The 144,179-nt window shown below is 41.2% G+C and overlaps 3 protein-coding genes across 4 annotated transcripts in view; 1 reads left to right on the top strand and 2 right to left on the bottom strand.

Annotated features, from left to right (window-relative positions):
• gclc (glutamate-cysteine ligase, catalytic subunit) overlaps positions 1-49,606 on the bottom strand; it is a 74,935-nt gene extending 25,329 nt beyond the window's left edge. Inside the window, exons 1-12 of one of the 2 annotated variants that reach the window (XM_080192025.1) lie at positions 49,459-49,606; positions 45,657-45,763; positions 44,694-44,852; positions 28,604-28,716; positions 27,785-27,967; positions 18,593-18,706; positions 16,347-16,405; positions 12,664-12,800; positions 12,510-12,584; positions 9,870-9,986; positions 9,641-9,779; positions 2,605-2,717 (exon numbers count right to left, since the gene is read on the bottom strand). In XM_080192025.1, the coding sequence (XP_080048151.1) occupies positions 2,605-2,717; positions 9,641-9,779; positions 9,870-9,986; positions 12,510-12,584; positions 12,664-12,800; positions 16,347-16,405; positions 18,593-18,706; positions 27,785-27,967; positions 28,604-28,716; positions 44,694-44,843 (1,200 nt within the window). In that variant the 5' untranslated portion in view covers positions 44,844-44,852; positions 45,657-45,763; positions 49,459-49,606. Of the gene's footprint in view, positions 1-2,604; positions 2,718-9,640; positions 9,780-9,869; positions 9,987-12,509; positions 12,585-12,663; positions 12,801-16,346; positions 16,406-18,592; positions 18,707-27,784; positions 27,968-28,603; positions 28,717-44,693; positions 44,853-45,100; positions 45,308-45,656; positions 45,764-49,458 lie in introns of those variants that run through there. The other variant, XM_080192024.1, reaches the window with a different exon arrangement.
• An 11,207-nt stretch (positions 49,607-60,813) lies between these two features.
• On the bottom strand, positions 60,814-76,651 carry klhl31 (kelch-like family member 31). The gene is made up of 3 exons (XM_080192023.1): positions 76,534-76,651; positions 71,888-73,087; positions 60,814-65,677 (listed from the first exon to the last, which is right to left on the bottom strand). The coding sequence occupies exons 2-3, from the start codon at positions 73,057-73,059 to the stop codon at positions 64,945-64,947; spliced, it is 1,905 nt and encodes a 634-aa protein (XP_080048149.1). The 5' UTR covers positions 73,060-73,087; positions 76,534-76,651; the 3' UTR covers positions 60,814-64,944.
• Positions 76,652-76,741: 90 nt separating this feature from the next.
• Positions 76,742-143,268, top strand: eloal (elongin A, like). Its single transcript, XM_080193241.1, has 12 exons — positions 76,742-76,846; positions 88,248-88,304; positions 93,592-93,704; positions 96,520-97,447; positions 103,080-103,185; positions 117,408-117,566; positions 118,299-118,396; positions 130,002-130,182; positions 132,049-132,166; positions 132,371-132,372; positions 141,225-141,335; positions 143,014-143,268. The coding sequence occupies exons 1-12, from the start codon at positions 76,775-76,777 to the stop codon at positions 143,073-143,075; spliced, it is 2,007 nt and encodes a 668-aa protein (XP_080049367.1). The 5' UTR covers positions 76,742-76,774; the 3' UTR covers positions 143,076-143,268.
• The last annotated feature ends 911 nt before the right edge of the window (positions 143,269-144,179 follow it).

Raw genomic sequence — 144,179 nt, 5'->3', positions numbered from 1 at the left:
AGAGAAAGGAGGTCTAGCACTATTTATTACAGATAACAGTGGCAGTAGAAAAAAGAATGCAGCTATTAGCAAGACAACTGTATGCAGTTCTGGTCGCCATTTTGTGAAAAGGACAGAGGCAATGGAGAGTAGAGAAGATTTACAAGGATGATACCAGAAATGTATAAGTATACACATCGGAAAAGGATCAATGGGCTCAGTCTCTTTTCCCTGGAAAAAAATTTTTGAGGGGTGACCTAATAATGGTCTTTAAAATTAAGGAAAGATTTGATAGAGCGAAGAAAGAACATTTGCTCTTGTGGCAATGAGCATAATTAGAGGTCACCAATATAGGATAGTCACCAAGAAATCCATTCAGAAAGAACTTTATTCAAAGAGTTGGGGGAATATGGAACTCACTACTACAGAAAGAGGTTGAAATGAATACTAAAGATACAGTTAAAAACCTGACAAACATAAGGGAAAGGTGATAGATTTAGATCTATTTAAATCTATATAGCAGTTAATGTGGGTAAAGCAGTTGATGTGGTGTATGTGGATTTTAGAAAAGCATTTGATAAGGTTCCCCACGGTAGGCTATTGCAGAAAATACAGAGGCATGGGATCAAGGGTGATTTAGCGGTTTGGATCAGAAATTTGCTAGCTGCATGAAGACAGAGGGTGGTGGTTGATGGGAAATGTTCATCCTGGAGTTCAGATACTAGTGGCGTACTGCAAGGACCTGTTTTGGGGCCACTGCTGTTTGTCATTTTTACAATGAGGGTGTAGAAGGATGGGTTAGTAAATTTGCAGATGACACTAAAGTCGGTGGAGTTGTGGACAGTGCAGAAGGATGTTGCAAGTTACAGAGGGACATAGGTAAGCTGCAGAGCTGGGCTGAGGGGTGGCAATGGAGTTTAATGTGGAAAAGTGAGGTGATTCACTTTGGAAGGAACAACAGGAATACAGAGTACTGGGCTAATGGTAAGATATTTGGTAGTGTGGATGAGCAGAGAGATCTGTGTCCACGTGCATAGGTCCCTGAAAGTTAGCACCCAGGTTGATAGGGTTATTAAGGCAGCATATGGTGTGTTAGCTTTTACTGGGCGGGGGATTGAGTTTCAAAGTCATGAGGTCATGTTGCATCTGTATACCTCTGGTGCGGCTGCACTTGGAGTATTGCGTACAGTTCTGGTCACCACATTATAGGGAGGATATAACATAGATGTGGAAGCATTGGAAAGGGTGCAAAGGAGATTTACAGGATGTTGCCTGGTGTGGTGGGAAAGTCTTCTGAGGAAAGGCTGAGGGACTTGAGACTGTTTTCGTTTGCAAGAAGGTGGTTAAGAGGTGACTTTATAGGCATATAAGATGACGATCAGAGGATTAGATAGGATAGACAGTGAGAGCCTTTTTCCTGGGATGGTGATGGCTAGCACAAGGAGACATAGCATTAAATTGAGGAATGATAGATATAGGACAGGTATCAGAGGTAGGTTCTTTAGTCAGTAGTAAAGGGTGTGGAATGCCCTGCCTACAACAATAGTGGACTTGCCAACATTAAGGGCATTTAAAAGGGTCACTGGATAAACATATGGATGATATTGGAATAGTGTGGTTAGAAGGGCTTTAAATTGGTTTCACAGGTCAGCACAGAGAGTCAAAGGGCCTGTACTGCACTGTAATGTTCAATGTTCTAGATGAGGAAAGATGGAAGGAAGCTCAAGTTGGGTAGAAACACTCGAGTATACAAATTGGGCTGAATGGCCAGTGTGTGTCATTGATCTGATGTCATCCACCAGATCTAAACATAATCAGGCAGTTTTACAGCAAAAAGGTTTTTATTTCCACTCAAAATGGACTCATTGCTGTTCCCTTCACATTCTATTATCAGGCAGGTTTCTCCAACCTACCTTAATATGAATAACTTCCAGAAAATAATTGAACAAGACTAGTCCGCTACCACAAATATAAATGCATTTGAAACATTCTGTAGTACAGCTGTAATTCAATGTTAGGAAGAACAAAGCTACGGTGTTTAATACCCACTACAAACCCTGTTCCCTTCCTTGGCACTAGAGTGGATCAGACTATTTGCATTCCATCTGCTGCAGAAACCCACATTTATATTTTTGTTACTTACAGACAATAATTTAAAGCAATCTAGGCCAGTTTCCAATCTTCCATTTTCCAAAACTTAAGCTCATCCAAACTCTCCTCGCTGTATCCCCCACTTGCACTAATTTCTGCTGAACTGGACTAACAATGCCTCAAGTTCACAATTCTTAAAATCATTTTCAAAGCCCTCCAGGGCCTCACCTCCCTTCTATTGCAGAAATATCCAAGAGCTCATGTTCCTCCAATTCTGGTCTCTTCTACCTTCACAACATTACTGGTGGCTGTGCCTTCAGCCATCTAGGACACAAGCTCTGTACATTTCCCTCCTCTAAGATTCTCCTTGAAACCTATCTCTGACTCAGCTTTTGGTTGTCTGCCCTAATAGCTCCTTCAGCTAAGTACCATTTTTGTCTGATTGCATTCCTGTGAAGCACATCAAGATATTTTATTATTTCAAAAAATGTGTTATTAGGAGAATGTATTGCTGTTGTTGATACTGCAGATTACCTCAAAGTGGTCAGATTCATTTGCATCATCCAAGTGTATCCTTTCTGCATACAGCGTCAAGGGATCCCGAATAAAAAGGTGAGCTATATGCTGTGCCAGGAGATGATCAATACCTGAAAAACATATTTCCAGCCTTAGGAAAAAAAACACTTCCTAAAATCAAAGGAAATTGCAAAAAAATTACTAGACAACATAATATGGTATTTTTGGTAATCTACCAAAATCTCCATAACCTGAATAGATTTAATCTCAACTTCCAAAATCAAGTTCAATCTTGAGGTAAAGCACGGCTAATTGAGCAAGAGTATCAAAAAGTTATTTCAGAAGTTTTACGTTCTGTTCTTTCATTTAAGTCTTCATATTATTTACATAAAGTAAAAGTTCAGATAATTTTGAAAGTAGAAAAGCAAAGTTGACTAGTGTATTTGAGTTACTCTGCAATGGAGGTCGAGTAGTTAGGAGATAGAAAATGAAGATGCTGCATTGCAAATATTGTTGTGTGTGTAATCACACCTTACATTTTTGTAGTACCTTTAATGTAGTAAAGCATTCCAGGTACTTCACAGGGGGATAAGAATGCAAAAATTGACATGGAGTAAGGCAGTCAAGACTTCAGGACAGGTGACTGAAAGCTTGGTCAAAAAGGGAGATGTTGAGTATCTTTTAAAAAGGCAAAAGGTTTAGATAGATTTGCAGAGCTTAGGATCTAGATAGCCAAGGACGCATAAGAGGTTGTAAGTGAAGCAATTAGGATAAGCTTTAGAACCTGCATAGAGTGGACATGGAGAGGATTTTCCACTAGTAGGAAAGACTAGAACCGGAGGGCACAACTTCAGGCCAAAGGGACGACCCTTTAAAACAGAGGAAGAATTTCTTCAGCCAATGGTGAATCTGTGGAACTCCGCCGCAGCAGACTGAGGAGGCCAGGTCATTGAGCGTCTTTAAGACAGAGGTAGATAAATTCTTGATTAATAAGGGGATCCAGGGGTTAGGGCAAAAGGCAGGTGAGTGGGGATGACAGAAACATCAGCCATGATTGAATGGTGAAGCAGACTTGATGTGCCCAGTGGCCTAATCCTGCTTTTAATGTCTTATGGTCTTAACCCAAGGGATAGAGAAAGAACAGTACAGCACAGGAACAGGCTCTTCAAGCCTGTGCCGATCATGAAGCCTGCCTAAACTAAAACCGTATGTACCAAGTCTATATCCTTCCATTCCCATCCTATTCATGTATTGTCTAATTGCCCCTTAAATGACACTATCATACTTGCTCCCACCACCCTCCCAAGCAGAGCGTTTCAGATATTCACCACCCTCTGTAAAATCTTGTCTCGCATATCTCCTTTAAACTTTTCCTCATGCACTGCAAACCTATGATCCCTAGTACTTGACATTCTGTCCATGCCACCTCAATCCTGTGGACCTTTATCAGGTCACCATTCAATCTCTGTCATTTCAGTGAAAACAAACAAAGTTTATCCAATCTCTCCTCATAGCTAATACCCTCCAGACCCCAGGCAACATCCTGGTAAACCTCTTCTGTATCTTTTAAAATCATCCACATCCTTCCGGTAGTGTGGTTACCAGAATGGTACGCAACATTCTAAAGGAGGCCCAAGATTCTGTACAGCCGCAGCATGACCTGCCAATTTTTATACTCAATGCCCTGACCAATGAAGGCAAGCATACTGCTTGCTTTCTTGACTACCTTATCTACCTGCATTGCCATTTTGTAAATCGGTGGACATGTAAACCCAGGTCTCTCTGCCTATCAAAGCTCCTAAGGATTCCACTATAATTCCTACATGCATTGGACTTTCTAAATATATTAAATTCCATCTGCCATTTCTCTGCCTAAGTTTCAACTGGTCTATATCTTGCTGTATGCTCTGACAATCTGCTTCACTATCCACAACTCCACCAATTTGTCTGCAAACTTGCTAATCAGACCAGCTACGTTTTTCTTCAAATCATTTATATATACACTACGAACAAAGGTCCTAGATCTCTGTGGAACACTACTAGTCACAGCCTTCCATTCAGGAGAACACCCCTCTACTGCTACCCTCTTTTCTATAGTGGAGCCAGTTCTGTATCCATCTTGCCAGCTCTCCTCTGATGTCATGTGACTTCACCTTTTATACCAGTCTACCAAGTACCTTGTCAAAGGCTTTACTGAAGTCCATGTATACATCATCCACTGCCTCTCCTTCATCTATCTTCACCACTTCCTCAAAAAACTCAATCAAGTTTGAGGCATGACCCCCCCCCCTTCATAAAACCATACTGCCGATCACTAATAAGAAGGGCAAGGTCATGGAATGAATAACAAAAAAACGTTAACAGAAATAAGATTATGTAGATGGGAATAGCACACAGGACAAGATTAAAAAAACATTAGTCAAATTCCTATTGCGTTGTACATGGCAAGTCCAGGCCAAAAGGCAATCTTTAGGTGATGTGGAATTAGAAGCTTAGGAAAAATGTAACTACAGTACACAAAAGCAATTTAGATCTCATTCTTTTTTGTATTTGCAGTATAAAGTCCATTGTTCTCATCCATAATAGAAACTTGTGCTATAACAATATCCTTCCCTGTTGATAACGCTGCAGCCATTACGACATTGGTCAATCAAATGACAACAAGAGGCTGTGCGCTTCAAAATCTAACTTCTCTAGAGAAACTCACTACAATGTGGGAAATTGCACTTTGAAACAGACAGAAAACAAAATTACAAGTATATAATCAGCAGCCTGCCTTATCATTCACTTCACTGATTTTACCCCTCAAGCCCGGTCACTTTTTAAAAAAAACTATTTTAAATCGAATAAATATTTTGAAATGTATCTACTGCAATCATTTTTTAAAAGCTTTCAAGCAGAAACTGATAGAAATCAAGTGTTCAATCCTAATTTGCATTTGGAATATTGCATGTCGTTCTGGTCACCACACTACCAGAAGAATGTGGAAGCTATGGAAAGAGTTCAAATAAGGTTCACCAGGATGTTACCTGGTCTCAAGTGTGTTGACTATGGAGGAGAGGTTGAATAAAGTAGGATTGCTCTCACTGGAAAGATGGAAGCTGAGGGGAGACTTGATAGAGGTCTATAAAATTGAGAGGCATAGTCAGGGTGGATAGTCAGAGGCTTTTTCCCCAGGGTGGAAGTGTCAGTTATAAGGGGTCACAGGTTCAAGGCAAGAGGGGGGAAGTTTAAGGGAGATGTGCAGAGGAAGTTTTTCATGCAGAATGGTGGATGCCTGCAACGCACTGCCAGAGGTGGTGGTAGAAGCAGGCATATTAGCAACATTTGAGGCATGTGGATGAGTACATGAATAGGGAGGGAATAAAGGAATATTGACTGAGTAAGGGCAGAAGGTTTTTTAAGTTAGGGTGTCTTGATTGGCACATGCTTGGCATGTGCCAAGGAGAATGGGCGTGTTCTTGTGCCATTCGTTTCTGTTCTTTGTAAAACTAGCTCAACAGTTTTGAGGTAATCTCAATAATTAGATGAGCATACTGTCCAAGTAAAACTTAACATAAGAAATAGGAGCAGGAGTAGGCCATCTAGCCCTTCGAGCCTGCCCCACCATTCAATAAGATCATGGCTGATCTGAAGTAGCTCAGTTCCACTTTCCTGCTTTCTCCCCATAACCCTTAATTCCCTTGTCTATCAGAAACCTATCTACCCGTGACTTAAATATATTCACGAGGTAGCCTCCACCACTTCAATGGGCAGAGAATTCCAGAGATTCACCACCCTTTGAGTGAAGAAGTTCCTCCTCAACTCCAATCTAAACTTGCCTCACCACCCCTATCATCTTGAGGCTGTACCCTCTAGTCCTGCTATCCTTTCTAAGCAGGAAGAATCTCTCTACCTCTACCCTATCTATCCCCTTCATTATCTTATACTTCTCTATAAGATTCACCCCTCAGCCTTCTAAACTCTGAGTTTAGAAAGACCCAGCCTATTCAGTCTCTCCTCATAGGCTAACCCCCTCATCTCCGGTATCAGCCTAGTGAACCTTCTCTGCACTCCCTCCAAGGCCAATATATCCTTCTGCAAGTGCGGCGACCAAAACTGCACACAGTACTCCAGCTGCAGTCTTACCAGTACTCTGTACAGTTGCAGCAAGACCTCCCTGCTTTTATATTCTATCCCCTTTGCTATAAAGGCCAACATTCCATTCGCCTTCTAGATCACCTGCTGCACCCGCAGACTGGGTTTTTGCAATTCATGCACAAGGGCCCCCAGGTCCCTCTGCACTGTAGCACGCTGCAGTTTTTCGCCTTTTAAATAATAATCCCTCCTACTATTATTTCTACCAAAGTGGATAACCTCACACTTGCCAACATTATACTCCATCTGCCAGGTCCTCACCCATTTGCTCAGCTTATCCAGATCACTCTACAGACTTTCCACACCCTCCATGCAATTTGCTTTTCCACTCATCTTCATGTCATCAGCGAACTTCGTCACTCGACACTCAGCCCCCTCCTCCAGATCATCTATGTAAATGGTAAACAGTTGAGGCCTCAGCACCAATCCCTGCGGCACGCCACTAGTCACTATCTGCCAACCAGAATAACACCCATTGATTCCAACACTCTGCTTCCTATTAGACAACCAATCCTCTAGCCACGCTAACACCTTACCCCCAACTCCGTGCACCCTAACCTTTTGCAGTAACCTTTTGTGAGGCACCTTATCAAACGCCTTTTGGAAATAGAACATCGAACATAGAACACTACAGCACAAACAGGCCCTTCGGCCCACGAGTTGCACCGATCACATCAACACCTACCAATCTATAAACCTATCTATAACCCCCAATCCCATTAAACCCCATGTACTCATCCAGAAGTCTTTTAAAAGACCCCAGCGAGTTCGCCTCCATCATCACTGACGGCAGCCGATTCCATTCACTCACCACCCTCTGAGTGAAAAACTTACCCCTAACATCACTTCTGTACTTTCCTCCCCGCACCTTAAATCTGTGTCCTCTCGTAGCGACCATTTCAACCCAGGGAAATAGCCTCTGAGAATGCACTCTATCTATTCCTCTCAACATTTTATAAACTTCTATCAGGTCGCCTCTCAACCTTCGTCTCTCCAGGGAAAAGAGTCCCAGCTCCCTCAACCTAACTTCATTAGGCATGCCTCCCAGTCCAGGCAACATCCTTGTAAATCTCCTCTGTACCCTTTCAATAGCTTCTATGTCTTTCCTATAGTGAGGCGACCAGAACTGCGCACAGTACTCCAAATGAGGCCTGACAAGGGTCTTATAAAGTTGCAGCATTACCTCTCGATTAATGAAGGCCAGTACACCACACGCCTTCTTGACCACATCCTCCACCTGCGAGGCCGATTTAAGAGTCCTGTGGACCCGGACCCCAAGATCCTTCTGCTCTTCAACACTACTAACACTCCTGCCTTTGATAGTGCACTCGTTCATCCCGTTGGTTCTGCCAAAATGGACGACTACACATTTATCTGCGTTGAAGTCCATCTGCCACTTCTACGCCCAGTCCTGCATCCTATTTATGTCCTGCTGCAACTTTTGACATCCTTCCAGACCATCCACAACACCACCGACCTTCGTGTCATCAGCGAACTTACTTACCCATCCCTCCACTTCCTCATCCGGTCATTTATGAAAATGACAAACAGCAAGGGTCCTAGAACAGATCCCTGGGGCACTCCACTGGTGACTGACCTCCATGCCGAAAAAGACCCATCCACAACCACACTCTGCCTTCTGCAGGCAAGCCAGTTCTGGATCCACAAGGCCAAAGGCCCTTGGATCCCATGCCCTCTCACCTTCTCAAGAAGGTCTTGCATGGGGGACCTTATCAAACGCCTTGCTGAAATCTAAAAACATCACATCCACCGGTTCCCCTCTGTCGACCGCACTAGCTACATCCTCATAGAAATCCAATAAATTTGTTAAACGTGACTTCCCCTTAACAAATCCTTGCTGTGTCTGCTCGATCAAACTGTTCTTTTCTAGGTGCCTCGCTATTTCTTCTTTGATGACAGATTCTAGCATTTTTCCAACTACAGACGTTAAACTAACCAGCCTATAATTCCCTGCCTTTTGTCTGCTGCCTTTAAACAGCGGCATAACATTAACCATTTTCCAATCTTCCGGCACTTCCCTGGAGTCCAGCGAATTTTGCTAAATAATTACTAAGGCATCCGTTATCACCTCTGCCACTTCTTTCAGAACCCTGGGATACATTCCATCCGGTCCTGGGGACTTGTCTACCTTCAGTCCCGTTAGTCTATCAAGCACTACCTCTCTAGTGACAGTAATGACATTAAGGCCCTCATCTCCCACCATCCTTCTATCTTTAATACCCAAACTACTTGTGTCCTCCTCCAAATTTTTCAAAATTTGTGGGAACCTCTGCATTAAGTGAAGAGGTTACAGATAAAACCCTCAAAGTGGCTTCAAAGTCAACAGAGTGGCTGTCAATATTTGGAAATAGGATGTGCGTGAAGATGAAAAGGGCTTATTTAACAATACAAATAGAAATATACATGTGCTTTCTGAGAACAAGTCTACAAATAGAAATGTGTTAAACAGCTCTTTGCTTTACCTCAAGTCACTTGCATTAACTTTAGGCCTGATGCTGGTTTTTCAGGCTGGGTATTACCACACTTGACGTTATTGATCAAGACCTGTTCGTAAAGTTAACTTCAACCAAATTGAAATTGCTTGTCTGTGAACCAGGAATATTTGTCAAATTCTGACAAGGGACTTCATCATATCGGGATACTACTACATTATTTTTATTCTAACATTGAGAAAATTAATAAATTTCATGCCTATACATTTAAAACAGGAAGGCTTGTGCTAGAATTGTTGTTTGGGCTAAGAACACATTGCAGTCAAGCTGAGGTAAATTGTTACCAGTACTTTCCAAACAAGATTTTAACTGCCATCAAGAACAGCATCATGTCAATACAAGCAAACTTGTAATTCAGAAATTTGATAAATCATGTAATGCCAAATTTTATTTCAACGCATTACCTCCTTCTCGGAGTTGCTTGTAGATTTCGTCATCAACTGTCAACGTGAGGTCATTATATTTTTCACCACATTTCGAGAGGTAACTATCAATGGAGTCGTACCTGGATTTACTGATCCTGTACTTGCAATGCTTTCGAGGCTGCAAAAGCAACAAACCAAGCATAAGGTTCATACAGTGCATGTTAAACTGACAGGCAACACATTAAATTTGAATTTTCATGTCAGTTACCTCCAAACCTCTTTCTTCCCTGGTTCGGTCATCTACAGAGGCTGAAATTACACCCCAGCGACAATCAATATCTGACACATAACCTCTATAAAATGGTGAAGCAGCACTCAAAGCCATCTGGAAGGGAAATTGCACTTAAATGCACCAGGGAAAAAGAAAGTACAGTATTTGCAATTCACTTCAGCTGAATATTCCATAAATATTGCAATTTTATGCAAATCAGAGCATTTTATTCAGCAGAAAATATTTCAAAGTAAGTTTTTCTTTAAACAGTTAAATATTGCAATCAAATGTTACAATTCAGTTAAATATCACAAGCAAATTAATCTGCAGTGCTCAATCTGCATTGCTCAGTAATGATCAACATGTGTTAGATGATTTAGTGCTTTTATATGGCCTCAACTTTGCGAATACCTTTCTGTCCCCTTTTCAGGTAAGAAACTTCCAGCTTTACAGTCACACAAGTTTAATTTCTAGGGGCTAAGATTTCATACACTTAGATAAGTATCAACATTATCAACCTAAAACGTTATACGCACCAATTGCACCAGCTTCTACATACTAGTAGTAAGAAACATATTAATTTCTTTTAATTTGCTTTAAAACTCACTTATGGCAGTTGCATTTCTCTATTTGACATCTACCAGCAACGCACAGTAGCATCAGTACCATCAACAAGGTGCATTGCAACAACCCCATGATTCCCTCAAGAGCACCTACCAAACCAGTGACCTCTGCCACCTAGAAGCATAGGGCAGTAGATGCAGGGAACACCATCATCCGCAGGTTCTCCTTCAAGCCACACACTATCTTGACTTATAACTACAACGCCCTCCTTGCACAATCTCGGGATCAAAATCCTGGAACTCCATCCCTCGTAGTACTGTGGATGTATTTATACCACATGGACGGCAGCAGTTCAAGGCTGCATGAAAAATGCCCCTTTGCATCAAGAAGTGTAGGTTAGGGGGAAATCAACAAATTATATAAACAAACTATTTTGGGAATAGGGCTTGGGCAAGATGCTAGGTTGGTCAGTCAGTGCATATTTGATGGGTCAAACGGCCTCCTTCTGCACTTCAGAATCATAGAATCCCATAGAATCATAAAATGGCTTACCACCACCTTCTTAAAGGAAATTAGGGATGGGCAATGAAAAAAAAAAGGCGGCCCAGCCAGCATTGTCCATGTCCTTTTAAAGAACACCAAAAACAAAATATCAGATTGACTTCTAGACCCCAAAAGGCTTATTAATTGTCTGATACTACCAAAAGAGTCATGCAGCATGGAGCCAAAGGAAACAAAATAATAGGGTTTCAAATTCTATAAAACAAATAATGTTATAAATACAAAAACGTTAATTTTAAGTGGGTAAGAAGGAAATTTATTTTTGAATGGCTTTATCAGCCTGATGAGCAAAATTCAGCAGCAGCAGCAATTTAATGTTATCACGACTAATTTGCATTACAACACTGACTTCTTGCCAGCACTTCCTTATTTTGAAGTACTATGGGATATTGAGGATGCGGTATTATGCTACCACTTAGTGGTGAGAATTAGTTATTGCAATAACAAAATGTTTTGCATTGTCACCCAGTTGTAAGACTACAATAAATTAAAAAATGTTATGTTCCAAAAATGGCACAGTTGTTAGACTGCTGCCTCACAGCACCAGGAACCCACTTTCAATTCCAGCCTTGGGTGACATTGTGTGGAGTTTGTACATCATCTGTGGATTTTCTCTGGGAGCTCCAGTTTCCTCCCACAGTGCCAGGTTAGGTGAATTGGCCATGCTAAGTAGCCCCTTAATATCCAAATATGTTTGCTGCGTTAGCCATGGTAAATGTGCTGGAGAATCAGTGCTGAAAGGTATGTGCTGAACCATAATGACTGGATAAGGGGGAAATCAAACCTTCAAAAGCATTTTTGGCTCAAAAGTTTGTCACATCACTAAGAAAGGTTAAATGTCTGTTCTGCAAAATTAGGTTCCAACTTGAACAGTTGTGCAGTATCCACATTCTTCTTAAAGAAAGAATTCAAAAAGTCGCAGTTAGAGCTCATTACTCTACAATACCCTTGCTGTAAAATGCACACGGGTCAGGCTTCATCGTGACATGCCCAAGGTCAAGCACACTGCCACTCACTGTTGAGGCTCACAAATGTAGAGAGCATTCAATTAGGTGCTGTATGATTGTTGCTACCTAAAAAAACGCCAGTACCATGCCAACTTCAGGTCAGGCAATGGGGACAAAATAAACTGGAAAGACTTAAAAAAAGACATTCTACCAACAACAAGTTAAGAAAAAAACTGAAGTTATGAACTCAAATAATTTTTAGGAAAACAAAATATTTAAAGAAAAATTTGTTTGATTCTAAAAGGAAAAGTTATGTTCCAACTATTGCCAAATACACAGCCCAAAGATGAATGGAGACTACTGATTGCAAGGGTGTTAAATTACAACATTTGAATTATTTTAAGTAATGTTCTCTGGGTTAGCTCATGGCTACTACTTCTTGTAGCATATGGTGTCACTTTAGGACATTCCCACTGGTGATATTAAATAGCCAACTCTCAATATACAAATGATAGCATCAGGAGAATGAAAATTCACTAAACACAGAACTGTCCTTTACACTTACCACAATAGGGCAAATTGTGGCGAGCTGGTCATAGAGATACCTGGCTTCCGAGATGCTACATGCTTGGAATGTCACCTATCACAAAAGTAGTACGTAAGAAAGAGAAGACGAGGAATTAAATGAACACTTTGAAATTTTACAATTGGATACTCACCTGAAGACAGCAATTGCCCATACCAAATCCCATAGCATCCATATAGATGTGATCAGGCTTTGTTGCTCTTGCTGCTTCGCCATCATCATTAACAAATTTTTCAGTAAATGGAGAGGGAACAGCTTTGTCTTTATAAACTGCAAGGGAGAAAAGTTAAAAAGTCTGACAGCAGTTTGTAGAACTAGAGACTTGAAAAGGAGAGTCCTAAGTAGTTTAAAAACATTATTGAGATATTTACAACTATTTTCATTAGTTTACAGTATCTTTGCACTTCCTCAGCAATCAATTTTTCAGTCAACCGTTAACAAGGTTAAATATCTGTGCACCCAGTATGCTAACATTTCACTGTAGCAAGCAGACAAGATCAGCTGACCACAGTGCACCAAGTGATCGCTTAACAGACTGATCAAAAATAATTAAAGTTTCATTGTTAGTAGAGAATGCATCAAAATTCACTTACATCTCTAAACAGACTAACTAAAACATCAAATGGTAACATGCAGATTGGGACTCTTAAAGATCTGTTGCTACGAAGTTTGCCTCTAAAGGGCAAAAATGCTTTTTAACTGCTTTCCACCAGCTCCTTGTGGTTGGACATGGCAGCTGGGTGATAAGTTCTGCACCACAGTTTTCACCCTACAAGTTGCCTCTCTTTCATCTGAAAGCAAGCAAAACATGTTCTGGGTTGCTTGCAAATAATTATTTCTTGGAATACAAAGAACAGTACAGAACAGGAAGAGGCCCTATGGCCCACCAAGCCTGCGCCAAACACATTCTCCTATCTAGGCCAACCGCCTGTATCTTTCTATGCCCCATTTGTTTATGTGCCTATCCTAGTAAGTCTTAAATGCTGCTAATGTATTTGCCTCAACCACCTCACTTGGCAGTGCATTCAAGGTCCCCACTACCTTCTGTGCAAAAAAATCCCCTGCACTTCTCTACCAAACCACCCCCCCCTTACCTTGAACTTATACCCCCTTGTAATTGCAATTTCTGCCCTGGGAAAAAGCTTTCAACTGTTCACCTTATCTATACCCCCTCAATTTTATAAACTTCTATCAGGTCGCCCCTCTGCCTCCATCTTTCCAGGGAGAACAATCCCAGTTTATTCAATCTTTCCTCATAGCTAACGCTCCAGATGACATTCTGGTAAACCTTTTCTATGCTCTCTCCAAACCATCACGTCCTTCTGGTAGTGTGGCGACCAGAATTGGACACAATATTCCAAACGTGGTCTAACCAATGTTTGATACAACTATAAAATAATTTGCCAATTTTTATACTCAATGCCCCGGCCAATGAAGGCAAGCGTGACATACATTTTCTTCAAATTTTCCTCTGTGCTGCCACTTTTAAGGATCTGTAGACCGTACTCTCAGATTTCTGGCTATGCTCCTGATGGTTCTTGCTCCCATCCGAAATGGATCTATCAGATGCACCACCTCACATTTGTCTGGATTAAATTCCACTTGCCATTTCTCCATCCAATTTTCCAGCCCATCTATATCCTACTACATTCTGACAATCTTCTTCACTATCTGCAATGTCAGCTGCAACCCTTAGGATCATCCGCAAACTTGCTAATTAGACCAGTTACATTTTCTTCCAAGTCATTTATTTACATTACAAACAAGAGGTCCTAGCACTGATCCCTGCGGATTGCCAATAGTTACAGACCTCCATTCAGAAATGAATATACACGTATTTCAAGGTGTGAGAAGTGCCAATTGGCATCATTGCCGCCTCATTACACATGGTACACTAAAGAGTTCCTTTCCTGGGGCTCTTAATATTCTTCACTGTGTTCACTTAAGTGTTGAACGTTCAGCCTTTTGGGCTCTTTTCAGCCTCTTTGGATGCCTCTGCCTGCTCCTTCAATAGTATTCATGCATTGTGGTTCCTCCAACTCAACTCAAATGGGTCATTTACTTAAGCCCCCAAATAGTCAACTACACCTTATAGAAAGTTACTACTTATGTGTACTAACTTGCTGTTGAAATCTGCAGCCCATTCTGGACTAAAATGTTTTACAAACGGCTACATAGAATGTTTGGTTCAGTTTACCATGAAATTAAACAAAGCAAACACCCAAACGGTACAACCCAATCAATGTACTTTTCCACACTTAACTACTGGAGTTTCTAGCACAGTAAAGATATTAGCATTTCATGGCAATATTTTGGTGAGTAATATAGGAACAGTACTTTCACCCCATCTCCTCTAACCCCACACAAGTGCAAGACTACTCTGAGGAACCTTTGGTGCCAAAAATAAATTATAGCACTGCTATTGTAAACTACTGTTCCACCTCTCTTCTCTCCCCAAAGTCTTCAATGTGTTTTCACCCTCTGAATCCATGGCCATTCTTTCTGGAACTCCATGTCTAAAACCCTCCAGATTTCCACACCTGCACAGTACCAAAACAGCTCAAAGTCACATACAATATCCTGTGACTAATATTAATGATCCCCGATGTCTTCTCAACACAATTTGACACATTGGCCATACGATCATCCTGCATCGTCTCTCCACTTTCATGAGCTGAATGGTTCTGCTCACACCCGATTCCATTTTCATCTAATCACAGACAAAGAATGACACGCAATGGTTTCTCTTCCCACTCTTGCACAGTTAACTTAGTGTCTCAAGGATCTAGTTGATGTTTTATCCTATATTTACACGGAACTGGCTGGTTGACATCCACTTATTTATGTCTTTGCCACGAGACCTGACTATTCTAATGCACCTCTGGCTGGTCTCCCACTTTAATGCATGTTTCGAACAAAGAGGATAAAGTCCTATCCATCCATCATCCCTGTGCTTACTGACCTAAATCAGCAATCAAGAAATGTCTCCACATTTTCATACCATTCCACGCTTCACCTTTTCCCAATTCAAATCTTCTTCAGCCCCCCCAGCTCTCCTAGATAACTGCAATCCTCTCATTTGAGCCTCAGGCTCAAATCCCAGATTTTAATTGCTGCACCAGTGGTCGGTATGCCTTCAGTTGACTTATCGCAAGATTTGGAACTTGCCCCCACATATATCCGCCTCTCTTGCTTCCTTACCTCCTTTGAAGCACTCCTTAAAATCTACATCTGACCATGATTTTATTCATCTGATTTAAAATCTTGTGATATGACTCAGCACCATATTTTGTTTTTATTACTCGTGAAATGCCTTGGGATTTTCTATGATATTGGCATTACTTAAATACAAGTTGCTGCTGTAATACTGAACAAGCTTTTAAATTTTTGAAATATGTATCTCATCTATAAACAAGATTATCAAACCTACATCCACCACTGCTTTTGGCAGAATGTCCCCAGTTCTAACAATCCTACGAATGGAAAATCTTTTCCAAACCACAATGACAAAGGAAGAGTTTGCGAATGCTATAGGGTAGCTAACCCATTAGCACAAATCATAGTACCTTACATTGCACCTGTGGAGTTCATTTAGCATTAAATGTTAAGTTTTTAACTACTGACTCACTATTCAAAGATTTTCTTTGTAACAAATGCTTTAATTCTCAAAACCTCTTAGTTCTCCTCTTGGAAGCTAGACACCCATGGAACCGGTAGTATACATAGCGTACGTATGCCCATTAGAAGAGGCATGGAGAAAGTCAGGAAGGGAAAATGGAGTTGTGAAGAAAAAGACACATTAGGCTGTTTACTTACTTGGTACGTTAATGACTATTTTTTCTCCCCGTCTGTGGCGAATATTTCTTGTCAAAGTGCTGAAGAAAGAAATCCAAAAGAACAACTTAAGTGAATCTAAAAATTATTGAAGTCCCTTAACTATAATTTTTCTATGCAATGGTAATTAGTGTAAGAATTGGCCAATTTCAGTACTGTTCAAGTAAAAGTAAACAGAGCAAAGAGATTCAACTTAGTTTGAAACAGTGTAAAATGGAGGCATGCCAAAGAGATATTCCAATTATATTTAATTTGTTTATGAATCTAAAATTTACATAAAGGCTAGTGAGACCCAGAGAAGAAAGCTTGATGTAAAAAGGAGAATCAGAGGACTTTGGGTTTGTACTTGATGGAATATAGAAGGAATAAGAGGGAATATAGAAAGAAGAAGAGGAAATCTCATTAAAACTTACAGAATACTGAAAAGCCTGGATACAGTATTTGGAAAGATATTTCCATTAGTAGGAGAGACTAGAACCCGAGGGCACAGTCTCGGAGTAAAAGGGAAGACCCTTTAGAACTGAGATGAGGAGGAATTTCTTCAGCCAGAGGCTGATGAATCTATGGAAGTCATTGCCACAGAAGATAATTGAGTGCATTTAAAACAGGGGTAGATAGGTTCTTGATTGGTAGAGGGATCAAGGGTTATGGAAAAAAAGCAGGAAAATGGGTTTGAGAAACTTATCACCAATGATTGAATGGTAGAGCATGGGCCAAAAGGCCTAATTCTGCTCCTATATCTTTTGAGATGCATTGCTAGAATGGAAACAGATTCAAAAGCGTGTTTCCATGGTGAAATGGATAAATACTAAAAAAAAAAAATCAAACTTCTGGAAATTTATGGAGACAGGGGAGCGAGACTACTTCAAAAGCTTAGAGTCAACATAGGTGCAGATTGAATGGCCTTCTGTCCTGTAAGCTTTTATGATTTGTGCTAATGGATTAGCTATCTTATAGCATTCATTTTTTTCTATGTTATAGTCTATCCTTCAATTAAAGACAAGCAGTCATCAAAATTTTGAGAACCCAAGGTATTTTCACTTGAAGGGAGCAACAAGCTACATTCTTCCTGGATGCGCATAAAACATAGCAATCAAAATTCCTCCCATGACAGCAGAATAGCTCATAATAGCTACACCGCAAAAAAACCTACTGATATTAAGTAGCAGCAAGTGAATCCCTTATTGGAAAGGGAAGGTTTCCCCAAATGTATATTTAGTATTAATTTGTGCATCCTCCACATATAAGGTTGATTACATTTTTAAAAGCATTGCCCAAGAGTTTTTGTGTAACAGAATGCAACCTCAAATTTAAAAAGCAGCCACAAGATGACGGCAAAAGTGATCAGAAAGCTGGGAGTAATAAGTGTGAATACTGGGGTAAAGTTTAGAATATGAACTGTTATTAAAATAGAAAGGCAGTAGATAGAAATGCAAAATAGACATGAAGGATCCATTAAGAATGCAGAAGACTAAAAAGCCACAGGGACAGAACATGTCTTGGCTTCACTGAGCGATCTCAATATATGACATTAGCTGTTAACTAGTTCTATTAGAATCATAGAAACCCTGCAGGGCAGAAAGAGGCCATTTGGCCCATCAAGTCTACACTGACCATAACCCCACCCAGGCCCCAATCCCATGTCTCTACATATTTACCTGCTAATCCCTCTAACCTATACATCTCAGGACTACAGGGGAAATTTTTAGCATGGTCAGTCAACCTAACCTGCACATCTTTGGACAGTAGGAGGAAACTAGAGCACCTGGAGGAAACCCACGCAGACATCAGGAGAATATGCAAACTCCACACAGACAGTGGTCCAAGCCAGGAATTGAGCCCAGGTCCTTGGAGCTGTGAAGCAGCAGTGCTAACCACTGTGCTATTGTGCTGCCCAAGCAAGCTTAGCTTGCCTGCTATAAGTAGGTAAGCTTATGTAACAACAAATCTTTGCAATAACAGAAACTGGACTGGAACAAAATTTATGAATGTATTTTTGGTACAGGTGCCGAAGTCTGCTCTAGGCAATTTACTCCAAACATTATATTGGGTGTTGCACAAGTAGTTGAAAATATGAAGCAGGTTGTCGAACCAAAATTATACAAAAAGATCCATGAAGATATACTAGCAAGAATTTATTCTGCTAAAATATATGCAATTCTATTTACAGGACTAACCAGGACATTATTTACAAACACAAGTTATTTACAAAATTAATATGAACGCACCCAAATCTTGGATGTTTGTTGATTGCTTCATCAGGAAAGAACAGCGACTTAGAGGCTCCACTTTCAACTGGTTTAGGTTCATATACAGGTTCTGTGAATTGATGACATCCCAACCTGGAAAATAATTTCTCCCAAATGAATTTAGAAACACTCAAATGCATAAATAAGATCATTCATTTAGTTTCTCTTCTCTAGCTCTCCCACTCACCCAATTCACAAAGGATGTGATTGTATTACTTTCATCATGACCACTTAACACTGGAGGTTGAGGCAGGGTTCACTTGGATGAAAGGGGCTGCATTATGAGGAAAGATTGAGTAGGTTGGACCTAGTAGGAGGATGATCTTAAGATCAAGGGGTTTGATAACATCAAATGCTGAAAGGATGTTCCCCCTCATGGGGAATCTAGAGCTTGGAGTCACAGTTTCAAAATAAAGGCTCTCCAGTTTAAGACCAAGATAAGGATATTTTTGTTCCTCCCAGAGGACGGTTAGTCTTTGGATCTGGGTCAATGAATATATTCATGGTTGAATTAGATTTTTGATTGACAAGGCAGCCAAGGGTGATGGGGACAACCAGGCAAGTGAAATTAAGCGGCCACAATCAGATCAGCCATGATCTTACTGGATGGTTTGGCAAGCTTGGTAGGCTGAATAGTCCTACTGACTACTGCCCCTTCTTACAACTTTATGATCACTGGGAGCTAAATGTTTCATGCAACTGAATGGTCTCCCAGCAATATGCTTCTTTCAGAAAGAATATTGCAAATATTTGTTGATATTCCAATAATTTTCTTGTGGCATTGCCCACCATCTGAGTACATAAAGTTAACACTGGGAATAAGATTTGAAAACCATGCACCATTGCACCACCCAGTGGCCGAGGCCCACAAATGTATTATAAATGGGCAACTGCTTATCTACAGGAAGTGAACTCTAAATATTTAGATAAGCATAATGCAGCCAAAGATCTAATCAAAAATTAGAATCAAAAATTGTGATAACAGGAAGTTGGACCAAAACAGTGCACTTCAATTAAAATTTAAAGGCATTTACCTAATGTGTATGACTGGTGCATTCTCAGAATCAAAATAATGTTAATACTAGTTTTCCTAAATGTGCTTGAACTTCAAAATAACAGCTCCTAAATTCCACATCAATTAAAAATCAAGATCTTGGGTCCAACAGCATTTTTCTGCTGTGGGTTGTGTACATAGAATATGAAGTGAAAATGGCCAATTGCTCATCCAAAATTATGTACATTAACAGAAGCATCAACAAGACCATTTCATCTCACTCGCTAGGATGGATTTAGAAGATTGATAGGTTAGCTTAGCAGAGGGGTCAGGATAAATGGGCCCTTCTCTGGCTGGCAAAATGTAATTAGTGGGATGCTGCAATGATCAGTCTGAGGGACTATGTACTCTGCTTCACAGACACAAGGCTCACTCCTGCTTCACCAGACTGTGCCCTACAACCAGAGGGCATCTCAATCCACTAAATGGACAACAGAGGCCTCAGGCAAGATTGGGGAGGTGAGGTCTGCCTTCTAATCAACACCTCTTTGTGCCTAGACATAGCTACACCAGCGAGTTTCTGCTCCCTGGACCTAGAATCCCTGACACAAGTGCTGTCCCTACTAGCTACCGTGGGAGATCATCCTGACAGCAGTTTACATCCCACTCCACGTGGACATGAAGACCACGCTGGAGGAAACACACACCACTATAAACAGCCTTGAGACAAAACATCCTGAGGCCGGGAACTTCAATCAGGCCAAGCTCGAGGGTTTTACCATGATACCACCAACACATCTCCTGTGTACCACCCGAGGCCCAACCATCCTAGAACATTACTGCACAAATATCAAAAATGCCCACTGCTCTATCACCCACCCATACAAATTAGACCACAAGGCTGTGCTCCTGCTCCCAGCTTGCAAGCAAAAACTGAAATGGAAGAATCTGTCAAAGAAGCAATGTTGGTCTGAGAAATTGGATGACCTCCGAAAGGACTGCTTACAGTCAGTAGCCAGTCAGTATTTAAAAACTATGAGCAGCCATTACAGTAACTGATTCCACTAGTGAGTGTGTGTAGAAGACTGTGTGGCAAAGAAGCAAATCCATATGTTTCCCCACTGGAAACCATGCATGAACAGGGATATCCATTGACCATCGAAGTCCTGATTGGAAGACATTCAAGTCAGCCAACTCTGAACTGTATAAGAAAGTCAGATATGATCTACCGATATCCAAAGATGCCAAAAGACAGTATCAAGCTAGAATCCCAAGCTAGCCACATGGACTCCCAACTATGGCAATCTGCAAGATGCAACAGGCTACAAGGTGAAGGCAAGTAGAATGGCCAGCTCCAATGCATTCCTCCCTGATACATTTCTCCGTCCATTTTAAGCAGGAGGTCAGCGAGAGCATGCCTTCCATCCTGGAAACCTCAGACAAACCTGTATCCAGTGTCAGAGCAGCCTTCTCAAAAGTCAACCCATGGATGGGTTGGCCCAGATGAGGCACTCAAGTTCTGCAGGGATTAACAGGCAGAGGTACTGGGAGATATCTTCAACCTCTACACCAATGTGAAGTCCTTACCTGCTTACCCTATCTTGGTAATCAAGAAGATTACCATGATCTCAGTCCCAAAGAAAAGCCAGGCAACATGACTATCATCCAGTGGCTCTGACATCCATTATTAAGTGTTTCGACAGGTTAGCATGGCACAAGTCAATTCCTGCCTCTCAGACTGCCTGGATCCACTACAATTCACCTATTGCTGCAACAGGTCCACACCATTTCCGTGGCCCTACATTCAACCCCGGAACACTAGAAAACAGACACCAATGTCAGACTCCTAGTCATAGACTACAACTCAGCCTTTAACACCATTACTCATTTAGAGTATTGTGCGCAGTTCTGGTCACCTCACTATAGGAAAGATGTAGAAGCTATTGAAAGGGTACAGAGGAGATTTACAAGGATGTTGCCTGGACTGGGAGGCATGCCTTATGAAGTTAGGTTGAGGGAGCTGGGACTCTTTTCCCTGGAGAGACGAAGGTTGAGAGGCGACCTGATAGAAGTTTACAAAATGTTGAGAGGAATAGATAGGGTGGACTCTCAGAGGCTATTTCCCCGGGTTGAAATGGTCGCTACGAGAGGACACAGATTTAAGGTGCGGGGAGGGAGGTTCAGAAGTGATGTTAGGGGTAAGTTTTTCACTCAGAGGGTGGTGAGTGAATGGAATCGGCTGCCGTCAGTGGTGGTGGAGGCGAACTCGCTGGGGTCTTTTAAAAGACTCCTGGATGAGTATATGGGGTTTAATGAGATTGAGGGTTATAGATAGGTCTGTAGGTTGGTAGGTGATGATGTGATCGGCGCAACTTGTGGGCCGAAGGGCCTGTTTGTGCTGTAGTGTTCTGTGTTCTATGTACTCCTACGGAGGCTCATCTCTAATCTTCGTGGTCTGAGGCTCGCTTCTCCCTCCAACTGGATCCTAGGCTTCTTAACCTACAGACCACAGTCGGTAAGGATAGGCAACACCACCTCCTCCATGGTCATTCTCATCAGCGGTGCTCTGCAAAGCTGTGTCCTCAGTCCTTTACTATACGCCTTATATACCTCTGACTTTTACGGCTAAATCCAACTCGATGTTCAAGTTTGCTGTTGACATCACCATTGTGGGTTGGATCTCAAACAATGACAAGACACAACACAGGAAAGAGAGAGAATCTGGTGAACTGTTGCAACGACAATAATCTCTCCCTCAATGTCAACAAAAAGGAGATAGTCAATTTCAGGAAGCGTAGTGGAGGGTACGCTACTGTCTACATCAATGGGGAAGCAGCAGAAATAGTCGAGAGCTTCAAGTTTTTACATGTCCAGATCACTAAGCACCTGTCCTGGTTCCCCCATGCTGACATTATAGTTAAGAAAGCCCACTGACACCTCCACTTTCTCAGAAGATTAAGGAAATTTGGCATGTCAGCTACAACTCTGACCAATTTCTACAGAATTCTTTCTGGCTGCATCACAGCTTGGTTTGGCTCCTGCTCTATCCAAGACTGCATAACAATAAAGAATCACGAACAAAGCTCACTTCATTACTCAAAGTAGCCTCCCACCCATTGACATTACCTTCATGTCCCACTGCCTCAGAAAAACAGCCTGCATAATTAAGGACCTCAGGCACCCTAGATATACTCTACCTTCTTCTGACAGAAAAAAAAAATCAATCTGAGGACATCTACCAACTGACTCAAAAACAGCTTCTTCCTTGCTGCCATCAGAATGGATCTACCTCACGATCTTTCTCTATACCCAAGCTATGACTGTAACACTTCATTCAGCACTCTCTCTTTCCTTTCCCTATGCATGATCTGCTTTGTCTATGTATAGTGTGCAAGAATACTTTTCACTTTATACTAATACATGCAACAACGATAAATCAAATCAGTCCTTGGACCTCAACTGTTTACAATCTAAAGAAATGATCTGCAATCAGGAACAGAGTGTAACATTGCAAAATTTGTCAATGATACTAAAGCGTGGGAAAGCAAGCAGTGAAGAGGATATAAAGATTCTTACAGACAGTTATAGATAAACTAGGAGAATGGCCAGAATTTGGCAGATAAAGTTTAATGTGCATAAGTGTGAGGCTGTCCATTTTGGCAGAAAAATGGCAGATTACTTAAATGGAAAGCAGATTCAAAATGCGTTCAGACAGGGGATCTGAGCATCCATGTTCATTAATCACAAAGTCATTATGCAGATGCAGCATGTAATAAAAAGGCAAATGGGATGTTGGCATTTATTGCAAAGGGACTGGAATATAAAAAGTAGAGAAGTGTTATTGCTATTATATAGGGTGTTGGTGAGACCACATTTGTAGTAGTGTTCAGTTTTGGTCTCCTCATTTGAGGAAGGATGTAGTGACACTGGAGGCAGTTCAGCGGAGGTTCACCATACTGATTCCGAAGATGAAAGGGTTGACATGAGGAAAGATTAACAACTTGGCTTACACTTGGAGTTGAGAAGGATGAGAGGGGATCTGATTGAGGAAACTGATAAAATAAATTTAATCCAAATGTTGCCTCTTGCGGGAAATTTCAAACAACAGGTCACAAATAGATTGAGTGGCAGTAAATTTAAAACTGAGGTGAGGAGGAACTACTTCTCAGAGGGTGGCGAATTTGTGAAACTTGCTGCCCCATATCGCAGTGGAGTCTGAATCGTTGAATGGTTTCAAATTAGAAATGTATCTATCCCCTATTTAACAAAAGGCATAAGGGGATATGGGGAACAGGTGGGGAGGTGGATTTGAGATCAGCCATGATCTGAATAGCGAAACAGGCTTGAAGGGCTAAATTTGCCTCCTTCTGTTCCTAATTCAATGTTCTTATCCCACTACTGGGGCAATATGTCTGCTCCACACATCCTAATGCCAAGCACAAAGATCCAAGATTCGCGTTGAGAACATGAACTTCCTTCATCCGCTCTTCAGTCTCTCACAATATCCTAAATTACAACTTAATATCTATGGATAGTTAGCTACCCATACATCTCAGGGAGAGAGTGTTATTTTAAGCAATCTGGGATGTAACTAGTAACCCATTTATTACAATACAAAACAGTGAGCTCATGAAGGTGCAGGGCTTAGCATTAAACCTCAACTTCAAAACCACAGTGGGTGAACACAGTAGCAATGATGGAATGAACTTCAAGTGCAGGAGAGGGAGACGCTGTGATTAGAGTGACAGCTTTGATTGGAGAAGCAGCATGTTCAAGCTGGAGCATGGGGGTTCATGTGCCCCTAAATGTGCAGCACGTGGACAGAAGGGCAGGGAAGCAAGGAACCAAAGTCTCTCACTAGGCTCTGAGACCAAGACTAGATTTTTCTGTTTAAGTCCAATAGTGTTGGGAGCAGGAATTCATTGGCGCTCTCACTCAAGGGCAGAGCACTTCAGCACATGGAATCCTGTGCTGCCCACCTAATTATGCAGTCGAGAGGATAGTGACAGATGTGGTGAGGTGGGAAGGAAGTCATGTACCCTGCTGACATGTCTGGGCATCTTACTTAAAAAGGCATTTTGCAAGCCCACATCTCTAATCTGTGCTTAATGCTCTCTCCACTCACATTGTCTGTATGTTTGAGACTTGATTACTTGTAAAGACTCACATTCCAACCATTATTTTGTAAATTGAGTTTGTGTCTTTATATGCCCTGTTTGTGAACAGAACTCCCACTCACCTAATGAAGGAACAAAAAGGCTCCGAAAGCTGTTGGCTTTTCCTACCTGATAAACCTGTTGGACTTTAAACTGGTGTTGAGATTTCTTACATTGAAACATAGGAGCAGGAGTTGGCCATTTGGCTCTTGAGCCTGCTCGACCATTCAGTATGATCACGGCTGATCATCTGTGCCTTCCTTCCAGACACTCCCGTATCCACGAACCTTGAGTATTGAAATCAGACTTCCTCCTTAAATACATTCACGGATTTGGCTTCCCAGTCTTCTGTGGTAGATAATTCCACAGGTTCACTGCCCTCAAGTGAAGACATTTCCCTCATCTCAGTTCTAAGTGGTTTAATCCACACCCTGACACTATGATCCTTTGTTCTGCACTCAAAGTAAATAACATTGTTTGCCCAGGCCTGTCAGATTTTTAAGTTTCAAATAGGTCCCTTCTTATTCTTCTAAAGGCCTAGTCAACGCAATCTCTCCTCACATAAAAATTCTGCCATTCCAGGAATCAGTGTGGTGAACCTTCAACGCACTCTCTATAGCAAATATATTTGCTGCATTACCTGAGAATGCACCTTTCCCAACAGTATTCAAAATGGAAAACATATTACAAGGGGAGATGGGCCCAGGTGACTTCTACCCTAGTTTATTTACCCTGACTGGTGGGGGGTCACCCATTCCCTTTCTACCTGTGCAGTGTTCACCTGCAGTGTGACCACTTCACTATGTGCTATCCACAGAGACCTGGGGTGGAATTCTCCCAAAAAAATTCTACCGTCGAATTTGCATGAAAACTGGAGTAAATCACACTTTTTTCGGTGGGAGTTTCAAGAATCCCACACTGCACTGCAGAGGTCACTAGCATGAATCACTCCAGAACTCAATGGGCAGGGCCTATCCCTGCTGGAAGAGCTGGCAGCATAGCACTGAGCTGGCCACTGAGCATGCATCCACAGTGGTCCTGCACTGTTGGCCTCCCGATCACTGGGCAACCCTGAGATTCTTGCAACACCAGCTGTCCATCCACGGCCCGATAACTGTGCTCCCCACCCCCTCCAACGCACGTCCAGCCCAGCCTCAACACCCTCCTGCAACTCCAATCTCCTACACTCCATCCAGCAGGCCAGGATGCTCAGTATGGATTCCACACATCAGGTGCTGGTGGAATCTCCTGGTCCACTGCGCTAATTTTAGTGCAGCAGGATGAGAGAATTCACCCCCCCTCCACCCCTACTATCCTTGCAGAAGCTCCAAAGCAAGCATCAATATCTGACAAAAATACCTGCAATCTTTATCTTCCCCCCACCACCCACCCAGAACAGAAACTTATGAATACATGAAAGGAAATTATAGAGCATAGACCCATGTTTTTGCACAATTACTGGAGACACTTTGCTCAAACTGGAAAAAAGTCCACTTAAGTGAGCCTTTTCTTTCTCAAAAAGAAAAATGTCTTTTTTAATGCCCTATCCCTGGGCAATGATCGCAGTTCTGCAGTATGAAACATACTCAAAACATTGCCCATTATTAATTTCATTAACTTCTGAAGGTCATAGAATAAACATCAGGTCTTACCTCAGGCTATAGGCTAACAAAAGATTTATTAATAGGCAAGTACACAGTAGCAAAGTCAAACTGCAGAGAATTTCAGTCATGCACAGAACACTATTGAAATGCAATAGTCAAAGTCACAGCTTTAATTGAACCCGATTTTAAAAACATTCCAAAGAAACAAAATGCACCATATATAATCCTTCGCAGTAGTTATACTGCTCAAATTCCTTTCATCTGATGCCAAGTATGATCATCTGCCATAAATACCCCCTCATCCCCAGGAAGTTTAAAATTCTAATGGGATGATTTCCTCTGCCCTGAATCTTCCTCGAAAGTCTCCAACATGGAGCTCTGTCAGAAACTTGGGCCAGATACCCAGAACTTAATTGCATATTTAACATGGAAATGTTACACTAGTTAAAATCTGACATAACTTAGGTAATTAGCCAGCATAACTGAACTGAGCATTATAAATGACACCATCCTCCTCCCCACCAAATCAACCCCCAATCCAACTCAGCTATGCTTCCCCCACCCCCAACCCAACTATCCACTAACCAACTCACTTACTGAAAGATTTGAGACCTTTAAAAACTTACCTGAATACAACAGTTACTTTTATGAAAAAAAAGGTATATTTGGTCTTTCCTTGCACTCAAAAGTTCATCTGCTGACCCATCAATTCTTCAGCTGGGATTGGAAGTACCAGCTAAAAAAAAAATTACAAGTGGTCGCAGAAATCCGAGGGCACCGTCAGCGCACATAGCATCAACGCTGACCACAAGGTCTGGACCATTACCTATGCTTCTCTCTCCACAGATGCTGTCAAACCTGCTGAGCATTTCTAGTATTTTCTGCTTTATTGGCTGCATAACAGTACTTCGGTGTACTTTATTAAATTAAAAGCTGCTAGATAAATACAAGTGATTATAATAATGACAAAATGATCAACAAGGCAACATCTCTACATTGAAGAAATATCAAAAAATATCAAACGTGTACAGCTTGTGATTCCCTCTATTAGTGACTGCAATTTATTCCTAGCAGTAGAGCAACAATATACTGTTGTGCAACTATTTAGACAGAAATACATGGCATGCATTTATTGTATTCTCGAACGGACAATCAAACTTTACACATTTTATATAAGTAACCTGAAATCAAACATCTTAAAACTTTCAATGTAACCTACTTAATTATTGTACATATACAAAACAAAACATATTTCCAATATATCTGTTAATCTGAGTAACCTTACAGGTTTTCCTTGAAAATACTTCTCATATCCAATAAAACTGCTGACCCATATGTTTCACTCTATCAAAAACAACACTAATCGCCCTCTGTGCTTTTATGTTTATTCTGCATTTCAAAGAAAGAACTCATTTACCTGGGGAAAGCAGTGATGGAGCAGATGGTCTCATTCACTTTCAGTAAGGAAAACACTTCCTGTCGGCGTAACTTCATGTTTGCTTCTACCGTATTGAAATCTGCCATCGTTCCTCCATATGGTTGTCCTGGAGTGCCTTCAATCATATAGCTGCCATATTCAGGTCTCCAAAGAGTGGGATGGCTTTGGACAGATCAAGTTTAAATGAATGTTTCTTGCATTATAGCGTCTTAGCTCCACTAACTACACCCCCAAAAACAACATTTTGGCTTGCTCATACGCAATATCTATGAATAGTGACTTGGATGAAGAATTCAAGTGAACAAACCCTGCCATTATCTACCACCTTCAAAACAAGTGTGGTATAAAGAGGATACTTTATCAGCAAGTGAAGTAGGTCAGCTCATATTGATCAGCTGCGTTAATTAATTTTGGGTTTTGTTCAATGTCCCAGGTGATTATCATAACATTAACATGTTAAAACATAAATAATTTACTGCTCCTGAAAAAAAAGTTCCTAATTATCTGACTAAAACTGTTGATTCCCTCAATAAGCTAATGAATCTTAACAAGTTAAGCCACGACAGCAGGCTGTTACAATCAAGCCAAATCTTATTCTTACCCATTGAGAATACATGCATATCCAGTAGAGGTCACCATATAGATAAGAGAACCATGGAATGATTTTTCCTTCCTTAACCCTGGCGTGTACAACTAACTGCATCATGCCCACTGCACTCGCTGAGAAAACTGGGGCCTATAAAAATTGGAGATTCCACTTCTTAAATGTTTCAATTTACAAACATTATATCTACTCACTTGGGATTTGTTTTTTCACCCTGGTTTTGAAGCTGGTGAAGAATCTCTTCTCCATGCAGCAGCACCTGAACTCTCTGATATTCATGATCAAATGACAGCAACATGTATTCAACCTTGTGGACAAAGAATTAAATAAATACATTAGTGCAAGTGCTACAGTCAACATATAATCCTAATAAAAAGCTTGATCAAATTATCTAAGTGTGCAAATATTTTTTGTCAAATAGAAAAAAATCTGTTCAGAAATATTGTGCTGAGTGCTTACAATGACAACAAATCAGTTAACATTCAATCATTAACCCAAAATGCTTCATCACCTTGTGTATACTCATGAAACAACATCCCACTCTGCCTTGGCTTGTCAAACCTAGGGAAAATACTTTGATTTATTCGCACTATCCCAGTGAAAGAATTCAAACTTTTGGAATAACTCCTAAACTAATTTACAATCACGGCCCTATTAAATTGAATAGGGCTGTCGAGATAAAGCCAGTTCCTCAACGCTCTACAAATGATAAATGGAGGTATGTACACCAAATCACTCCGCTTCAAGTCAAACAACTCCAAGGAAACTGATCACCTACTGCACCACCTCAATTGTCGGAGGAATGACATATTCCTAAGGAAGCAGATTTCAAGGTGGCTCAGTAGTACCAGTATTGAAACACTGAATGATGTAGATGAAAACATACACCTATGTCAAACAGTGGAAGAACCAAAGCAAGCAAGCTGCAGGACCTTATTACCATCCAATCATAGACATGTCTGCACATGATAACACTGGCCGAATGGACCACTCCGAATCCTTACCTCCACTGTGAGGACATCCTCCACTTTATACTGTGGCAACGCCGCCATGCTAAATAGGATCTCTAAGCCCAAAACTACGCATTCCAAGTAACACTATGTGTCATCAGTAGCAATTAAACACCAGTATAATCACTAGCCTCACAGGCCTGTACATCCTGCAGTCTAATCAATCACAATTCAACAGTGAGTGTAGAAAGATGTGTGCCAAGAGGCACCAGGCATGATTTAGAAACCTAGTGGAGCTAAATCTCAAAAGCTCAGTAGCCCCATAACATCCAGTCAGGAATGGCAATGGGCAAGCAGGCAAATAATAGGAGAAAGCAGCAGCTTCACCTATCCTCAGTCACAGTGCATTTCAGCACGAGTGCAAGTGGCAAAGCTTAAATGTTTGCAAACATCTTCAACCAAAAGTGCCAAGCGAATGATCCATCTGTCTTCTCTGGAGATTCCCGACATTGGCTGGACAATAGTAACCAATTTGCTTGCTCCACATGGCATCAAGAAACAGGACTGCATTAGACACAGAACAGTTAACCTGATAAAATCCACTCAAACTGAAAATTTGCAACAACATTTACTGTTTCCTTTGTTTTATGGTTAACTTCATTAGTTGTCTGCCTCCAAAAGAGGGCACTTTAGGCAGGCTTTTTGTTTGATGATTCACACTTTTCATTAGAAAAAGCACTTGATTAATTGAGCTACAAAATAATGTTGAGAATAGAAGCTTTTGCTCATAAACTAAAGGCTGACAACACAGATGCCTTCAAGGGAAAGCTGGGTAAACACGAGAGAAAGGAATAGATACAGGCCTTGTAATCATGGTGTTGAAATAATTGATGTTTGAACAACACCGCTCTTGAAGACACGACAAAATGACAAGAGTTAGATTAACTATGGTAAAAGGATGATTGTGTATAGCATAGACAAGCGTGGACCTGTTGGCCTAAATGGCCTTTCACTGAGTTGTTAAACTGTCCTGGAACTGCTTTAAATTGAATTATCAGTAGAAAGCTACCCATGAGGAGCACTGCCCTGGTATATTCTACCTAGGTTATAAATTTAAATTTGGCCAATTGTCACTCCTTCAGCCTTGGTCAGATCATCAGTAAAGTGATGGAGGATTCATCAGATTGCTGCCATATGTGCAGTTCAGGTGCCAATAAAATCTCTCAATTCCAGGTCTCATCACGACCTTGATCCAGTTTTTTGAACAACACGAGCTGAATGCCTAAGGACCAGTGAGTGTTAACTGTCCATGGCATCAAGACAACATTTAATCAAACAAGGCTATAATGAGTCTATGTTGGCAAGTCAAAAAAACCTTTTAATAAATCGTACTGCCACAGGGATGTAACTGCAGTTGTTGCAGGTCAGTAATGGCCCGATATAATCACTGTAGGAGTTCAAGGAAACGGACGACCCAATCATCCTCTGAGTGATCTTATATCAGCCATAACTTCAAGAGTGGGTTGTTGGTTGACAATTTCAGAATTTCCCCCAAAATTCAGCAGCAAACACCACTTTGAAACAGGACCTGGATAACAGAATTTGGGAGTACTAGTGGCAGCTAATATGAGCACACATATGCAAGTGCTGTTAATATTAAAGGGTCATCAAGATAAAAATCCATTCAAATCCTTGACATGCTACCACCAAAACAACGATCAACTACATCCTGGAATCACTTGTCCAGTTCAGGAACCGATTAACACTATTGTTACAAGGGCAGGAAAGTAGCTGCATACTCCGAGTAATTTCCCTTCTGATCCCTCCACTACTGACGTGCTCAAGCATGAAGAGAATTATGTACTGCTTGTCTGCTTTAGTGCACCTACACTAAAGCTCAATTTGCTTTACTAGAACCCCTGGTCTCAACAGTCATAGCTCCACCACCAGCACAATGTAGATACACAATTTACATGACAAAGGTTACTTTGATAGTATCTCACTCTCCTGCAATTTCTAATATCTACAATGCTGTGGGAATACCAGCTCCACTAAGTTAGTTTCTCAGTGTCGCATACATCCTAACTAACATCATGCTCTTTTTTGATCATTAGTATCAGGATCCCAAAGATCCTACCTAACACCACTGCACAAAAAAAATGCAGCAGGTCAAGCAAAGTCCAGTACCATCCTCTCAGGACAAGTGGATAAAATGAGGCTTCATCAGCATCGTGCACACCATCTCAAGAATAAAAAAAGTTCTTTCATAAAAAGCTAAAAATTTCCACGCGGTATAAGTGACAAGAACAAAGGCAGCTTTCAACAGGAAATGAAATACAAGTCAATTAACTTAAATTACAGTTCACTATTTATTTGATTTGAAAATCCAAGCATTTGAATTCACACATTACAAGTGCATATTTTAATTGTAAGAATTTGGATTGACAGATCAATTTTCAAATGTGTTAAATGACAATGGCAGTGAAATGGAAAAAATAATTGGTCTGCTTAATTTCATACACTTGCTAGAATTCCAGAGTGATATAGTGTGGCCATTATCACTAAACCACATCAGTAACAGAATACTGTAGATGAATACTAAAAAATGACCAAATTATAAATGTGAGCTCGTCCAATAGACAACTGCAGCAATTAAAATTGCCACTTTTTTGGATACATAATGCCTTGGTTTCAAAATAAAATCCCTAAATTAGCACTGAAGTAGCACAGTATTAGTTATAATAGAGGGCTGATGCATCAGAAATGAGAATCCGCAGATTAACGTCGGATTCTCCGATTGCCAGCAAGTCACATCATCTTTGCCGACAGATCACAAAAATGACATGTCTCTTCCTCCAAAGACTTGAGAATAGCCCACATAATTACTGTAAATAGGGAAAGGGTATACAGATACCTTGCTAACTATACTGATAGCATCAATGGCTCTTCACCTTCAAGTTCTGCAACACAACCTCACGAAGAGAACTGAAGAACTTGAAACGGTCACTTGCATCCATTTTTAATCGTTCACACCGAATGTCTCTTGGAAGACTATCTCCAAGTAACACAAATATTTACCTTGTTATCATTTATCCAAATTGTGCCAGTTAGTTTTCAATCCAGCAAACTTAAAAGATGCACTTGATCCAAACGAGAAGATCTGAATACTCAAGCTAAGTTTCAAAATAGTGAGTGTGTTATATTCAAGTTGCTCAAGAATTCCCAAGTTGTTTTTTCCTATGCGACTACTCGCATAATATAGGCTTAATTTTATTTTCATGAGCATTCATTTATATGTCAGGAAGAAATTTTTTTTAAAAACTGCATGGTCATCTCCATTTATGGTAAGTTGGACAAACTGTTACCAAAATCTTGTAAAATGTTTTGGAATTGTCTCATGAACGTCACAAAGCAAAGACAGAAGGCAGTCGTGTGACCTGTTCTGCATTCTGTCCAACAAGCTTGGGTTGCTTGGTTGTCAAAAGTAGGGAGGGTGGGTGTTTTCTAAGGCAGCACCAGATATTCAGAACTAGGTGACATGGGGTGCCTCAGCACCAGGGGCCTGGGTAAAATACTCGAGAGTCAGAGCAGACTTGATGGGCCAAATGGCCTCCTTCAGCACTGTAGGAGTTCTGTGGTAAACAATAACCTGGGCCACTGTGCATAGAGTGTTAGTCTTCAAGTCTCACAGGGAGATGTTAGAAAAGTTCTTAAGACTCTACTTTAAACCACCTACTTAATTCCAGGTTAGGTTGAAGTCGGGGTTCTAGAGGATAGTTAATTAACACTTCACCCTGAATACAAGGGCCATGTGATTTTCACTGCCATGAGATTGGCTTTGAAAGGGGAAGAACTCAAAACAAACCAACGCAGGATCAGATTACAGGGTTTTTCCTCAAGGTCAGGAGAGTGGCTGAAGGCAAAAAGTCTTACCATGACCTATGATCTGAAATGCAAATACTTCTAGGCCACTTCAAATAGGTGGAATTATTAACCTTCAAGTGGGCAGAGACAATTTTCCTTTGTTTACCTTCTATTACTGTTAAGACTGGATCAACACATTCATATCAAATCACCAAATGACATCAGCATTTCACTATTCAATGCAGTTAGTACATGTAATATAGAAAGAAGTCCAAACTAACAATAGTACATGATCTTGGTGTCGGTACATAAAGTGAAGCATAGGACTATGGCAATGTTTCGCAAACTATTTTCAAAACATGATCCCATTTTAACTCATCACCACCTTCAAGGGCAATTAAGGATCAGCAACAAAAACAGTCTTGCCAGCATTGTCCCCATCCCATAAAAAAATTCTTCTAAACAAAGGTGACCCCAGCATTCCACTTGAGACAGATCATGTCACTGCACAGGTTTGCCATTGATTGTTTGGTATTGATCATGTCAGGTAGAGGAAAAGGTGGTAAAGGGCTTGGTGAAGGTGGAGCCAAGCAGCACCACAAGGTGCTCCGTGACAATATTCAAGGCATTACATCTGGCTCGCTGTAGAGGCGTCAAGCGTATCTCTGGCTTGATCTACGACAAGGTCCACGAGGTGTTGAAGGTGTTTTTGGAGAATGTGATCAGGGAGTTGGTGACCTACACTGAACACACCAAGTGCAAAACAGTGACTGCCATGGATGTGGTGTACACGCTAAAGCATTAGGGGCAGACCCTGTATGGCTTTGGTGGTTGAAGACAGTGTAAAAGGGGAAGGGAGATTTAGTGTTGGTCAGTAAAAACAACGTCCTTGTCAATTCATTGTTCCAAATCAGGAAAGAGTCAATAAGTAGTATCCTGAAGTTGCTGTCCAAGTTGCATTACTCAGCCATTAGCATCACAAGACACATTCTGCTACCTGTTTAAGCAGTGAAGTTGCTACATTTGCATTGTAGATACAAATTAAAGCCCTGTAGACAATTAGGACTATATATCCTTTTAAGACAAGTGTTCATGGCTGCCAATTAATCTCTCAGGTCACTGACAACGAGATAGAAATGCCAGTGCTGAACTGATGTGGGCATAGTAAGAGTCTCACAACACCAGGTTAAAGTCCAACAGGGTTTATTTGGAGTCAGGTGCTTACACAGCACTGCTCCTTCATCACCTGTGGAATAGAATCCGTAGGGGTTGACCTGGGCAGCTGTACCCATACAAAATAAAAAGGTTGCAATCGTAAAAACAATACTAGAAACTTTACTGGTTAAACATCACTGGAGTGCATGAAACCAAGTTTCGTTCAGATTTCGCCTTGACCAGCTCTGACAAAGGGTCATCTAGACTCAAAACATTGGCTCTACTGTTACTCCACATATGCTGTCAGATCTGCTGAGATTTTCTAGCCTTATTTTCAGATTATGGAAATAATTTATTTTTAGGCCAAGTTTTATTTTCTTATTCAGATTTTACATCAACTTCATGTCCAACAGTTTTTCCACAGTATAAACACTTGTTAAAAAGTTTTGTGGTCAAATTTCTGTAAAAAACACATGGCAGGTAACCCAACTTGAAATGGTCAATTGCACAAAACATAGCAGCAATAGCCCTTTCATGGCCTAAAGGATTATATAGTTAAATGAAAAATCAGCTGCAACAATTGGCTTGTGACAGAATCCCCAAGTGCATCAACATAAATTCATTTGTCCAGAGATGACAGCAAGTTTCTCAATGGTCCAGCAAATCTATCCTGTGAGCCAAACACACAAGGTGCATTGATTGAATAGCAAAACTGTGCTTGTAGAAAAGTGGCAGCTAATTTAGACAGGCCCGATCCTACAAAAGAACAATGAAATAAATGCCCAAGAAAACACATCAATGCCAGATTTTGATTATTTAAAAGTTTCACACAAGGTTAAAAAAAATTGTATTTGCACACAAATCACAAAACTAATATACACATCTGGCAAGCAATTGACAGCATATGTTACATTTGACTTTATTACAAAGGATTTGCTCGGAACACAAGGTTCTTCAAAAACATCTCCAAACCCTCCATTGGCACCTTCCAAACCAGTCACATGTCACTTAGAAGGACATCAGTAGCAGATACGTAGGAATACCACCACTTTAAAGTTCCCCACACAAGACGCACACCATCCTGGTTTTGAACAATATCCCTGCTCTCATGTCAAAATCCTGGAACTCCCTTCATAGAAAACACTATTGCTATATCTACACAAGGATTGCAACAGTAAAAGGAGGCAGCTCAAGACCTCTTTGATAACGGTAGTTAGGGATAATAAATTGTGGCCTTGCCAGTGACACTCATCCCACGAAAAGAAAGTAAGAGCACAAGCACAATTGCTGTCTCCTTACCCAAGAAAATATGTACTTGCCATGGAGGGATGGCAATGAAAGTTTACTACACTGATTCTGGTAATGAAGGTATTGTGCTGCGAGATGAGATTGAGTAGACCAGGTCTACATTGCCCTGTAGTGGAGAATGAGGCGCGAGCACATTGAAATATAAAGTAAGGGGCTCAGTAGAATAATGGATATCAAAGCCTGTGGTCAGTCATTTAGAATTCAGATCAAGAGAATTTTTTTCATTCAAAGCATTGTGGCTATTGGGAATTCTGTACACAAGGAGAGTGGATGTTCTCTTGTGGACTATATTCACAATGAAGGTTGACAGATAAAGGGAATACTGCAGAGGGGTAGGTGATGCAGGACCAAAATGTTGCTCAAATCTTTGTTTTTAATGCTTACAAAGTATGTCTGAAGTATTAACAAACCTATGCCTTACTTATCTGGAATAACACTTCCACAAATGTGTTGCATAATTAATGCAGCAATTTTTCATAAATGCATTTGCAAGACCAATGCAATATGCAATTATAAAAGCAAAATCAAATGGATGACTGTAGAGATTACAGCAATACGAGTTTGTGCGATGTGATAAACCCCACTCCATCACTGTTTAGATTGGAGACTTCGATATATTCTGATAGGAAATGGGTGTCAAAGTTTGCAGATGATACCACAAGCAGTATCATTTTTTTAAAACCAAAAGAAAACTTGAGCAACAGGTTAAACAGTAACAGATGGAATTCAATGAGATGGCACATTTTGGTCAAAAAAAGAAATTATGTTTTGAATAGAAATAGGTCCAGTGCTGTGGAACAGCAAAGGGACTTTGGGTTAAAGGTATACAGAGGGACTCGAGTTTCACGAAGGCAGCAACTCAAGCTAAGGCTATATAAAAAAAAAGCCAACAGGGTTCTAGGTTTTATCTCGAGACAAATAACCACTACACAATGTTAAGACCCCAGCTGAACATTACTGTGCGCCACAATAATGATATTAAGACAAGCATACAGTGAAGACTTTGCTAGAATGAATGCTTAACTGGTACAGGCAAGTACAAAAACATCATCCTGTATTTATACATTGCCATTAACATACTAACATGTTCCAAGGAACCACAGGGAAGTATTATGAAAATTGACACTTTCACATTGTGGGAATATCAGGACACATGACAAAAACTTGGTCAAAGAGGTAGATTTTCAAAAACTTCAAGTTTGGAAGATGGAAATCTTTTGGGAGGGAATTTGAGGCCAGGGCCTCGGTTGCTGAAGGTACAGCCACCAGCTACAATGATTAAAACTGGAGATTTGCAAGAAGTCAGAATTGGAGGATCACAGGTATCTTGAGGAGGTGTTTGGTTGGAAGAGTACACATAGTAAAGGAGGTGAGTTGCCAGTGGAGAGTTAACATCAGTCAGATCACAGATGACAAAACAAACAAATCAGGATATGAACGTGGTCTCAAACAGCTGTAGGCAGAAGGGAACAGAGAGAAAAGAGTCTGTAGTGGGAGACTGATGGCAACAGCTTCTGTTTACTCAACATGTAGTTAGTTGGGAGAAATTTCTGCTCATTTAGTATCAGACAGATAATCTGACATTTAGAGGTAGTGGAGGAATTGAGAGGGGCAGTGCACATATACAACCTGGCATTGTGCTTTCAGATTACATTGTACAGGGCATACTGTAGACGGGAAATACAAGGCTTCAAAGATAGATCCTGGAGTATTTCTGAACTAAGTGTGGGAGAGTAGAGGAAATAGCCATGGCAGGTTTGTCGTTGGCTATAATTAGGTGGATGAAAGCAAATAGATGAACTGAGTAAAATGCCACTCAATTGGATGGCAGAAGAAATACGCAAAGGAGAACAGTGTGATTAAACTGTTTCAAGTGATACAAACTTATCAATAAGGGTCAGGAGGAATACCTTCCCACCAGTTACGTGGGATGCTTCTTGTGATTTTGGTAAATAGCATTTCATTACCATGACAGGGGCAGAAGGCTGATTGGAGGGATTTAAACACGAGATACTGGGAAAAGGTAGCCACCAATTTGGGAGGGAACAACATGATCAAAGATTTGAGGGGAAAGGGAGAAAGGAGATGAGGCTGTAATTTGCAAGGACAAAGGATCAAGGATTGGCTGTTGAGGACAGGGATGATAATATCAATTTGGTGAGAACAAGGCCAAAGTAGCAGGTGGGGTGTGTCTCAGGCAAGAGCAGTTTGTAAGGGAAAATGAGAGAGAAACTAGAGAAAGAAGCAAGTTTGGACTAGGGTGGGGAAAATTTGAGCGATGGGCTGGGGAATAAAGAGAGGGAAACAGCAGGATGATTGGAGACAAAAAAAGTTGACGACCTTCATATGAAAGTGTAGGAAAACGGTTTACAGTGTCATGAAGAGAAGCAGGGTGTTATTTTTGCATTCAGGTTAATTAGATAACTTTGGCAGAGAACAGTAGTGCTTGGTGGTTTATCCAGATCTGGCCGAGTGGCTTAAACCAGTTGTCTGCTCAAGTCTCTCCCATCTTTTCTCATCTAAAATCTACCATCATAACCATCTTCCTCAAGATGTCCAACTTCCCTCAACTACTCAATCAAACCCTTCATAATTTTAAAGACCTCTATTAGGGCACCCCTCAGCATTCTTTTTTCAAGAGACAGATCCAGTCTGTCAATCCTTTCCTAAAACATATATCCATGCATGTAGCATATTATCCTTGTAAATCTTCTCTGCACCTTGTCCAGCGTCTATACAATCTTCCTTAGATAGCACTCTCCAAACCGACAACCACTTCCATCTAGAAGGAAGAGGACATCACATACATGGGAACACCAACACCTGCAAGTTCCCCTCCAAGCCACTCAATGTATTGACTTGGAAATATATTGCTGTTCCTCATAAGGAGAAATCATTTCTAGTGAGTCAGGAACCAGAGGACACAAATTTAAGGCAATTGGTAAAAGAGCCAGTGGTGAAATATATAACGAGCTATCACCTGAATTGTACTAGCTGAAAAGGTGGTGAAAACACATTCAATATTAAAGTTCAAAGGAGAATCAGAGCTATACTTCAAAATGACAAATTTGCAGGACTATGCCCAGTTATTTGAATGAAGTTGGCACATAGGCCAAATGCCTTCATTCTGCACTGCAAAGTTCTTCAAGTCTCAAATTTGGACACTCCAAATTACTGCAACATATTTAGCATATTTCATAATTAACTCCAAGTGTGTGATGACATATATTATATTTGTCCCTCTCCTCAGTTTTTCAAGAACTTAGCTTACATTTTACTGAACGTAATGTTCAGTTTCAAATGTATCATTGACTGTGCGAGAAATGCTGGTGATCCTCATTTCCCATATAAATTACAGAACTATTCCTTATTATAATAATCCATGGTTAACTACTTAATAACCAGCAAGTATGAAACCTTTAACCAACATTCAAAGGAATTTTGATTTTTCTGCACACTTTTTGCACAGGAGTTCAAAGCAAAACTGGCAATTCCATTTTTTAAAAAGAAACATGATTTATAAGCATTGAAATCAGACCAAAGCAGCTGGACTCTCCTGACACTAATTTGAAATGTTTTAATATTTTTCCCTACATTAATTTTTACCCTCCAATGAGGGAAGTTCTCTCAAGTTTACACTTACCTTTGCCAAATAATTTACAGCTCAAAATATTCAAGTTTGTCTTAGGTTATTAATTTCCTAGATTAATCTAGAATTTTCAGATTCCTTCAAGTAAGAGCATTACATTCCACTAGTTTAAGTTTTTTAATATATTTATTCACTAGTTGTTAATGATTTTTGATCGCTAAAACACTACTCGCTCATTTCCGAGCATTTAGAAGAAAATTTGATCAAGCTTGCTTTAGGTGTAAAATGGAACTCTTGCACTTTCCAACACTGAACTTCACCTGGCACAATTTTGTCCCACTTAAATTTATCAACACCCTTTTGCAACTTCCTGCTTCCACTGACACTGTATTTCTAACATATTATCAGCAGACATTAAAGACATATGGATCAGATCAATTTTGTATTCTGCCTTCTGTTTGTCCAAGTTATCAATAATTGGATCATTGCTTCCCCTTTTAATTTCTTCAAACATGCTAAATTGACAATCTCTAATTGAATTACCCTTGCCGATCCCTTTAAATTCCATCCAATGCATCAGTGTAAGTTTGATTAATTTGAGTGAATACATAGTTGCAGAGCAACGGTTTAGGACTTCCACCATCTCACAATGAAACGAAGACTGCAAAATTCAGAACTGTCCAAATGTTAATTTCACCTGCATTATTATTATGGCTGGAATATTAATCCTGTGCAGGCTTGTTTGTATGGTTTTCAAAATCTAGTGTAATAACCTAACCAGTCCCAAGAATAGGTCAATTTATCAGGAGTGATTCAAGATCACCCAAAACAAAGTCACATTCAAGTTACAGTAAGGTGCAAGTGCTCCATATCCCTTTTGAATAAAAAACAGCTAGCAAGCCAATATTGAAGCATTGAGGTATAGAAGCCTATTACGCCCAACCACAGTTGCCTATGTATTCCAATCATGTACAGGTATCAAGATAGCATTTACAATACTTAAAGTCAAAGTATACCAATTTTAAGAATGACTTCTATTTGGTATGATTTGAATCATCTTTTAGTCCAGGGCACAAACATTGTGACTTGAGCGTAAGGCTAGCTAATCATTCCACAACTAGAACCTTTCAGTTTTTACTAGAATATTGGGAGATTATGGCCTAAATCGAACATTTAGTTGACTGATGGAACACACAACGTGTGTGCACAATTTGTATTTAACAAAAATATTTATAAATAAATGACTGTTTGGATAAGCATATCTATTGAAAAGGTAAAAAACAGGTTCAGATCACAGATAAAAACAATTAAAGTTTATAGAGAAGCACAACATTCTCTCTTGACCACAACACAAGTTGAAGGAAAATCAACTTGATTAATTAAAAAGCATCACTGTGGAAACAGTCTGAACGTTCAACATTTCTATTTGAGCTCAGAGTACACATGCACAGGGTACACAGTATACAAGAGTACACATTATTAAAGATGAGATTGCAGAGTATTGTGAGTGCTTGATAAAGTAGGACATGTCTGACAAATCTGTTTGAGTTCTTTGAGGAGGTAACAAGATAATGTAGAACTAGTGATTTATTTAGATTCCCAGAAGGCCTTTAACAAGGTGTCGCATAGGAGACGATTAAATAAGTGCCTATGGTGTTAAAGGTAAGATCCTAGCATGGATAGAGGATTGGCTGACTGGCAGAAGGCAGAAAGTGGGGATAAAGGATTTTTTTTAAGGATGGCAGTTGGTACTAATGGTACGCCTCGGATCAGTGCTGGGACCACAACTTTTCACTCTATACATTAACGATTTGGAAGGAGGAAGTGAAGGCACTGTTGCTAAGTTTGCAGATGATAGAAAGATATACAGAGAGACAGGAAGCATCAAGGAAGCAGGGAGGCTACAGAAGGGCTTGGTCAGGTTAGCAGGGTGGGCAAAGAAGTGGCAGATGAAATACAATGTAGAAAAGCGTGAGATTATGCACTTTGGAAGAGAATGGACACAGACTATTTTCTAAATGGGAAAATGGTTAGGAAATCAGAAATACAAAGGGACTTGGAAGTCATTGTTCAAGATTCTCTAAAGGTTAATGTGCAGGTTCAGTCAGTAGTCAGGAAGGCAAATGCAATGTTTGCATTCATGTCAAGAGAGCTAGAATACAAGAGCAGGGATGTACTTCTGAAGTTGTATAAGGCACTGATACGACCCCATTTGGAGTACTGAGAGCAGTTTTGGTCCCCAAATCTAAGGAAACCTTGGAAAGCGTTGAGACGAGGTTCACAAGAATGATCCAGGGAAAGAAAAGCTTGTCGCGTGAGGAATGGTTGAAGATTCTGGGTCTGTACTCAAGAGTTTAGAAGGATGAGGGGGGGATCTTATTGAAACTTACAGCATACTGCGAGGCATGGATAGAGTAAATGTGGAGAGGGTGCTTCCATTAGTAGGAAAAACTAGAACCAGAGGGCACAACCTCAGGCTAAAGGGATGATCCTTTAAAACAAAGATGAGGAGGAATTTCTTCAGCCAGAAAATGGTAAATCTGCAGAACTTTTTGGAACAAAAAGCTGTGGAGGCTATGTCATTGTGTGTCTTTAAGACAGGGATAGATGGGTTTTTGATTAAGGGTTATGAGGAAAAGGCAGGAGAATGGGGGATGAGTAACATATCAGCCACGACCGAATGGCAGAACAAATTCGGTGGACCAATTCTGGTCTTAATGTTTTATGGTCTCACGCACCAAAAAAATCTGGCATCTTTCTAAATAATACAAGTAATTTTAAAACACACACCTTATTTTACTAAGTATTTAGGAGGTGGTGATGGGGTGATTTAATTGGGGTGTGTAAAATTCAGTGGCATAGACACATCAAGTAAGGAGGACATAATTACTTAAGCAGAGAAAACAGTAACCAGTGGCATAGATTTAAAGCAATTGATGGAGGGGGAGTTTTTCACCCAAAGAATGGTGGGAGTTTGGAACTAACTGAATAGGGCAGTAGAGCCAGAAACACTCATTTAACAAAAACACTTGGATATGCACTGAGATGCAGTAAACACAGGGCTATGGACTGATAGGTGGTTGTTACTAGGCTGAATAGATCTCTTTTTTTAGCTTATATGGATCCAATGTGCAGAACAGCCACAATGTTTCTACGAGCTTGTAATTCTTTCACAGACCAATTCAGAGTGTCCCAATTCCCCATAACCTTGCTATGTTTCCTGCTCCAAGTATTTATCGAATTCCTTTTGAAAAGCCACAACTGATAAGATCCTGAGAGGTGTTGACAGATTGGATGCAAAAAGGGTGTTTTCTCTTGTTTGACAATCTAGAACTAGGGGTCACAGTTTAAAAATAAGGAATTGCCCACTTAAGATAGGGCAAGAGGATTTTTTGGAATTCTCCTCTTTCAGAAAAAGATTGTAGAAGTTGTATCTTTGAATATTTTAGGGCAGAGATAGTTAAGATTCTTGACAAGCAAAGGGATTAAAAGGTCAGGTGGGCAGGAACGTGGAGTTGAGACCACAATCAGATCAGCTATGATCTTATCGAGTGGCAGAGCAGGTCTTCAAATAAAAGCCAGGTGAAATAAGTTGAGATGAGGTGAAGAGGAAAAGTAAAAAAGTATGGGAATAGAGTGGCAGTCGACAAGAAACAAAAACCAAAGTATTTTCCACGAGCATCAAAGACAGTAAGCAGCATCTGGTTTTCTTTCCTACACTAAGTGTAGGTGACCTCGCCAGTAGGACAGAGGCCATTGAGGCTCCCCACCCCGGGAGGTCGGGGGAAGGGGAATTGGCCCTTGGGCAGTGCCAAGGGGTTTGGGAGGGGAGACATGCTGCAGAATCTGCAACTGGGATCAGTCCATGCAAGAGCGATCAGTCCATGAAGGCCAGCTGTAGCTGGGGGAAGATGCCTGACAGATCTCTCTGTTCTGTGCTAAATGGCTTCATGTAAATAACAATAGCTTATTAATTAATATTAATTGGTGCATCAAAAACTCCTGGTATCTCAGACAGCTTATCAAAGTATTTTGAAAAGTGTGAGACCATGTGACAAAAATCAAATCAGACTAATTTCCAAGCAATGACTTACATAATGGAATCAATTTTCAATTGTTAACACCCCCTTGCAGCATACTCAGACTTCCAAGGGTATCTTCGCAGACATCCAGAAACCATATACCAATCAATAATGTAAAACTACCACAGGCAACAAGTAAATATAAACCAAGGATCAGCCTACTGTAAAATTGAGGTGGAGATACCAGCGTTGGACAGGGTTGGGCACAGTAAGAAGTCTCACAACAACTAGTGAAGACAGACTTAAACTCTGAAATAGATATGAAAAATCTCATTGCACTGTGCAGGAAATAGCAGTTATACTCTGGTGTCCTGACCGATATTCAGTCACTGAAACAGTATTCGACCATTGCCTTATTGCAGTTTGTGGACTCTTGTCCAGATTAACTGTGTTTCCAATACAATGACTACATTTCAAAATTATACGATTAGTTGTAAAACACTGCAAAATGCCAAATTGGAGAAAGATAAGACGTTTTTTCCCCCGTCTTCTGTACCAGAGTTCACAGGGTGTTGAATGAAGGATACCTACATTTTAGAACCGCCATACTTCAGCTTCTAAACATTCGAAGTCAACCCACATTTCTCGTTATACCTTGTAAGGGTTTCACAATATTATTACGTTTTAAACAAAATGCTCAGGGGTGTCTGACAACATCCGTGCCAACAATTTGTAGTCATCACATACTCCTCTTCCCCCCCCCCGCCCCCACCCCCACCCAATTATTCTCTCCTCTGACCCTAGGGCATTTGCAGAGTTTTTCCAATAGACTTCTAGCGTCGACACTATTGAATGTTTTCGCTTCACCATCCTTCATAACATTTGCCATCCAGAACGTTAGTTAACTGGTGGGGGCTGGGGGGGGGGGCGGTGGTGTTTAATAATGTAATGAAATTTACTTTATAGTGGACCATCGACGTGATGACAAGATTTGTCCAGGGTTGTGACAGCAAAACGACAGGTTGGATGTTGTGTGTGTTGACTGCGTGTGTGTGTGTATATATGTGTATATACATATATATAGGGGTGGTCGTCCTCTCCCTACCCCCTCCCCTCCCCAACAATTGAACTATCAACTTTTCTCTTTCGGGTACCGAGAAACCAACAAGCCGCTTGCAGCAAGTCTATCTAGAACCTTCCATGTGTCTCTCTTCTCCCCCCACCCCCCCCCTCTCTCTCTCTCTCTCTCTCTCGCAGCCCATCTGGCGTGTTGGACCTCTCTCGACTGAACAAGACGGATATAGTTCCAGAATGAAAACAGGCACCACGACGTCTCAACGGTGATCGGAGACCCCTTTCTGTGTTGTGTTTTTTTTCCCCCCCCTCCCCCTATTACCTCGTCTCCCCATTTCAGCACGTCTTTCTGCCGGTCCTTCACTTTGTGGTAGATGTTGAGGAACTGGATGATGCCGTGCTTGCGGACATAATCAGCGTACTTCTTCGTCTCTTCCCAGTTCAATGGCGACCCCTCCGACAGCAGACCCATAACCACCGACTGGAGGAGGAGGAGGAGGAGGAGAAGGTGGGGGGGGGGAAAAACAAATAGAGAAGAGGGGGAGGGGGTTAGCTTCCCAAATGCTGAAAAATTCGCCGCGGCGCTCAGCACGGATAGCGGCGTTTTCAAACGTCAGTCCATAAACCGGCGCTCCCCACCAGACATTTCCAAGCCGATTCCCGAAACGCAGCACAGCGAGCCGGAGGGGAGGGGAGGGGGAACGGGCTCCCTCGGAGCGGCATACTCACAGCTTTCGGGACCGTGGAGACCGATCAATGGACGACGCGGCTCAGCTGCCTCCCGCTGGGTGCTCCCCTGCTCAGTAAACCGTGCCAAAAAGGCAACCTCGCACTCGATGGATGGCACCGTAACAGCACCTTTCTTGCCCTGCTGCACTTCCTCCTGGCCTCTACGCGCCCAACAGCGCTGCTCACAACCTCCCCCCCCTTACTTGTTTCCAGCGGCTCCCCGCCCCCACCCAAACATTCACACATCACCCGGAGCCGCTCCGCCCCCCTTCCCCGGATTGGTGAGCCGGCTCGAGCACGATCATCAGCCATCTGCATCGTTCCCCCCCGCCCCCGTCCCCGTGAGGCCCCGCCCCTCGCCTTGCCCCGCGCCTGTACTTTCCAATGCAACGGCCCAACCGCTGGTGCCCCCGCCCCCTTTCCACACGTCCCAGCCCCGCCATCTCGTGCGCAATGATCAATGTGACCCTCAACCCGTTTCATCTCCTCTTTCTGCCCCCCCCGGCGCCGCAGTCTCCAGGGCAACCGCCAACGTCACGCGACCCTGTTACCCTACCGCTTTTGGCTCGTGTTTCCGATCCACGAGCCGCTTGATGTTAGCGGTTGGCGACTCGAGCCCGATGACTCAGCGTTGTTTTCCTGCTGGAGGGTGCGGAGATCAGTCTGTGGGGAGTGGGGATCAGTTTGTGGATCGGGCAAGGTAGAGGAGATGGTGGCAAGGCAGGATAGAAGTGGTAAGAACAGAGCAGGTGACAGGGTAAAGGAGACAAAGCGGGAATAGAGTAGGGAGCAGTGTAGAAGTGGAACAGGGTAGAGGACAGGGCAGAGGGCAAAGTAGATGGAGGGCTGAGTGGGAATTATCACCATTCAAAAACCCTGTTTTAATCTGAATCAGTTTCTTTGTTTTCTTAAGTTATCAAGATTCCACCGTAAAACAAGATAAAGCTTTATTCCAATACATGTAATTAGGTGTGTGGTTGCAAGATATGTGGCCATTGCAACTTTCTATCCTGTATAAAATTCACATGCACCACCAACAGCCAGATTTGCAAATATCTTATGCACAAAATAGGTGGTGAAAATATTGCTTAAAATTAGTTATGAAAGAAAATATAACAATTTCATAGAATTCTGGCAGTGCAGAAAGAGGTCACTCAGCCCATCGAGTCTGCATCGACTCCAAAAGCATCTCACCTTAGCTCTCCCCTGCAGCCTAACCCTGTAACCCCACACATTTACCATGGTTTCATTAAACAAAATGGCAAATTGAGGGCTGGATTTAATATTTTACTTCAATTTTACCATTTTATGTTTACAATTATGTTTACATCCATGTTTACAATTATAGTCTCTGGACCTAAGGAAAATTGTGTTTTCTAACTGCTGAGAAATTAACAACTGTGGGTTTTGCACAGATGTTAAGGGGTTGAGTTGAGAAATTACTAGTGGACAGATACAAAGATGATTTAGAAAGCTAATAACACATTTTTCTGTCACTGTTACGGTTGAAGTTACATTATGGTTATATGAAGCTCTCTCCAGCTGGAGCACTTCTGCTCAGTTTAAAACAGACATATATTAGTGCAAGATTTTTTGGTGCAGTGGGAAAGTAACCAGAGCGATACTGAGACTAAAATGATTGTTATGAGGAAAAATATACTAGGTTTGTATTCCCTTGAATACAGAGTTTAAGGCTGATCTAATTTCTGTCGAGATGATTTAAGGAGTTGATGATAGAGATAGAGAAAAATGATTTCCCTTGGTGAGGAAGTTCAGGACAGGTAGGTATAATTTTAATAATATAAATGCAAAATAGTATAACTGCTGGAAATCTGAAATAAAAACAGAAGATGCTGGAACAATGCGCTAGGTTTGGCAGCATCTATGGCAAGAGCAACAGTTAACAGTGTGAGTCCTTATGACTTTTCAGAGATATAATTTTTAAAATTAGAGCTAGACTGGTCACTCTGACCTCTTCTTACAAAGAGTGGTGAAAATCTGAAACTCTCCACTCCCAAAATGTTTCTGAGAATTTCATTTGAAAATGTCAATTGGTAATTTTTTATTAGATAAGTGTATGAAGGCAACAAAGGCAGGTCAGTGGAGTTAAGATACAGATCAGTCATAATCTGTTACTGAGTGGACTACTTTCTGTTCCTATCATGGAAATTTAATATGTAAACTCGTTACCCAGTGCAACAGGGACAATGCAGCAGCATTGGTGGCCGCAGAATATAATTGGAGTGTGCTAAGGTTTACATGGCCAGTTTCTATTATTAATGCGGACATAGGAAATAAAAGTGGAAATATGAGGACAAAACATCTATGGTCTAATTTTCCTCCCCTCTAACCCTGCTTCACCTGAAGATTACTCTTGGCCTTGAGTTCCCACCTGCAATGTCACAAGTGACCAACTAGTAATCATTTATATTATGTTTTATGCACTTTTTGCTTTTCCATTCCGTCATGCCTGCAAAGTGGCACCACAATAGAACTTCCCATGATAACAATAGCTGTCGCACAGTTCACACCTGCAGCTATGCACTTTAGATCAGCTTATTTAACTACAGGTTCCATACCTATACCTGCAGCATCTTCATGCACTCTGAGGGAGATTTGTTCAGCCTTGATTTTCTAGAGAACCAGGGTGATGGTTTGAGGACCTGAATTTGAATCCCAAGGCAGTTGGTGAAATTTGAATTCAATAAAAATCTGAAACCATTGCCAATTGTTGTTGAAAACCCATTTGGTTAATTAATGTTGCCTGGTGAAAGAAAGCTACCATACTTGCCTTGACTGGCCTACATGTGACTTCAGATCTACAGCAATCTGGTTAAATACCCCTCAGAAATGGCCTACAAAGACACTCAGATCAAAGGCAATTCAAAGGGCAAGAAATTATAGCCTTATCAGTGACACAAATATTTAATATTTTTAAAAATCTGTTTTCCTCTGATTTATTTCAGACATAAAACAAGACACAACACTTTCTTCCAACAATTAGTCACTAAGGATCAATTGATCTAGCCTACTGATTCTTCATTCAGATATGAGTAATAGGATGCCCTCCAGCATTGCAGAAATTACAGAAATTGCAGAAATTACTTGCCAACAAGGGAGAGGGGTACACTTCCATCTTAAAACATCCTGCGGTTGTAGTTGTAAGAAGTCTCTCAACACCACTTCCCCATTTTATTAACAGCTCAATACATAAATTATGCAATATTGTAATTTTTAAAAATAAGTATATAGATGTATCTGTTTTATTCGTACTTTGCTAGTATTATACCTGACATTAAGTTCACATTTATTTTGGCGTTACCTTTGGTCCTTTTCATTTGTATATGCAAAAATTATTCCCATTTACATTGTGAACTGTTTCTGGTGAAAGCTTGAGGGTACAACGCATGCAAAATTTGTTTAATAATTTTTTTATTTGTTTGTGGGATATGGGTGTTGTTGGCTGGCCAGCATTTATTGTCCATCCCTAGTTGCCCGAGTTTACAGTCAACCATATTGCTGTAGCTGTGGAGTCACACATAGACCAGACTAGGTAAAGACAGCAGATTTCCTTCCCTAAAGAACGTTAGTGAACCAGATGGGTTTTTCCAACAATGGTTTTCATGGCCATCAGTAGATTCGTAATTCCAAATTTTTTTTATTGAATTCGAATCCCACTAACTGCCATGGCAGGATTCAAACCCAGGTCTCCAGAACATTAGCTCAGTTGCTGGATTCATAATCTATTGATTAAACCATTCGGCCATTGGCTCCCCAATGAGATTAAGATGTATTAAATTATGCACAAATCTGGACAGCTGGTCCATGGGCCTGACAAAGTAAAAATGAGAAATAATTAGCAAAGCCACAAAGTCCCTTTTAAGCACACAAGATGACTGTGGCACTATACATTCTTCACTCTGAACCCCAATTGAATATTTTTGGATGTCTCCGCTGAACATCCTCATGTGAGAGCTTCCAAACTTCACTCCCAAAAACACGCTTTAAAATCTTCAGTATGCATTATCTTAATAGTTTGCATTCTGAAATCCAGACCAGGTTTTCCAAATGACAAAGTTTAAACAAAGCTTCCACTCATCTTTTAACAGTGAATCCCGTTCAGGTTTTTACATCGCCCTTTTAGGATTTATTTATCTTGACTGCTGTGTAAACTGCTCGCAATTGCTTTAACCCTTGATTCCCAGACTGTAATAAAATTACACCAGATGTTTCTACTGGCTCTGAAGACTGCTGTCCTACTTTAAATTGAGTTACTGCAGTTGTCTTTTTAACTCAGAACACTTTGTTTACTCTTCCTTCAATTCTTCTGAACAATACCTTGGTCTCTGTTATCTTACCTTCAGACTTCTTGGATACTTCATTTCTCTAGTTTCCTTAACTAGCTGGACTTTAGGTTTCTGGCATTGGTTTTCTTCATCATTACTTCATAGAATGGCTTCTAGCAAAGCTGAGAGAGGAGATGTTCCTTCTAGCCTTCTGAATGCACTGCTTTGATTAGAGCTGTGACAGCTGCCTTCTATCTTATCACCTATCTTCAAGTGCCACCAATTTAGATAAAACAAGTTTCTCTACCTTACAATGCCCTTCTTGCTAAGCAGCATCCACGTGCTTATGTTTTTTATTTATTTTTCATGCCATTGCCCTCTCAAAAGCACAACTGGAACTTAACCAACCCCCAACATAGAAACACCTTTTTCCAATGTGAATCTAACTAAATGTTTCTGTGCCTGGAAAAGTAAAACCTAAAGTTAAACATAACTCAATACTATACCTTATTTCTAAATGGTTACCAATACAAATATAAGAACATAAGAAATAGGAGCAGGAGTAGGCCATCTAGCCCCTCGAGCCAGCCCCGCCATTCAGTAAGATCATGGCTGATCTGTCGTGGCTCAGTTCCACATTCCCGCCCTCTCCCCATAACCCTTAATCCCCTTGCCTATCAAAAACCTATCAACCCGCGTCTTAAAAATATTGAGCGAGGCAGCCTCCACCACTTCAACAGGCAGAGAATGCCAGAGATTCACCACCCTTTGAGTGAAGAAGTTCCTCCTCAAATCTTATAAAACTACCTTTGTTTTCCTAACAATGCATTTAAGAACAAGTAAAACATCAACTCTTTTGTCTCATGCAGAACCATTCTACACAGATCGAAATGAAATGCCCATCATAGTAACCAACAAATTCTGAAGGATATTATAACCACATCAATTATTAAGTGTAGCTTGCTGTCCTAGATGAAGACTTGGTTTAAACATGACATATAAAGCATTTTAGCAGAACAATTTAGAATTTGTAGTGTGTCTAAAGTTACTTGTAGCACTGCCCAATAATTGATTAAACAGGTATATTTTAGTTCACTGCTGTAAAATATTCAATTTCATGTGAAGCTAAAAATTAACCAGTTAATTGGTGGTATGTAGTGTTAACATTTATAAGCAATGCAATCATACATCTGAGTTTTAAAAAGTATTTTCATCAGTTGATATTGTTGGAAAAGGTTCTAATTTTATTACAATTGAACTCATAAGCTGTATTTCAAGGATGTGGAATGAATTTGTTGAACACATGAGGTAGAGTACTGGCATACTTACAGCATTTTCCATTAATAGGGTGAGAAAATTGCAGGAAATTATGGCATGAGTAACCACAGTCATTATGTATGCTAAGATCATAATTGTCTGGAACTTTGACTTGTTCCACAGAAGCAGCTGCCATAAAATCTAAACCTCAAAAATTTGCAATCACAAAGTGCCTTAAAGGTAGTTAAAGACACCCAAAGGCAGTTCACAGGATTGTTATCAGACAAAAATTGGCAACCAAGCTACATAAGAGGTATTAAATCAAGTGACTTAAAAGCTTGTTTGATGAGGTGGTTTTGAGCAAGTTAAAGGTCTACAAAAGGCAAAATACTGCAAATACACAAAATTAAAAGCAACTGCAAGTACTTGGTAGGTCAGGCATTATCTGTTAGACGGAAACAGAGTTAAAGTTTCAGGTCTGTGAGCTTTCATCAGAACTGAGAAACATTTGAAATGTAATAGAAATAGAAAGTGCTGAAAATTCTCAGCAGATCTGGCAACAAACACGCTTCTGACCGGATGCACCCTCCTCTTAATGCCCAATGACCTCCGGACTCTCTCTCGTTCTGTCCTATCCCCCAGAACCCTAATCACCCTCCTCACTACCTCCCCAGGGCTACCCTACCCTCCCCACCCTGTGTCTCCTACCACCTGGGACTTAGTTCCAGGTAGCTCACTGCAACATTGATCCTGGACCTACCAGAGATTTGCTGGCAAATTAGATTCGCTAATAGTTCTCCAAGGCAGAACATCCTCCTGGCAATAGCAAAAATTCCACTTTATGCAAATCAATACTTGTGCAAGTGTGAAATGACATCAGGCCAAAAACTTGGATCAGCATGGACTAATAAAGGAGATCCAGCACCAATTTGTTATAGGCAAATCATACTTGTCTAAAATTAAAAGTTTTTGATGAGTTAGCAGGGAGGGCAGTGCAGTTGATGTGTGTATATGGACTTGCAAAGGATGTTTGATGAAGTAACACATGAGACTGAGCAAAAGTGATGCCCATGGGATAAAAGGGAAAGAAACACCATTGACACAAAATCAGCTAAATATCATAAATCAGAGAGTTGTGGTAAATGGCTATTCTTTGGATTGTATGGAGATATACCATGTTAGTCACTAAGATTCAGCGCTAGGACCTCATTGCAGTTGATATTATGTATATGGACTTTCAATAATATAACAGACTCACCAGGATAATTGTAGTAGCCTGTGGATTTGACTACTTATGATATCCCATGTGTTTCATATCCAATAAATGACATTTGAAGGATATTATAGAGTGAACAAATACATCTCAGGGAGTATAATGAAAACAGGAATACTGAACAGGTCAGGCAACATCAATGTTCCAATGAAAGATCGCCAACCTGAAAGTTTGGGCTGAATTTTACTAGTCCACGGATGGATATTCCCTCTTTTTCTTCATTTAGTTATGGGATGTGGGCATTGCTGGCTAGGCCCATCCCTACCTGCACTTGAGGTTGGTGCCTTATTGAAGCATTGCAATCCCTGCCAACAGCATCAGAAACCTATCTCCTATAGCTAATTGACCCGGTAAAATCTGTGATCCTTTTCCATTGCCGGCAAGTAAGGGGTTGGAACCCACTTTTCGCCCGAGTGTCACGGTCCTGAACCCCATGGAAAAATTCTGCCTGTTAACTCTTTTTCTCTCCACTGATATTGCCCGACTTGCTGAACCTCATCAGTATTTTCTGTTTTTTAATTTCAGATTTCCAACATCTACAGTATTTTGCTGTTGTACAGTTGAGGAAAAGACCTTGGCTGTGACAGCGGGAAAACACCTTCCTGTTTGAACAGCATTGTGACAGTTTTTCATTTACATGAACAGCTGGAAAACTAGATTAGGCTTAAAATATTATCCAAAAAATGCTATTGGAGAGGCCCTTCCCATATACCGGATCGAAGTAATAAACTTTTTTACTCAAGCTTTTGAAATGAACAAAATAAGTGATTTTATACCTCAGCCAACAGACAGGATTTTGTACGTGAGCTTTGGTACCCCACTCTCAGGGCGGGGGGGCAAATGGTCTGAACTGTAGAGGATGGTGGGATGGATACAGTTGCCTAACTGATTTTCCCTGAATTGTCCAATTATTGATCAGAGGTAGGCTTACCAACCAATCAAGGGCAGTAGGTTGACTTTCAAAGCTGGAAGGCAGCCTTTTCAGGTCAGCGAGGGAGATGGCGCTTCCATTTTGAAGCACCAACTTTTAAAAAATTAATGAAAAAAAAGGTAAAATTGCTGTATGTCAGCAAGAAATATATCTTAAAGGGCATTTGTCTCTTTGTAATCTATACAAAATATAACCTGGTGTGGTTCACTCCAGCCATACCTCGAGCACATCTTCAAAAATAAAAACATTCAATCTTATATAGCGGGCTTTAGTCCCCACCACTCTGGCATTACTTCCAGCTTTCAAATGGCTACTGGAAATCCAAATCAGATCAACTTTTCCCAGCGGAAATATAGAGATAAACAACACACAGGCAGTTGTGGTTCCTGGACTGTTACCATCAATGACTTTGCTGAGTCATGCTGACATTAAGAAAGGGAAAACATTCTTGCATAAGCTCTTAATTAACATTAACCAAATATATTTGTGCTGGCTCAGGGCAAAAGACCAAATTCCACACACGCAACCAATACACACCTTATGACTCGATAAGTTTTGTTTGCACTGGGGTTGTTATCTGGAGCCAACTTAGCTTGCAGGGAAACTTACACTGCCAATATGTTGTTACAGCAGTTCAAAAATGCTCCCACGAAATTAGGACTGCAAACAAAGACACAGTAAGATACAATAGCAAGGGAGATTTTATAATTTAATACAATGTTCAGATTTTAAAAATGAAAAATATAGAAAATTCTCATTTTTAAGATGTAGCAACTGACTTCGCAGGACTACTCCCTAGAGAACTGAATTCTCTATCAGGACTCTTCCAATTCTTTATTTGTTGTGACCATTTCTTGTTTGCTCAGGGGAGCTTTTTGTGATCTTGTCTGTGTATTTCTTGATTTTCTTCCACCTGGATTAATTTCTCTGAACCAAGGGGCAGACTTCAAAAGGGACTGACCTACTCGTAGGTGCCAGCAGCAGGTGAGAAACCCAGACATTACAGCAGCAGGCTTTACCATAACATTCACAATATTAGTATCCTACTTCTGGGCTTCCCGGACAATGTAAAAAGTCTGACAACACCAGGTTTTAGTCCAACCGATTTATTTGATAGTAAACGCACAAGCTTTCGGGTTAGACCCTTCGTCAGGTGAATGGAGAGTTCTGGCCTCAGACAGAGCATATAAAGCACAGACTGTTTACAGATTACTGATTAGAATGCGAATCTTTACACCTAACCTGCTGTTCAAGTCTTGAAGTGGCCGACAATGTGAGTGGAAGGAGCACTGATCACAGGTTAAAGAGATGTGTATTGTCTCCAGACAGTGAGTGAGGTTTTGCAAACCCAGGCAAGTGTTGGGGGTTACAGATAGTGCGACATGAACCCAAGATCCTTGTTGAGACCGTCCTCATGTGTGTGGAACTTGGCTATCAGTCTCTGCTCAGCGACTCTGCGCTGTTGTGTGCCGTGAAGGCCGCCTTGGAGAATGCTTACCCGAAGGTCAGAGGCTGAATGCCCGTGACCACTGAAGTGTTCGCCAACAGGAAGGGAACAGTCTTGCCTGGTGATTGTCGAGCGATGTTCATTCATCCGTTGTCGTAGCGTCTGCATGGTCTCCCCAATGTACCATGCTTTGGGACATCCTTTCTTGCAACGTATCAGGTAGACAATGTTGGCCAAGTTGCAAGAGTATTTACCGTGTACCTGGTGGATGGTATTCTCACGTGTGATGATGGTATCCGTGTCGATGATCCGGCATGTCTTGCAAAGGTTGCTGTGGCAAGGTTGTGTGGTGTTGTGGTCAGTGTTTTTTACTGTGTTTACCCCAGTCCAACGCCGGCACATCCACATCATGACTACTATTCCCGGACAATCACAGAGAGTGGGTGTGATGACAACCTAACAATGGAAAAATTTCTAATTAAAGAAACAGGATCAGAAGTCAGAATGACTGAATTCTACTTTCATTATTGAGGTTTCAGCAGCTACGTGAATGGAAGCAAGATGTGGAAAGGCTAATCCACGGCTCTTCACCGTGGGGGACTTAAGCAGGACTCAGACTGTTGTGAACTGCTTCTTCCCATAGATCTCAGGAGAAAGACCAGCCTCTCAAACCAAGCAGGTGTGGATGGAGATGGCTGAGGAAATGAACTGCGGAAGTATGGGCCCTTAGACCTGAATGGTTTTTGTGCAAGAGTTTCAAAGACCACATGAGAGAAACACAGGTGAGTGACAGTTTCTGCACTGACTGTGTATCCTCCTGCACAGCCCTCACACATCTACATCTCGCAGCTCTGCTCATTCTTCTGTCGAGCCACCTCCTTACATCCTCATCTGAGCAGCAAATGCTCACACTTACCCTAATCTTACTGTCATTTCACACCTGTGCTTCCCTTGCTACAGATGTTGCCATTCTTCACACATTCAATTCCTCAAAATTAGCACTTTGTTTTCTCTCTTTGTATGAGAGGAAAGAACAGAAGATCCATAGAACCAGGGACGGGTGGGAGGGGAAACAAAAGATGAGTGACCCTCCAACCTCTGACCACTGCAGAGGACGAAGCCTTGGAGATAAGCAGAGTGGTGGAATGGCCATTCGTGATGGGAAAATGGGGGGGGGGGGTTCCCCCAGACATCACGTGACAGGATTTGAAATCTCACTGCTACGGTATAAAGCAAAGCAATCATTCCTGTTGAGTTGCTATCACCATAAGCTGAAACATGGACCATGGTAGCATTTTAAACTTTTTGCCATGTCAGTTCTGATTCATATGGTTCATCCATCAGACATGACACAACAGCTGAAGCAGGAGGCAGCCAAGGATTCTGCAGAGATGTTGTGCACTCTGTAGAAGAATCATCACACAAATCTTGCACATCCTTCACCAGCTCAGAAACACACCCTTCAGCGGGGGATCAAAGGGAGTTAGTAAGTTGTCACGGGGGAAGTGTGTATGTCAAGTGAGTAACATTAATTGTTGGAGACAAGGATAGCAGTGAAGTGTCCCTATCAGAGGGTGCAGGACACTGCAAGCTCTGCTTCACTGGACACAAATGCAGAACCTGCCCCTGCACAGGAGAATGGTCGTTCTGCATTGTTAAACCACAAGGCTTCACACACTCAGGTGATGTGAGAAATGCATGGGCAAGTTTGTCTTGGGCTACTTGGTGAACATCTACAGGTATCCTGGCCATCTGTTCTTCAGAAGATGCAAAGCATTTCTCATCCACCTTCTCCTGCAGCACCAGTCCCCTCTGTAGCACTATGTTGTACAAAGCACAGCAGACCTCAACCCTTCAATAGATCCTTGTTGGTTCTAATTCTTGAACTACTTCTTCAGCAACCCAAGGATTTTCAGATTAATGTCCTTGTGCTCACGTGACTCCAGTTGTTCCTTTGCATCATATTGTTTCTCATAGATGTCATCAACCACGTCCTTAGAGTGGCTCACCTCCAAGAAAGCACCTGCTGACTCTGTTTGCAGGTACACATCTGTGGGAGATGAGACTAGTACAGAATAAAATTATTGAGGCAGCTTCATGACATCTTGTACAGACATGCATGAATACTTGCCAGTGGTCATACAAGCTGAACACTGGTTTTGATTAATAAATACATGTAGATGATCTTGCTTGTCACAGATGTGAACACTATGATTCCATGGATCAATGAGAATTCAACCATTGCTGCAAATGCAAGAACCTGCTGGCTCAGAATGGTCTCATTGGTAGCAAAGTGGTCAATGCTGACTGCTTTACCAAACATGGCATAGGCCTTTTGGGAGATACCAAGAGTGTCACCAACAAAATCCTGGACAGAGCCTGATGAGAGGAAATTCAGGAGTATCATGACCTTGATGGCCATTGGCAAAGAGTAGCCCCTTGGCCCTCTTCAAAGCAGGTCATTTTCTAGAAGGCTGCAGATGTTAGTAACAACGTCATGAAAACCTGAGCCATCTGAGGCACTGTTGCTCTGTTATTTTGAGAAAATTGAACTAATTACATCTTAGCTACGGGCTACTGTTGGATTTGCACATGAATGCCAGTGTGCATCATTAACATAACATTTTTCAGAAAAATCTGGTCTAATATTTGCAGCAAAATGTTTGAAATGTGTGAAAGACTAGACCTTATCTTGTAATTTTTTGAATAAAAGAAAATTTAAAATACATTGCTGTCTCTAAAATTTTCAAACTGGACACAGACTTAAAATGGCTGAATCTATGTCTGCCTGTGACTCCAAACAAAAGAAGCTACCTGGCAGTATTGGAGAAACAGGCACACTAATAAAGAGGGAAACAAACTAACAACAGATTTCAGTTTCAGATAGGTAATAAGAGGAGAAATTAGTACTGCTTAATTTAAGCCCTACTCCTGTCTGTAACAAACGTATATTGGTATTCTGTAAGTGTCATTACACAGTTCAATGTGTAACAGTTGGTGATATCCTGTTTGTCACTCTGGCACAAAGCATTAGCTTAATCAAAATTAAATATATTTCAAAATTTCCAATAAGTCAAAGTGCAAATCTTTTTTAGCCAACCTGCCTTCATTTTGTTACATCATTAGTTTTGATAAACTAACCTTTGAAAATCATTTCTTAAATCTGTTTGCAATCGTACAGAAATACTACAATGGTAATTTTGCAGTGAAGAAAGAATGTTACATTTTCTTGCTTTCAAAAAGTTTGAACTTTAATGATGATATAAGCATAACAATAGTCCAAAAGACATGCTGGTTAGGTGCATTGGCCATACTAAATTCATCCTCAGTGTACCCGAACAGATAGCAGAGTATGGCGACTAGGGAATTTTCACAGTAACTTCATTGTAGTGTTAATATAAACCCACTTGTGACAATAATAAATAAACTTTAACTTGTAACCATATTATTATTTATTTAAACCAAACAAAAAATGCCATTTCATACAATTTGTTGAAATATGTGACCACTGGAAGAACATTTATAATGCTACCAAAATATTTGTGTTTAGTAAATTCAAAAGACATAGGCAATTTTACAGTCTGCTTTTTGGCAGTTATAATGTTTCTTTACTGCTGGATGTAAAATTTTAACATGGAAAAATATCACAGCACTATTATTGGTATATGTAGGTACTTTTTTTTCACTTTGCACAAATCAAGTTGCCCATCTGGAACTGTCCTCCTGTGATAATTTGTTCACACATCTGTGAGTACATGATAGACAAAAAGCATTTTTGAAAGATAGAATTTTGACATTTTGCCAGTAAAGTATGTTTACAACTGTCATATGGAAACACAGCTTAACATTGGCAGTAACACTCCTCCTAGTTATAAGAGCTTAGATACTGTTAAAAAAAACTATCCTAGACAATAAGCAAGCACAATCAATCAGGCAAAATACAAACCATGTTATAGCTATATGTTTGCTGGAATTTAATAAAAATGGACAGGGTATAAGTATCTAGAAAGTTGGGATGTTAGCTGTTTGTTGTGTGTTGTGTTTTGGAAACAGTGAATGTTGGTTGTCCATATAGTGTGATGGTTAGATATAAATTTTAGTTATGAGGTATAAAATTTTTTTAGAAATGAAAGCTAAGAAAAACATGGTTGTACACTTCCTGATAAAGCCTCCACGGTATATGTCAGGAAGAGATGGTTTTTTTTTTATTTATTCAATATAGAAAAACAGAACCATAATTGATGCACTTTCCCTGACACTATGGGCTGAATCTTCCATAGAGTAGCGATCCCCATGCCACTCATATTCCCTTACCTTAGACTCAAGCTCCACACTTCTTACTTGGACTCCTGACCCAGGCCTACTGAGAAGTGTGCAGCATTGCCGCTCCTGGAGTCCTTTAGTGTAATATAGGCACATCAGGAGAAAAAAAAGCTATACTCCCTTTTTATGGGACTAGCTGTTGTATACCTGAAAGTATTTATATGTCCCACCCACTTTGACAAGCTAGGAGAGAAGGCAAGTGCATAAAGTAAGCATGTGAGAGAGTCTGATGGGTCAGCTCAGATGGGTAGTTGAGGGTCCAAAGGTGTAGTTGGCTAAGAGTTAGAACTGGTTTTAATCCTTGAAACTTTTCCTGGGTAATGCTAAGTGAGTCAAAACCACTTGAAATTCCTGATCTTAAATCTGAGTTTCAGGGGTTCCAGACATAAAATAAATCGCCCAATGGAAGTTGAAGCTTCCTGGGATATTCCCACAGAGTACTTGCATTTAGGCTTTCAAGGGGTTCCCCAGCTCAAATTCCAGGATATGCTCCTGCAGAGAACCCAACATCTTGGCCCATGACAGTGTGGGCTGCTTCATTGAAAGGAAAACTACAAACCACTCCTCTTATTGAACAGGGTACAGGAAATAAAACAAAACAAATGGGCATTTATACAATTTACATTATAATGGTGATTACACCAAAATTACTTAATTAGCTATGTTGCTTTGAATCATCCAGTGGTCTTCTCTCTCACAACTTTCATAGAGTCATAATGGTTTACAGTATGGAAACAGGCCCTTCAGCCCAACTCACCCATGCCATCCTTTTTTTTAAACCCCTAAACTAATCCCATTTGCCTGTATTTGGCCCATATCCCTCTATACCCATCGTACCCATGTAACTATCTAAATGCTTTTTAAAAGATAAAATTGTATCCACCTCTACTACGACTTCTGGCAGCTTGCTCCAGACACCCACCACCCTCTGTGTGAAAAAATTGCCCCTCTGGACATTTTTGTATCTCTCCCTTCTCACCTTAAACCTATGCCCTCTAGTTTTAGACTCCCCTACCTTTGGGAAAAGATATTGACTATCTACCTTGTCTATGCCCCTCATTATTTTGTAGACCTATAAGGTCACCCCTCAGCTTCCTACGCTCCAGAGAAAAAGTCCCTGTTGATTCAGCCTCTCCTTATAACTGAATCCATCAAATCTTTTCTGCACTCTTTCCAGTTTAATAATATCCTTTCTATAATAGGGTGACCACTTTGCTTTTAAACAAGAACCCATGTTTCCTTGAGCCCATGTGGAAATTTATGTGAATTAACTGAAGGTCATACCTACCACAGCAAGATCTCCTTGAATGAAAGTAGAATTCATAGAAATCACAGTGCAGGAGGCAGCCATTTGGCCTATCGAGCCTGCACGGACAACAATCCCACCCAAATCCCATCCCCATTACCACACATAGTTACCCTCCTACTACCCCTGACACTAACGGGCAATTTACGTTGGCCAATCAACCTAACCCTCGCATCCTTTGGCGATGGTAAGTTGACTGGAAAAAAGTAACAACAAAAAAAAGCCATGGACTAAAACTGAGGGCCACAAAGTAATTGACTTTCATTTGCATCAGTTTACCCAACTGGACAATTTTAACTGTTTCCTCATTCTCCACCTCCCTTCACCACTTGGTAGCATTTATTGGATAATAACATGCTACCAGAACAACTTTCTCAACATGGTGCAATTATCTTTTATGTCAGGCTATCTCAGCTCTTCACAGCCTAGTACTTTTGAAGTGCAGTCACTGTTGCAATGTGGCAGCCAACCTGAACACAGCATGGTCCCACAAATAACAAGGTGATAACAGATAATTTGTTTTAATGATATTGTCGGGGGATAACCGTTGATAAGGACACCGAGGAGGACGACACTTCTGTTCTTCAAAATAGTGCCTGGGATCTTTGAGGTCTAGCAGAGAAGACAGACGGGGCCCTCAGTTTACGTTCTCCTGTGAATAATGACAACTTCAACAGTGCAGCACTCTTCTATATTACACTGGAGTGTGAGCCCAGTTTATGTGCTCAAGTCTCTGGAGTGGGACTTGACCTTTTGACAGTGAGATAAGAGTACCAAAGAACGAGAACAAGGCCTGTGGTCAGAATGTTTAGGGATGGAACAAACAGGAAGTAAAAATAAATTGTTGGGCTGCTTTGGAGCTTTTTGTGCAAACATTGAGGACCCAAGAGTAACAATGCAATTATTAATTTATTCATGAATTCAAGACAATATCAAGCAAGCAGCTTGAAATCCAAGCAAGTCAAATCATCACACCGCAGTTCACAGCATCGGGCTGTTGTACTGGAGAATTTCTTGTTTCCCCGAGTTGTGATAATTAAAGTTTGCTTTTCTAAAAATCAACTAGATTTTATCAGAAAACTGCATGCAGTATATGGCCGAATCTTGGAAACAGAGAGCAATCCGCACTAACTGCTAATTCTATCCCAAGACTGCGCCCACTACAAGGATTAATTCAATAATTATACATTTTATCAGCTTACATGATTTTAGTAATACAAGCAGTGGTACATCGAACAAAACAAATTCTGTGACTCCCTCATCCCCGACCTTGGATCTGTGACTCCTTTTTGCCTTATTTTCTGTAATAAACAAATTCTGTGTCTCCCTCTTCCCCAATCTTATCTAATGTCTTGTATGTTACCTCACGGTACATGGAGTCAACCGTGCTAAGACAGGCTTTCCTGGTGTTAATCATGTCCCACTCAGACTATGCAAAGTCAACCTTATCAAAACAGACTGAGGCCAAGCATTTGGCCTTCTCTGGTTGTAGTCATTTCTTTGTTCAGAGTCAGTCAGTTTTACAGGAGTCTGGCATTTTGAAATGGTTTGATCTGCTGTCCTCATTTCATACTAAATACTTGACCATTTTTCCCATCAAGCCACTGCTTCATTCGTACACTATCAGAGGGCAATTAAGTATTTTCTAAGATCAATAAGTTTTAAAAGGAGTGTTGTTAGTTGATGTATATATTACAAGGCCCAGGGCATGCAGACTTTGGTGCAGGGACCAGGAGAAACAAAGTTCCATAACCTTGCTGAACTCTGGGCAAAGAAACTTTTAACAGAATTTTTTTTTGGGGGGGCGGTGGGGAGAAGAATCAGGGAGCGGTTGACGTTATCGCTTACCACAGAAGCTTACATTCAGAAAGCTACCTTTAATCCCACTGTGTCTGTGCCAGTCCTTTAAAAGAGCTATCATATCAGTCCCACTTCACTGCTCTTTCTCCCATTCCTCTATTTTCTTTTCAATAGTCTACGAAAGATGTTGTTGAATCTGCTTCTGCTACCTCCTGGGCAGTGCATTTCAGATCATAACTAACTGGTGAAAAATTTTCCTCTCTTCTCCAGGTGGGATTTTCCACCCCCTCCCCGTGGGTTGTTTTCTGTTGGCGGAGACAGCTTGCCATTGACAGTGGGCAAGATCTTCTGGTTTTGATGTCTATGGCACTTGCATGGCTTGCCCATTCTGCCTCAAGGCAACCCACCTTTAGTGGGATCAAAAGATCCAGCCGGCAGAAGGGCCAATAATTCCTGCCCTTAGTCTTTTTGACATCTTTCTTGTGTTTGGTCACCACTGCTACCGTCAGTGGAATAGTTCCTTCTCTTTGTATCAGATCGCTTGATCATTTTGAGCTCTTTCATCAAATCTCCCCTTAAACCTCCCTGTCGTAAGAAGATTAATCCCAGGTTCTCTGATATCCCACAAAACTGCAATCCCTCATTCCTAATATTTTAATAAATCTCCTCTCCATCATCTAGGGTGCCACAGTGGTTAGCATTGCTGCCTTACAGCGCCAGGGCTTCAGATTCAATTTCAGCCTTGGGTGCCTGTGTGTGGGGTTTGCATGTTCTCCAGGTCTCTATGTGCATGCTCCAGTTTCTTCCCACAATCCAAAGATGTGTGAATTAGGTTAATTAGCTATGCTAAATTGCCCCTTAGTGTTAGGTGGATTAGCGGGGTAAATATATGGTGTCATGGGGCTAGGGCCTGGGTGGGATTGTTATTGGTGCACACTCAAGGGTCAAATTGGTAGAGATTCTATGATGAGTCATCCCCAAGAACTTGCTGCTGTTTATTTATTGCTCTAGAGCAGTGCAAACTCCAGAGCTAAGCCCGCAGGGAAAGCTATTCTTAATTTCAATATTTTTCAGTTTAAATTTATTTAGTTAAGTTACAAGTGTCCGTAAACTGGGGATGATTAAGTTCAAGAGCAGTCTGAAGGCAGCCCCAGAGTTGAAGGGAAGGCAATGAAAAAAAAAGTTGCAACTATCAGCGAGTTACAGCTAGCATTCCTTTTGCACTTCCCACCACTGCTCAACAAATGAGAGCATTTGCAGGGATTAGAATCTGGCTAATTTCAACATGTTTGCAATTAGGTACCACATTCTGAACATGGTCAGTGTTGAAAGCTGTGATAGAGACCCAGACAAAACTAATGTATCCCAAAGTTCACTTCATCCATTCCTTTCAGTTTTTTGAAAATGAAGAACATACTAAATTTTTACACACAGGTTCACATAAATAAAATACTTCCCAAGTTTCTGATACTACATTGAAACGAATTATGGGGCCCAAAACAGAAATAGTGCACAGCTTTGACAGCTCTGGCCATTGTTGAAATCTGATGGATTCATAAATTGAAAACACTCAAAGTGCAACAGCCTAGAATTCTATGTCCTAATTGCATGTTTACTTCTTATACTCTATTAAGTCCTTTGGATAAGTGCTGCATTTATGTTCATCATACTGGGAGAAACTTTCTCAAAAAATTACCAAGTGTCAATGTGGGTGAAAAAAAAACTGGTGTGATTCACAGCAGACATATGCTGGCGCAAATCATATTTCAATTTTTCCACACTTGGCCATTTTTTGGGACAGCAGGGAGTTTTTTAGCGGTTTTGAGAGGGGCAGGGCCTAAACATACCAGTAAGTTTTGCTTCAGAGATCAGGCACCATTTTTAAAGGATCTCATAGATCTCAAATTGAAATTGAGGACCTCCTCCCTACCCTCATTGAAGGGATGTTTACCCAACCCCCTTCCCAACAAAAGTTGGCAGCATTCTCAATGGGACCCCCTTCAAGAACTCCCTGGCATGCCCCTCCCAAACACCCTCCCCGCAGCACCCCCCCTTCCTTTTTGTGGGGCAAAACTGGCTCCAAAAAAAGCTTTGTAGGAATTAGCAATAGTATCCACAGATTTCATTTGATAATTTTCTTCCCTGCTTTCATTGCTGAGACATTTAAAATGCAGTATATTCCAATCTGATTAACAAAGATAACAGTTGTAAATTGAGTAATAGCGTGCCATACCCGGAATTCTCATCATGCCATTCAGAACTCTGAGAATACTTGCAATTTAGCTGAAGATAACAACATTTTTATCTACAATGCATTAAATAGAAATGCTTTGCGCAGTTCAGCCTGTGGGAACTTGTCCCAGCTCTCCTGTTAGGCGTTGAGCTGTTACTTCACAACATCTCAATAGTTACAGGCCAACTCACCACAACTGACTTTTAAAAAGCTCAATTTTCACAAAGATACTGGAAAAACAATGACCAGTAATTGAACAACAAAACTAATAAACAAATCACTAAATTAGTAAAAAATACTGATGGTTTTAGACGTAGAAGATTTCCCACGTCCAGAGACACATGAGGCAGACAAAACACATGGTCAACTCTGTTTTCTATAGCTTGTTTTTCCTGAAGAAGGTTGCTAGCCTGAAACCAAAGGATATGGCTTGAGGAGCACCATTCTGCCTCAAGCATGGCTGTCCATGCTCTTACTGCTAGAGTGTTGGGACAATTTTGCCGGTTGTTACTCAACCTGTTTGGCCGCATTATGAACACATCTTTCATGGTCATCATGTCCTGGGGTGGGACTGGAACCTAGAACTTCTGCCTCAGAGGCAAGGATGCTACCAATTATCTCCCCAAGGTTCCCCCACCTCTGGTCATATTTGAAAAGGCATAAATGCTAAATAACTGCAGTATCCTTGGCTGAAACTAACTGCCTTTCTGACTACAGATACCTGTTGATCCAAACCACACTGACTCTAAAAGTCACACTGAGATCGATTATTTTTCCTTGTAAACTATTAATTTAAGCAGAGCATCATAGTATGTACATCTTTTGAATGCAATGATCTGCACCATTGTTCCAGTAGTTCCTTTTCAAACTTAAATTATGAAAATCAATTGCACTTAATATGAAAGCCAATTTAAGCATCAGTTTAAGTTAGAGCTTTCTTTCTGTGAAATTAGTTGATTTGGATTTAAGAAAGATCTTCAACTGCAAATCAGATACTGACTGGGACTGAAGATACTGAACTTGTTCTGGATTCTTGTGTTCTTTGACGAGGCATGGTGAAAACACAGCAGGACAAGCCAACTATAGCTTCTGGCAGATCATCTTCATTGGTCCAATCATTAAGATCTGGGTTAAAGCACTGGACACATTTCTTATATTTCTTTTCCACTTCATTCCAACCTGCCAGTAGATAGATTTTACCGTCAAGAACTGTAACTCCTGCAGTACTGACTCCAATTTGGAGAGGAGCAACAAAGCTCCATTGCCCTGTGTATGGGCTATAACATTCAACAGGGAGCACATCAATCCTCTCACCCCGAGCTCCAAGCTGACTTCCACCCAATGCATACACATAATCTGCAAGGGAAATGGCACAGTGCCATCCCCTGGGTGTGCTTAGGTTAGCTTTATCCTGCCAACTGTCTGCTACTGGATCATAGGCACAGACTGAACGGGAATATGCATTATTGATGTATCCTCCAGTTACTAGGATTTTGCCGTCTACGACAGCACTAGCATGACAGCACCTTGGTACCTCTAAATGTGCTTTAAGCTGCCACTTGTTGGAGGCTGGTACATAGCATTCAACAGAGGCGAGGGGACCATCTGAATTCCTCCCCCCAATTGCAAAAATTAAACCATTAAAAACACTTAGGCTGAAATGGGTGCGTCTATGGACCATGTTGCCCAGATGAATCCAACTGTTGAATCGAGGATCATATCTGTAAAATTAATTAAAAAAGTGAAAAAAAAACATACTACTCAACTTCATAAACTTTTCCACAATGGCTTAAGAATTCGTTTGCAGTAACTAATAACCTTGATTGAAAAAAATATGCAACAGAATACAATTCATGCAAGATCTGGGGAATTGGTTAGCTGCCCTCCTTAAAATGAGGCTCACATCGATGTCCATTTATTTACTTTTCTTTATTCTTTGAAGAAAATTACTACCTCTTGGTGTGCAGATTCATGGGCAACAAAATGATTTTCCACCCTCCCCAGTTGAGGATACTAAAGCCATTTTTTAAAATTCTTTTCTGTAGGTGTCACTGGCTTGGCCAGCCTTTGTTCCCCATCCTCAATTGCCCTTCTGCAGGTGGTGATGTTCCCAAGTATCTGTTGTCCTTATCCTTCTAACTGGTCAAAGTCCTGAGTTTGGAAGGTGCTGTCGAAGTAGCCATGGAGAATTGCTGCAATGCCTGTTGCAGATGGTATACATTGATGCCACTGCAGTGATGGAGGGTGTGAATATTAAGATGCTGGATGGGGAGCCATTCAGGCAGGCTGCTTTTTGTCATAGACAACGTCCAGTCTTAACTATTGTTGGAGACAATTTCTGGTCAATGCTAACACCTAGGATGTTGATAGTGGGGGATTCAGCGATGGTGATATGTCATTAAATGTCAAATGTGATTGCCTGGCACTTGTGTAGCATGAATGCTACTTGCTACTTATCATCTCAATTTCAATATTATCCAGGTCTTGCTGCGTATATACATGGACTGTTCCAGCATCTGATGCATTATGAATGTACAGCAGCAGGTGACATGGCTGAGATATTAAATCAGTAATTTGGACCTGTCTTTACCAAGAAGGAAAATGTTGCCAAAGTCATAGTCAAAAAGGAGGCAGTTGAGAGACTGGATGGGCTGAAAATTGATAGAGGAGGCTTTGGACAAGCTGGCTGTGCTTAAGGTTGATAAAGAACAAAGGCTCGATCAGGTGCATGAAGGAAATTGTCAAAGCACTGGCCAAATTTTCCAATCCTTCTTAAATACAGGATTGGTACCAGAAAGGACTGGCAAACTGCAAATGTTGCACCTTTGTTCAAAATAGGAATGTAAAGATAAGCCCAGCAGCCACAGGCTAGATAGTTTCATTTCTGCAATGGGAAATATTTTTAGAAATGCTAATTCAGAACAAAATTAAGAGTCACTCAGACAAACACAGATTAATGGAGGAAAACCAGTATGAATTTATTAAGGTCATAATGTCTTTAACTGATTTGACTGAGTTTTTGATGAAGTAAGAGAGGGTTGATGAGGGTCCAGTTGATGTAGTAGATATGGACTTTCAAAAAGCATTTGATATAATCCCATATGATGGGCTTCAAATTTGCTGACAAACCTATCAAATAAAAGGCACATCAGCAGCATGGATATGAAGTTGACTGAGTGACAAGAAACAGAATGATGGTTGGTGGTCCAGACTAGTATATGATATATATAGCAAGTTTTCTAGGGATTGATATAAGGACCAATTTTTGTCTTGATCTATAATAACCCTGTCATGGGTATACAGGGCCCAATTTCAGAATTTGCATATGACCCAAAACTTGGAAGTATAACAAGAATTATGATGGACTTCAAGAGGACATAAAGGTTAGATACTGCGGATTCTGGAATCAAATGATGGAGAGGGTCAGATGAAGGGTCATCCTGACACAAAACATTGGTCCTATTCTCTCTCCACAGATACTGTCAGATGTGCTGAGTTTCTCCAACATTTAAAGAGGACAGAGACAGGTTGGTAAAATGAACCGACAAATGGCAGGTGGAATTTAATGTGAAGAAGTGTGAAGTGATATCCTTTGGTGAGGAGAGGCAACATAAAATAATAAGATACAATTCTAAAGCAGTGCAGGAGCAGAGGACCTCAGGATATATGTGCACAAATCAGTGAAAATGGCAGGGTTGGTTTAGAAAGTAGTAAAGGTACAGGGGATCATGGGCTTTATAAATAGAGGCAAAAAATACAAAAGCATAGAAGTTACAATGAACCTTTATGAAATACTGGTTCAGCCACAACTACAGCAACATGTCTAATTCTGGGCACAATACTTTAGGATGGATGCGACGGCATTAAAGAGGACAAGAAAAGACTTCTTAAAATAATTCCAGGGAGGAGATACTTCAGTTATGTGATGGATTGGAAAAACTGGGGCTGCTCTTCTTGGAGAAACAATGTTTGTGAAGGGATCTGATAGTGGTTTCCAAAAATCAGGAAGCACCTGGGCAGGGTTGATGTGGAGAAACTGCTGCTATTGGAGAAAGGATTAGAACCAGAGCACACCCACTCGAGGTAAAATGACAAAAGAACCAAAGGCAACATGTAAACAAAAAACACAACAACTTGTTAGGATCTGGGATGCATTGCCCAAGAAGCAAATTTAATTGTGGCTTTCAAAGAAGGGGAGTTAAATAATGACCTGAAAAGAAAAATGAGAGCTGCAGGGAAAAGGTGGGGGTGTGGGACTAGAGACTCAGCGTGGACATGGTCAGAACACACAATAAGAACATTCAGTCTATGTTCTATGAAAGGGCTTGCTCAATATCGTAAAAAGTCTGACAACACCAGGTTTAAGTCCAACCGATTTATTTGATAGTAAACTCACTAGCTTTCGAGGTTACCCTCTTCGTCAGCTAAGTTAAACCTGGTGTTGTCAGACTTTTTACTGTGTTTACCCCAGTCCAATGCCGGCATATCTACATCATTGCTCAATATCAGCATTGGTTTGAAAAAGAAATGGAAAAAAAAAACTCAGTTCCCCATTATTGTCCTTCAAGGGAAACAAAGGCACAACATTAAAGATGTTTTTCATAATCCACATACTAGTCAAAAGATAAATTTCTTCTGTTAAATTTTAGAAACGTGGTCTGTTGTGAATCATTAATTAATATTGCATTGTTCTGGTTGTTGTGGTGGGGGGGGTGATATTTTTTATAAAGTTTGATATCTAACATACTTTAACTTTCTATATAATCTTATATAGAAAATAAATCTAAGGCTTGATGACATAATTTGCTAATGCATTTGATAAAAGTGAGATAAATAAACATTTAACAAGATTAACGTTTGTACTGGCATTTGGAACAGTAACTAATTTTAAAGTTGTACTGACAATTAAAAGCTTCCTATGACATGATTAATTGGCCAATGAGCTTGAAATCTTGACCCTTGAACAAACTAAATTTAAAACAGCAATAAGTTAAAATAATAAATTGTTTAAGCTTTTCTTTCTTAGTAAGACATTTCCATATCTTTAGGAACAGTGAAATTATTTAAAATTCTCGGAGCATTAACAAATAGCTTTCTCCTCAGAGTCAAAGCGAGTTCTCTTTCAGCGGTTAATGCTCTCCTGTTGATGCTTAAACGTTGCTTCAGAAGTTGGAAAACGTGATCGCTTGCCTTGTTTTCAGTGTAAACCACGCAGTAAGTATTTCAGAGTTAAAAAGGAATGTTACAATCAAGTATATTAATTAGAAATAAACTAAACAACAACAGCTTTAATTAATACAATGTCTTTAATCCAAGTGTTCAGGCATTTCACAGGGTATTATCAAAGTATATGACACAAGGATTGTCTGATGATCAAAAACTACACTAGAGATGTAGGCTAAGGTGTGTCCTAAATGGAGAAAAGGTTAAGTAGAGAGGCAGACAGAGTTCAAGAGCTTTAGGGCACAGGCAACCAAAGACATGACTACCATTGGTGGAGCAGTTACAATTAGAAATACAGGAAAAGCCAAATTTAGTGGAGTACAGATACCTTAACAGACAATGCAGCTAGCAGACTTTATAGGTACAAGGAGGGGCAAGGTCAGGGATAGATTTGAAAACAAGTTTGAGAAATTTAACTTTAAGAAGTTGCTTGACTGGAATCCAATGTAGGTAGCAAGCACAAAGTGATAGGGGTACATAAGAAATACGAGCAGGAGTAGGCCATCTAGCCCTTTAAGCCTGCCCCGCCATTCAATAAGATCATGGCTGATCTGTTGTGGCTCAGTTCCACATTCCCGCCCTCTCCCCATAACCCTTAATCCCCTCGCTTATCAAAAACCCATCAACCCGCGTCTTAAAAATATTTAGCGAGGCAGCCTCCACCACCTCAACAGGCAGAGAATTCCAGAGATTCACCACCCTTTGAGTGAAGAAGTTCTTCCTCAACTCCGTTCTAAACCGCCCCCCCTTTATCTTGAGGCTGTGCCCCCTAGTCCTACTGTCCTTTATGAGCAGGAAGAGCCTCTCCACCTCTATCCTATCCATCCCATTCATCATCTTATATGTCTCAATGAGATCTCCCCTCATTCTTCTAAACTCTAACGAGTACAAGCCTAGTTTATTCAGCCTAGTTTATTCAGTAGGGTAAGACATGGACATCAGAGTTCAGAATGACCGCAAAGTGTGGGTGACCAGCCAAGAGTATATTGGACTTGAGTTTGAAATGACGAAGGCATGAATGAGGGTTTCAGCAGCAGATGAGCTGAGGCAGGGAGGAAGTCAGGTGATATTATAGAGGTGGAAATATTTAGTCTTGGTGATGGCAAGAATAGGAGGTTGAAAGCTGACCTCAGGATCAAATTGTGGCAGTAAGCTTGTTTAATCTCAAACTGTTTTCAGTGTGTGGGCTGGAGATTGGGATGGGGACTGAAAACAATACTTTCAGCCTTCCCAATATCTAATTGGAGGAAATTTACACTCATCCAACACTGATGTTGGAAAAGCAGTCTGCCACACAGTGAAAGTGTCAAGAGAGATAAGTGGTGATGAGATAGAGCTAACAGTCATCAGTGTGAAGTCAATGCTGTGTCCTCAAATGATGTCATGAAAGGGAAAGATGTAGATGTACAAATAGGAAATAGATTCTTGGGGAACATCAGAGAATGTCATGGAAGCAGGAAGATGAACCATTGCTAGTGATTCTCTATAATCTCAGTAAGAAGTCTCACAGGTTAAAGTCCAACAGGTTTATTTATACCAAAAGCCACTAGCTTTTGGAACTGACTGTTCTTTCACCAGGTTTGGAGGGGGTGGGTGGGGGGGGAGGTGAGGAGGAGGAGGAGGTCTCACTCACCTGATGAAGGAACAGCCAGTTCCGAAAGCTAGTGGTGTTTGCTACAAATAAAACTTGTTGGACTTTAACATAGTGTTGTGAGACTTCTTACTGTGTTTACCCCAGTCCAATGCCAGCATCTCCACATTATGACAGCAGTCTCACCAAGACAAGAGTAGAGAGGAATTGGTGGAGATGTGGTCAACTGTATCAAACTTTACAGACATTTGAGAAGGTTGAGGGTAGATGTTTATCTTTGTCACAATCACATAAGGTGTAATATGTGACTTTGTTATGGGCTGTTTTGGTATTGTGGCAGGGGTGGAAATCTGACTGACCAGAATCAAACATGAAATTCCTGGAAGGATGGGAATGGATTTAGGAGGCAACATGTCCAAAGACTGTTGAGAGCAATGGAAGGCTGGAGTCGGAATGGTGGTTTGTAAGGTTGGTGTATCAAGGGTTTTTTTAGGCAAGGCGTTATAATGACAGATCTATAGGAGAACGGAACAGCACTTGAAGGCGGAGAACCGTTTGCAATATCAATTAATGTAGGGGCCAAGAGAAGTAGGGTGATCAGCAATTTAGTGAGAACTATAAAGTTAAAATATTTTATAAAACTAAGACAGGATGTGGAGGAAAGCTCAATGGAACTAAATGGTGTTGAGCAGAAATAATAAGATTATTTTCAACTATTTTTGTAATTTAGATTTAACATTGTATACTTAATTATGAGTCCAAGTAACTTGGTTGCTTAGAGTATTTGAATCAGTGCTTATTGGAGCTGCAGAAGGTTGGATGAGATGCATTAAAGTTATCATGCACATTTGAAACAGTGTACCACCGAGCAACAATTAAGAGTATTGCTAAAGTTGTACAAAGGGCACATTTGTAAAAGGAAAACATGGAAATCCAAAAAAAAACACATAATGGAAATGACCTGAATAGGGTTCCACTATAATGTGAAATGTTAAAATCAATTAAAGTACAACTCTATCTTCATTTTCTACTTTTCTATTTTATGGAAGCTCAGAGACTATTCTATCAAGGACTTACGAGGCTTTCAACATTTATGACATATTGACTATAGTGTTACCTGCAGAAGTTGCTCACTGCATGCTTCGCTTGATTTCTGGCATCATTTTGATCTTCCCCACCAGCAACGTATAGGAATCCATCCATTACAGCTACACATTGATTGAAGATCTTATATGGCATTTCAGCAAGCTTGTTCCAAACACGGTCAGAATCTCTATACAGAATATCTCTGCTGAGTGACTTCTCAGATAGGGCTAGTCGGCCACCCACTATTACTAGAACTCTGAGGCCACTACGAACCTTCGTTCTTCTGGACTGCAAGGTGTTCTGTTGATAGGGAAGCAGGTGATAGTTCATCGCCTCTACCAGAAATTTGTGACATTCTAGGTCTTGCATCATTCTAGGCACAGTCTGAACATAGTTCACCAGATCTTGAGCTGAGATTGTACAAAACCGAATCGTGTTCAGTAAATCTGCTGCATACTTGACTCTATTATTGTCAAAATCTAGCCATTTCATTACAATCTGGAATGCTGTGATTTCCGAGGGCAATTGCAAGCTATCATCCAACATAAATTCCATGATTTGTTCAAAGGTGAGTTTCAAGAACTGGTCCCTTTCTGAAAATTCTAGGAAATTGTCACTAATGAATTTATGTGCAGCTTCCTTGGTATTTTTGAGTCCATAAGTTTCTGCAATGTTGACAATGTACATGCAGTTCTCAACGTTGATTTCTTGCATCAAAAAATCACAGCACATCTTTATTAAAGAGTGAATTTTGAGCAGGTTGGCTGTCGCTATTGTACTACCTATGGTATACAACGACAGGGTTATCTTTCCACAATAGGCATACGTAATAACTGTGATGAGACCAACTGGAGATATGTCACTGAGTTCTACTCTTTGGGTTGACGGGTCTTTAGTCAGAATATTCCTGAAGTACTCACTGGAAGAAGCCATCACTAATTTGTGAACATCAAAAGACTTAGTTTTTGTAGTAATGGTCAAATCACACAAAAACTTGTCTTGCCTCATTTTACTGAGTGCTTCCAACAGACTGGAACTGTAGGAGGCGTTGGATACCTCTGTGGAAATACAGCTAAAGCCATTACCTCCATCCAAAAGGCCATTCATTCCATTCAAATGGATGATTGTACTTTCTTCCACAATAACGGTTGTGTCCTTGCTCTCTGTTTTATTCTTCTTAACATTTTTCTTCTTTGGCGCCATGATTGCAATTCTGTATCACAGTCACGATCTGGAACACGTGTTTATTTACAAATTTAGTATATAATGCACGTAAATTTAACAATAAATTGTGGACGTAAAACATGCATTATAATTATGGAAATTAGATTTTGAAATTCTGCTCCCCACAGAAAATATCTCGCAGTTTTCTTTGGTTCAGTCATGCACTAAAGATGAGTAGCATTCTTGAAAGAAAAAGTTGTAAACATTGAAAATCTAAAATTAAGCCAGAAATGCACAATATTTTTCCTATTATTTCAAGATAGATGGACTTCGCTGGCTAGGCCAACACTTATTGCCCATGTCTAATGGGCAGCATGGTGGCACAGAGGTTAGCATTGTAGAGTCTGCATGTTCTCCCCACAGCAGCATGGGTTTTCTCTGGGCACTCTAGTTTCCTCTGCAGTGCAAAAGGCATGATGGTTAGGTGCATTAGCACACTAAATTCTCCCTCAGTATACCAGGACTAGGGGACTTCCACAGTAAATTCATTGCAGCATTTATGTAAGCCTACTTGTGACACTAATCAAAAATATAAAACATAATTACCCTTAAGCAGGTGGTAGTGAACTGCCTTCTTGAGCCACTACAGCCCATGAGGTAGGTACATTTACAGTGCTGTTCAGGAGGAAGTTCCAGCGACAGTAAAGGAACAGCAATATATTTGTAAGCAAGGATGGTTAGTGGTTTAGAGGGACACTTCCAGCTGGTGTTCCCTTGCATCTGCTACCCATGTCTTTCTAGATGGTAGTAGTCGTGGGTTTGGAAAGTGCTGTCTAAGAAAGCTTTGAGTGTTCCAGCAGTGCATCTTGTAGACAGTACACACTGCTGCTATTATGCATGGTGGTGGAGGAAGTGAATGTTTGCAAATGGGGTGCCAATCAAGTGAGCTGGATGGCATCAAGCTTCTTGAGTGTTGGAGGAGGTGCACTCATCCAGGCAAGGGGAGAGTATTCCATCACAATCCTGACTTGTGCCTTGTGGATTTTGGATAGGCTTTGGGGAGTCAGGAAGTGAGTTACTCACCACAGGATTCTGAGCCTTGACCTGCCCTTGCAGCCAGTGTTTATATGGCCAGTCCAGTTCAGTTTCCAGTCAATGGTAACCCCTAGGATATTGATAATGGGGATTAAGGCCATTCGGTGTCAAGGAGTGATGGTTAGGTTCTCTCTTGTTGCACATGGTCATTGTCTAGCACTCGTGTAACATGAATATTACTTGCCACTCATCAGCTGCGATCAGACCAAACCTGCATATTGTCCAGTTCTAGCTGCATGTGACGCATAATCAATATCTGAGTCGTCGTAAATGGTGCTGAACATGGTGCAATCACCAGTGAACATCCCAACTTCTGACCGTATGATTAAAGGAAAGTCACAATCAAGCAGCTGAAGATGATTGGGCCTTGGATTCTACCTTGAGTAAGTCCTGCAGTGATGCCCTGGAGCTTAGGTGATTGGCCTCCATAAACCATAATCTTTGTGCTAAGTATGGAACCAACCACCAGGGAGCTTTCCTTGATTCACATTGACTCCAGTTTTGGTAGATTGTAAAAATGCTGAAACATTGAGAAGTGTGTATCAAGCTATGGTAATTTTTTTTCCTTTTACTACTAAGAAGGCATTGGCAATTATGTTTGGGCAAAGCAATTTGCCACTGTCTTCTGCAGTAATTCTGACCAGGAAACCTCTGCTCTTACCACCCACCTTCAGGCACATTTGATAGACTTTAACTTTGAAGGACTCATAATCAAATCTTTTGTCCACATAATGAGTCCACCTTCTGTGGTCATCTAGTCCTGAACTGGGATGTGAACTCAGAGCTCTGGACCAGAGGTAGGGATGCTATCCACTGTGGCACAAGAACTCCGCTATTATAATTAACAGGTTGCTGAACAATCTCAAATTATACACAGTAGTATCCCCACTTTGGGATTCTTCAGCATCAATTATAGAACATGACCTGGTCCCACAATAGCAGAAGATGTAAGGCCATCCTGGACACAGACTGAACACCCACACCACAATGCAGTGTTCACTGAACCTTTGGAAAAGCTCCACAGATAAATTGGGTATCAACTGTACTTAGTGCAACCAGGTAAACTTGCCATATTTTATAAACTGCATTAAACTTGTTCACAACTTTCAAGTCATCATAATCAAAATACAAAACGTATTCCAAGTAGAAAATTCCAGAGTAACAAAACTCTGTACAAGTGAAAAATGCCCCAAAACAAATCACAAATATTGCAGGTGCTGAACATCCAAAATGAAACCAGAACAGACTAGTTGGACATTCAACAGCCCAGGCAGAGCAACAGTGGGACCCAAGGTTGTGACAAAAGGTAATCAACCTACAGCAACCCTGCCTTCACCTCTTCCCAGATGCTGCCTAATCTACTGGATGTTTCCCACATTTTTGGAAATAAAGGCAACTTAAATTTATCATGAGTCCCAAAGCACTTCAGGAAAAATTGAAGTACTTCACTATAGTCAGTGTTGAAATGTAGGAAACATTGCTGACAAGTTTTGGCCATGCTAAAATGTCCCTTAGTGAGTGCTGGGGGATTGGCGGAGTAAACAAATGGGGTTACGGGGAAAGGGCCTGGTTGGGCTGCTCTGTCAGAGGGTCAGTGTAGGCTCGATGGGCCAAATGGCCTCCTTCTCCACTCTAAGGATTCTATAGTTGTAATAAGCAATTGGCAAACTTCCACAAACATGAGTCTACTTGCATAAACAAATGTGATAAATGGTCCAGCCAGAAGTAAAGTTGAAAATAAAGTTTAAACATGACTTAAAAATTTCTGATAATCTGGTCAGTAACGAACACGTGGAAAAACTGGTAAAGGAATAAAGGTCTCAGTGAGATGAAACTCAGCCCCTCACATTCTTTCTCTACTTGCATCTGCTCAAGTACATCACTCAGACCCAAGAATAGTAACACTGCAATTTCGACCCCAGCAGCTCCGGCAGGACTTTCCATATTAAGATCGTTTCAAATAAAGACACTGCCATTCTGGCAAAGGAGATGGTGGGGGAGGGTCCACATTTCATTCATTATAATTAGTTAATCAGCAGAAAACAGTTACTTTAAACCCAAGTGGATAATTTACTTCAAAATGGGAAGACATTAATGATCCCAAGCTGCCAAACTAAATATATCAATCCTTGCACAGTTAAGCACGTAATGAATTATTTAAGCTCTATAAAGGCAAACAAAAAAAGTTATTAAAACTTGCCATCGTTTAACAATCCAAATAAACTGGCATTCCGAATCCATGATCAACAAGACATTTACAAACTCTAAATAATATATTTCTTTCGTATAGAAGCATCTGTTCCTCTTGAAAATTAGACTTAATTTAAAAGTACAGGCTGCCGTATAGTTTTTAAATGGTTGAAATACAAAGAGCTTCAATGTCATAGACTACCGATTTCACACGTTTTGAAAGCCTACCCCAAATGATGAACGTTCCTCCTCAAAGTATTAGCAGACTTGGCAGCCTGGTTCACCACTGTATTGCTGAAGACTAGAAGCAAAGTCAGTTCAGGGTAAGTAGCTTTAAAGACATGATTCTGCGCGTTGCGCCTGTGTTAAATGGGGAGTGGGGTGGGTGAAACGCGTTTCCGGGCGTGTAGGTTAAGTTCATTCAGAGTAGCAGCTTCAGGAGACCCTGCTCACCAATGAGAAGCCAGGCATGGCAGAAGAGACAGTGCAAAATGTATTGCATCTGAAAGACCGTCTTCTCAAGGTCAGCGACTCAAATAAGGTGTGTTGGTCAGTTGTCACTTCCACAGTGAATTGCGACCTCCCCCTTCTCAACTGGAGTTGTTCACAGAGCATTATAATAGTTACCTACGCTGGCAGGAGTACGGGCTTAAGGGTTAGTAGCTCAGGAAGAGAAAGTTGACCGAGTAGTTGAGTTCTGAGGTAGATACAGTCACCGTGTGCTGTAGAACTTCATGAAGCAGTAGTGTTTCTAGATTAGTGTTAAAGTAGGTACTTGAAAATCATTGAGAATACTTTTTGCACCTGAAGCAACGTTTCCTGGATTATTGACAGATCCAGAGCTGTCTGACTGTGATGTATGCCAACCTAGAAAGGAGGAAAAGCTGGTCTAGTATCTCCAACAGAATTTGACGCAATTCCACGTCCATGTTTGCAACTCCAAACCAGCTCTGAATGGACACCGTGCTCTACCAATGCATTGAAAATGGGAGGTACGGCGGGGGGGTGGGGGGGACAGGGTCATGGGACTGTCACAATATGAATTGCAGATATACCCAACATTCATTTCTGGTGGAGAAATTATAAGTTATTTTGCTTCTATGTTATGCATAGAAAAGCTGCGCTACAGAAAGAAGCCATTTAATCCATTGTGTCTGTGCCAGCTAAAAGAAGAAGAAAATTAAACTAGCTGCTCACTTTAATCCTACCTGGTCTGCAGCCTTGCAGGTTACAGCACGTCAGATGCAGATGTCTGCTTTTAAATAAAAAGTTATTGGTCCATTACTGGATCATACCAAACATTTAGAAGCCTGGTCCAGTATGATAGCACTGTGGTCTCTCTGTCTCTCTCTCTCACCCTGTGTTTCTGACTATACTGACTGCAGTCTCCCTTGGTACTTGTAACTGCATTGTTACTAAATCTGACAAGGCCTCTCCCTCTGTGAATATCCTTCCCTGAAAAGGATACCAACCATTTTGCAAACTAAGTGGTGTTACAAATACCTTCCCAACTTCTGTTGTTCTATTAAATGATTTGAGTCTTGTATTTGTATTGGGGTCACCTATCTACTTATAAGGTTCTTTAGAAAAATGTTCAAGTACCCAGTTAACTCAAGATAAACTTATTGATCAAATTCTGCAGAAAACCGCTTCTGTTTAGCATATTAGCCATCTTTCACATATAATAGAAAACCAAGCCAAATAGTGCCTGATTGGGTATTGCCAGCATTTTCTGTTTTATATCAATCAGTGAAGAGTATTTTTTCAAAAATTTTCCAAAAGTTAGGTTTTAAGCAAGTGAATGGTGAAGAGGATAAAAAAAGAACAAGTGAGAAAGTTCTTTTATAAGGTGGAAGAAAGGAAAGATTAAATGATGAAAGAGTTGGTGGCAAAGGGAGTGGTAATGAGACAAGTAAGGAAACAAAAGATGTGTCTAGAGGAGGTGTGACTGGCAGAATGATGAACAACTTGCATTTGAAAGCAAAAGTAGAGAAAAACTGAATGTGAAATTGGAACTTGCGTGTGGATTGAGGAAACAAAATGAAGGCAGAGATTACGAACAGGAATTATTGAACTCGGCTTAAATTTTTTGATCAGCATTGGTACTACTGTTTCTGACAATGATCACACAGAAAAGTACACCATATATCCTGGTTAGATATATAAAAGTCAGAGTTCTCTTTCACTGTGGAGAAGAACTTCTTCACACAGGAATCCATGTAGGGACATGGGGGAAAAAAATCAGTGCAGCAATCACACCCATTTTGCAACATTACTTTGATCCTCTTCATTCATTGCAATTCATATGCTGATCTTCCTTCCACACCAAAGCAAATTCATGACTCTACGGTTTCACTTTACTCTACCCTAGGCATTCTTCAGTGGGCCCATAAGCTGTCATCTTAGAGAATCTAGCTGTTGTTCCTTTAGCCCACCCTATCTACTTGCCACCCATGATTGCACGATGTTTACAGCACTGACGTAGGCCATCGGTCTTTCTCCAATCCTATCCTATCCTAATTATTTTATTTGAAATGTTAAACAGAGCCTATGTTTTGAGTGAACTTAAAAAATTCAATAGCTCGAGTTAAAGAAAAAATTGGAATTTCTTGGTGTCCAGCAGAAATTTATTCTGAAATGGCCACCAGTAAAAACAGATTGCCATGGCCTCTGAAACAGAAGGTTTTTATTTCAAGATCTACCCCAGGACTTGAGCACAAACATCAAAGTTGACACTCTTGTGTTGCAATATTGAAGGATTGCGACAGTGAGAGGTATCATTGGATGATATGTTAAACCAAGGCCTGGTCTGCCCACTCAGATGGATATAAAAAAAGCCATGGCACTATTTCATGGAAGAATATTGCTTGAAAAAAGACACATAATCAAAGTTTTTTTTGTCTTGCGCTCATCAGAAGAATTTGCAAGCATACCAAATGAAAGGGAACAACAAATTATACTTTTATGAGAAAGGAATGCTCATCAGTTGGCAAATGGACTCTGCTTGGTAGAGATGTTGTCATAGAGAATAGGTAAGCAGGCAGATAGACTCTGGTCAAGTCATTGGCTGAAATGAAGTACTTTTGAAGTGTAGTCGTTCTTGTAATGCAGGGATTGTGTGCATAGCTAACTGCCACAAGCAGCAGTGTGATGACTAGAGAATTGTTTGCATGATATTGATTGGGAAGTAATTAAGATACATGTTTGTTAAACTTTATGCATATTTCTCATGTTTCCTTGCATAACAGTGGTGACTTCAAAGGTATTTAAATGACTGCAAAACAGTTGGGAAATCCTAAGGTTGTGAAAAGCATCATGAAAGTGACAGTTTGTTAATTTCTAGTTCTCTATTCTTGGCGTGCCAAAAGCTGCTTTATTTCTGTTTTCGAAGGCCTGTAACTTCCAGCTCCCCAGCATTGGATTTGGGGGATACCCCAAAGATGTGCTGGAGAATTTTCTGGGAAGGGTTTACCTGGCAATCATCCAAAAGTGCTAACTTGCTCTGGACATTGCACTGCACTGGGAACCATCTGACGAAGTGATTTTAAATTGCCAACTTCAGATGATTCTGCCAGTTTTACACTCGTAGTTGCTCCAAAAGAATTACAAGGAAAAAAGCACTTGTAACTTTAGAGTAACTATTTAAGGCCCAGATCAAGCCCCACTCTCTACTGTTTGAAGCTCCACATACCATTCATTTACCTTAGAAACTTACTGTTTCCTTTTCAATGGGACCTTCTCTGAACCACTTCTAATGTATATGCATCTTTCCTTAAATACTGTACATAATTCTCCAGATGTGGTCTCAACAAATCCCTGTATAACTGAAGCATAACCTCCCTATATTTGTAATCAATTCCCCTCAAAATAAATGACAACTTTCTATTAGTTTTCCTACTTACTTGCTGTACATGTACTAGCCTCTTGTGATTCATGCACGAGGACACCCAGATCCCTGTGCACTCAGAGCTTTGCGATCTCTCACCAGTTAAGTAATAAGCTTTTTTTATTCTTCCTGCCAAAATGGACAATTTCACATTTGCCCACATTATAATCCATTTGCCTGAGTTTTGTCTACTCCCTTAACCTATGTCACTTTGTAGACTCCACTTCACAGTTTACTTCCCTACCTTTCTTTGTGTCCTCAGCAAATTTAGCAACCACTCTTCAGTCCCTTCATTCAAGTCATTTACATAAAGTGTAAAAAGTTGCGACTCAGCATTGATTCTAACTTATCTTCAATTCATGCCAGTGTGTTACCCCCTACACCATCACCTTTTAATTTAAACAATAACTTTGGATGTGGCACCTTGTCAAATACCTTCTGTTGAAGGCAATTGCACTTTTAAACATGCTGCTGCCTCCATGAAATTCAGATGTTGTGCACTGTGTCCTGCCCCTGTTCCTCCTCCTAGTGAAAATGGTAGATTTTCGGGGCAGAACTTCCAGGTTTGGGCCTTTGGTGACATTTTGACTAAGGCGCAGAACCCATCCTCACCGAGACTCAGTGAAAATTCAGGCCTTCATTATCAGCTTTCACAATAAGGAATCTGAGTTAAATACCAGAGAAATGAGTACAACTAAATAATAAATCTAGAGAAGGAACCTACTCGATCCATTCATAGCACATTTCAGTCATCAACAGGACATCCCAAAGTGCTTCACAGCCAATTAAGTGCTTTTGTTTGGAAGTGTTATCATGGTTACAGTACAGGAAAAAACAGTGCTGGAGAAATATCCAGCGTTCCACCTATAATAACCTCACCAAGGCCAGTACAACGGTGCTTTACTGAAATAAAGGAAAGGACTCAGTTTGTGGCTAACAATAACTCAAGCCAATGCCATGGACCTACAATACCTCAGATCATGCATTTTAAACTCCTGTTCCTCTTCCCTCGATGAGGAAACATTCGCTGCACGAAGCCCATGGGACGATCTGTTAATGGTGCCCTGTGTATTTTGTGGCCACTAAAACACCACCCCAGGATATTAGAGGAAATGTCATGATTGGAAAATGGCCAATTTCACTCCTAAGGAGGGTAGGAGACAGGAAGTATGAAATAATACTGCCATTAGCTTTTGAAAAGGGAACTAACATGACAAGTAGGACAGTGTCCATCGATGTTAGATAAAATGGACTTGCAGATGACATTTCTCAAGATTTTTGTATTAAGAGACTGTTAACAAGTGGTGAAAGCACTAGAGACTGGAGGCAACCTGCTGGTTTGGATAGGGAGTTAGATTGGCGATCAGAGACAGTACAACGATAATGGGTATGTACTCTTAATGCCAGAGAAAATATATATATTTTTTAATTCATCTGCCGGACATGGCCGTTGCTGGCTGGCCGACGTTTATTGCTCATCCCTAGTTGCCCAGGAGTAGTTGAGTCGACCACATTGCTGTCGCTCTGGAGTCGTGTGTAGGCCAGACCAGGTAAGGACAGCAGACTCCTTTCCCTAAAGAACATGAATGAACCAAATGGGTTTTTCTGATAATCGACAATGGTTTCATGCTGATGTTTGCACAATGTTCAGCATCGTTTGCAGTCTGTGCCCATATGCAGAAAGACCTGGACAACATTCAAATTTGAGCTGATAAGAGACAAGTACCATTCATGCCATATGCAGACAATGACCGCCTCCAACAAGTGAAATTCTGCCCATTTCCTCTTGACATTCAATGGCATTACCAGCACTGAATCCCCCACACTCAACATCCTGGGAGGGTTAACATTTCAGAGCAAGAAGGTTTGAGAGTAGGGATATTTTTCTTTTAATTGTACAGGGTGTTGGTGAGGTATTATGTGCAGTCAGTGAGAGTGAGAGGGGATCTCATAGAATCATAAAATTCCTACAGTAAAGAAGGAAGCCATTTTGGTCCATCAAATGTGCACTGACAACAATCCCACCCAGCCATAACCCCACATAATTGCTCCACTAATCCCTCAAACCTACGCGTCCTGGGACATGAAGGGGCTATTTATCCTGGCAAATCAACCTAACCCACACATCATTGGACTCAAAGAAACTTAGAAACAGGATTAGACAAATTGATTCAGAAAGAACGTTCCTGATAGTGGTGGAGTCCAGAACTAGGGGTCGTAGTTTGAGGATAAGGGTAAACCTCACTGAGGTGAGGAAAAAAAATTTCTTCACCCAAAGAGTGGTGAATCTGTGGAATTCACTTGCATAAAAAGAAGCTGTGATTTCAAGAAGAAATTGAATATAGCTCTTGGGGTTAAAGGGATCAAGGATATGGGGAAAAGCAGGATCAGAATATTGAATTTAATGATCAGCCATGATCAAAATGAATGGTGGAGCAGACTCAAAAGGGCTAAATAGCCCCCTACCCCTTCTATTTTCTACGTAACTCACCTCCTGATTTTCCCACCATAGCGGGTCGGATCTCAAACAATGATGAGACAGAGTATAGGAAAGAGTGAGAGAATTTGGTGAACTGGTGTGACAACAATAATCTCTCCCTCAATGTTAACAAAACGCAGAAGATAGTCATTGACTTCAGGAAGCATAGTGGAAAACATGCACCATCAATGAGGATGAGGTAGAAATGGTCAAGAGCTTCAAGTTTTTAGGTGTCCAGGTCAACAACCTATCCTGGTCCCCCATACTGACACTATAGTTAAGAAAACCCACCAACATCTCTACTTTCTCAGAAGACTAAGGAAACTTTGCATGTCGCTATGGCTCTCACCAACTTATACAGATGTACCATAGAAAGCATTGTTTCTGTCATTTCACAGCTTGGCACGGCTCCTGCTCTGCCCAAGACTGCAAGAAATTATAAAGGGTCGTGAATGAAGCCTAATCCATCATGCAAAACAACTTCCCATCCATTGACTCTGTCTACACTTCCTGCTGCCTTGGAAAAGCACCAGCATAATTAAGGACCCCATGCACACCAAATATACTCTCTTCCATCAGGAAAAAGATACAAAAGTCTGAACACGCATAGTGATTCAAGAACGGCTTCTTCACTGCTGCTATCAGACTTTTGAATGGACCTACCTCACACAAAGTTGATCTTTCTCTACACCCTAGGTATGACTGTAACATTACATTCTGCACTCTCTTTTCCTTCGCAGTGAACAGTATGCTTTGTATAGCGTGCAAGAAACAATACTTTTCACTGTATACCAATAGATGTGACAATAAATCATATCGAAGCGCGATCACTATCTACGAGGCAGAAGTCTGATAGCTCCAAAAACACTCATGAAACTTGATACTGATTTGGTATATTATTGTCACATGTATTGGTACACATGAAAAGCATTGTTTCTTGTGTGCTATCCAGGAAAAAGCAACCAGCTTGATTGGCACTACATCTATTAGCTTACATTTCCATTCCCTCCACCACTGATGTACTGCATAGTAAGAATTCTCACAACACCAGGTTAAAGTCTAACAGGTTTATTTGGTAGCAAAAGCCACTAACTTTCAAAGCACTGCCCCTTCATCAGGTGAGTGGCAGTGCTCCAAAAGATAGTAGCTTTTGCTACCAATTAAATCTGTTGGACTGTAACCTGATGTTGTGAGACTTCTTACTTAAGTTGAACGTATGTGGCAGAGAACCGATTTAGCCATTCACTGACAGATCCAGCTGGACTGCAGTGTTTCTGTTCCAGGATCACCCTGATGTCTCCTGCACCCTCTTGCTAAACAAGTGCGAGGAGAAATGAATTTCTGTTGCTAACATCGAGACCATCCTATCAGATGCCTCTTTCTCTTCCTTCCCTTCCACTAGCCCACTACATCAAGTTTCCTTTATAGTTGCTGTTAGGGCCCTGAGGCCAGATTTTCTATATTTTTTGTACTATTTCTCCTCACTCTCTCCTTCCCCAAATGCATCTTGTCCATGAGACTCAGCTCCTGCACCTATGACCCAAGTCCCACTAAACAGCTGACCAACCAACTTCCAATCCTGGCTCCCATGTAAGCTGATATTGTTAATGGTTATCTATTTTCTCCTCTCCACTTCTATCTCACTTCTCTCCTTTAAAACACACCTTGAACCCTACCTCTGAGCACATTTTTGTAATTGATAAGTCCTTTCTTTAATTTGTTCACAGGACTTGGACATTGTTGGTCAGGCTGGCATTTTTTTGCCCACCCTAAATTGTTTGCAAAACTGAGTAGTAAGCCACTCATCTTGAGATGCTGCAGTCCATGTGGTGTAGGTACTCCCACAGTGCTCTTGGGAAGGGAGTCCCAGGATTTGACTCAGCAACAGCAAAGGAACAGCAATATTGTTCCAAGTCAGAATGGTATGTGGCTTAGAACATAGAACATTACAGCGCAGAACAGGCCCTTCGGCCCACGATGTTGCACCGACCAGTTAAAAAACAATGACCCTCTAACCTAAACCAATCCCTTTTCATCCATAAACCTATCCATGGATCTCTTAAACGCCGCCAAACTAGGCGCATTTACAACTGCAGCAGGCAGGGCATTCCAATCCGTCACCACCCTCTGGGTAAAGAACCTACCCCTGACATCTGTCCTATAACTACCCCCCCTTAATTTAAAGCCATGCCCCCTCGTGCTAGCTTTCTCCATCCAAGGAAAAAGGCTATCACTATCCACCCTATCTAAACCTCTAATCATCTTATATGTTTCAATAAGATCCCCTCTTAGCTGCCTTCTTTCTAGCGAAAACAACCCCAAATCCCTCAGTCTCTCCTCATTGGAGGTGAACTTACAGGTGATAGCAATTTCATGTATTTTCTGTCCGTGTCCTTGGTAGTGAAGGTCAAGGGATTGGAAGGTGTTGTTGTAAGAGCCTTGGTGAGTTGCTACAGTGCATCTTGTGGATGGTACACATTGCTGCCACTATGCAGTACTGATGTGGAGATGCCGGCGTTGGACTAGGGTAACCGCAGTAAGACGCCTTAACTTAAGGGAGTGAAGATGAAGGCCATATCAGGTGGAAGGATTAGGGTGGGTGAGAGTAATGTGTTTAACAGGGGCTGGGCATCCAAGATGAAGCTGCTGGTAAGGTTGGGCAGACTTGTAGCTGCAGAAATGGCATGGTGGATGGAGGGTCAGAGTTGACATTGCTATTTTAAAAATGCAAGGATGTTTTTCCAGGAACAGATAAAGTAGCTTTAGGGTGTAGGTTGGGGTTGTGGGAAAGGTGGAGTGTTATGCAATAAACGAATCAGAGATGGCCCAATCCGCAATTCCGATGAAGGGACTTGTGAGGCTACGTCGGGTGGCAAAGTCAAGGGAGCAGTTATGATGTAGAATGGAGAGTTTATTTGGAGGGAGAGCTTAAAACAGGAGAGGCAACATGGACTGGAGGTGAGGGGGTTGGTTGCAGTGTTTGTGGGGATGGTGGGGTGGATGGGTAAGAAAGGAAGATGGAGGTTGAAATCACCCAAGTTGCTTAGTACAGAGGCTAAGGAAGGAAAATAGTGAAGGTAGTTCAGTGAGAAATGTTTTCTGCTACTTCCGGGTGGTCACAAATTAAGATCTTAATGGAGGCTGGAGGGGTAGGGTGGAATAACGTGTGATCCTGAAAGGAGCAAATGCTTGGCGGGGGCGGGGGGGGGGGGAGAGTGGTGGTGAAGAGAGAGAGTGTCTGTGAAATGTGCCTTATCTGTCCTCATCAAAAGCATAGTTTTGTTAACTCCCAGATGAACTGTCTACATTGACAGTTTCTGGTACTTTGTTTAAAATGCTTGTCTTTTTGTATGCTTGTTCTTGACTGGATTAGACATGCTACAGGAACTTGTCATGTTGGAAAAAGATGGAAAGTCAATAGTTGTGTTGAGGAAAGAGAAATCTAACTTAAGACTAGTGCTGTCTTAATGCGGTTTTGTGATAAGCCTCTTAAAGCATCTATGTGTGAAGCCAATAGCTCTCACTGAAAATGGAATGGAGTGAGTGAGGGAGATGCAGGAATAAAGAAAATACTGCACACTAATTTTTATCTAGTTCTTAGGTAACCATGTCAATAATACTTGAAGTTCACCGTAAAGAAAAAAGATGACCCCGTGTATCTATTCTGCAATCAAGCTTAAATTGAAACAAGAAATAAAAGCACTGAAGAGCATATTTTCAAATCATGCTCAAAAAAAGAAATACTATTTATCTAGCTCCCTTCATGACCTCGGGATATCCCTAAGTGCCTTATAGCTAACTAAGTGCTTTTAATATGTAGTTAATGTTGTAATGTCGCTGAAAGCTGCTCAGCTCCATATTTTTCCTCTTCTGGTTTAGTAACTCATAGCTCCAAACTCTTGACAGCTGTGCATAGTTTTTGCTGTTGTAAGTTGTACACATTCCACATAGAATAGATGAATTTGACATTGATGAGCCTCACTCACAATGCAGAGCCAATATTCTGTGAATTTACCAGCTAGATGAAGCCAGAATGCAAGTTATATGCATCTTTTGTTCCACACACATTAGCATTTTAATACAGAAAAAAGATACATCTTAATTTATAAATGCTTCTCAATTTTATAGGTTAAAAGGGGCTGAGTATTTTCATCTTTGTCTTTAATATTTTAAAAATGCATTATAGGAATACATAAAATAACTGAACTCTGAGACATCACTGTCCTGAAGTTGTGAATTAAATATTTTATGTCCCCTCATCTAATTTTAACAAACCTCCTGTGTGGTTCTGTTGTTACCAGTTTATTTCAAAGTCATAAAATCATATGAAATTGTCACTTGTATACCAAGTATTACAATAATTGTACTTGTGTTATTAGTTGACATTTATTAGCCAGGGGTTTTGAGTCTTGTTTCTGTTCTTGCTTTCCTTTTACAAGTATTTCTTACTTCCTTTTCTCCTCTTCCCTCTTCCTCCCAACATGTCCACTCTTATTCCATTCACTAATTCCACAGTCATAAAAGCAGATGAAGGATTCTGTTAGTGCTGCTGCCAAGGAATGTGAAATTTGTACTGTCGCCTTTTTAGTGAATTGCTTGGTATCTACTTGATGATTAAGAATGTGTTGGATGGACATGGTGTTTCCTACATTCTGTGCTGCAAATACAAAGTACAGTTTGCATGCTGAAGCAAGTTATGCAACTACTTTATATGCACCTTACGTCTTCGTAGAAGAATACAAATGCACCATCCAAAGGCTAATGGAACTCGATCTCTGAGATTAACCCTTTACTGTGAAGCTTTGGTGAACATGAGAATGAAGATACACATAGTAAGGAAGTGAAAGTGAGAATACTGAAATCATAGCTGTAAAATTATCTGACAGTCCTGTCCTTCTGAGCATGCCTGCCACCATCTTCTGCTAATCCATCTGATGTTAAGAGTTTTCAGCAGGCAGATTCCAGTGACTGCTGTCAATGATTCAGTATAGTACACTTAGAACAATTCTTGTTAAATGGAACGTATCCTGATTTATCTGGTGTCCTTGATGTTTTGTTGCTGTGAACATTGGGATTTTCATTTCAGCAGCATTTGTTGTGAGCTTGCTTTTGCAAAAGATCAGAATTGAGGCCAGCCCTGGTGAGGTCATGCTATTTTTTGCTGCCTGTGTAACTGCTATCATTTTTAAGTTGCTCATTTATAGTCTATGGTAAAAGGAGTAGGCCAATCCAGCATTCCCATAGATAGCCACTGAGCTCATTGCAAACTCAGCCATTCCATGATTCCAAAAGAACAGGGAGTCATTTGCCATACATCATACTTTTGCCAATAACATTTATTGAGTTTTAAAATTTAGTATTATTAAATATTTCTATTCTAGTTAACATGTTTTTAAACACTGTTGGAAACCATGCTTTTGTGTTTTACTTGTAAAAATTATGCCAGGCTAATTTAAGGATTATGATTTGCTGCAAATTGTTTTCCCTCTTTAACATCCATTCAGATTCCTTGAGTTAATACCAAGATAATACCTTCCTTGAGTTCCTTCTAAAGCATCAATTTGTGATCTCTTCTAGGTTCTGAAATTGTTGAAGCAATTGCAAGAGTTGCATATCACAGTTGATATTCTGGTGGTAAGACACAATATCTGTATAAAACATTTTCTCAATTTAATTGCGTTCTGTTCTGTTCAGCAATTTGTGCAAAAATGTTAGAGAAAATATTTCCTGGGTGTAAACCTCTGATGAGTCACGTAACTATTTTGTAAGGAAATGAGAAACTTTACAGTTGTTTGTGCAAAACATTTGGTACGTTATAGACCTGCACTAGTTCCTGAGAGCAAGAACATTTTTAAAAATACTGTGACAGCAACTCACCCACAGCATACTTCTAAACATACCACAAACAATGGCAGATGGTAATGTTTGTTGTAAAGCATCATTTTGCAAGATATGTTTAATTACAGGTCAACTGAATTCAAGAACAGCCATAGAAAAACTTCAAAAAATCTTTGGAATTGTCGTTGGTGTATTAGTTTACAAAACAATTTTCTTTGCAAAACTGAGCCAAACATCCAAGAATGTCTGTTTACACAGTATAAAAGAAATTATGGTACATTAGCTATCCTCTCTTCTCTAGGCAGCATCCATGATTATTATTTGAGGGTTTCTGCACCACAACTCATGTAATGGTTTTACTGCAGGACAAGCCCCAAGTCTAACTCAGCCAGAATGGAGATTAGACTGGGCAGTGTTGGAGTTATCCTGAATGACACACGAAGCCACCCGGACAAGTGGGTTAACCACAGTTAATCCAGCAGACTAGCTATAAATTACTTAACACTAAACTTGTTCTGCTAACAGGCAGATTGGAAAAAGCATTGTATTGGCATAAAACAGAAAAGTGACTTGAAGTTTACGAATGACTAAAAGCAAGGCAATCAAAAAGCAATTCCGTTGAGAGAAATTACTTAATTTAAACTTGGCAATCTGGTTGTTTCCTATGATTTACCATTGGTCACCACTTCCTTTTTTAACTTGGAATAATGTATAATTTACAACTTTCCCACTCTACCACCAGTTGAGAGCTTTTAAGCGGGCAAGGATCTCATCCCCCTGGCACTCGCATTCCCCTAGCAGCAGGTGTGGGCTTCGCATCACAGGAAACATGAAAAATAAATCCTGTTGGAGTTGCTTGTGGGCTTATGGGCATGGGGTGGTGCAAGGGGTCCCTCATGCAAAAATTTTCAATACACATGTGAGAAATGAATGGAGGTGGCCGGGGGTTGGGGGGGGGGGCGGTGGTGGTGTTCACTGTCAAATGTCTAGCCATCTTACAATCCTCTCTTGCTCTATCATCAACTTGTGACTTGAGTTCAGTGGCAATCCTGGACCTTGGGTGGGTGCAGCCAACACCTGTTGGTGCTACTGAGCAATGAAGAGAGAACAGCAGATCACGGAAGGCAGAACCTTTGCCCCCAAGAGCCCTTGATCCTGTATAAAGACTCACACTTGCTCTATTGAAATTGTTAAATTCTATCTTTGGGCCAGTAGTCAGCTGCTCCTCCCAAGCATGCTACACTTGCACGTGGCATCCCAAATGATCCACCAACTGCTTTTCATAATTTTAATTTCTAAAAGAAATCTGCCCAATTTGCATTTCAATTAGTGAAACCTATTTGCTTTTAACCAGCTCCCCAGAGAGTTTGTCTCATTTAATTCTTTGTGTGCTTTTCTTCTGAGTCCTTGATGATTTCTCTGTGTGCACCATTACAAACCAGCACGATACTATGTCTATATTTAGAATAGTAAAAGTATTTGAGTGTGTGCCAGACTTAATCACGTGCACAGAAAACATCAGAACAAAAGCTTCACATTTTAATAATGGAGCCAAATGCCAACTGATTAGAAAACAGTGGCACTTTCAAATCTGATTGAACTTTTAACCTTGTGTGTGAAAAATAATTGAAAGCTTGTAGAGTGGGCAGGGATTTGTTTTACCTTGAGAGATTATGGAATAAACTTGAGTTCATTTTACTGTAGCTATATGCAGGTTTCAGTCCATGTCTTTTTTTTTTGCTGCCAGCGATCTATTCTTCAGATTCTGACCATGTTGTCCATTTTAAAAAAAAAAGCTCCATCATTGGCCCTTGGGCAGACCTGTTTTTCCCCAGCAAAGCAAATCAAATTTTGCTTCACCTTCTTGTGAGGGGGAAGAAGAGACCTTGAAACACCGCAACTTTCAGATTTTTGTACTTCTCACTACATTGACCAGCAGTCATCTCAACTAAGTTTCTTTGCTGGTCTTGTTGGTGCACATGGTTCTTTTTCACTCTTTTTGACACACAACATTGCTTCTGACAATCATTCACGCACAAGAAAAATGCTTGTCTACATCATACAAAAGCCATGATCTCAAATGTTACCTATGATGATGTGTTCCTACTAACTGGTTAGCCAACTTTGGCAGGTTGTTACCAGTTTTGAATCTGTATTGAATCTCATGGTTTCCGTATGTATTAATGATTTCCGTATGTATTAAATGAGTAAAGGGATACCTCAAGACCACCTTATTGCTGGAAGATAATGTGGGAAAAGAGCATCGAACTATAATTGTGATATACTTTTCTATTCCGATTTTTATACCTTCCATTTAAAGAAGGAATCATTTTCTGTAAGTATGGCTCTCAAACTTGATTTTAAAAAGTACAATAAACTGGTGATGCGAGATATATCTTGAGTCATAAGACTGGGAGAAGGCATCCTACTGCTTTCAGCCTTACGTGGTCTCCTTTGTTTCAAACTACATCTCACCTTGGCACTTTCTGGTTTCTTTTGGATTGACTGACAGCACTGGAAATGTGAAAAGATTGCAGTAGTCAAACAGCATGCACGAGTGTGCAACTCGCTGCTAATTCTGGTCAATGCCAAAACCAAACTCATCTCTTTGTAACTACTTGGAGCCAGCACCCCAACTATGAACGTGCAGCGCAGCACCGCCCCTCCTCCACCCCCCAAACAGCCTGCACTGTAATAATTGTAGGTTGTGAAAGTGGTTGAGCAGAAATAATGGTACTCAGGCTTATGTCACTAGATCTAGTGAAACTGCAAGTACCAGTTTTTATTTTGTTTTCAACTGCAAGCTGGCGATGTTGGTTCGAAATTTAAAGGGCAGGATATTTAAATTACTTGATAGTTCCAAAGAGTCTATGCACTTTTTATGCACGTTCATGTCTACTTTTAATAATCCCGAAGGGGTACCTGACCTCCAAAGAACTCTGGTAGGTTCAAACAATTTTCTCAAATGCCGGAAGCCCATGAGTCATGTCTCTAATGACCAAAATTGCTACAATTTTTGACTTTTAAATGTCCTGTTACCTCCATAAACAAATCTTGTAGGAAATATGATTTTCTTCCCCCACCCCCACTTTGACAAAAATAGTGGGTACCCAGTTTTGGGAACAGGATGTCTGGATTTAGGTTTGTGTCATTTTGACTAAGGCACAGAATCCATCAGACTCAGCGAACAGTCAGGCTTTAGTATCAGTTTTCACAAATAGAGTTGAGGAAATAAAGTACCCGAGATACGAGGAAAAACTAAAAATAAATCTGAGGAGGAACAGGTGAAGTGCAGTATTGGAGTAAGGAAACTGGAGTAGAGAATTGGTGCAATGACACAATCCTATTTGATCCCAGCCTTCATTGAGATAGGGTCTGTGGTGGTGACATGGTGGGGATACACTTCTGACATTGCTGCGCAAGCTCATATCTCTCATTTTGGGAAGAAGAGTACATGTCCGCGAAGGGGGACCGGACAGATTTGCAGTAACTATGGGAGTCTCCCTGCTGTCAGCATAGGGAAAATCTTTGCAAGAATCCTCCCCTCAGTGGCCTAGAAACTAGCTAATCATTGTGTAACTTTTGAGAGCCACAACAGACGTGATCTTCGGTCCATGGCTTAAGGAGTATACTCCTCAAATACCCTCCAAAAATTTGTTACCATCTTCCGCCCACTCCATGACGACTTGTAAGGAATCATTGATAATTTAAAATCACTTGGTGAAAAGATAGTTTAGGATTAACTTCCTTGCAGAACAAATGTGGAATATTTTGCCACAGGGAATGGATAGGGCATGCATCCCATTGTATCTCTTTAAAATTGCATATCTATTTGAAACATTGGTATACAGGACTTGGGAGCAAGAGTAGGCCATTGAGCCTGTCGCACTATTCAGCAAGATCATGGCTGATCTGGTAGTGGTCTCGCCTTCATTTTCTGGCCTGCCTGCCACGATCCTTGACTCTCTGTCTCTCGTCCATCAAAAATCTGCCTTAACTCTGTCTTGGAAACTTCAATGACCCAGCCACCATTGGTCTTTGGGGAAGAGAATTCGACACGCTGGGAATTCTGAAATAAAAGGGATTCTCCTCATGTCCATCTTAAAATGGAAGCCTGTTATTTTTAAACTATATCTATATCCCCTGGTTCTAGACTGAACCCTCCCTTTTTTTTCCCCCCTCCTCCCCCAATCTTGACACACACACAGGTGGAAACATTCTTTCAGTATTCAGCCTATAAGTTTTATTTATTACTGATACAAGTAGGCTTATATTAACACTGCAATGAAGTTGCTGTGACAATCCCTGAGTTGCCACACTCTGGCGCCTATTTGGGTAGCATGGCCAGTGCATCTCATGAGAATGTTTTTCAGACTGTGGAAGGAAATCCACGGGGAGAAAGTGCAGATTTTGCTTGGATGATGACCCAAGCTGGAAATCAAACACAGGTCCTTGGTGCTGTGAGGCAGTAGTGCTCGCCGCTGCACTGCCCTGCTGCTGTGTTAGTCGCTTTGACTATCAAATCACCTGAGGATCTTGTGTGTTTCAATGAAATCACCCCTTCTAAACTCCAATGGCTATGGCAATAAAATAATGGGACGTAAAGGTCTTTAGGGAACGAGTGACTTGTTTTATTATTTGAATTACTCTTATACAGGCGTGATGAAGCAAAATGGCTACCTTCTTGCTTATTTTGTACCATGTTGTCTCTTCTGTCACTTGTCGTGGATATCCTTGATACCGAGGCTATGTACAGTCTGAGGTGTTTATCTCAGTATTCGCATGCAAATATTTCACATTTTCTTTCTAGACTTCCAAAATGACCTGGAACTCCCCTTCACGGGGAAGCATTCTCTTTTGCTCATCTCTGTGAAAACTACTTTCAAAACTTCAAAAAAAGCCTGTAGATTTTTTTGTAATCCGACAGGTGTCTGTGACCTACCATACAATTACATTAGAACATGTTTCTAATACTTGGCCACAATTTAGATGTTGTAAAATTATTGACTCCCAAAGAAACAGTCACTCATTCTCACTAAGATTTTCAAGTTTGTCCGAATGACACTTTCTTTTGCTGTTGTAGGAAACTGGAATAGGTAAAACAGTAAATGGATTCAGGAAAAATGAAGTTGTTGGTGACCTTGCCAAAGAGTTGGTGTGCCGGTGGAAAAAACTAATTCCTGAGGAAACGTCCAGGTATTCTCTCTAATATATAGCTTCTGGGAGGAGTTTGAAATTGAGGTGCAAATTCTATTCCTGTGTATTGTGTCACCAGATTGGACTCATTTGGTGGAAGCAGCCAATAATGTGTAGATTAGGTGGATTAGCCATAGTAAATGAGTTATGGGGATAGGGAGGGGTGGTGGGCCCTGGGTAAAATGCTCTTTTGGAGAGTCGGTGCAGACTTGATGGGCCAAGTGGCCTCCTTCTGCACTGTAGGGAATCTGTGGAATTACAGAACCGCAAGTGGCTATAAAATGATGGTGAAAATATCACATGGAAAGATATGTATTGTGGAAACTTGAAGATTTTTAGCAAGGCATTTGACAAGGCCCAACATGGCAAATTAGTCAAAAAAGGTAAAAGCCCGTGGGATACAGGGTAATGTGGCAAACTGGATCAAAAGTTGGTTTAGTAAAGCAAAGGGTAATGGTCCATGGATGCCCTTACAAATGGTAAGTTGTTTTAAGTGATTTATTACAGGGTTTGGTGTTGGGACCCTTGCTGCTTGTGTTACGTGTTAATGATTTATGGTGAGGCCACAACTGGAATATTGTATGCAGTTTTGATCACCATAGTACTGGAAGGATGTAATTGCTCTGGAAAGAGTGCAGAGGACGTTTAAAAGAACGTTACCAGGGCTGGAGAAATATAGCTATGAGAAGAGATTAGATAGGTTGGGGTTATTTTCCTCAGAACAAAGAAGGCTGAGGGATGGCTCGATAGAGATGTACAAAATAATAAGTCACTTCCCAAATGGCAATATAGTGTATAGTTGTGTACCATTTTGGGACAGATTTAGTGGTCTTATTCAGGCTGGGCCATGGTAAAAGTCATTCTTGCGCAGTAGGAGTTATTCTAGGATTGCGCTTGTAGGCACATTGTTGAATCCGAGTTTATGGAATGTTTCTCTGCCTGTAACTGTTCTTTGACCTTGAAGCACTTGAAATGGGAAAAGTGTTTATTTCTCCCCAGTGTAACTTGTATCAGTTTCATCTTCCTCAATAAATTTGAAACAAATGTTTTCAAGGACTTTGTTTCCCGTGTAATAGTTAAAATATGTCCCTGTGAACCCCAGAAATATTGGCTGAGCGACAGAAATCTGCTATAATTTAGAATTAAATTGACATAATATTAGATGGGGATGTATAATTGGCTTCAACATCCCTAGGCGAGGGAATGGAAATAATCATTGGGTTTCCTGCTTTTGATAATACAGGGATCTCTGAATAATTAAGTGCATCTCATCAGGGTGCTGGGTTGATGGATTTGGTTCAATTGTGATAGTTTCCAAAATCAAACTGCATGCTTCATGCCCAAAGAATGTTCAGCTGTGCAACCCTGGATGAGTAGCAATGTCTGGGGAGTTGTAACCCAACCATGAGTCTTAAGGTGAGAAAGGTTAAAGGCAAATTTGAAGGAAATCTACTTCTGGCGTCTGGTGCTGGCATAAAACCCTGCCACAGTGAGTACAATATAATCCGATCAAGAGCTCTCCTGTGCACTGGTCCAAATTTTGTTTCCCACACCAACTATCCCCATGTTCTTCCTAACTAATACTAATTCAGAATTGAATTTAATTTTTGTCACTTTTTTAAAAAAAATTTCCCACACATTGGTTTGAACAGATCCAAACTTATTTTCATTTGGTATTTGCACAATGGACAGATTTGAGTTGAATTTAACTCGCATTTCAGAGATGAACACTGTGTCCCATTGCACCACCAGTTCCTGAATTGATTTAATTATTTTTCCTTAAGATGTACTAATCAGAAGAGCTGTTGCTCTGGTTCTATATTAAATGTGAGGAAACACAATTGCTTATTCTTGATTCTGATTGCTTACTACTCATTCAGTCTTGGATATGGTAGAGTAATAACTAACTACGTGGAAATGGAGATGATGAATTAAGCATACAGAGACTTAATTTTACTCATATTGCAGAGGGACCTGGGTGTCCTTGTGCAGGATTCTCAAGAAGTTGGTTTGCAGGTACAGCAGGTAATTAAGAAGGCAAATGGAATTTTGTCCTTCATTGCTAGAGGGATGGAGTTTAAAAACCAACCAGATTATGTTGCAGCTGTATAAGGTGCTGATGAGGCCACACCTGGAGTACTGTGTACAGTTTTGGTCTCCTTACTTGAGAAAGGATATACAGGCACTGGAGGGTGCGCAGAGGAGATTCACTAGGTTGATTCCGGAGTTGAGAGGGTTGGCTCATGAGCAGAGACTGAGTGGACTGGAGCTATACTCATTGGAATTCAGAAGAATGAGGGGGGGTCTTATAGAAACATATAAGCTTATGAAGGGAACAGATAAGATAGAAGCAGAGAAGTTGTTTCCACTGGTGGATGAAACTAGAACTTGGGGGCATAGCCTCAAAATAATGTGAAGCAGATTTAGGACTGAGTTGAGGAGGAACTTCTTCACACAAAGAGTTGTGAATCTGTGGAATTCCCTGCCCCGTGAAGCAGTTGGGGCTACCTCATTGAATGTTTTAAAGGCAAGGATAGATAAATTTTTGAACACTAAAGGAATTATGGGTTATGGTGAGTGGGCAGGTTAGTCGAGCTGAGTCATGATCTTATTGAAGGGCGCAGCAGGCTCAAGGGGCCAGATGGCCTGCTCCTAGCTGTTATGTTCTTATTTTGTGTATATTGTACACGCTCAAGGCTTTTCATGCACCAGGATCTGTTGTGAACACATTATTGTTATGAGGTTATTTTTGTGAGGTTTTTCTCTTTTCAGTTAGTTGTTTAAATTATATTGGAATGTTTTATTTTTGTTTTAGGAATAGCAGTGAGCAAAATGAGAAGAGCAGTAATAATGACCATGGCCGTTTTGGGAAAAAGCAAAATATGGACAAATCTGTGCTGTCCTGGCATAAAGAGACGTCGCAACTGACTGATGTGAATAAGTTTGCTAAACTCTTAAATGAGGAAGGAAGTCCACAAAATTCAGATGGTGTTACATCTAATCAGCGACCTCCCAAGCTCAATCTTAATAAGTTAAAGGCCAGTGAACCCAAAACTTCATGGAGGGAAAGCAGAAATGATACTCACACATCAAAAGATCAACTGTTGCCTAAAAAGGTTCAGAAACACAAAAAATCTAAATCTTCCGATAAGGATCAAAATAACTTTTCTGGAAAAGACAAAAAGTCTACCAGTGGCTGTCAAATGAAAAAGTTGATTGCAGACCAACAGGAGAAGAAGTCTTCACTGGAAAGCTGCGCTACATCCTCCATTGTGAGTCCGAAAAATCCCCTCTCCATAAAGGGAACCAGTGAAAATGGTGAAAAGAATAAAAGAAAATCCATGGATGAAACACAAAATTCTAAATTATCTGGCAAGATGCAGAAATGGTCTTCAAAGGACAAAGAGAGCTCTGGACAAGACAAATCGCAGGACGTGCTCTGTATGACTAAGAGTGTTAAGGCCTGCCAAGTTGAAGATCGATCTGGATTTGAAAATGAAGAGTTTGAAAAACCAACAATGACTTTTGAATCATATCTAAATTATGAGGAACCAAAAAGAAAAGCAAAAAAACCCCACACAAATAAGAATTCATCTATTCTGGGAAAACACAAGGATTCTAAGTTGATCACGATAAAAAAGGAGAATGTTGAATCTCCTAGTAAGGAAAGCAATAAAGTGAGGAACGTAGACCGAAGAGAGCAACGTAAGGAAGATATTTGGCTTGGAACACCAAATAAAAAGGTATCTTTTCAAAATAAACTAAGCTTTGGAGGAAAAAGGAAAGAAGCAAAATTGATTTTTTTTATTTATTGTCACGTATTAGTAAACAGTAAAAAGTACTGTACATAGGGAAGGAAAGGAGAGAGTGCAGAATGTAATGTTAAAGTTATAGCTAGGGTGTAGAGAAAGAACTACTTAATATGAGGTAGTTCCATTCAAAAGTCTGCTGGAAAGAAGTTGTTCTTGAGTCAGGTAGTACATATCCTCAGACTTTTGTATCTTTCTTTTGACGGAAGAAGATGGAAGAAAGTATGTCCTGAGTGTGTGGGGTCTTTATTATGTTAGCTGCTTTTCCAAGGCAATGGGAAGTGTAAACAGAGTCAATGGATGGGAGGCTGGTTTGTGTGTTAGACTAGGCTTCGTTCACAACCCTTTGTAGTTTTTTGCAGTCTTTGGACATAGCAGGAACCATACCAAGATAGAACCAGAAAGAATGCTTTCTATGGTCCATCTGTAAAAGTTGGTGAGAGTCGAGCGGACATGCCAAACTTCCTTAGCCTCCTGCGAAAGTAGAGGTGTTGGTGAGCTTTCTTAACTATGGCTTTGGCATGGAGGAACCAGGGCATATTAGCGACCTGGACAGCTAGAAACTTGAAGCTCTCAACCATTTCCACTTTATCCCCGTTGATGTAGGTAATAGCATGCCCTCCACTATGTTTCCTGAAGTTGATGACTATCTCCTTCATTTTGTTGACGTTAAGGGAGAGAATATTGTCATTGCACCAGTTCACCAGATTCTCTATCTCTTTCCCATACACCGCCTCATTGTTGGAGATCTGACCCACTATAGTGGTACCATTGGGAAACTTGAAAATTGAGTTGGAGGGGAATTTGGCCATACCGTCATAGGTGAGTGTGGAGTATAGTAGGTGGCTGAGCACACAGCCTTGTGGGACACCTGTGTTGAGGATAACCATGGAGGAGGTGGTGTTGTCTATTCTGAGGGGTTTAAGGGGCAAACAATAGAGAATAGAGGCAAGAAAGGATGGCCACTATCTGTATAGATGTGACACTGACCAGGATTGACCAATATCAAAAGAGTAAAGAACATTTGCAAATGTGAACTTATCCAGCAAAGTTTCTATTTGTATCTGGAATGCTGGATAGTTAGAATTGAATAGTGGAGCCGAAGCTTGATGGGCCGAGTGGCCTACTCCTCGTCATATGTTAGGTAGAAACAATGTTTGGAGAGGTAGAGAAAAGCAATCTTGTGGAATGAAGCTATGCCTCTGATCAACTACATTAAGATGCTGAATTTCAAAATTTGGCCCACTTGCAAATAGACTCCTGTATAAAAGTAAAAAAGCCCAAAAATTAATTAAATTAATATATCCACACAGATGGCATTTACTGAGCGCTGAGAGAAATTGAGCACTCGTGAAGCTTTAATCTGTGAGCAAGCTCTGGATATTTGCCTGTTAGAAGTCTCACAACACCAGGTTAAAGTCCAACAGGTTTATTTGGTAGTAAACGCCACTAGGTTTCAGAGCGCTGCTCCTTCGTCACTCACCTGACTAACTTTGAAGTTGCATCCAAAGTAAACTATTTTTTTCTGTTTATTCTTTCATCTTCTATCTAATCCTCCTCGGAGTTGCTTGCTAGATCATTTCAGAGACAAGTTAAGAGACAGCCATGTTCCTTGGGTCTTCAGTCACACAGATAAACCAGACAAGGTCGGGATCCAGATTTCCTTTACTGAAAGACATTTAGTAGACCGGGTGGATCGATGGTTTCATGGTCACCATTACTTAGACTAGCTGTTGTGGTGGGATTTGAACCGGTGCCCCAAATCCTGGGCCTCTGGATTACTACTCCAGTAATGTTACCACTACATCACCATCTCCTCCTTTTGTGCCAGACTTGAAGGTATTTTTTTAATCCAGCTCAATGTATTCAACTGCCATCATGCAGTTCTAAAAATTTGATTTCAGGTTTTGAAATCTGAAAATGAAATGTTGGTACAGTTTAGTCAGTAAATAAGCGATCATTGAATCGTCAGTAAAACAAAAAAAAATCTGTCTACAGACTTTACCCAGCCTGGTCTACATGCAACTCCAGTCCAACTAATTGACTTTAACCAACCTCTCTGCAACCACCTTGCAAATAATTTGGTTATGTAGAACTGCCACAAAGAACAATTATTTTAAAAAAATACATAAATTGGTATTCTTAAAAGGATTATGCAGCAGTCGAATAAGATGGTTCACCACTTCAGGGCGACTGGGGATAAGTAATAAATACTGGCCTTGCCATCACTGGCCACATTCAGAAGAAAATACATTTTAAAAACAAAAGCTGCAATAGTCTCAGTTAGAACTACACTGTTCTTACTGCAGAAATTCTGAGCAAAGAAATTTCATCTCGCATGCTAAATTTATGACCCCAAGACACCATCTTCCCCAATAGAGAATCACTATATTAAAAGATTTCCTGATTTTTAAAATCTCCATTGAATCTCCTCTGGTCCTTTTTCTGCTCAAGATTCCAGTATTTTTCCTATCATTAAGTGTAGCCTGACTCTATCCTTTTCAACTTATGCTGTGCTGTCTGTGCCTTTCATGTTTTACAGGATGCCCAAACTGTATGCAGTATTCTAACCATAAATTAATCTTTGCCTGATACAAATTGATCACCCCTCTTTAATTCTATTCCCATGGCTATGAATCCCAATATTAGCTTCTACAGTTTTATTTTGTACTTCATTGGCTGTGAAGTGCTTTTAGATGTCCTGAAATCATGATGAAAAGATTTTCTTTGTATCTACCTATACATGCAATTTCCTTGAGTTATGTATTTTGAACCCTGAGGTCTGCGTAGTCATCACTGCGATCAATCATCAACTTCAGCTGCTTCTTCAATGACCCTTCCGCTATTGTAAGGTCAGGGTTGTGTGATTGCACCATCCTCAGATTCTGAAGCAGTTTGTGGCTGTGTGCAACAAGACCTGGACGTATTCAGGCTTGGGCTTACAAGTGCTTGCAGAGTAACATTGTCTGGCACCTTTGATCATCACAAAGAGAGAAAATCAAACCATCTACCCTTGACATTCAATGAGACATTACCATTGCTACAATCAGCATGTTGGGGGATCAAGAAAAGAATGGGGAAACTACTCAAATGATGTTTAAGTAGCTAGAGTAGAGACAAAAATGTCTGGGAATGACTGTACACTTGGCACTTGTCCAGATTAGTTATTGCAGACTGGACTTCAAAACGTCAAATGCAATGCCAAGCTATTTGGCCAGATCAAAGTCAGAATCTGCTGTAAGTGCTCAACCAGAACGAGATGCAAGCCAGAAAGCTGATTCTGAATGTCAGTGCAGAGAAATTCAACTCTTCAAACTTGAAGTTAGGTGATATACTGTATTCCAACGAGCTCTTAGAAATATCTAAATTATGGAGTACAATAGAACTGAGAAATACAGAGTACCAGTTAAAATTGAAAGAAGTAAATGCAAGGAAAGAAAACATCATTTAAAAACTGATCAGAGAAGTTAGGCTTAGTGTAAGGAAGCATTTTGTTACAGGAGGAATGATTTCTGAGTGGAGACAGAAATTATGGTGAAGCTGGGACAGGATGAACAGGGTGAATCAAAGAACCCCCCTCGTACATAATTGTCTTTCTTTGACGGGCAGCGTGGCATGGTGGTTAGCACTGCTATCTCTCAGCGCCAGGGACCCAGGTTCGATTCCCAGCTTAGGTCACTGTCTGTGTGGAGTTTACACATGGGTTTCCTCCGGGTGCTCCGGCTTTCTCCCACAGTTCAAAGATGTTCTGGTCACCTCAGTACAAGAAGGATGTGGAAGCTACTGAAAGGGTGCAGAGGAGATTTACAAGGATGTTGCCTGGATTGGGTGGCATGCCTTATGAGGATAAGTTGAGGGAGCTCGGTCTTTTCTCCCTGGAGAGACGAAGGATGAAAGGTGACCTGATAGAGGTTTATAAGATGTTGAGAGGTATAAATAGGGTGGACTTTCAGAGGCTATTTCCCAGGGCTGAAATGGTCGCTACGAGAGCACACAGGTTTAAGGTGCTGGGGAGTAGGTACAAAGGAAATGTCGGGGTAAGATTTTCACTGAGGGCGGTGAGTGAGTGGAATCGGCTGCTGTCGGTGGTGGTGGAGGTGAACTCGTTGGGGTCTTTTAAGAGACTTCTGGGTGAGTATATTGGATTTAATGGGATTGAGGGTTATAGATAGGGATATGATTGGTGCAACTTGTGTGCCGAAGGGCTTGTTTGTGCTGTTATGTTCTCTGTGTTAATTTGATTGGCCATGCTAAATTGCCCCTTAGTGTCAGGGGACTATCTAGGGTAAATGCATGGGGTTGTGAGGATGGGGCATGGGTGGGATTGTGGTCTTTGCAGACTTGATGGGCCAAATAGCTTCCTTTTTGCATTGTGGGATTCTATGAAGGTGAAATCTGAGAATACTTACAAAGGTGAGATTTTAATATATGGATTTACAGAAGTTATTTGATGTTTCACATAAAGTTTGAAAATTATGATGTATTTCAGATGAAGGCAGTTATATAAATGAAGACTGCTTAGGAATAGTGGAATCCCTATGATTTTATGTGCAGAAGGAGACCATTTGACCCATCAAGTTTGCAGCAGCTGTTTGACAGAGTCTTGTCAGGCGACCCCCAATCCTCATAACCCTGCACATTCACCATAGCCAATCCACCTAACCTGTCCATCTCTGGGAGGAAACCAGAACACTTGGAGGAAACCCACACAGCATTGGGGAGAACAGGTGAACTCCATGCAGGCAGTCACCTGAGGCTGGAATCGACCCTAGGTCCCTGGTGCTGTGAGACAGCAGTGCTAACCATTTGTCTTGTACAAACAACTATAGGGAAAGATTGATGTTCCACATGAGTGCATGTGGCCAGGAATTTGGAACAAGACGCTGCTTTTTTACTTCTGTTTTACCATTTATGTAAATGATCTGGACATAGGCCCAGAAGGAAGATATTGAAACCTAAAAGATACAAAAATTAGGTGACATAATTGAGCAGTGCGGAGAAATAATGTAATTCAATGTTGATAAATGTGAGATGATCCTTGTTTGGGGAGAACAAAAGTGAAAGGGAAGTGATATTCTCTATAAAGCCATTGATTGGAAAGTGGAATTATTGGATAAGTGTTTGTTTGGAATTAAGAAACATTTTTGAGCGGGCAAGATATTGTGACTTTTGGTGACTATCTAGCACCAGCCAAAATGAGCTGATTTGACCAACTTGTCCTACATTTTCTAGGATTCAGTCTGTACTTCAGGATGGTGTCATTTGGATGCTGGATACCACAATGTTCACCATCTTTCCCTTGCTGCTTTCAACTTCTGTCACTTGTTTCATATTCTTGTTTCACTGTAACCAAGTTGAATATTCACCTGCTCCTTTCTCTTTGCTGAATTGCTCTTTGCCAATTTTTGTATAACAGCAACAATAGGAAATAATATAAAATGTTCTGTGCACTCTTTTTTTTTTCCCCATTTGAAAAATTTTCTCCTTGGACGTTTCAGAGTTTTATTGTTCTATTAATAAATGAACAATCCAGTTGATTTTACTTGGTTTCTTTTATATTCTACAGGGGAAAATTGATATAAATACTTTGCTAGATATCCCATTGCCCAAATTTCTACCAGATGTTACTGATATGCCTTCTGATAGCCCACCTACATCTCCCATCAAGAAATGTAAGTGAATCTCAAACATTTTAGGAGAGTATTTTTCTGTTATTACTGTTTTCCTTTCGTGGTAATCTTTCCAGTATCTACATTATCTAGCTTTAAAGACTGATGTCTCCCACGATACTCGTAGATTGATATCGGTGAGTGTTCAGAAAGGTTCAGTGATGCTGGACCAGGCACTGTGCCTTCTTCCTACTGTAGTGGCAAACCGGGCCTCCATTCCTGAACTTTACCATGGTTAGAGATCAGAAACTTTTTTTTTTGGTGCAGTTTATATGATCCTGCTGGATACTTGTGTCATGCTCTGGATTGATTCAGAGAAAGATCATAATTGTTCAAGTGTAATGCCAACTACAAACGCTTTGGTACAATGACAACTGACTGGTCACCTCAGGCTGTATGTAAGAATGATGTAACTAACGTTATGGAGCTCTTTGCAATAACAAAGTTAAAAAATAAGAAACTCCTCAAAACCTGCGGCGTTTCAGTTATTTGGGCCAGCTGCAAGTAGGTCAGTAGGCAGTGTTATTAAGGCACAGTGTAACAGAGGGCTGTCTAATCGGATGAAGTTGGTTTGCAGTTCAAATGCATTTATAGGGTGAATGACCTGCTAAAGCACAGCTGGTTACAGCGAGCTGGAATTAGAATGAAGACTTTTTAAAAATGGGAATTTTATTGACTGGGAATTATTCTATCTGCTCATTGACGCAGAGGTGAGCAGCTCACAAAAGTAAATCCGTGACCTTAAAAGGGTTTCATATCATTATGCACGGCAACCAGCATTATTGACAAGAAGGGGATGTACTGTTGGGATGAGCTGCATGTGAACCTGACTGGAGCCACAGTCCAAGAACAAATGGGACAGCAGAACAGAATTTAAACTGATACAGCGGAAGGTGGCGCTTCTGAGTAGAAGCAATAGTCCATGCCTTCTCATTCTCAATCCTTCTACCAATGGGAGCAGATTTTCCCCCAGTCACCTTTTGTTCAGACTACTCATCCTATAAATCTCATCTCAACTGTCTCTGCTCCAAGAAAAGCAGTTCCAATTTCTCCAGTCAATCTACTTAATTGAAGTTCCTTGTCTACCATTACATATTTCCCAAAGAATGGCATATAGAACTGGATGCAATACTCCAGTTCAGTCTGAACAGCATTTTACACAAGTTTAACATACCCTCCTTGCTCTTGCCCTCTATGCTCCTGTTGATTATAGCAGAGTAAACTATGGGCTTTATTTACTGCTCTCAACCTGTACTGGCACTTCTAATGATTTAAGTGCACATGCACCCAAGTTCCTCTGCTCCTGTGTGTCTTTCACTGTTATACCCTTCATTTTTTAATTCTGTCTGGGATCTTCCCACTGAAATGAATCATTTCACTCTTCTCGGCATTGAATTTTATCTGCCAGTTGTCCATGCATTGTGCCAATTTGTTCACACAATCTTCCTTGCAATTCACGATGCTTCTGAATTTCAAATAATCAGCAAACTTTGAAATTATGCCCCTGTACACCAAGATCTAGGTCATTAATACATGTCAGGAAAGGTAGGGCTCCCAACAGTGACACCTAGGGAACTCCCACGACAAACGTTCTTCCTATTTGAAATATATCCACTAGCTCCCATTCTGTTTTCTCTCGCTCAGCAAATTTTGTATCCATGTTGTTGTTATCCTTTTTCTAAGCTAAATTTTGCTCAAGTCTGTAGTGTGGCACTGTAGCAAATGCCTTCAGGAAGACCATACCCCACATCAACAGTATTACCCTTATCTATCCTCCTGCCTGTTAGTTAAACATTATTTATCTTTAATTAAAGCAGCCTGTATTTGTTAATTAGCCCTCCCTTGAGCAAATCAGTGGCACAGTGGTATTGTCACTAGGCTACAATCCAGAGAACCAGGGTAATGCTCTGTGGGGCCAGGTTCGAATCTTGTCACTGTAGGTTGTGGAGTTTGAAGTCAATAATAATCTGGAATGAATGATACCTCTGAAACCTTTGATTTTTAAAAACCCACCTGGTTCACTAATGTCCTTTTTAAGGAAAGGAATCTGCCAAGTCTCTGTGGTCTGGCCTAGATGTGACTGAGATAGCCTAGGAAGACGCTTTGTTTCAAATGATCGACCACCCAGCTTCAAACTAGGAATCAACAAAAAGCAAACTTAGCCCTGTCAATTCTCAAAATTTTCCTTTACTAACATCTGGCAGCTTGTGCCGTAATTGGGAGAGCCATCTCACAGACAAGTCAAGCAACAGCCTAACATAGTCACATTCATGAAAGCAAATTTTGCAGATACTGTCCCAGGCACCACCATCCCACCAATAGGACACACCCAGCAGACATTGCAGCACAGTGGTATACTGTCGAGAGGGAGTTGCACCGTGAGACTTCAACATCGACTCAATGACCTTACTTTCACCATGGGGTCAGAAATGGGGGCGTTCACTGATATTCAGCACTACTCATGACTGCTTGGATACTGAAGCAGTCCCATGTCCAAATGCAGCAAGACCGAGACAATAGTCCAGATTTGGGCTGACAATTAGCAAGTAACATTCATGTCACACAAGTGCCAGTCACTGACCATCTTGAACACGAGGAAATCTGATAATCACCCTTGACATTCAGTTACATTACCATTCCTGAATCCCCCAACATCAACAACCTGGAGTTACCATTGACCAGAAACTAAACTGGACTAGCCATAAAAGCTCTGTGGTTGTTGGAGGAAACATTTGAAATTCTCCAGTCCCTTAGCATCATCCCTGAGTTTAAGGAAGACTGAAAAATTATGACCAGTGGTTCTGCAATTTCCATTCTCGCTTCATTGCATTCCTGGTGTCTTATCAGCAGATACACTTAACAGTACTAACACCTCCTTATCAATCTTCTATTGTCTGAACCACCTCCTCTTTCACTAATCTGATCAGCATCTTTGTTCTTAGTGAAGATGGATTCAAAGTATTGTTACAAACCCCAGTTACTACTGGACAAGAAAATTCCAGTATGGAATCCTAGCTCAAAATACTATAACATTTTAGAGTCAGAGGTTTACAACATAGAAACAGACCCTTCGGCCCAATTTGTTCTTGCTGCCCTTTTTTTTAAACCACTAAACTAGTCCCAATTGCCCGCGTTTTGACCATACCCTCCTCTAGCCATCTTATCCGTGTAACTGACTAAACACTTTTTAAAAGACAAAATTGTACTGCCTCTACTACTACTACTTCTGGCAGCTTGTCCCAGACATTCACCATTCTCTGTGCGGGGATAAAAAAACTACCTCTTTGGACCCTTTGGTATCTCCCCCCCCGCTCACCTTAAACCTATGCCCTCTAGTTTTATACCTACATTTGGGAAAATATATTGACTTCCTAGCTGATCTACGCCCCTCATTATTTTATAGACCTCTATAAGATCATGCCTCATCCTCCTACTTCCAGAGAAAAAAAAGTCCCAGTCTATCCAGCCTCTTCTTTATAACCCAATTCATCAAGCCCTGGTAGCTTTGTAGTAAATCTTTTCTGCACTTTTTCTAGTTTAGTAATTTCCTTTCTATAATAAGGTGATCAAAACTGCACACGGTATTCCAAGTGTGGCCTTACCAATGTCTTGTACAACTTCAAGACATCCCAACTCCTGTATTCAGTGTTCTGACCAATGAACTCTACATGTTGAATGCCTTCTTCACCACCCTGTCCACCTGTGACTCCACTTTCAAGGAACAATGAACATGTATCTTAGATCTCTTTTGTTCTGTAACTCTCCCCAGTGCTCTACCATTAACCTGAGTAAGTCCTGCCCTGGTTCAGTCTATCAAAATGCATCACCTCGCATTTATCTGAATTAAACTCCATCTGCCATGCATCAGCCCACTGGCTGTGGTATGGTTCTATGGCCCAATTGATCAAGATCCCATTGCAATTGTCAATAACCTTCATTGACCGCTATGTCACCAATCTTGGTGTCATCTGCAACTTACTAACCATGCCTCCTAAATTCTCATCCAAATCATTAATATAAATGACAGATAACAGTGGACCCAGCACTGATTCCTGAGGCACACTGCTGGTCACTGGCCTCCAGTTTGGAAAATAACCCTCTACAACCATCTTCTGTCTTCTGTCATTCAGCTATGTTACCCTGCATCCCCTAAGGTTAAACCTTGCGCATCAACCTAGCATGCGATACCTGTCGCGGGCCTTGGTGAGCCCACGTAGGCAACATCAACTGCGCTGTCCTCATCGACCTCTTTTGGTTACCCCTAAAAAAAACTTAATCAAATTTGTGAGACGTCATTTTCCACACTCTGTTTTAGAAAATTGGTTTATAACAAAAAAAAACATAAGTTTGATAATACAGCACTCCTTTACTTACACTCCCTGCCCTGCTTCACAAATGTATACAGGTTTCAAACCTAATACCCACTCTGAAACCAAATGGCTGATGCTACTTGATCAATTTTCCGTGGATCGATCTCTCAATTCCCCCAGCTGATTATCATATGAAGGTTTCCCAAACTCCATTCCCCAGAAGACACACTTTAAAACCTTCTTTCAAACAATGCTTTCCATCAGCTGGTTCTGTAATGTCCATGTAAAATTGTATCTCTACACCTTTCCTACTAGTTGGTGGCCTACAGATTATGCTGAGCAATTGAACAGCTTTTATCCTTTAAATTTAGCCATGTAGATTCTGTCCTTGATCCCTCTAGGACATTCTCTTTCTCCAGCACTGCAATATTCCCCTTAATCAATTTGACCATCCCTTGCCCTTTTTCTTTCCTTTCACAGATTTAAGGTGCGGGGAGGCAAGTACAGAAGTGATGTTAGGGGTAAGTTTTTCACTCAGAGGGTGGTGAGTGAATGGAATCGGCTGCCGTCAGTGGTGGTGGAGGCGAACTCGCTGGGGTCTTTTAAAAGACTTCTGGATGAGTATATGGGATTTAATGGGATTGGGGGTTATAGATAGGTCTATGGATTGGTAGGTGTTGATGTGATCGGCGCAACTCGTGGGCCGAGGGGCCTGTTTGTGCTGTAGTGTTCTATGTTCTATGTTCCTACGCACCTTGTAACCAGGAATATTTAATGCCCTGCCCTTCTTTGAGCCAGCTCTTTGTAAGAGCTACAATGTCATATCTGCACTTGCAACTCACTAATTTTATTTACCACACCCATGCATTAACCGTGATTTAGACTTGATTGCTATCTCCCTTACATTGAACTTACCTAATAACTTGCACCATTTCTTATTGTAGTACTGTCTTTCTCTCCTAATTTACTGCACACCTTGATATTCTGCTCTGATATTACCTTTTGCCAAGTTAGTTTAAACCTTCCCCAGTAGCAGCAGCAAATTCAAGGAATTCAGTCATGGCTCTATTTCGATGTATTCTATCCGGCCGTTACAGGTCCCATCTTTCCCAAAGCTGGCCACAATGTCCCAGGAAGCTAAAGCCTTCTGCCCTGTACCATCTTTCCAGCCAAAAAATTCATCTGCTTTATCCTTCTGTTTCCAAACTTGCTTATGAGAGTATTCTGGAGATTACTATTTTGAGTACTGCTTGCTAGGTAGCCCCCTAATTCTGACTTTACATTTACAGCTGCAGAAACACGTGTCTATTCCCCTAATTAGCAAATCTCCTTTCACTGTTGTTCTTTCTAACTTCTTTCTGCCCTGCTGTACAGCTGTGCCATGGACTTGGTTCTGGCTGCATTCTCCAGATGATCCATATGCCTCATCAGTATTCAGAAGTGAGTACTCATTGAACAGTAGGATAAGAACATAAGAAATAGGAGCAGGAGTAGGCCATCTAGCCCTTTGAGCCTGCCCCGCCATTCAATAAGATCATGGCTGATCTGTCGTGGCTCAGTTCCACATTCCCGCCCTCTCCCCTTAACCCTTAATCCCCCCGCTTATCAAAAACCCATCAACCCGCGTCTTAAAAATATTTAGCGAGGCAGAGAATTCCAGAGATTCACCACTCTTTGAGTGAAGAAGTTCCTCCTCAACTCCGTTCTAAATTGACCACAATTCGGTTACGTTCACCTTAGTGATGGGAAGGGATAGGCATGAACCTCGGGTCAGTAGTTTTAGCTGGGGTAAGGGTAATTATGAGGCTATTAGGAGTGAATTAGGAAGCATAGATTGGACTAGGAGATTATAGGGACTGGGAACGTCCGAAATGTGGAGTTTTTTCAAGGAGCAGCTACTGCGAGTCCTTGATAGGTATGTCCCTGTCAGGCATGGAGGAATTGGTAGATCTAGGGAACCGTGGTGCACTAAAAGAGTTGAGTCGATGGTTAAAAAGAAAAAGGAGGCTTATGTTCGGATGAGATTTGAGGGCTCAGGTAGTGCACTAGAAAGCTTTAGATTGGCTAGGAGGGAGTTGAAGAGGGAGTTAAGAAGGGCTAAAAGAGGACATGAGAAGACTTTGGCTGATAGGATTAAGGAGAATCCTAAGGCGTTCTATAGGTATGTCAGGAACAGAAGGTTGGTCAGGGCAAGATTAGGGCCAGTTACAGACAGCAGAGGGAAGTTGTGTGTGGAACCGGAGGAGATTGGAGAAGCACTGAACCAATATTTCTCTTCGGTGTTCACGCAGGGGGACATGAATATAGCTGAGGAGAACACTGGGTTGCAGGGGTGTAAAATAGACAGTATTACGGTTGATAAGGGGGATGTGCTGGATATTCTTGAGGGGCTGAAAATAGATAAGTCCCCTGGTCCGGATGGGATCTACCCTAGGATTCTCTGGGAGGCTAGAGAGGTGATTGCAGAGCCTCTGGCTCTGATCTTCAGGTCGTCATTGGTCTCTGGTGTAGTCCCGGAGGATTGGAGGATAGCGAATGTTGTCCCATTGTTTAAGAAGGGGAACAGAGACTTTGCTGGGAATTATAGACCGGTGAGTCTTACTTCTGTTGTGGGCAAGGTTTTAGAAAAAATTATTAGGGATAGGATTTATAGTTATTTGGAGTGTAATGAATTGATTAGAAATAGTCAGCATGGTTTTGTAGCGGGTAGGTCGTGCCTTACTCACCTTATTGAGTTTTTTGAGAAGGTGACCAAAGAGGTGGATGGGGGCAAAGCAGTTGACGTGGTATATATGGATTTTAGTAAGGCGTTTGATAAGGTTCACCATGGTAGGCTTCTGCAGAAAATGCAGATGTATGGGATTGTGGGTAATCTAGGGAGTTGGATCAGGAATTGGCTATCAGATAGGAGACAGAGGGTGGTGGTTGATGGTAAATATTCATCATGGAGTTCGGTTACGAGTGGTGTGCCTCAGGGATCTGTTTTGGGGCCACTGTTGTTTGTAATCTTTATTAATGATCTGGATGAGGGTATAGTTGGGTGGATTAGTAAATTTGCTGATGACACCAAAGTCGGAGGTGTGGTAGATTGTGAGGAAGGGTGTCGTAGTCTGCAGGGAGACTTAGGTTGCAGAGCTGGGCCAAGGGGTGGCGGATGGAATTTAATGCGGAGAAGTGTGAGGTAATTCACTTTGGTAGGAGCAACAGATGTGTCGAGTATAGGGCTAACGGGAGGACTTTGAATAGTGTGGATGAACAGAGGGATCTAGGTGTATGTGTACATAGATCCCTGAAAGTTGGGAATCAAGTAGATAAGGTTGTTAAGAAGGCGTACGGTGTCTTGGCGTTTATTGGTAGGGGGATTGAATTTAGGAGTCGCAGCGTAATGTTGCAACTGTACACTTCTCTGGTGCGGCCGCACTTGGAGTACTGTGTGCAGTTCTGGTCCCCACATTACAAGAAGGATGTGGAGGCTTTGGAGAGGGTGCAGAGGAGGTTTACTAGGATGTTGCCCGGTATGGTGGGGAGGTCCTATGAGGAGAGACTGAGGGATTTAGGGTTGTTTTCGTTGGAAAGAAGGCGGCTAAGAGGGGATCTTATTGAAACATATAAGATGATTAGAGGTTTAGATAGGGTGGATAGTGATAGCCTTTTTCCTCGGATGGAGAAAGCTAGCATGAGGGGGCATGGCTTTCAATTAAGGGGGGGTAGCTACAGGACGGATGTCAGGGGTAGGTTCTTTACTCAGCGGGTGGTGAGGGATTGGAATGCCCTGCCTGCTGCAGTTGTAAATGCGCCTAGTTTGGGGGCATTTAAGAGATCTATGGATAGGTTTATGGACGAAAAGGGATTGGTATAGGCTAGTGGGTCATTGTTTTTGTAACTGGTCGGCGCAACATCGTGGGCCGAAGGGCCTGTTCTGCGCTGTAATGTTCTATGTTTCTATGTAAACCGCCCCCCCTTTATCTTGAGACTGTGCCCCCTAGTCCTACTGTCCTTTCTGAGCGGGAAGAGTCTCTCCACCTCTATCCTATCCATCCCATTCATCATCTTATACGTCTCAATGAGATCTCCCCTCATTCTTCTAAACTCTAACGAGTACAAGCCTAGTTTATTCAGCCTCTCCTCATAGCTCAAGCCCCTCAACTCCGGTATCAGCCTAGTAAACTGTTTGTCATTTTCATAAATGACCTAGATGAGGAAGTGGAGGGATGGGTTAGTAAGTTCGCTGATGACACGAAGGTCGGTGGTGTTGTGGATGGTCTGGAAGGATGTCAAAAGTTGCAGCAGGACATAAATAGGATGCAGGACTGGGCGGAGAAGTGGCAGATGGACTTCAACACAGATAAATGTGTAGTCGTCCATTTTGGCAGAACCAATGGGATGAACGAGTACACTATCAAGGGCAGGAGTCTTAGTAGTGTTGAAGAGCAGAAGGATCTTGGGGTCCGTGTCCACAGGACTCTTAAATCGGCCTCGCAGGTGGAGGATGTGGTCAAGAAGGCGTATGGTGTACTGGCCTTCAATAATCGAGGGATTGAGTTTAGGAATTGGGAGGTAATGCTGCAACTTTATAAGACCCTTGTCAGGCCTCATTTGGAGTACTGTGCACAGTTCTGGTCGCCTCACTATAGAAAGGATATAGAAGCTATTGAAAGGGTACAGAGGAGATTTACAAGGATGTTGCCTGGACTGGGAGGCATGCCTTGTGAAGTTAGGTTGAGGGAGCTGGGACTCTTTTCCCTGGAGAGACGAAGGTTGAGAGGCGACCTGATAGAAGTTTATAAAATGTTGAGTGGAATAGATAGGGTGGATTCTCAGAGGCTATTTCCCTGGGTTGAAATGGTCGCTACGAGAGGACACAGATTGAAGGTACGGGGAGGCAAGTACAGAAGTGATGTTAGGGGTAAGTTTTTCACTCAGAGGGTGGTGAGTGAATGGAATCGGCTGCCGTCAGTGGTGGTGGAGGCGAACTCGCTGGGGTCTTTTAAAAGACTTCTGGATGAGTATATGGAATTTAATGGGATTAGGGGTTATAGATAGGTCTATAGATTGGTAGGTGTTGATGTGATCGGCGCAACTTGTGGGCCGAAGGGCCTGTTTGTGCTGTAGTGTTCTATGTTCTAAACCTCCTCTGCACTCCCTCCAAGGCCAAAATATCCTTGCGTAGGTATGGCGACCAAAACTGCACACAGTACTCCAGCTGCGGCCTCACCAATGCCCTATACAGCCGCAGCAAGACCTCCCTACTTTTATATTCAATCCCCCTCGCTATGAAGGCCAGCATCCCATTCGCCTTCCTGACAACCTGCTGCACCTGCAGGCTGGGTTTTTGCGACTCATGCACAAGGACCCCGAGGTCCCTCTGCACCGTCGCCTGCTGCCCCAAGGATGCACTTGGGGAACTGCTGCACTACCTGTCTGGTTCCTCTTACTATTTTGTAGTCACCTATTCTCCCTCTCCCCACATACGGTGATGGAGTGACCACATTTGCAAACGTGCCATCCGAGAATCCTGGAGTTTCCGTATAGCAGAGGACGTACGCTTTAGAGGTCCGAGCAGCCTTGCCATCACTTTATCTGTTGGATAATAAACCTTGATACAACTAATAAATTTCAAAATAAGATTGGACTCAAAAGCTACTCCCTTTCTAGTTTTGGCTTAGAATTGATCCCAAACTTTGGAGAAGGGAAGACTCTGCAGTAATATTCATTAGCCACTCACCTCGTGACTTTCTTATGATGTCACTGATTTCTTTTTTTAAGAAAATATCTTTAATGAGAAGGAGATAAATGTGAAAACAATAGAACAGGTGTAGTTGGAAACTTGATGCTTTAATATTGACTGGGGGGGGGGGAAAAAGTGCAAAAAGCAGATGGGGTGTAAAATTCCAACAATATGGACAAGACAGTTTTCCTAATTATTATATTACTAGCCCACCAAGAAATGCAGCTGTGCTGCATCCAGTTCTGAGGAATGGCAAGGGCAAATGGAATATGTTACAATGGGAGAGTTTCTGGAGAACAGTTGTCACAAAATTAGGTTTAACTTGTTATAGCAAAGACCAATGGAATGAATAGCCAACTGGAAAAGAGACACTCTCTCATTAATTTTAAGAAGGGACCTAGCGCACGTACACTGAAAAAAGGATTGGACAAGAAAATGTAAATGAGCGATTGCATACCTTCAAGATGGAAATAGGTCAGGTACAGCCCAAGCACATTTCTGTAAGTTGGAAAGACAGGGCATCCAAAGCTCAGGCACCCTTGACAACAAAGGAAAAAGTGGTTAAAATAAAACGGGAGGAGTTTTATGATGTAGCAATACAGAATATAATCAAAAACCAGGCAAAATATAGTGTGCGGGGCAATTGAAAAAGAAACCAAGAAGGGAAAATGGGAAAAAGGAGTATGAAGAAAAAACTAGCAGCTAACATAAACAAGAACCCAAAAATCTATAAAAGGATAGCTAAAGAATGGTGGTGGCAGATCATGGTCAAAAAGAGGGATTCTTTAAAGATAAAGGATTTAACTGATGTACTGAATGAGAACTTCAGCAATCTTGGAGGATGAAGACAATGTTGATATAAGAGGGAGCTGAGATATTGGCTAGGGTACAAAATATAGACTGGAATTTTACTAATGTCCCAGCCAGTTTGAAAAAGTGGAGAAGGATAAACTGGCAACTACAGGTCAATTACGTCCAATGCCAATGGTGGGAAAATGACTGGAGACCATTGTCAAGGACAAAAATAACAAAGTGAGAGAGAGGGTTGATGAAGTTTTGCAATAAATGTATCAATGTTCTTTCAAAAGGCATTAGACACAGTACCTTACTAAAGCATATGATATAATGGCACAAACTTAGCTGAGGAATAAGAGGGTAGAGGTTATTGGTGAACTGATGGTTCTCTGACTGGAAAGAAATACAGTAAGAAATCTCACAACACCAGGTTAAAGGCCAAGCAAGACTGTACGTTTAAAACTTGATTATCTGTGAAGACTCATATTCCAACCATTATCTTAGTTTATGCCCATATATATGCCCTGTTTGTGAACACAACTCCCACTCATCTGATGAAGGGGCAAAGCTTGTGGCTTGTGTTACCAAATAAACCTGTTGGACTTTAACCAGGTGTTGAGACTTCTTACTGTGCTTACCCCAGTCCAATGCTGGCATCTCCACATCATGGAAAGAAATAAGTAGTGGTCAGAGTCAGAACCAAACCGTTTTTGTTGTGCATAAGTGATGGGGAGTACTGTTTTGAGGTCTCCAAATGATTTAAAATTTGGCAAAGTAGTGAAGGGCTAAGGGCAGATATCAGAAGTTCATAGACCGGCAGAAATGGAGCAAGTGCTATTTAATGAAGATAAATGTCAGGTGATACAATTTGGGAGAAATAACATGAAGATGCACTGTAAGCTAAAGGATAAAAGCAGAGGGATTTGGAGATGCATGTTAACAAATCTTGGACAGTGACAGGACAAGTTGAAAAAGTAGTTGAGAGAGCATTGTGGCACTTGGCTTTGTAAATAGGAACATTGAGTGCTAGGAAAAGGAAATTGACCTGGCACAAAGGAAGATGGCTGTGGTTGTTGGACAGATGTCAAACATCTGTCCCAGAACACCACTGCAGAAGTTTCTCAGGATAGAGTCTAGACCCAACCATCTTCAGGTATTGCACGCCTTCATAATAACATCAGAAGTTGGGATGTTTGTGGATGACTGGACAATGTTTACACCCTTTTGTGACTCCTCAGATACTGAAGCAACGCATGTCTAAATTCAACAAGACCTGGACAATATCCAGAAGCTGCTCAAAGGCAAGCAATCCTGTGTCAAGTAACTCTCTTGAAATGGCCCTAGAAATAGTGGATGCATTGACCATTTTTCAGCATTCTATAGGTTCTGGAAGAGTTTCAATGGATTGGAGGGTAGCTAATTTAACCCCACTTTTCTTTAAAAAAAAGGCGGGAGAGAGAAAACAGAAATTATAGACTGGTTAGCCTGACATCGGTGGTGGGGAAAATGCTGGAGTCAATTATTACGGACAACTCAGCATTTGGAAAGCGGTGACAAGATCGGTCCAAGTCAGCATAGATTCACTAAAGAAAAATCATGCTTGACTAATTTTCTCAACATCTTGAAGATGTGATCAGTAGAGTGGACAAGGGTGAACCAGTGGATGTTGTTTATCTGGACTTTCAAAAGGCTTTTGACAAGCTCCCACTCGAGATTAGTGAGCAAAATTAAAGCTCGTGATATTGGAGGTAATATATTAGAACATAAGAACATAAGAATTAGGAGCAGGAGTAGGCCATCTAGCCCTTCGAGCCTGCCCCGCCATTCAATAAGATCATGGCTGATCTGTCGCTGCTCAGTTCCACTTTCCCGCTTTCTTCCCATAACCCTTAATCCCCTCTCTTATCAAAAACCCATCAACCCGCGTCTTAAAAATATTTAGCGAGGCAGCCTCCACCACTTCAACGGGCAGAGAATTCCAGAGATTCACCACCCTTTGAGTGAAGAAGTTCCTCCTCAACTCCATTCTAAACCGCCCCCCTTTTATCTTGAGGCTGTGCCCCCTAGTCCTACTGTCTTTTTTGAGCGGGAAGAGTCTCTCCACCTCTATCCTATCCATCCCATTCATCATCTTATACGTCTCAATGAGATCTCCCCTCATTCTTCTAAACTCTAACGAGTACAAGCCTAGTTTATTCAGCCTCTCATAGCTCAACCCCCTCAACTCCGGTATCAGCCTAGTAAACCTCCTCTGCACTCCCTCCAAGGCCAAAATATCTTTGCGCAGGTGCGGCGCCCAAAACTGCACACAGTACTCCAGCTGCGGCCTCACCAATGCCCTATACAGCTGCAGCAAGACCTCCCTACTTTTATATTCAATCCCCCTCGCTATGAAGGCCAGCATCCCATTCGCCTTCCTGACTACCTGCTGCACCTGCAAGCTGGGTTTTTGCGACTCGTGCACAAGGACCCCGAGGTCCCTCTGCACCGTCGCCTGCTGCAGTTTTTCGCCACGTAAGTAATAGTCCTTCCTACCATTATTCCTACCAAAGTGGACCACCTCACACTTGCCAACATTAAATTCCATTTGCCATTTCCTGGCCCATTCGCCCAGCCTATCTAGATCCTTCTGCAGACTCTCCACACCCTCCGCACAATTTGCCGTTCCCCCAATCTTGGTGTCATCAGCAAATTTCGACACCCTACACTCGGTTCCCTCCTCCAGATCATCTATATAAATGGTAAAAAAGAGAACTGGTTAGCAGGCAGGAAGCAGAGAGTAGGAATAAACAAATCCTTTTCCAAGTGGCAGGCAGTGACCAGTGGGTACCATAGAAAATCTGGCTGAGGCAAGGCTTATTCCTTGTGAAATCATTGGAGCTTGATTATCCCACCCCCCCCCCCCCCCCCCCCCCCAACCAACCATCCCTGCCCTGCCCTGCCACCCCACCCAAACCTGGATGGCCAGTCCCAATTTGCTGTACTCCCTCCCTCTGCCTGCGATCTCTATGCAGAGTGGCAGCAGGACCCCCACCCTCACCTAATAGGCTATGCCCCCTTGTCACTGCCTGATGCCCCATGGGGAAAGGAAAAGGAGCAACTATTTAGACTTAAAAACACAATTACTACAGTAAAAAGGAATTCACTGTGTAATAAAGTAGTTAGTTTTTAAAAAAGTTAAAGTAAGAAATAGTGAAGAATGCACAAGTCTGGTGAGAATTGTCTGTGGACCTCCTTGCTAATGATGTTGCCAGCAGTGTTATGTATAAACACGAATGGGTAATTGATCAGTGGAACATGCTCCCTTGGGTGAATGAGACCTGTAGCTTAATCAGTTAAAGGTAATTTTCTGCATCTGAAACTGACTTTCTTTTTCTCTTTTTTACTTATAGCATCAGCAACACCCAACGTCTCTGATAGTACCGTGGAGTTTACTGGTCAGAGATTACACTGTAAAATGCAAGTGTACTCTGGCTCAAAAACAAGAAATATTTTGAAGATGATGTCTCTGTATGAGCAGTGCATTCGAGTCCTCCAGAACAACATTGATTGTAAGGAATTGGGAAAATGTAACTTCTTTCATTTTCTTTTTGTACACAGATGGCACGGGAGAAATACTAAAGATGCAAATTGTATGTCACTTTTATTAGAAGCCTCATTTTAAACAATTGGAAACTTTTCTTCTCTGCATAGAATGTGATCAGGAAAACGGATAATCACATATTTCTTGTCTTGGAACAGCGTGGCTCTATAACAGACAAGACCGCACTCATAATTCGGAGACCCAGGACAAAATCTGAGGAATCCAGATTTAATTCCCAGCACAGCAGTTGGTGAAATTTTGAATTTCATAAAAACCTGGAATTAAAAGTCTAATAATGACAGTGAAACCACTGATTGTTAAAACCCATCTGCTTCACTAATGTCTTTTAGGAAAGGAAATCTGCCATTCTTCTCTGGTTTGGATTAGGTGACTGCAGATCCACAGCAATGTGGTTGACTCTCAAATGCCCTCTGAAATGGATAGTAGTTAGGGATGGGCAATAAATGCTGGCTCAGCCAGTGACAGCCACAGCCCATAAATGAATACAAAGGAAACATTCCTAAACAATGAATTGTTGACACTGAAGATGTTGAAATGGTTACAATACTTGCAGATTTTTTTTGTGACTGAAGCAGTTACAGATAAACTTCACAGTCAAGTACTTGCACGTAACAAAAGTGTTGTTTAATCTCAACTTTTATTCTTTCTCTTTCCTGTCCGCCCACTCTCCCCACCCAAGCCATTCATGAAGTAGGTGGGGTGCCATTTGAAATTATTGAACCAGTTCTTGAACGATGTACTCCAGAACAACTCTTTCGAATTGAGGAATGTAACCTGGTAAGAAAGCTCACTATATGCGATCTCTATCCATAATGAATGGGTAAGCAGCAACTGAGAAGAACTTTTTCATAACTCCTTTAAATTTATACTTGCCTTAGGAACAATGTTCCATCTTTGTGTTGGATATAACCTGAATTTTTGCTTCATTTCTGGAGCTTGGAGTGTTAGCATTCAGAAAAATTTTATCCCGAGTTTAGTTTAGTCTTTTCCAAGTTCCTGCAATTGTTGAGTTTTAATCAAAAACATGATTTCTGGCTTCCACATTTTCACTCCTACCTTCATTTCAAATCAATCTACATTTGCACAACTCAAGTTCAGAAAAATAGTGAAGCAAAATGTTTGTCAAGATTTTTATTTATTGGATTAAATTTCTAACATCTGTTCTTGAAGTTGTGGACCATGACAAGTTCTTTTAATTTTACCTTTTGTTCCTCCATAATTTTTGCCTTAAGCTAACTTTGGTCTCCAAGATATTTTGTTCCTGTTTCAACTCTGACTTTTTTGGTCACGTTTACTCTTTTGTTCTTTGTTTCAGTTAAAATAAACAATTCTGCATATGATGCATTATCGTATTTGTATGACATTTCCTGATGTTCAGCCACCTTTTTTGACTTGAATTTCAGCACAGCTTACTAGCTAAAAAAATATGTTTTCAATTAACTTCAAGATTGTTTTCCTCCTGTTTTTAAATCTCACTTGTCTAGATTTCTGGATGATGAGTCTGGGGAATTGCGTGTAGATGGTTTGAGTCATGTTGAGATTAAAAAGGAGGGGGTGTTGGGATTCTTGAGAGACATTTAAGGTAGGTAAGTCCCCAGGGCCTGATGGGATATACCCCAGAATACTGAGAAAGGCGAGGGAGGAAATTGCTGGGGCCAAGAGAGAAATCTTTGTATCCTCATTGGCTACAGGGAAGGTATGATGTGGAGATGCCAGTGTTGGACTGGGGTAAGCACAGTAAGAAGTCTCTCAACACCAGGTTAAAGTCCAACAGGTTTATTTGGCAGCACTCACTTTCGGAACCTCAAGCTCCTTCTTCAGATGAGTGAGGACTCGTGTTCACAAAAAGGGCATGTAAAGACACAAACGCAATTTATAAGATAATGATTGGAACTCAACAACGCAGAATCGCCGAGCAGAAACAGCCAAGTTCCACACACATGAGGACATCCTCAACCGGGATCTTGGATTCATGTCAGACTGTCTGTAACCCCCCACGACTTGACTGAGCTTGCAAAATCTTACTAACTGTCCTGACTGGAGACAATACACATCTTCAACCTGTGCTTAACCCTCTCTACACTCTCATTGGCTGTACCTTTTTAAGACTTGATTACCTGTAAAGACTCATTCCAACCATTGTCTTGTAAATTAATTTTAGCTTTGTATGCCTTGTTTGTGAACACAAGTCCTCACTCACCTGAAGGAGCTTGAGGCTCCAGAAGCTAGTCATAGAGCATAGTGCTGCCAAATAAACCTGTTGGACTTTAACCTGATGTTGTGAGACTTCTTACTGTATGGGGAGGTACCAAAGGATTGGAGAATAGCCAATGTTGTTCCTTTGTTTAAGAGGGGAACAAGAATAATCCAGGTAATTAGAGGCTGGTGAGCCTTAAATCAATGGTAGGCAAATTATTGGAGAGGATTCTTTGAGACATGATTTATTCCCACGTGGAAATAAGTGGATGTATTAGTGAGAGGCAACATGGTTTTGTGAAGAGGAGGTCATGCCTCTCAAACTTGACTGAGTTTTTTGAGGAAGTGACAGATTGAGGGTAGAGCAGTGGATGTTGTCTACATGGACTTCAGTAAGGCCTTTGACAAGGTCCCTCATGGCAGACTGGTGCAGAAAGTGAGCTGGCAAGGTGGATAAAAAACTGGCTCGGTCAAAGAAGACAAAGGGTAGTAGTGGAAGGGTGTGTTTCTGAAGTGGTGTTCCTTAGGGGTCAGCGCTGGGACATTTGTCTGTAAATATGTAAACAATTGGGAGGAAAATATAACTTGATTAGTAAGTTTGCATTCGACACAAAGGTTGGTAGATTTGCGGATAGCAATGAGGACCATCAGAGGATACAGCAGGATATAGATCAGTTGGAGACCTGGGCGGAGAGATGGCAGATGGAGTTTAATCTGAACAGATGTGAGGTAATGTATTTGGAAAGCCTAATACAGATAGGAAACATACAGTAAATGGCAGAACCCTTAGGAGTAGGACCTGGATGTACAGGTACACAGGTCACTAGAAGTGGCAATGCAGGTGGAGAAGGTAATCAAGAAGGCATATGGCATGCTTGCCTTCATTGGCTGGGGCATTGAGTTTAAAAATTGGCAAGTCATGTTGCAGCTTTATAGAACCTTAGTTAGGCTGCACTTGGAATATAGTGTTCAATTCTGGTCGCCCCACTACCAGAAAGATATGGACGCTTTGGAGAGGGTACAGAAAAGATTTACCAGGATGTTGCCTGGTATGGAGGGCATTAGCTATTAGGAGAGGTTGGTTTGTTCTCATTTAGAATGACGGAGGTTGAGGGGCGACCTGATAGAAGTGTACAAGATTGAGAGGCATGGACAGAGTGGATAGTCAGAAGCTTTTTCTCAGGGTGGAAGAGCCAAATACTAGGGGGCATAGGTTTAAGGTGTGAGGGACAAGGTTTAAAGAAGATGTACAAGGCAGATTTTTTTTTTTTTACTGAGTGGTGGGTACCTGGAACTTGTTGCCAGGGGAGGTAGTGGAAGCGGTAGTGACTTTTTAAGGGGCGTCTTGACAAATACGTAAGTAGGATGGGAATAGAAGGAAATGGTCCCCAGAAGGGTAGGGGTTTTAGTTAAGTCGGGCAGCATGGTGCAGGCTTGGAGGGCCAAAGGGCCTGTTCCTGTGCTGTAATTTTCTTTGTTCTTTGTTCTGGATGAGTCAGCCATTTTTTTTCTAATATGTTTGAATAATGACCAGATCTTGGTGAATGGTTCATGTTCTTCTTATTTCAGAAGCTTTTAATAAAACTTGAAGTTTGTATTGATATTTTTAAAATGCTTTGTACCTTTTTTGGATTATTTTTAGATTTTACATTTGCATGCACATGCTTGGCCTTTATCTGCTCAACCTATTCTTGATAAGCAATGGCATTGTTTTCATTGCGTATTAGATGACACTTTTACATGTACGTTCTTAATACGAACTGGATAAGCTGCGTATCAAGCTTAATTTTCAGTCTTTGTTACTGACTTGTGAATGAGCAACATAGTGCAGAAGTGTATTTTAGTGTTTAAAATGGCAGTGAGGACCATAATTTAACAGAGTTTACTTAAAGAAATACACACGTCAGTGCATCTGAAGTTGGGTGATGGTGTGCTCAAATGCTCATGAGGTACCTCTAATCACTTGACTTTCTGAAATGTCATTACTTGACTGTTCTGCAGCTCGATCTCTACTTTGTATTCAGCTCCGTTGTTGGGCAGGATGCTGCAGGAAAGCAAAACTTGTTTTGTTGCCTATCCCACCTTCAGTAACTGTTTTGATTTATTATTGTCACATATTGTTTCTTGCGTGCTGTACAGACAAAGCACACCTTAATGGAGAAGGAAAGGAGCGAGTGCAGAATGTAGTGTTAGCCATAGCTAGGATGTAGCGAAAGATCAACTTAATATGAGGTAGGTCCATTCAGAAGTCTGATGACAGCAGGGAAGCTGTTCTTGAGTCAATTGGTACATGGCCTCAGAGTTTTGTATCCTTTTCCCAATAGAAAAAGGCGGAAGCGAGTATGTCCGGGATGTGGGGTCCTTTGCTGAAGCAGCGGGGAGTGTAGCCAAAGTCAATGGATGAGACACTAGTCAGTGTGATGGACTGGCCTTCGTTCATGACACTTCGTAGTTTCTTGCAACCTTGATCAGGTCAGGAGCCGTACCTAGCTGTGATACAACCAGAAAGGATGCTTCCTATAGTGCATCTGTTGAAGTTGGTGAGAGTTATAGTGGACATACCAAATTTTCTTAGCATTCTGAGAAATTAGAGGTGTTAGTGGGCTTTCTTAACTATAGCGCCAGCATGGAGAGACCAAGACAGGTTGTTAATTATCTGGCCACCTAGAAACATGAAGCTGTCCACCATTTCCACTTCATCTCCATTGATGTAGACATTGGGCATGTCCTCTCCTCCTACGTTTCCTGGAGTTGATGACTATTTCCTCCATTTTACTGACATTGAGGGAGAGATTATTGTCATAGTACCAATTCACCAGATTCTCCTATCTCTTTCCTGTCATTGTTTGAAATCTGGCCCACTGCAGTGGTTTCATCAGATTTGAAAATCAAGGGGAATTTGGCCACACAGTCAGAGGTGCATAAGGAGTATAGTAAAGGGCTGAGCACAGCCTTGTGAGGCGGCGGTGTTGAGGATAATCATGGAGCAGATACCATTGACTTTCTTTACTGTGAGTTAGGAAGTCTGGGATCCAGTTGCAGGGAGAGGAGCCAAACCCTTGGCTAGAAAGTTCGGAGATGAGTTTCATCAGAATAATGGTGTTGAAGATCAAGCTGTAGTCAATAAATAACAATCTGACGTGGGTGTCTTTGCTATCCAGATGTTGACCAAGCTGATAATTAAATGGTTACAAAATCTACATTCAATGATGAATTGCATTTCAAAAGATATTTGCATCCGCACTTCTACAATATTTACCAGTGGGCTTCTTACCTGTTAGATATGATTTGCTTTATATTAGAATTCTACACTAGATTAGAGCTAAGTCAACAGCAGGGAAACACGTTTCCAGCCCAATTTTTTTTTTTGTCTAGCATTTACACAAGTTTCTTCACTTACACTTGTCAGTATAATTTAATATATTCCTTCCTTCGTCATGCTTGGCTCAAGTCCCTTAAATGCAACAATGCTTTTCGCATCAACTACTCTCTGTTTTAGTGCATTCTATGTTCTTGCCACTCTTGGGTAAAATGGTTTCTTCTGATTCTTTGAATTATTTGTGACTAACTTCCACTTATGACCAGTGGAAGTGTTTCTTTTCCTGCGTTTACTATGTTGTGCCCCCTCATAATTTTAAAGATCTCTATTGGGTCATGCATTGCCTTCTCTCTCCTGGAAATTGCCTGCTTGTTCTACAAGTTTTTTTTGATGTATTGTATGTTGTCACATTCTGTTATCTACATCCACCACACTGTTGATCATAAGTTCTGAAAATATACATTCAATTCCCAAACCCATTTTGAGCCCAAGATGATCTTTGATCACATACATTCCATCCAATCATTTTGTGACTTATGAACACCAGAGGCCGTAGTGTTGATCCCTGTGAAACACCGCTTCCCACCTTTTTGCCAGTGTGTGGTATTGCCTACAAGCCCTGTTCAAGCACTTGTTGCAAGTCCAAACATTACTGAAAAGTAAGATATGCTGTCGAAGATTTACATCTTGCACTCATCAGGACAGATTCACAAGAATACCAATAGCAGAATGCACAGAAATTTATACTGCATGAGAAGAACGTACGAAATAAGAGTAGAAGTAGACCATTTGGGCCCTTGACCCTGCTGTGCCAATCAGCACGATGGCTGATCTGTTTGTGTTTTGAATGGCATATTCCCGATAGCCTTTGCTTTAAAGTTTATTTATGAGTCACAAGTAGACTTACATTCATACTGCAATGAAGTTACTGTGAAAATCTAACTGACTTTAACTGCTTCAATTGACCTGGTCCTGGTGTAGAACATAAGTACATAAGAACTAGGAGCAGGAGTTGGCCATCTGGCCCCTCGAGCCTGCTCTGCCATTCAATAAGATCATGGCTGATCTTTTCACGGATGCAGCTCCACTTACCCACCTGCTCACCATAACCCTTAATTGCTTTACTGTTCAAAAATTTATCTGTCCTTGCCTTTAAAAACATTTACTGAGATAGCCTCAGCCTCAGCCTCAACTGCTTCACTGGGTAGGAAATTCCACAGGTTCACAACCCTTTTGTGTGAAGAAGCTTCTCCTCAACTCAGTCCCAAATCTGCATCCCCTTTATTTTGAGGCCATGCCCTCTAGTTCTAGTTTCACACGCCAGTGGAAACAACTTCCCTACTTCTATCTTATCTATTCCCTTCATAATCTTATGTTCCTAGAAGATTGCTGATCATTCTTCTGAATTCCAACAAGTACAGCCCCAGTCTATTCAGTCTCTCCTCATAAGTCAACCCTCTCAACTCTTTGGAATCAACCTAGTGAATCTCCTCTGTGCCCCCTCCAGTGGCAGTACAGCCCTCCTCAAGTAAGGAGACCAAAACTGTACACAGTACTCCAGGTGTGGCCTCACCAGTATCTGTAGGGCTACAACTATCTGTAGGGCTACAACATAATCTTGCTGTTAGTTTTTGTTAGTTAACCAATCCTCTATTTATGCTAATACATAATACGTAATACTGTGCACCTTTTATCTTATGTAGCAGTCTTTGGTACGGCACCTTGTCAAATGCCTTCTGGAAATCTAGATACACCACATCCACAGGTTCCCCATTGTCCACTGCACGTGTAATGTTCTCGAAGAATTCCACCAAATTAGTCAAACGTGACCAGCCCCCATGCTGCGTCTTACCAATGGGATAATTTTATATTCGGATGTCTCGCTATCTTTTCCTTGATCGATTCAAGCATTTTCCCTACTACAGAAGTTAAGCTAACCGGCCTTACGTTACATGGCTTTTGTCTATCTCCTTTTTTTAAACAGTGGCGTCACATCCACTGTTTTCCAAACCGTGGAAACCACCCCAGAGTCCAGTGAATTTTGGTAAATTGCCACTAGTGCATTTGCTATTTCTCCCCTCATCTCTTTTAGTACCCTGGGATGCATTCCATCAAGACTAGGACACTTGCCCAATACTACCTCTTTCATGATAGTAGTTTCTAGGTTCTCACCTGCCATCGCCTTCCTGTCATCAATTTTTGGCAGATTATTTATGTCTTCCACTGACACAAAATACCTGTTCAATGCCTCAGCCATTTTCTCACTTCCAGTTATTGCATCCCCCTTCTGGTCCTCTAAAGGACCAATGTTTACTTTAGCCACTCTCTTTCATTTTATATATTTGTAGAAACTTTTGTTCTCTGTATTTTGCTATTTAGCTCTCAAGATGTTTCCCTGAGATGGGGTCATAGACGTTTACAGCATGGAAACAGGCCCTTCGGCCCAACTTGTCCATGCCACCTAGTTTTTAACCACCTAAGGTAGTCCCAATTGCACGCATTTGGCCCATATCCTTCTATACTCATCTTATAAATGTAACTGTCTGAATGCTTTTTAAAAGACACAATTGTACCCACCTCTATGACTGCCTCTGGCTGCTTATTCCAGACACTCACCATCCTCTGTGAAAAAACTGCCTCTGTGGACCCTTTTGTATCTCTGTACCCTCACCTTAAACCTATGCCCTCTAATTTTAGACTCCCCTATCTTTGGGGAAAGATGTTGACTAAAATAATGAGAGGCATAAAAAAAGTAGAGATAGACCTCTAGGAGGAGGCTCACCACTGAGGCTCCTACGCTCCTGGCAAAAAAAGTTCCAGCCTCTCCTTATAACTCAAACCATCAAGCCCTTGTAGCATCCTAATAACCTTGTCTGCACTCTTAGTTTAATAATATCCTTTCTGTAGTAGGGTGACTAGAGTTGTACACATGTCTTGTACAACTTGAACAAGACATCCCAACTCTTGTATTCGTTGTTCTGACCAATGAAACCAAGCATACCAAATGAATTCGCTGTTGCTCTGGCCTATATACTTGTGATGACCTCTCAATTTTCTTACACCACAATTGGTTTGAGATTGTCAACAATGGCAAATTCAAATATGATGGGCTTTTTAATAGCTGATTTTTTTTTTAAACCTGATAGGCTACCAAAAACGCAAAAGCTTGTTACCAAGACAACCCTGATGCTTGGTTCTTGAAACAAATGTTGTAACTTAGAGTTTCTGTGCGCTCTGCATCCAAGCACTAAACTCAAAGCTAGCTTTTAAAGGAATTATGCACGACTTTCTTTTTCCCTCTAGCAATTTTACAATTCTTTACAAACTCAACTTCACAACATTACCCAGGCCATTCTTTCTGTTACTTCTTCAACAAACAGCCTGCCTTTATTCCTTCTAATGTAATAAATGTCCTGACATTTAACACCAAATCAAGAGGTATCAGGTAACTAACGATAGCTTAAATGAGCATTAAGGAGCATTTTGGCGCCTCTGCCTCTCTGTCCTCCTTCAAGGGAGGAAATTTCAGAACTTACGGACCAGACAACTGAAGACATGGGTGTTATTGTGCCTGTGTTTGCGAGAGTTGAGAATTGGAGGAAGGCAGAGATCTTGGGAGGGTTTAGCACTGGAGGGTTCTCCTAAAATTAGGAGCAATTTGTAAATAGGATTGAGAATTTTAAAATTTGGGTTTTGCTAATAAGAGCTAACTGACTTGTGTTAGTGAGCATGGTGGTTGGGTGAATGGAATTTAGTGCGAGTCAGGATATAAGCAGCGCTTTTCAAGAATTTTCAAGAACTCAGTAAGTCAAGTTCATGGAAAATGGGAGGCCGGCCAGGTATAGTCAAGACTAGAGATATCAAAACCAAGGATCCAGGTTCCAGTAGCATTTGGATGAGATAGGATCAGAAATGTTATGAAATTGGAGGTAAGCAATTTTTATAATGGAGCAGGTATGTGGTTGGAAGCCTATCCCTGGTGGCGCAGTGGATAGTACTGCTGCCTCATTGTCAGGGGCCCAGGTTCAATTCCAGCCTTGGGTCACTGTCTGTGTGGAGTTTGCACATTCTCCTTGCGTCAGCATGGGTTTCCTCCAGATGCTCTGGTTTCTTCCCACACTCCAAAGATGTGCGGGTTAGGTTAATTGGCCTTGCTAAATTGCCCCTTAGTGTCAGGAGAAACAGCAGGATAAGTAAGTGAGGAGTGGGATTGTGATCAGTGGAGACTCTGGGCCAAATAGCCACCTATAAGGATTCTATCTCAATGTCAGGTAGGACTCCGAGATTTCAAATGGTCTGATTCAGCCTTTAAAGGTTGCCAGGGAGAAGAAAAAAGACAGTGTCTAGGGAACTGAGTTTGTGAAAGACTATAGCTTTGGTCTTCCCAACGTTAAGTTGATGGAAATGTTTGCCCATACCCAAGTACAAGATTATCAATCAGAATAATTAAATCCAAGACCATGAAAGGATTGAAGAATTCAATAAGGTTGGTCAAGCATTATCTTTTTGGAAATCCATAGCAACTTTTTAATGTGTTTTGAGTTCCTGGATATTTTGAATATATTTGAGTAGAGCTTCCATTATGTTTTCCTATCACCAATGATGAGCTAATTCGTAGTTTTCTGGTTTTGTTCTTTGAAGAAACTTAACACATCTTCATTTGAATTACCTTTTTGGTTTTGTATTTTTAACTTGCAAGGACAAAATGTTGAAGTGATAACATGGTATTTAATGCATTATTAAACACGGTGAATTACTAAGATTTTTTTTAAAGTGAAGCGGTATGTAACTGATTAACTAGGTACAAGGGCTGGTTCTTTTATTTTTGTTTTGAAATCTGAACAAACCTCTTGTGAAATCTTTTTAACCAGTAATTGAGTTAATTGCCCAAGAAAACATTCCCCAAAGGTGATGGGACAGAAAAGATAACTTTATATTGGATTAAAGTATACTTCATTTTATAATGTTTTCAAATGGATGAAGAGTATGTACACAAGGACAAAGGAGAGAGAATAGATTACACAGAAAACAAGAATGTAAGAACATAAGAAATAGGAGCAGGAGTAGGCCATCTAGCCCTTTGAGCCTGCCCCACCATTCAGATCATGGTTGATCTGAAGTGGGTCAGTTCCACTTTACTGCTTTCTCCCCATAACCCTTAATTCTCTTGTCTATCAGAAATCTATCTACCCGTGACTTAAATATATTCAACGAGGTAGCCTCCACCACTTCAATGGGCAGAGAATTCCAGAGATTCACCACCCTTTGAGTGAAGAAGCTCCCCCTCAACTGCACACCCCCCCCCCCTTATTTTGAGGCTGTGCCCTCTAGTTCTAAACAACAGTGGTGACAGCTTAAATTGGGCCCAAAATTGGTGAAAAATCACATGTGACTTAAAAATTTTATGTTAAAAGTATTATTGAATATCAGAAATAAAACTTGGCCCCACAGCTGAAACTGGGAGGAGAAACTGAACAATTCAAACCTATGATCTGGTAAATCTGACATCATAATCCTACAGGTGGCATGGTAGTCAGCATTGCTGCCTCACAGCACCAGGGACCCAAGTTCAATTCCAGCCTCGGGTGACTGTGTAGAGTTTGCCAGTCTGCTGCTCATGCACCGTACACAGAACCCATAATCACAATCAAAGGGCAGAAACTACAGGCAGTGGACCAGTTCACTTATCTTGGCAGCGCCCTCTCCCAAGCAGTGATCATTGATACAGAAGTTAACTACAGAATAGTAAAGGCAAGTTTTGCTTTTGGTAGACTGTGCTCCACTGTACGGGAATGTCAAGGGATCAGCCCAACAACAAAACTGAGGTTCTATAGTGCTGTGGTACTTGCTACCCTCCTGTATGCCTGTAAAACATGGACTGTATATCGAAGACATGCAAGACAGCTCCATCATTTCCACATGACTTATCTTTGCAGAAAATTACGCATCAGATGGCAAGACAAAGTGTCAGACACTGAAGTTCTCTCTAGAGCAAGTCTACCTTCAGTCCACACACTGCTGAGAGTGCAGACCCGGTGGGCAGGTCATGTCATCCATATGCCAGACGAGCACATACCCAAGCAGCTCCTTTTTGGGGAACTCTACACTGGAAGACGCTCGCATGGAGGACAGAAGAAATGTTACAAAGACACTCAAGGCCACCCTGAAGTCACTTGACATAGAAATGACCACCTGGGAAATGCTGGGACAAAACCTCCCTACCTGGTGCTGCCTCATCCACAAGGGCTGTTAAGCTTACGCAGCAAGGTGCATTGCTGAAGCACAACTTAAGCGCAAGCTGCCTAAGTCCAGAGCCACCAGCACAACAACTATAGTGTCTACACAAGTCTGTCCAATATGTGCCAGGACATTCCGTGCCGGAATTGGCCCGATTAGTCATCTTCGGACACATCGCATCCAGCCTCAAAATGACTAATGGTGACGATGATGGACGAACAACTCAACTCAGAGTTTGTATGTTCTCTCCAAGTCTGCATGGGTTTCCTTTTCGTTGCTCTGGTTTCCACGTTCCAAAGATGTGTGGGTTAGGGTGACTGGCCATGCAAAATTGCCCCTTAGCGTCAGGAGGACTGGCAGGGAAAATACATGGGGTTGTGTAGGCCTGGGTGGGAATGTTGTCGGTGTAGGCTCGATCGGCTGAATGGTCTCCTTCTGCACTGTAGGAATTCTATTCAATGGGTTCCCAAAAGATACAGAATCGTTCTTTCAAATCCTGTATTCAGTGTTTTAGTTTGAAGGATGAGCCTATATGATGAATATGCTTAACGTGTGAAACTGGAGTGTTGATATCTTATACCATCTTTTTAATAAGTTCTTGGGCACTTTTTTGCTTACCTTTTTAAATAGGGTTTTATTGAACAGACTGATCATTTATGGATGAAGCATTGTAAGAAGGATTTCAAAAGTGAGAAGCCTCAGGAGTATGAATCGTGGCGAGAGTTGTATCTGAGACTTTACGATGAAAGAGAACAGAAACTGAAAATGCTGACGCAAAGCATTAGTTCTGCACATGCTAATAAGCCCAAAGGTCAGTGTGGAAATTTTGCACTGGCAAGCTATTATGGTGTAGCACAAGGTTCAAATTTAAGTTTTGTATACTACTGGATCTGAAGTTGGAGGTCAAGGTACACTGCAACACTCTGAAGTTGGGTTCTTCATCGACAAAATAATTGTTAACTGGAAGTGAAGTTGCGTTAAATTTAGTATGGTGACAAAAATGAGTTTGTGTGACTGCTTGAAGAATTTCAAATATGACATTGTAATAAATCTTTTGTTAAGGTGTACGGAAAATTGGGAGAGGTTGAGGGAGGCTGTGCAACAGACAATCATTGACTTCATTTCACAGTGCATGCCAAATTTCAGGAGCTTTGAACTCTGCCCACAGCATTAGTCTTAACCATAAAAACAGGACATAAAAGAATTTCCTTCTGCATAGGCAATTTTGGGATTTTTATTTTTACACCTTTTTTGAATTTTTGTTCCCAATCAAAATTGAAACATCTCCTTGTAACAAATCCAATTAATTGTTACTAAAACCTTCTTTCCAGTAGCCAGGACAAAGTTATTTCAATAAGGTGCCGCACAAAAGATTAATACTGAACATAAGCACAATTTTTCACACAGAGGGTAGTGAGTGTCAGGAACAAGCCATCAGAGGTAGTAGTAGAAGTGGGTACAGTTTTGTCTTTTTTAAAAAGCATTTAGATGGTTACATGGGTATGGTGGGTATAGAAGGATACGGGTGAAATGCGGACAACTGGGATTAGCTTAGGGGTTTTAAAAAAAAGGGCGGCATGAACTTGTTGGGCCGAAGGGCCTGTTTCCGTGCTGTAAACATCTATGACTCTATAAGGGACCCTCTGGAATTGGGGTAAATATGGTTAGAGAATTGCTAAATGTACAGGAAATAGAACATTCATATTTGTGGAGCATTTTCAAGTTGGCTGTTTGTGACTAATGGAGTATTGAATAGATCTTTGCTGGGCCTCAGCTATTTACAATCTGTATTTGTGACTTGGAGATTGAGGAGTAATTATGTATCCAGGTTTGCTGGCACACTTGTCTATTTTTGTAAGCTATGAGGAAAACAGTGATTGCAGAAAAAGGCAGCTTACGTGAATGGGCAATACATGGTCTGTTGAGTTTAGAAGAATGAGAGGTGATCTCATTGAAACATACAAGATTCTGATGGGACGTGAGGGAGTAGGTATTGAGGTGTTGTTTGGTAGACATTGAGATCTTATTTTTTTCTCCTGACTAACACTGGGGGAGGGGCAGGGAGGTTGTTTCAGGCTAAGGAGTCAGACATTTTGGGCTGAGATGAGGAGAATCTTTGAAATTCTTAAAGGCTTCTCAGGAGGATGGATTTCTGGTGTCTTGGGGAGTCTGCTGATATGAGGAGCGATTGGGTAAAGTGGAGTTCAGACAGCAGACCAGCAACAATCATATTGATTGACAGAGCGGGCTTCAGGTGAGGGCCATTTGAACTGTTTACACTTGCTATATTTGTAGAATTTCTGAACCAGCGGCTTTGCACTCTTCACAATCGTAACAGTAACTTAATTTTATTGATGCTGTGTATTTTGTTAAGGCTCCTACAGAGCTTTTAACCTTGGGCATCTATTTGACCAACCTTATCTGAGGCTAAATAAATGTAAATTGGGTTTGAAAATAATTTGAATTTGACTGGATGGCAATTTTTTTTTGACTCGTGCATGCAAATGGATTAGAGAAGATAACAAGTAATTTCCATAGTCAGGTAAAACCTACCAATATGATGTCATTAGCCTTGCAGCAGAGAATGATATCAATTTTCTTGACTCAACAAACATTTAGTGTGTTGTTAGAACGTGCCAAAAAAATGTAATGATTTGATGTATGATTCCATCTTCAGGTCGTCAAGTAAAATTAGCTTATGTAAATACTTCTGCAAAGCCACCAAGGAACATTCTGCGCCAACAAGGAAAACATGCTGGCTCTGCCCTTCAAAGTTCTCCCTTTGCCAAGCACAAGTAAGTATTTTTGTTCCAGCAGCGTGTGTGCTAATGACTGGAAAAGAAGGTCTTAGCATTTTTTTAATGTTGGAACAGTTTTATGAATGGATGGCCTCCTGTTTCTATACCAGGCAAGAGTAGAGTTCAGGTCACCATCACTTCTACTTGTTTTTTAATGCAAGCAACTCGCTGCCTGCTGACCATCTGTAAGGCACAAGTCAGGAGTGTGATGGATTACTCTTCATTTGCCTAGATGAGTGAAGATCCAACAACACTTGAAGTTCAACACCATCTAGGATATAGCAGCCCACTTCATTGGCACCCTTTTCACTTTCTTTAAACATTTCACACCTTCCACTACCAGCAAAAAGTGACTGCAGTGTGTAGCATTTGCAAAATGCATTGCAGGAACTCACCAGGCGTCTTTAAGCAGCACCTTCCAAGCCCAGGACCATTGAGAAGGACATGGGCAGCAAATACCCGGGGACAGCATTGCCTGAAAGTTCCCCTCCAAGTCTCACACTTGCCTGACTTGGAAATTTGTCCACATACCTTTTGCTGCCACTGGGTCAAAATCCTGGAATTCCCTCCCTAACCGTGCTACGGGTGTACCCACACCAGATGAACTGCAGCGATTCAAGAAGGCAGCTCGCACCACCTTTTCACAACCTGGCAATTAGGGAAGGACAATAAATGTTAGCCTAGCAGTGATGCCCACGTCCCATGAATGAATTTTTTTTTAAACTTTATTAATCACTGGTCAGGAACCAGTTAGAATATTGTGGCTAATTCTGGGCACCACATTTTAAGAAGACGCTAAAACCTGTGAAAGAATATGGTCAGGCTTCATTAGAATTTTGTCAGGATAAGGGATGAGATTTGTGAAGCTGGAATTATTCTCGTTGAAGCAGAGAAGCTAAGGGAAGATTTAATAAAGGCATTCAATATCATGAAAGATTTGGATCAAGTAAATAAAGGGAAGCGATTTTTAGTGGACGAAGGGATTAACAACAAAAGCTAGTTTAAACTAATTGTCAAAGCACAAGATGGGAGAGAAAAGTTAGTGGGCTGTGGTGTGAAATGTCTGGAACGCACTGCCTGAATGGATGGTGGTGGTATATTCAATAGTAACTTTTCAGAAAGGAATTGGGTAGAATACTGTTGAGGAAAGTGTCTGCAGGTCTATCAGTAAATAGTGGGGTGTGGGGGTGCAGTTACACTAATTGAATAGCTCTTTGAAAAAGCCAGAATAGTTGCAATGTGCCAAATTCCTCCTTCCAGGGATCATTATATAATATTTGCATTCCCCTCAGAATTTTACATTCTAGTTTGAGTGAAAATGTGCCACCTACTTTTCTCTGTACTACAACTTTGCCTAAAAACACAAAATATAAGAGATGGTGCTAGGATGGGCTAAAATATGAATCTGTACTTCGCGATGCTCAATGAGAACATGGCCACATAACTCATTTGGCAGTTTGATTCTTTGTAGTTTTAGTAGCTGCTAATCTTGTTTAGGTAATAGACAAAGAATCATACAGCATAGAAGAGACCCTTCGGCCCACTGGGTCCACGCCGACACATTAGAAAAACTTGAACTTTCACCTAATCCTATCTGCCAGCACTTGGCTCATAGCCCTGAGATTTCAGTATGTTAACAAGTACAGCTGGCGATTGCAATCGATACATGTGTCCTGATGTTTTGTTTGATGCCAACTTTTTATGGATGTTTGTTCTCTGGTAATTAGTTAATGGATACTGGAGGGGGTGGGGAGCGGGAAAGATTTTTTTGGCACAATTTATTTGAACTACGTTAGCTTTCGCTGAAAGCCACTTCGTAAGTTTCTAATGCGATACACGATGAAAAGAAAGCATTGTGAGGATTGATGTGGTGGAGGTTGTTTTGCCTGTTTAGAAGAGAATGTAACTTGACATGGCTGAGTGTTATGTAATATGTGAAGTGCTTTCATGCGTTGATGTCACTGAGAAGAATGCATTGATTATAAACTGTGCTGTGGACAATTTTTTTCTCTATTTATCAATAGTTGAGGTATTAAATTTTGTAATGGCATTTGTGATATCTTAATTTGCAGTTAATTATAGTCAACTATGTTTTAACTTGTTGATTAGAGTATAATCACTTTTCAATTCTCCTTCCAATTTTTTAAGAGAGACGTAGAAACTGGATTAGGCAGTTCAGCCATTCGAGCCTGCTCTGCCATTTAAATCTGACCATGACTGATCCTCTGTCTGCATGCCATACTCCAGTGCCCTGCCTACACTCCTTGACACTGAGTCTAGAAATCTATTTCCTCCTCATGGAGGCGTTTGATAAGGTGCCGCACAAAAGGTTGTTACAGAAGGTTAGGGGGCATGGAGTTGGGGGTAAGGTGTTAGCATGGATAGGGGATTGGCTGTCAAATAGGAGGCAGAGAGTGGGTGTCAATGGGTGCTATTCGGATTGGCGGTTGGCGACTAGTGGAGTGCCCCAGGGATCGGTGCTGGGGCCTCAGCTATTTACCATTTACATAGATGATCTGGAGGAGGGAGCCAAGTGTAAAGTGTCGAAATTTGCCGATGACACTAAGATAAGTGGAACAGCAAATTGTGCGGAGGGTGTGGAAAGTCTGCAGAAGGATCTAGATAGGCTGAGCAAGTGGGCAAGGACCTGGCAGATGGAATACAATGTTGGCAAGTGTGAGGTTATCCACTTTGGTAGGAATAATAGTAGGAAGGACTACTACTTACAGGGCAAAAAGCTGCAGCATGCTACGGTGCAGAGGGACTTGGGGGTCCTTGTGCATGAGTCGCAAAAACCCAGCCTACAGGTGCAGCAGGTGGTCGGGAAGGCAAATGGGATGCTGGCCTTCATAGCGAGGGGGATTGAATATAAAAGTAGGGAGGTCTTGCTGCAACTGTACAGGGCACTGGTGAGGCCGCAGCTGGAGTACTGTGTGCAGTTTTGGTCGCCGCACTTGCGCAAGGATATTTTGGCCTTGGAGGGAGTGCAGAGGAGGTTCACTAGGCTGATACCGGAGTTGAGGGGGTTGAGCTATGAGGAGAGGCTGAATAGACTGGGCTTGTACTTGTTAGAGTTTAGAAGGATGAGGGGGGGATCTCATTGAGACATATAAGATGATGAAAGGGATGGATAGGGTAGAGGTGGAGAGGTTCTTCCCACTCAAAGGACAGCAGGACTAGAGGACACAGCCTCAAGATAAGTGGCGGGGGGGGGGGGGGGGGTGCAGTTTAGAACAGAGTTGAGGAGGAACTTCTTCACTCAAAGGGTGGTGAATCTCTGGAATTCTCCGCCCGTTGAAGTGGTGGAGGCTACCTTGCTAAATATATTTAAGACGCGGGTAGATAGGTTTTTGGTAGGCGAGGGGATTAAGGGTTATGAGGAGAGAGCGGGAAAGTGGAACTGAGCCACTTCAGATCAGCCATGATCTTATTGAATGGCGGGGCAGGCTCGAAGGGCTAGATGGCCTACTCCTGCTCCTATTTCTTATGTTATGTTCTTATATTCACTGACTTTGCCTCCACAGCTTTCAATGGTAGGGAATTCTGCAGGTTCACCACCCTCTTCAGTGAAGAAATTTCTCCTCATCTCAGTCCCTGCATTTTGAAATTGTGGCTCCTTGTTCTGGACCCCTCCAGCCAGAGGAAACAACACCCTTGCATCTAGTCTGTCCAGCCCTGTCAGAATTTTATATGTTTCAATGAGTTCTCCTCGCCTCCTCCTGAATTCCAGTCAATGTAGAACTCCTTGATTGGGTCAGTGTGAGATTGGGTCAATATGGTTACTTAGTTAAGGAGACCAAAACTGCACACAATACTCTAGGTGTAATCTCACCAAGGCCCTGCACAGCTTGCTCCTGTAATCAAGCCCTCTTGCAACAAAGGCTTGTGCGTGCAAATAGAGTAGAGAAGATAACATATAATTTCCATAGTTAGGTAAAACCTGCCAATATGATGTCATCTGAACTGCTTGCTGGACCTGCATATTTGCTTTTATTTGCTTTGATGTACTTAGACACCCTTTTTGTACATCAATATTTCTCAATCTATTTAAATAATATTCTTCTCTTCTATTTCACTATCTGAAGTGATAACTTCACATTTGTTCAGGTTCAACTCCATATGCCATGTATTTGCCCCTGGTGATGGACAATTTAAACAATTCAGTGGAAAAGGAGACTCTACAAATATTCCCATTCTCAATAATGGAGGAGCCCAGCACATCAGTGCAAAAGATAAGAGTATGTAAAGAGATGGCGAGAGAAATAGCAAATGCACTGATGTAATTTACCAAAATTCACTGGACTCTAGGGTGGTTCCTGCAGATTGGAAAATGGCAAATGTGATGCCGGTGTTTTTAAGAAAAAAAGAGGTAGACAAAAGGCAGGTAACTATAGGCTGGTTAGCTTAACTTCTGTAGTAGGGAAATTGCTTGAATCTATCATCAAGGAAGAAATAGTGAGACATCTGGATATAAATTGTCCCATTGGTAAGATGCAGCATGGGTTCATGAAGAACAGGTCATGTTTGACTAATTTGGTGGAATTCTTAGAGAACATTACATGGTGCAGTGGACATTGGCGAACTTTTGGATGTGGTGTGTCTGGATTTCCAGAAGGCATTTGACAAGGTGCCGCACCAAAGAATGCTACATGAGGTAAAAGTGCACAATGTTACAGATAATGCATTAGCATGGATAGAGAATCAGTTAGCAAAGAAAGCAAAGAGTGGGGGTAAATTTATGTTTTTCAGGTTGGCGACCAGTGACTAGTAGTGTCCCTCAGGGATCACTGTTTGGACCGTAATTGTTTACGATTTACATAGATGATTTGGAGTTGGGAACCAATTGTAGTGTGTCAAAATTCGCAGATGACACTAAGATGGGTGGAAGAGCAAAGTGTGCCGAGGTCGCTGAAAGTCTGCAAAGGGATATAGATGATCTAAGTGAGCGGGCGAGGGTCTGGCAGATGGAGTACAATGTTGGTAAATGTGAGGTCATCCATTTTGGTAGGAATAACAGCAAAATGGACTATTATTTAAATGGTAAAAAACTGCAGCATGCCGTTGTGCAGAGGGACCTGGATGTCCTTGTGCAGGAATCTCAAGGAGTTGGTTTGCAAGTGCAGCAGGTAATTAAGAAGGCAAATGGAATTGTCCTTCATTGCTAGAGGAATGGAGTTTAAAAACAGTGAGATTATGTTGCAGATGTATAAGTTGCTGGTGAGGCCACACCTAGAGTACTGTGTACGTTTTGGTCTCCTTACTTGATATATTGGTATTGGAGGGGGTGCAGACGAGATTCACTAGGTTGATTCCAGAGTTGAGAGGGTTGGCTTATGAGGAGAGACTGAGTAGACTGGGGCTATACTCATTGGAATTCAGAAGAATGAGGGGAGATCTTATAGAAACATATAAGATAGAAAGAGGGAAGTTGTTTCCGCTGGCGGGTGAAACTAGAACTAGAGAGTGTAGCCTCAGAATAAGGGGAAGCAGATTTAGGACTGAGTGGAGGAGGAACTTCTTCACACACAGGGTTGTGAATCTATGAAATTTCCTGCCCTGTGAAGCAGTTAAGGCCTTCTGTGAATGTTTTTAAGGCAAGGATAGATAAACTTTTGAAAAGTAAAGGAATTAAGGGTTATGGTGTGCGGACGGGTAAGTGGAGCTGAACCTATGAAAAGATCAACCATGATCTTATTGAATGGCGGAGCAGGCTCAAGGGGCCTACTCCTGCTCCTGGTTCTTATGTTCTTATAAGACTGAAGCATTCGCAGCAATTTTCAACCAGAAGTGCCAAGTGATGATCCATCTCGGTCATCCATAGCAGTCCCCAGCATCTCTGATGTGAGTCTTCAGCCAATTCAATTCACTCCGTATGATATCAAGAAATGGCTGGAGGCACTGAATACTGCAAAGGCAATGGCCCCCTGATCATTTTCCAGCAACAGACTTGTGCTCCAGAACTTACCACTCTTCCAATATGGTTACAACACTGACATCTACCCAACAATGTGGAAAATTGCAGCAAGACAAATCTAATCTGGCCTATTACTGCCCAATCAGTCTACTCTTAATCATCAGAAAAGTGATGGAAGGGGTCATCAAGCAGTACCTGCTCAGTGATGCCCAGTTTGGGTTTTGCCAGGGTCATTCAGCTTCTGACCTCATTACAGCATTGGTTCAAACATGAACAAAAGAGCTGAACTCCAGAGGTGAGGTGAGAATGACAGCCCTTGACATCAACGCAGCAACATTGACGCTTGGTGGCAACGTTGTGTCCTATCTACAAGATGCACTACAGCAATTCACCAAAGGTCCTTAGACAGCACCTTCCAAACCCACGATGACTTCCACCTAAAAGATATCACATACATGAGAACAACACCACCTGCAAGTTCCCCTCCAAGCCACTCACCACCCTGACTTGGAAATATATTGTAAGAAGTCTCTCAACACCAGGTTAAAGTCCAACAGGTTTATTTGCTAGCAAAAGCCACTAGCTTTTGGAGCGTTGCTCCTTCGTCAGGTAAGTGGGAGTTTTGTTCACTAACAGGGCATATAAAGACACAAGCTCAATTTACAAAATAATGGTTGGAATGTGAGTCTTTACTTATAATCAAGGAAATATATTGCCATTCCTTCACAGCCACCCATTCCCTCCCTAACAGCATTGTAAATCAACCTACAACACATGGACTACAGTGATTCAATAAGTCAGCTCGCCTCCACCTTTTCGTGGGCAATAAATACTGGCCAGCCAGTGATACCCATGTCCCACAAATGAATAATTTTTTAAAAATTGTCTAAATCACTTTGAAGCCTCTTAAGTCTCCTCACCACTTAAGTTCTCAACAAGTTTTGTGTTGTCAGCAAACTTAGAAATATTACTTTTGTTTCTCTCATCCCAATGTTGTGAATAGTCAAGAGCCCAAGCTCTGTTCCTGGCTGGACCCCCCTAGTCACTAACTGCCACTTTGAAAAAGACCTGTTTGTTTTTACTCGGTTTCCTGTCTGCTAACCAATTCTCAATCCGTGTCAATAATTTACCCCCAGTCCAATCTGCTTTGATTTTGCACACTCATCTAAAGTGGGACTTTATCAAAAGCTTTCTGAAAATCCAAACACACCACATCCACTGGGTTCACCCTTATCTATTCATAGTAAAATTGTACTTTATTATTTACCATTGATCCTAGATGGTGGTGTACCCCTAATTGGTTCTGATGCTTAATCTATTTGACTTTGCTAGTGGTCAGTGACCTGTGCTGAGCTATTGAATCAAGTTATCTAAACTGTTAATATGGATCACCATGTTGCATATGAATTTGAGAGTTAGGCCATTCAGCCTCACAGGCTTTCTCTGCCATAATAAGATTATAACTTATCTGATTGTGGCCTCAATTCTACTTTCTGTCTACCGCTCCGTGCTTTCCCTTCTTTGTTAAGAATCTATCTACCCCAGCGTTTCAAAAATATTCAATGACCCTGCCTCTCTGAAGAAGAGAGTCTCTCAGTCCTGTGAGTGAAAAATATTCTCCTCATTTCAACCTTAAATCAAAACTCCACATTTTGCAATTCTGTCACCTTTTAACTAATCTCCTGCATGGGAAACATGATTTTCACACCTATCTCTTGAGACCCCTTGGGATTTTATGTTTAATTAAGATCACCAATTACTCTTTAAACTCCAACGGATATGTGTCCAATTATTTCCAACCTTTCCTCATAATATCCTTTATCCTAGTGCTAGGTGTTGGAATTAAATATGGATCTTTGGCAATGTGGAATAAATGGTGGAAATTCTTAATAAATATAAAAAATCTGTATTGCAGTAAGAATGAGTTGCCTTGGTATAAATGAGAGAGTAGGCCTTTAGTTTACTGGGAATCTTATAACACAAGAACCAAAGTCTTTTATTGTATTTCTAGATGGTAATTTTATTTACTGTTGTTGATCTTTATTAATTTCATTTGTAAGTTCAGATTTGAAAAACGATTTTTAGCTTTGTATACATCTGTGAATATAACAAGAGAGGTGCATGGTGCTTTAAAAAGGCTAATTAATGGTCAAGATTTCTGTTGTGATTGAGAGGACTAAGGCATAACTTGTGCCAAAATGCTTTAAGGAGAGGGAACAAAATGTTGGCCAGTTTTCACATAACATGGTGCGTCCACCTGGATTGTAACATTCTTTATTCTTTCAATTGATACAGCTTCATTAATGATGGGAGGTGAAAATATTCAGACTTCATTCACAATTTGAAAAATATGCAAATCTATGATGCATGTGACTCCATTTTGGTTTCAGTGGAAGTTGAAGAAGTGGTAATATGCTTTGAGCTTCCATCAGTGATTGCACTGAGCTCAATCAACATTGAGAACTGTCGAGAAGCATTGTTCACTTTTTCCACTACAAAGAACACAGAAAATTACAGTACAGGAACAGGCCCTCCAAACCTGCACCGACTGTGCTACCCGACTTAAATAAAATCCCCTACCCTTCCAGGGACCATATCCCTCTATTCCCATTCATGTATTTGTTAAGATGCCCCTTAAAAGTCACTACTGTATCCGCTCCCACTATCTCCCCCAGCAACAAGTTCCAGGTACCCACCATTCTGTGTGTGTATATATATAGAAAGAAAACTGCCTCGTACATCTCCTTTAAACTTTGCACCTTGCACTTTAAACCTGTGCCTCCTAGTAATTGACTCTTCCACCCTGAGAAAAAGCTTTTGATTATCCTATACTGTACTACTCTGTCCATTGCCCCTCATAATCTTGTACACTTCTATCAGGTCGTCCCTCAACTTCCTTCACAGTGAGAACAAGTCATGTTTCTCCAATGTCTCCTCGTAGCTAATGCCCTCCATACCAGGCAACATCCTAATAAATCTTTTCTGCGCCCTCTCCAAATCCTCCACATCCTTCTGGTAGTGTGGCGACCAGAATTGAACACTGTATTCCAAGTATTAATTGCATAGAGCATATCTGTATCACATTCTTGGCTGCATCTGAAAAACGTTTCTCACCTAGGAAGAGGTCCATTGGGAGCACAGAAGATTCCAGCTTTGCTGGAGGAGGTTTCTCCTCTGACAGAACTAAGGGCACCAGTGGCTATGTTGGGGCAAGCAGTCATTCAGGCTCAGATTCAAAGAGGCAAGTTAAAAGTAAGTACAGTAAACCAGTTTTGACAAGTACCAGGACAGAACACTTGTGAACCATTTGAAAAAAAATACTCGTGATGAGATGAAATGATGGGCTTTATTCTCCCATCCCAACGCGCACGTTTTTTTAGCACATCGGGTTGGGAGGTGCACATGTCGGCCATTTTGTGGGATTCGCGCATGCGTTCTCGACGCGTGCGTGTCGCCCACAGTCAGAAAGCAGGCACAGTCGAGACTGTGCTGGAAACTGACAGGAAGACAGATGAGTGATTTTAAATCTGGTTTTAATCTTACTTAAATGTCATTATTGAGCCCGAGATGGAATTCTCCAGGCCCGATAGCATCTCCCATCCCGCCAGGAGTATTTCATTCTGGCAGGGTTTAGAGTAGCTCCCCATTTTGCGGGGAACTAGTGGGAGACCCTGCCGGAGAGAAGGGGGAGCAATCGGGGGACCCCCAGGTGTGTCGGATGGTGATGAGGGGTGCCCCCTGGACACAGACGCCCTGGTTGTGCCAGCCTGTGCTCTCTGGCACTACCCAAGGGATAAAGTGCCCATGCCCAGGGGGCACTGCCCACAAGGCATGGGCAATGCCACAGGAGTGGGGCCTTGGAGCAGTTGGTGGGTCGGGGGGTTCCACTGGCACTCTGCACATAGGATCGGTCAGGGCTGGAGGGAGAACAGTGAATGGGGGGGGGGGGGGGGGGATGGAGGGGTGGTCATGAGGGGCAGCATTGTGGGGTCTCGGGCTGGCCAGCATTGCGGGGTCTCGAGCTGGCCAGCAGACTGCTGCACTTTTAATGATATTCACGATTGTGACCTCTGCCCTGCACAGTGTGGGAGATTTGAGTCTGAAGTTGCACTGCAAAAAGCAGTCGTGGATTGCACCATTTTTCTCACCAGTGCAGCACTTGGAATTTTTTGGGAGAATCGGGCCTGGTATTTCTGATTGTTCTAAAGCTTACAATACGTTTTTTTTCTGCTGTTTGACGCTGGGGAGGGGGCTGAGGGGGCTGTGGGTGGATTGGTGTAGAGGGGTTGGCAAAATGAAAGACCAAGAAAATTAACTCCTATCCACACATAATGATTCATTGGTTGGGGGGGTAGCATTGATATTGGACTAGGCTGGACTCTGTAGCTTAAAATTATGGGGAAATGTGGAGCAGAGACCCAGGTGGAATGGTGGGAGGAGAAAATTGGCACCTAAATGAAAGTAAAATGTTATTTCAAATTACTTAATGCATTCAATAGAAGAATGTAGGAAAAAAGTTACCTAGTGACTTTTGCTGTGGTGGCTATAGGGGAGAGATGACGATAAAGGCAGATCTGACTGAGAATTTGTGACGAAGTGGGAATGTTGCAATAGATTTTGAGGTGTGCTATCTTGTAAAATATATTTTCTGGGTGATGAGACAGAGGGTTGATAAGATGGAGTAGTAATATTTTCATTTCTTGAATATTGCCAGTTTAGACGAGTTCGCTATCATTTACCAAAATTTAGCAGTGGAATTGTATATTTAGAAATTTCTTTTTGTTTTAGTTATTTTAGCATGTCCATCATGGGTACATTTTTATAAATGTAAGATGCACTCTTAACTAGTGGAGTTTGCATGTTAAGGTTTTCTCTTTGGAACCAGACATAGGTTTTTTTTTAAAAAGATTGATTTTTTTTCTCCCCCCAGAGATTGCACCTATGATGGCAAAATCTTTAAGGACCTTTAAGAACAGGCTCGGTCCACGATAAATACAATTGAGAGCAGCTGGTTGATCTACTTATGTTGTATATAAGCTTATTGTTCAGAAGACGGAACATTTACTTATCATTTTTGTACACCAATTTGACCAACACATGTGCCTTGTACATATTTTCTGGGAGAAAACTGATAATGTGCAAAACTCTGGAGCAAATGTGGTGTGAGCTTAAATTTAAAAATAAAGATGCAAGATAGAAATGATTTAAAGTTTCTCAATTCAAAGTAATGTATCGCGTTCAGAATAAAAGTGAGAATGTATACTGTTCTATAGATTTGGTTCCCTCAGCCTGTTTGTAGTGTGCAAAATCTAATGCATTCACTTTCAAGCACTTGTGTTATTTGGATGTGGTATTCAAAACCAACTTGGATGTTGATGTAGGCCACCTTTTACAGTTTTAAACACAGCTACTGAAGCCATACGATAAATAGTATGTTCCATTCTGGCTGTTTAACAACACAAAATCTAGTACCGTTAAAGGTATTTGTGGCTATGTGTACACAGGCCTTTATAAGAAACAAATTTCCCTGCTACTCTCATTCTCCTCAAGTGTTTGACTCTTGAGGTTACATGTGAATGCATAGTTGAGAGCAAGATTACACTGTTCAGTCCCTCAAGAGCTCTGCCATTTGATAAGACCATGGCTGGTCAAATTGTGGCCTCAGCTCCACTTTCCTGTCTATCCACTATAACTTCTGATTCCCTTGTCAATTAAGAATCTGACTCGGCTCAAAAATACTCACTGACCCTGCCTGGACTGCTCTATAGGGAAGAGAATTCCACGTACCAATGACCCTCTAGCTGAGCCCTCAAGGAAGGAAATGCACCGTCCTTCCCTGGTCTGGTCTACATGTGACTTCAGAGCCACAGTAATATGTTTGACTCTCAACTGACCTCTGAACAAGGGCAACTAGGGATGGACAATAAATGCTGGCCAGCTGGCGACACCCATATCCCATGAATGAATTAAAAAAGAACACTTTGCTCAACTCCATTTTAAATAGGAATCCTATTTTTAAACTGTGCCCACTAGTTCTAGTCCACAAGCATCCACCCTGTCAAGCCCCCTTCGGATCTTATATGTTTCAATAAGATC

This window comes from Carcharhinus amblyrhynchos, chromosome 7 (genome assembly GCF_965287045.1).
Source record: "Carcharhinus amblyrhynchos chromosome 7, sCarAmb.v2.hapA, whole genome shotgun sequence".
NCBI classification, from domain to species: domain Eukaryota; kingdom Metazoa; phylum Chordata; class Chondrichthyes; order Carcharhiniformes; family Carcharhinidae; genus Carcharhinus; species Carcharhinus amblyrhynchos.
The sequence above is the reverse complement of the archived record's forward strand: the minus strand, read 5'-3'. Positions and strand labels throughout refer to the sequence as shown.

What these genes read in the sequence shown, in the direction of transcription:
- eloal (XM_080193241.1), top strand. Translation starts at nt 76,775, where the DNA reads ATGGCAGAAGAGACAGTGCAAAATGTATTGCATCTGAAAGACCGTCTT. An exon ending in ATTCCTGAGGAAACGTCCAG is followed by an intron (nt 93,705 to 96,519) that starts GTATTCTCTCTA and finishes TTTTTGTTTTAG; the next exon opens with GAATAGCAGTGAGCAAAATG. An exon ending in TTCAAAGAGGCAAGTTAAAA is followed by an intron (nt 141,336 to 143,013) that starts GTAAGTACAGTA and finishes TTCTCCCCCCAG; the next exon opens with AGATTGCACCTATGATGGCA.
- klhl31 (XM_080192023.1), bottom strand. Translation starts at nt 73,059, where the DNA reads ATGGCGCCAAAGAAGAAAAATGTTAAGAAGAATAAAACAGAGAGCAAG. An exon ending in GCAGTGAGCAACTTCTGCAG is followed by an intron (nt 65,678 to 71,887) that starts GTAACACTATAG and finishes TTAATTTTACAG; the next exon opens with ATATGATCCTCGATTCAACA.